The sequence below is a fragment of the Medicago sativa genome, chromosome 7 (genome assembly GCF_051527215.1).
Source record: "Medicago sativa cultivar Bolivia chromosome 7, Bolivia_mono, whole genome shotgun sequence".
In the NCBI taxonomy this organism is placed as follows: Eukaryota; Viridiplantae; Streptophyta; class Magnoliopsida; order Fabales; family Fabaceae; genus Medicago; species Medicago sativa.
Genome location: NC_140755.1, coordinates 71,743,156 through 71,858,206, shown reverse-complemented (window position 1 = coordinate 71,858,206; position 115,051 = coordinate 71,743,156). Strand labels below are relative to the sequence as shown.

Genomic DNA, 115,051 nt, shown 5'->3' with positions numbered 1-115,051 from the left:
TATTGATAGGATTACCGAATTTTCTTTTATAATATTTTCAGATTTCATACATTTGTCAAAAATCTAGCCTTTTTTTTTGTTGAAGAAAATATTTTCTACACTTATCCTTATTTATTAATTTTGTTACGTCTGCAGCAATTTAACCTAATTTTTCCCGCTCATTTGCTTTATTAGGTTTGCAATTATATAACCTAACAAATTCCATCTAAAAAAATGCATCGCACCAATTTCTTTCCTATATCCTCTTGCCTTTTTTTTTTGAAGAAAATATTTTCTACACTTATTTGATGCTGCACGTTTGTTCTAGAAACTATGAGCATATCAATGATCACGTTTGATGCTTTCTATTTTATACTTTTTTTTCGGCTACCATAATTTCCATGTAAACTTGGTTATATATACCTGAATTATTGATAGGATTACCGAATTTTCTTTTATAATATTTTCAGATTTCATACATTTTATGAAGTGTTTTATTTTGTCTACTATGGATTATCACGTGTTATTTTTTCACCGTTACTTATTATATATTGCATTTTATTATTCGTATGTCAATCCCTTTACAATAAACCCGAGCGGAGCACGGGTCAAAAATCTAGCCATTTTTTTTTGTTGAAAAAAATATTTTCTACACTTATCCTTATTTATTAATTTTGTTACGTCTCCCTATTTATTAATTTTGTTATGTCTGCAGCAATTTAACCTAATTTTTTCCCGCTCATTTGCTTTATTAGGTTTGCAATTATTTAACCTAACAAATTCCATCTAAAAAAATGCATCGCTCCAATTTCTTTCCTATATCCTCTTGCCTTTTTTTTTTGAAGAAAATATTTTCTACACTTATTTGATGCTGCACGTTTGTTCTAGAAACTATGAGCATATCAATGATCATGTTTGATGCTTTCTATTTTATACTTTTTTTTCGGCTACCATAATTTCCATGTAAACTTGGTTATATATACCTGAATTATTGATAGGATTACCGAATTTTCTTTTATAATATTTTCAGATTTCATACATTTGTCAAAAATCTAGCCTTTTTTTTTGTTGAAGAAAATATTTTCTACACTTATCCTTATTTATTAATTTTGTTACGTCTGCAGCAATTTAACCTAATTTTTCCCGCTCATTTGCTTTATTAGGTTTGCAATTATATAACCTAACAAATTCCATCTAAAAAAATGCATCGCACCAATTTCTTTCCTATATCCTCTTGCCTTTTTTTTTTGAAGAAAATATTTTCTACACTTATTTGATGCTGCACGTTTGTTCTAGAAACTATGAGCATATCAATGATCACGTTTGATGCTTTCTATTTTATACTTTTTTTTCGGCTACCATAATTTCCATGTAAACTTGGTTATATATACCTGAATTATTGATAGGATTACCGAATTTTCTTTTATAATATTTTCAGATTTCATACATTTTATGAAGTGTTTTATTTTGTCTACTATGGATTATCACGTGTTATTTTTTCACCGTTACTTATTATATATTGCATTTTATTATTCGTATGTCAATCCCTTTACAATAAACCCGAGCGGAGCACGGGTCAAAAATCTAGCCATTTTTTTTTGTTGAAAAAAATATTTTCTACACTTATCCTTATTTATTAATTTTGTTACGTCTCCCTATTTATTAATTTTGTTATGTCTGCAGCAATTTAACCTAATTTTTTCCCGCTCATTTGCTTTATTAGGTTTGCAATTATTTAACCTAACAAATTCCATCTAAAAAAATGCATCGCTCCAATTTCTTTCCTATATCCTCTTGCCTTTTTTTTTTGAAGAAAATATTTTCTACACTTATTTGATGCTGCACGTTTGTTCTAGAAACTATGAGCATATCAATGATCATGTTTGATGCTTTCTATTTTATACTTTTTTTTCGGCTACCATAATTTCCATGTAAACTTGGTTATATATACCTGAATTATTGATAGGATTACCGAATTTTCTTTTATAATATTTTCAGATTTCATACATTTGTCAAAAATCTAGCCTTTTTTTTTGTTGAAGAAAATATTTTCTACACTTATCCTTATTTATTAATTTTGTTACGTCTGCAGCAATTTAACCTAATTTTTCCCGCTCATTTGCTTTATTAGGTTTGCAATTATATAACCTAACAAATTCCATCTAAAAAAATGCATCGCACCAATTTCTTTCCTATATCCTCTTGCCTTTTTTTTTTGAAGAAAATATTTTCTACACTTATTTGATGCTGCACGTTTGTTCTAGAAACTATGAGCATATCAATGATCACGTTTGATGCTTTCTATTTTATACTTTTTTTTCGGCTACCATAATTTCCATGTAAACTTGGTTATATATACCTGAATTATTGATAGGATTACCGAATTTTCTTTTATAATATTTTCAGATTTCATACATTTTATGAAGTGTTTTATTTTGTCTACTATGGATTATCACGTGTTATTTTTTCACCGTTACTTATTATATATTGCATTTTATTATTCGTATGTCAATCCCTTTACAATAAACCCGAGCGGAGCACGGGTCAAAAATCTAGCCATTTTTTTTTGTTGAAAAAAATATTTTCTACACTTATCCTTATTTATTAATTTTGTTACGTCTCCCTATTTATTAATTTTGTTATGTCTGCAGCAATTTAACCTAATTTTTTCCCGCTCATTTGCTTTATTAGGTTTGCAATTATTTAACCTAACAAATTCCATCTAAAAAAATGCATCGCACCAATTTCATTCCTATCATCTTGCCTTTTTTTTTTTTGAAGAAAATATTTTCTACACTTATTTGATCCTGCACGTTTGTTCTAGAAACTATGAGCATATCAATGATCACGTTTGATGCCTTCTATTTTATACTTTTTTTCGGCTACCCTAATTTCCATGTAAACTTGGTTATATATACCTGAATTATTGATAGGATTACCGAATTTTCTTTTATAATATTTTCAGATTTCATACATTATATGAAGTGTTTTATTTTGTCTACTATGGATTATCACGTGTTATTTTTTCACCGTTACTTATTATATATTGCATTTTATTATTCGTATGTCAATCCCTTTACAATAAACCCGAGCGGAGCACGGGTCAAAAATCTAGCCATTTTTTTTTGTTGAAAAAAATAATTTCTACACTTATCCTTATTTATTAATTTTGTTACGTCTCCTTATTTATTAATTTTGTTATGTCTGCAGCAATTTAACCTAATTTTTTCCCGCTCATTTGCTTTATTAGGTTTGCAATTATTTAACCTAACAAATTCCATCTAAAAAAATGCATCGCACCAATTTCATTCCTATCATCTTGCCTTTTTTTTTTTGAAGAAAATATTTTCTACACTTATTTGATCCTGCACGTTTGTTCTAGAAACTATGAGCATATCAATGATCACGTTTGATGCCTTCTATTTTATACTTTTTTTCGGCTACCCTAATTTCCATGTAAACTTGGTTATATATACCTGAATTATTGATAGGATTACAGAATTTTATTTTATAATATTTTCAGATTTCATACATTTTATGAAGTGTTTTATTTTGTCTACTATGGATTATCACGTGTTATTTTTTCACCGTTACCTATTACATATTGCATTTTATTATTCGAATGTCAATCCCTTTACAATAAACCCGAGCGGAGCACGGGTCAAAAATCTAGTCTTACTTTATATATGTACTATTGATTGATTGATTGATGTGTAGTTTGTTGAGATATTTCTGCTACATAAAATATTAGAAATTCAATAAAAATTTAAAGAAAATCTTGAGTGCATATGATCAAAAGTTTGTGAGATATTTATGTTAAATAAAATATTGGTTTTTAAAAATAGAAAAAATAATAAAAATATTGAGAATGAATGTGGAAGTGACACGTGGCATAAAAAGCCTTACTTTATATATATACTATTGATACTATTGATTGATTGATGTGTACTTTGTTGAGATATTTCTGCTACATAAAATATTAGAAATTCAATAAAAATAAAAAAAAAAAAATACTGAGTGCATAAGATCAAAATTTTGTTGAGATATATATATGTTAAATAAAATATTGGTATAGAAAAAATAATAAAAATATTGTGAATGAATGTGGAAGTGACACGTGGCATAAAAACCTTAATTTATATATATATATATATATATATATACACACACACACACACACACACTAAACATACGAAAGATGGGTATAAATACCTTCATCTGGGATTAATTCAAGTAGCTGTTAAACCTCTGCATAAGTTAGGATTAAATACGCCTTTACTCTTAGTATTACATGATACTAGAATTAAAGATTTTCAAGAATCTACCATAGCTACTTTAGAATCAAATTTAAATAGTGGACCTGCATACTTTAATTGTCATCCAAATTTTAGTATGAGTTTAACCAATCCCTTTACTCCGAATTCATTAGCTATTTGTGTGGTAACTCAAGGAGATACTTTTATCCCAGGAGTTGCTAATTTAGATGTAATAAGTCGTATTACTTATAAAGTGTCTAAAGTGAATTATGATTTTAAATCACTAAAGGCAACGCCTAAAAATGAAACATGTATTATAGAAGCTAATCTTAATAAGTCTATGATCATGACTCCTAAAATATTAACTGCTTCTGAAATAATTGATAAATTACCCAAAGAATGGGTTTTAACTAATGTAATTAAAAATGAAAACCCAGAATCGAGATCTATTAGCCATACCATCCAAGATAAAGATGGATCTGTTATAATTAGAATGAACAGAAGCCAGTCACATAGATACTATGGGTCTAGCAGTATTAGTTCATCTTCTAGCATGCAACCATCGGCGTCTAGGCGATCAATAGATTCGACTATAAGGGTAAATCTGTCTGGGTTAACTTTGAACCAGCAGTCCCAGTTCCTTTATACCAACCTCAAAGATCTAGATCACCCTCTAGATCTCCTTCACACACATATATATATAGGATTTGCTAGAACACACCCACTAGTTTTTATGTGGGAGTGTTTTAGCAAGTTACACCTTAAGGTGTATTTAACTACTTTTTAGTTATAACTTGCTAAAACACACCTTCTAAAAAATAAGTGGGTGTATCCTAGCAAATGCCTATAGGAGTTGCTAACATACACCCACTAGTTTTTATGTGGGAGTGTTTTAGCAAGTTACACCTTAAGGTGTATTTAACAACTTTTTAGTTATATCTTTGCTAAAACACACCTTAATAAAAACTAGTGGGTGTATCCTAGCAAACCCCTATATATATATATATATATACACACTATTAATTAATTAGGACATATGAAGAGCAAGTTTGGCATATAGGCTAAGAATGTTTTCCTAAACGCTTTCCTAAACGCCCAGTGCACAAGTTCACTGCTGGAAAAAAAAAGGTTAATACCAATTTTGGTCCCTGTAATATTAGGGAATTCCAGTTTTTGTCCTTGTAAAAAAAAAGTTTAGATTCTGTCCCTGTCATTTTAGATTCTTCCACTTTTAGTCCCTTAATTTGAGCAAATAGTCACTTTAATCCCTGAATCTGCACCTCGCTGTCACATAGGTCCCTGACTCAGGATTAAATACAAACAAGTCCCTGACTCTACACTTCCGTTATCACTTTAGTCCATGCCGTTAAAAAAATCTGTTAAGTGATGATGTGGCACGCTGACAAGGAGTATGACGTGTCACGGGGACTAAAGTGAAAGTAAAAAATGGTCACTTTGGTCCCTGAATCGAAAATCAATATCCTCAATTTACAGTTAGATCCCTGACTGTGTATACTTACTGTCAGTTAGGTCCCTGAATCGAAAATCAATATCCTTAAGTTACTGTTAGGTCCCTAACTGTGTATACTTACTGTCAGTTAGGTCCCTGATAGTAAACACGAAATTTCACTAAGATCCTTGGCAAGTTGTTAGTTTAACATGAGATATGATTCATGATCATGAGATTGCTGAGATATGAGATATGATTAATGAAATATGAGATATTTCTTTTAAAAATATATGTCCATAATTTCATGTGTTATTCTGTTATGGATTTAGTACAGGGCTAGGTTACTGGTATGAGTTTGTGTGCAGGTTTATTAATAAAAGAGTTAAGAGTAGAAATATAAAGTAGAGAAACACATATTTAGTGTCTCAAATATGATTAGTTCTATTGGAGGAAATTTGTGAAGAGCTTTATTGCTGAGGCAAAGACTTGAATCAGAAATAGTTTTTCAATATGATTTGTGAAGAGGACCTAACAACTTGCCAAGGATCTTAGTGAAATTTCGTGTTTACTGTCAGGGACCTAACTGACAGTAAGTATACACAATCAGGGACCTAACTGTAAGTTGAGCATATTGATTTTCGATTCAGGGACGTAGCTGACAGTAAGTATGAAGGTTAGAAAAACACAAGAAGGGGGGGTTGAATTGTGTTTTGAAAAATTCTTCAATTCTCCTAAAAACTGAATACACTGATCAGAAGCTAAGTGAGACAGCTTCTGAAGTGATGATCAGAATCTAAATGCAGCGGAATAAAACAGAGAGAGAGAAGAAGAACGACACAAAGCAATTATACTGGTTCCTTCCACAATCCGGAAGTAGTCCAGTCCCCCTTGCACTTCCAAGGAGATTTCACTAAGAGTAATATCTGATTACAATTGCTCAAGCACACAAGCAAGAGACTTCCTTTGCTCAAGCACACAAGCTAGAGACTTCCTTTGCTCAAGAACACAATCAAGAGACTTCCTGCTCAAGCACAACTGCAAGAGACTTCCTAACTAAACAAAATTACACAGAAAATTGTTTAAGGTTGAACACTTGATATACAATCAGAGGTGCTCACAATATAAATCAGATACAGACTCAATGGACTTAAGAATTTCTAAGATATGACTTTGAGACACAGAAATTCTAAGTGAATGCAGAACAATTTCAGCAGAGGTTTGGCACTTGTAAAAATGTTGTGAGTCTTTCGTTCAGCGTTCTTGCATTACCAAAACTCTAAGTCTTCACTCCTTTATATAGAGGTGTGAAAGAGACGTTGTGAAATTGCCAGCACACCAAAGAGTCGTTGTTGAAGCTTGATCTTTCACCAATGATATTTTGCCTGATTTGGTTGTTGTCCTATGAAGAACAAATTTGAAATCCATTCCTTATCCAAAGGAACATCTATGCAGGCGAAGCCGTATTCTGAAGCTGTTTTCTTGTCTTGTAGCGTGGACACAAAACAAAGTAGTGGAGAAGGTGGTTGTACAGTTCGTACAATAGTACAATGTCAACGCTTTCGTCCAAATTGCAAGCACATGCCTTCAAACACCTTTGAAATGACCGTTGCAAAGTTCCACTAATTTTCTGCTGTGTTTTCGAATCCAATAGACAGCTTTTGCAATGCAGATTCTTCAATCTTTGAATCTTTTGCAAATCCAGTTGATCTTCAGCTTCTGGTGAAATGACTTCTGATGAGGCAGCTTCTGATGATGCAGCTTCTGATGATGCAGCTTCTTCAGCTTCTGATAATGTGGCTTCTGGACCTCTAGTCTTCAGGAGCGTATTGTTCAGGAGCACTATTTCTTCAGGAGCAGCTTGACTTCAGGAGCGCTTTTACTTTCAGGAGCGTATTGCCTTCAGAATCATCTAAGCTTCATTTTCTTTTGCTCTTTATTTGCTCATTCAGAACCAATTAATGAAGTAACTTTTTAACTGTGGTCCTGTACACTTGAACAAATATTAACTAGTCCAATTTACAATTTTTAATACCTTGTTATCATCAAAACTCTTTGAGGTTCATTGTTAAACACATTTTGTTCCAACAAAGTATACACAGTCAGAGATCTAACAGTAAATTGAGGATATTAATTTTCGCTTCAGGGACCAAAGTGGCCACTTTTTACTTTCACTTTAGTCCCTGTGACACGTCATACTCCTTGTCAGCGTGCCACATCATCACTTAACATATTTTTTTAACGGCAAGGACTAAAGTGATAACGGAAGTGTAGAGTCAGGGACTTGTTTGTATTTAATCCTGAGTCAGGGACCTATGTGACAGCGAGGTGCAGATTCAGGGATTAAAGTGACTATTTGCTCCTTAATTAAACACATAATCTGCTGACATGTCATGATGACTGTGTAATTCTTTTATTTTTTTATTAAATTTATTTTCATGTGGCTTTTCTGTGATTTATAATTATTTCATTTTTGAGGGATATGATATGATTTATACTTATTAAAAAAAACTTTAAAACATTATTTAAGTAGAAAAATAAAAAAATTTGAAACAAAATAACAGACCCTCTTCATCTTCTTTTTTTCGTTCCAAACCATCTTCATCTTCAACAAAAAAAAAAACTAACCCTCTTCATCTCAATCTTCATCTATTTCTTTGTTTCACATTTTCTTGTTTCAACCCATCCCATTTCAAACACCCTCTTTCTTATTCTTCTTCAATGCAAAACCCTAAATCAAATTGAAACTCCCAAATCAATTAACACCACATATCAAATGAAACCCCAACTTAAATTTTAGTTTTTCAGATCTGAAGCTTTGAGAAACAAATTGACAAATGCATCTGAATTAATTTTATAAACGAATCTGATGCAAACTTATAAGGTTAAGGGTTTTCAAATCAAAACACCATCAAATCTGATCTGAATTTAAAAGGTTATATTCTGAATTTTGGAGGGGAAGAAAATTAGGGTTTAGAATTAAAGTGAGATGGTTGTGGGTGTGGTGGCAACGAGGATGGTGGTGGTGACTGAGGAGGAAGGGTGTGATGATGATTGATTGATGAGGGAGAGATGACGATGCAGGGGAGAGATGGGGAAGAGGAACAAAGAGATGACAGTGGAGGGTGTAGAAGGAGAGTAAGAACGAAGGTGGTGGATGGTGGTGCGCTGCAATGATGTGATGGACGGCGGCCGAGATGGTGGTCGGAGGTGAAGAAAGAGGGAGGGAGGGAGAAGATAGATCGCAGAGAGAGCAGGGAATGAAAATGTTTGTGTTTTTTAATTTATGTTTTAGAATTTTAAATAATAAAAATAATTATAAATATCAGGTGGATTAAAAAAATATAAAAATTACACAGTCATCAATGACACATCAGCAGATTCTGCTGATGTGTTTAATTGAGGGAGTAAAAGTGAAAGAATCTAAAATTACAGAGACATAATCTAAACTTTTTTTTTTACAAGACTAAAACTGAAATTCGCTAATATTACAAGGACCAACAGAGGTTAACCCCAAAAAAAAAAAAAAATCAAGAGAAATGCAAAAAAGCTTATGGAGGGAATCGAACCATTGAGAACCATTGACAATGATGAAAATAATAGTTGCTAGTACTTACCACTAAGACATGTTCATTAAACCACTAAGACATGTTCATTAACTTTGCACAATTTAATATTTATCATATATCTTAAACTATAATAGGTGTATATATCTATTAAAAAATGGATAATAATCTGGTGTGGCACATGCCACACCATGCCTTATGGTGGATCTGCCACCTGTGACTGACCCACTTTACCAAATTGAGAAATGAGTTTGTATTACAAGAATTGAGTTTGTATCCAAATTGATACAAAATTTTAGCTTAGGATCTAACTAATAGAGAGGATATTACGATTCAAACATATATGAATTCAAGCAAGTAAAATATAATAATACTATGGAGGAGTTCAATAAACACAAACACAAACACACATCACAATTACAAGTTTAAAACAAAAGCTCAATAAAAGACACAAACAAAGCATAAGATATAAACAATTCCAACACACTACTCTTCCTCCGACTCTGATTCACACTCTGAAGCCACTCGAAGAAGGGTTTAACATTCTTCCAAATCTGAGAGTTCATGGTGACTCCTTTCAGCACTTCTTAACACCATTGTAATACGCGCTCTTCCTCCAATACATCAACATTGTAGAGTGCCTTCAGAAACAAGGCAACTTCCTTGAGACCTCGTGTGCATTGGTAATTCCTCAATTGCACGTAGCAACAACAAAGGCACAACCTCTTCCACAGCAAATGCAGCAGCAAGGTTGCTCTTCCTCTTAATTGATATCTCCTTCTCTTGTTTAGGTTCATTTGTCGAGACCATGACCATATCAGCTGTCACAGTACTTAACCATTCTTGGATTCTTTGTCGAGCAGCCTCCAGTGACGTGTCTGTTTGCCATTGTACATCATCTTCAGCCTCATCCGTCTCATCAACTGGACTTCAAGTAGATGTATGATCTTCATCTGAGCTGTTTCGATTTTGAAGAGCTTGATTTTGTGGTGCTTTCCTTAGTTCCTTCAATTTTTTCAGCTCTTCGTCAGCTGCTTCACCTTCCTTCAGTCTCTCCTTCTCAACTATTGTTAAGAGGCAATCTCAATCTCCATGAAAGCAAGAAAATAAGCTTGCAATGTGCAAAGCTATGAAGAAGAAAAGAAAATGAGAAAAGGAAAATTTATTATTGGAAAGTGTAACTGATACAATGGATTACTATAGCTATATATAGAGTGTAGAATCACAACTCTAACTCAACTATAGTTACTTAACTAACTATAACTAACTGACATCAATAACCAACTCAGTTACAATTGTTAAGCTAGATCAATTACACATAGTTACTTTCTATACAAGTAACAGAGTTACTTGCTATACAAGTAACATATACATCTTAATCTGTTTGTCCTTTAACAGCTATCCTCATGGCCTTCTTGTAGATTCCAATAAGGTACAACGATCTTTTAGAAGTTGAATTTCCAATTCTGCCGTTATCTGAACGGAAAAGAAACAAGCCATTAATGATATCGGAAATGGTGTTATCACATATGATATGAAAAAAAATACAAAACAAGTACAGTTAAAGACACAAAATGCACTTCAAAAGATGATTCTGACTTTACTTTCACTAATATAATTATCATTTTAATTAAATAATCTCCATCCGGCAATTGATCAAAGTCATTTAAACTTTTTAGGCCTACTAATTGAAATCATCAAATAACCAACACAAACTTCTTATCCATTATCAATGTACTTCAATTCTTTCATAATTTCTGGGATAAATTTATACAATTCAATGCACGCACGCCATTAATATACAAAAAATGATTGACAAATATGATAAATTCTAGATATTACCAGCTTCTGCTCCAGGTAGTTATTCCTTTCAGCTTGAGTTTTCTTGAAAATTGTTAGCTCTTGCACCAACTATAGAATATAGATACATTTCAAGTTAGTTGTTTGTAAAAAAGTTAATATATCACATATAAAGACAGTTGTCGATCATTTTCAACCACCTGAGCAATGTTGTATTTATGTTCTAATGGCGAACTGGTATTCTCGTCTCTTTCAAATGAAGAATTGGTATTCTCCTCCTTGAATGGAGAACTCGGATTCTCCTCTTCCTCTGAATGCTTTCCTTCGGACCAATTCTCATTTGCATAAGAAGTATCGCAAACATTGTTTTCCCAAGATGGATCCAATGGTTGAGAGCACTCACCTAACAAATCACTCTTGTTGGAACCTGATTTCATACTTGATTGGGTAGAATGATACTCCTCTTCGGAACCTGATTTCATACTTGATCGAGTAGAATGATACTCCTCTAACTCTGATTCAGGCATTTGAAATATTTCCACTTTCCATGTAGGACAGTGTTGTGGAAGAGGTCGGGATGCAGTTACCCGATTAGTATTCTGTGGGACAGAATTAGCAGGGGTAATTTCCAAGCGTTTTAGCAAAGCAGTCAATTGGCTTGTTTGTCCAAGGTCAAGCTCAAACCAGAAATGGTTATGATGGTAGTAGTTATCAGCAATTATATGTTTAAATTTATCTTCGGACAGTGGCTGACAATGTGATTGAACTCGGATTTGCACCTTCAACATTAAAAACAGAAGCATATAAACATATTTTTATGAATACATAATAACCCATAGTTGTCTTGAATAACAATATATCAATTATACTATGCAAGAAAAAAAAAAGATTTACCTGGGCCGGAAACCGTGTCACTTCTGAACTGTCAGCACTCCACCCGTACCGATCTATGAACATTCTTCCGGGACCAGCCGCCTCAAAAATTCCATGAAGCGTTCTATCAGTATAGTTAAACAAAAATAGAGGCAGCCCAGGACGGATATTCTTCACATAAGCAAAATGTTGAGCAGGCAAGCCTGTCGTTGAAACAAATAAAAATTCCATGAGTTAGATTTCACAACACTCGTTAAAATGCCTAAAAAGCGAAAACTTAATTACTAATACCGAAAATCCTGAGCCATCAAAAACAAAATGCAAGCATAAGTAATCATGTTCAAGTAAAGACCACACATGCTGTAAATTAAAAGTAAAACAAACACACATTATGGTTCAATTCTTTCAATTATGGTTCAATTCTTTCAATTATGGTTCAAATAAAAAACATAAAACATCTTATCCAATTTTGAAATTTATGAACATTATTGATTCCTCTTGAACCAAATCAGACTAGTGCACCAATTATTTTGTATTTTTAAACTACACAGAAAAATAGATTGTATCTTTTTCAAATTGAGTTGATTTTTCGGTCAACCTTTACATTTTCTTTGTGTGCCAAATTTTACTAAAATTAGTTAAGATGTTTTATGTTTTTTTAAAAGGAAAAAAGTTAGTGTTTCACCTGGATTTGGTGTTTTCCCAATACTGATCAAGTGAAAAAAACAGGTTGGGCTCATATCACACATTATGAATGTCTGAAATTTTTTATAGATGGGTAATGTGATTTGCATAGTTCCACAAAAAGGTAGTGTATCATTGTATTCATATGCTGAAAAATAATACGTGTACAAATACATGTAATGTTTATGATTTATAAGTTAGAATGAACTTGGTTTACTATTACAACAAATTATTTTGGTTATACACATGTATAAGTAATTTTATTTGAAGCTTTTTATATTAATACTTGAAGCAGGTAATTTTATGTTTTACGTATTTACACCAATATAAGTAATTTTATGTTTGACGTATTTTTTCCTTCAAAAGAAACTGTTTGACCTATTTTTCTAATTTTTTAATTTAATTGAATTTTTTTTATTGTAAATAAAATAAAATAAAATAAATTTAATTGACAAATTTTTAATACAAAGATATTTTAATTAATTTTGTTTAAATATACATGCATTAAGCGCGTGTTTCGTAACATTGGAAAACTGTCCACACACGTCTCACCATTTCAATTGCGTGTTACTTTAACCTATTTTGTAACATTGAAAAAAGCGTCACTTGTGTCTCACCATTCCAATCGCGTGTTACTTTATCTTATTTGCTCGCGTGTTACTTTAACATATTTCGTATTCGTAACATTGAAAAAAGTGTTCACTTGCACCTCACAATTCCAATTGCGTATTACTTTAGCATATTTGCTCGCGTGTTATTTTAACCTATTTAATGTCAGTTCACATCTCGATCAAAGGCATGTCCTCACTACTGAAATTGACTATCACATAAAATATTTTTGCAAGCGTTTTAATTTTGGTGAAATCGACTCTCCCAACCTCAAACATACGCCATCAGATTGCCAACTGTTTTGCCCTTCATAATCGATTTGCAAAGGTTATTGATTGCTTTCCATGTTCCTTCACTCATATTAGCTAAGTTTTACTCACTCCATTGCTTTCCCTTTGATTAGGTCTTCCTCGCTAACTCGGTTTTTGACTATTTTGGTGCAGAGTAACAAAGTCACGGGGTTACTACTCTCAATCGTTTGAATCGTCCGATCTCAAATCAAACGTCGTAATTAATTACAACATCAAACTACATGGATTTCTACAAGATGAGATCCAAATCCCGAAAGTAAGTCATTGTTGTTGTTTTATTTTCTTTTTGATGAAATCAGTATTAATCTTGTTATTGACTTAACTTTTTCACATCAATTTTATCAAGCATCATGATCATTGTCGTTATCGTAAATACACAATGTAGTACAACTGTAAAAAGTTGTAAGAAGTTTTACACGCAATCAACTTTAATGATTCTCGCAAAAGCTCACGGTTTTTGTGAAACTTGATTCCCTATAGTCACTAATGCATCGAAAATACCAATGACCATCGATCAAAATGGAACGGTAAAAAATCACATTAATTTTATCAAGCATCATCGTCATTGTCGTTATCGTAAATACACAATGTAGTACAACCGTAAAAAGTTGTAAGAAGTTCAACACGCAATCAACTTTAATGATTCTCACAAAAGCTCACGGTTTCCGCGAAACTCGATTCCCTATAATCACGCATCGGAAATATCAATGACCATCGATCAAAATGAAACGGTAAAAAGACAAATTATATATTTTTTACATTATAATTCAAAATATCAAACTTAAATATGAACCGTACGATCTCGATCAAACGTTCAATGTTAATATAATATTTATAAAATAATAAGTAAAACTGCTCCCTCCCTTTCTTTGTACTGCATATATTCTGTTGCTTCGTCTTCAGTGTTGTGCTGGCGACCCTCTCTCTCATTTTCTGCTCCACCATCTCTCTCTCTCTCTCTCTCTCTCTCACACACACACACACACACTCACTCACACAGTTTTCTCTCTCTAGAAACTTCCTCTCTTCATCACTCGCTTTTCACATTCTCTAAGGTACGAACCCAAAAAACTTTCATGATCATAACAAAAAATTTCAACTTTTTTCGTCAAGTTTCAAAATTTGCATGTTCTTCCACAGGTTTTTGTACTATTAATCAAAACCCATTTCACCATTTTTGAAAATTTCATGTATTTTTTTTTTCATCTTCACGTTTCATCTTGTTACTGAACCATGAGTTCTCGAAAGTTATGATCTTTTGTTACTTTTTCAAGTTTCTATAATCTTTAAAGGCTTAAACTTTGTTACAGCGTTCCTTTTTTCTTGGTTTTTGAAATGTGGTCCTTGATCATTTTTTTTCTGTTTTAGGAAAATCATTCCTTGTAGGCTTTTTTAGTAGCATTGCCATTTTTGGCTAAAAGTTTTGTTTTTTATTTATTAACTTTGTGATATTATGGTCTAAACGCGGTTTGAATAAGTGCTTAAGTAGAGAAAGTTTGTATTTTTCACAAACACATTTGTGTGAAAGAAGAAAGAGAAATCATAATCTGTTTTTTCAAACCTAGATTTTTCTATGTTTTTAGCTTTTGATTAAGATGAAGCATAATAGGAACCTTGATAAGTTAGGTTTGTTTGTGGTTTCAGTATTATGTATAGATTATGAATGAAATACTAAGTTTCTTTTTCTTGTTATGTTAGGATGGGGAAATGGAAGAAGACAAGTTTTGGTTCTTCAAGTGGGAATCAATATTACTCTCCAAATCCATCATTTGGCAGAAATTTGACTCAGGATCAACTAGGAGGTGTTGTATTTGGGACCAAGAATTGTACTATTAAAGAGTGTTTATCCAAACAACTCTTTGGTAAGTCATTTTCAGTAGCATTGTTAGTATGAATCGAAGAACACTAACGTTACAAAGCATTATAAAGTTAGATATTTACTTTAACATGATTACATGATGCTTGGACTTTGTTTTTTATGACACAAAATTATCGGTGTTGGTACGAAGTTTTTATTTTTTAGTGATTTTGCTGAGGGTTTTGAAATTTAACTCATGGAATTTGTATCTGTTTCAACAACAGGCCTGCCTTCCGTCCACTTCTCTTATGTTAAGAATATTCGACCTGGGTTGCCTCTTTTTCTGTTTAACTACAGTGATAGGACGCTTCATGGAATTTTTGAGGCGGCTGGTCCGGGAAGAATGTCAATAGACCGTTATGCATGGACTGATGATGGTGCGCAAATGACACCGTTTCCGGCCCAGGTAAAACTTTCTTGTTCTTGCTTTGTATAATTGATAGTTTTTTTTTTTTTTTGGTCAAGTAGCCTAGTGGCTAGAACTCACACATTTTAAATGTGGAGAAGTGGGGTGTCGGGGGTTCGAACCCCTGCCCCTGCATATATTATGCAATGTCCCTACCAACTGAGCTAAGCTCACAGGGACGTATAATTGATAGTGTTATTCAAGAGAATTGTGGATTATTCATGAAAAGGAACTTGTGTTTATATGTTTCTGTTTTTAATGTTCAAGGTGCAAATCCTAGTTCGAGTGCATTGCCGGCCTTTGACAGAAGATAGATTCAAACCTGCCATTGCTGGCAACTATTTTGTTCATAACCATTTTTGGTTTGAGCTCGATCATGCACAAACAAACCGATTGATTGCCTTAATGACACCCTTGGAAATTCCCCGTGCTGTTTCTATACCACAAAATACAACAATTGCTCCTGCTTATTCTGTCCCACAGAATACTAATCAGGCAGCTGCCTCCCGATCTCTTCCATGGCATGATCCTTCTTGGAAAGATAAAACATTCAAGAGGCCTGAATCAGAGTCACAAGAGCATCGTTCTACGCACTCAAGTATGAAATCATTTTCCAATGAGAGTGATTTGTTAGATGAATGCTTTCAGCCATTGGATATTCATTCAATTGATAGGGAGGAAGCTCCACGGGATGAGAAGGACGGATGGATGAAACTAAAGGAATTGGTTGTTGCTCATGAAAATGAAAATTTTTCTTGGGAAAACCATGTAAGCGGTACTTATACAACTGAGAATTGGCCCGACGGAAGAAATGAGAATTGGTCCGAAGAAAGGAATGAGAATTGGACCGAAGGAAGGAACGAGAATTGGCCGCCCTTAGGAAAGAATTCAGAGGAGAAGGAGGAGAATCCTAGTCCTCCATTAGAGGAGGAGAATCCTATCTCTCCATCCCTGAAGGAGGAGAATTCTAGCTCTCCGTTGGAGGAGAATCCTAGTTCTTCATCTGAGAAGGAGGAGAATACCTGTTCTCCACTAGAGCATCAACACGACATAGCTCAGGTGATTGGGAATGTTTGCTAACTGTTGTTATATATGTAATATATTAACATTTTTACAAATAACTAACTTGTAATGTATAGTTGGTGCGAGAGATCAAAGAACTGATGGATTTCAAAAAAACTCACACTGAAAGGAGTATCTACCTGGAGCAGAAACTGGTAATCTAGAATTTATAATTTTTTTTAGGGGTGGTAATCTAGAATTTATCATATTTGTCAATCATTTTTTTTTTGACCATATCATATTTTGTATATTACTGGCATGTGTGCATTAAATTGTATAAGTTCATCCCAGAAATTGTCAAAGATATGAAACTTCTCCATCTAACCATATTTTTAGATTTATCTAAGTAATTATTCATGTACTAGTTTCAAACTTCTGCTTATGTTTGAAGTGCGCAAAGATTCAGATCACTTTTGCATATACTTGTTACCAGTGTGCGTGCTTTAAATTGTACAAGCTCAACACAGAAATTGTCAAAGGATATGAAACTTCTCTAGCTAGCCATATTTTTTTATTTGTGTTGAGTAATTATATCTGTACTAGTTTCCAATTTCTGCTTATGTTTGAAATTTGCAAAGATTCAGATCACTTGCAAGTAGGCTTGTTACTCATTTCACCCTGTTTCCGGATTCACAAGGTTTTGGTTCCACTGCAGTGTCTGCACTGCACTCTGCAGTGTGAAATAAATAAAACAAGATCCAAATCCTAGAGTTCCTTACTCTTAATTTTGATGATGCGCAGTTCAAAGTAACCTTTTAATATAACAAAGGTCTTTAGTAGTAGTACATGGCTTCATAAGTTAATAAAAACTAAGAGTACAATGAATAATGGATAAGAAGCTTGTGTTGGTTATTTGATGAGTTCAATTCGTAAGTCCAAGAAGTGTAAATGACTTTGATTAATTGCAGGTTGGAGATATTTTAAAATGATAATTATCTTAGTGAAAGTGCACTTTGTATCTTTAATTGTACTTGTTTTGTATTTTTCATATCATACGTGATAACGCCTTTTCCCATATTACTAATAGCTTGTTTTTTTCCCGTTCAGAGAGAGGCAGAATTAGAGATCCAGCTTCTAAAAGATCGCTGTACCCTGTTGGAATCTCCACATAATACTCCTTTGACACATGTTGAGGAGACAATAATAAGCCCATCTGCTGAGGAGACAATAATAAGTCCATCTGCTGAGCTTCTTTTAGATGCCAAAGATTCATTGTATTTAATAGGCGGCTGTGATGGAGAAGCACCATTAGCTGCGATGGACATTTATTGTCCTTCTCTAAATGCTATCAAATGTTTGAAGCCTATGAACCATAGTCGTTCGTATGCTTCAGTTGTGGAGTTCAATGGTGAGATTTATGTTTTTGGTGGTGGACAAGCTGGACATGATCCTGTTTGGTATGACACAGGTATGAGATCTTACTGTGGTTTTCAAATTATTAATTTTTTCACAATGAGATGAAATTTCCGTCAACCATTTTTGTCTCATGTCTGTGCAGTTGAATCGTACAATCCAATTCTTGACAGCTGGACCTTGCGTCCCTCTCTGAACCAGAAGAAAGGAAGCTTATCTGGCGCTGCCTTGGACGGCAAAATATTTGTTGTCGGTGGTGGCAACGGAGTCGATTGCTTCTCAGATGTGGAGATGTTTGATTCAGACATTGGGCGGTGGATCCCCACACGTTCAATGCTAAAGAAGGTAAAGTAGGTCTTTCAAATGGTAAATATTTATGTTCCTGATTGAGATTTGAGAGGTATTATTATCAATAACTGGTTACAACAGGAGAGTTCATGTGATTTTTTAGGCTTATGCTGCTTATGATGCCAACTGGATTAATTGTATAACATGCTGTTTCTTCCATTTTCATTTTTTTTCCTTTTCAAGAAATGACATGTAGGTAGTTCTATGATGTTATGGGGAATTTTGTATATGCTTGGAGTCAAGCTTAGTACTTTTAATACTTTCATGTGCGAGTCATTTCTAGGGTGTGAACTCATAGCTCTACCTAACTGAGAAGTCTCTTCTTCTTACATTATGGAATAAATAAATTAATCATTTAGATCATTTCTTTGAAAAGTATACAAAATTGTTGAAGTTATTGCTTGATTGCTCTTCACATTTGCAGAGATTTGCCCTTGCTGCCGTGGAACTCAACGGTGCAATTTATGCTACTGGTGGATTTGATGGGAAGAACTATCTAAAGTAAGATTTATGACTTGATTTCCGTTCAACTGTTTCATATCTACAGTTAAAAAAATTGTCATGTAAACACGGTTAATCTAGAAATTGTTAGGAAATAGAATACTAGATATTAGAGTAATTAAAGTAGTTACAAGTTGTTAGAGAAGTTAGTTTGTTATTTGGATTAGTTAGAGAATATATCTATAAATAGGAGAACACCAAGGTTAGAGAGTATCATTGAATATTGAATACTGTAAACAATTGTGAATAGAGTAGCAACTTTATTGTGAAGGGGAAACCCTTGGGAGGAAAGATTTCTCTCCTATTCCTTTCTATTTTCTTAATCAAAGTGTTTTTTCTCAGGAATCCATTTCTTGGAAATGATTTTATTTTTTACTTTTATATAATAGATATATTTTATTTACATCTGTACTTGTGCTAATATGACTGACTGTTCCAACATAATTGCAGTTCTGCCGAAAGATTTGATCCAAGGGAACATTCTTGGTTTAGAATAGCAAACATGAATACCAGACGGGGCTGTCACTCAATGGCCGCTCTAAATGAAAAATTGTGAGTTCAAGATCTTTGCTTCTTCTTGATTGCCTTTAATTGTCATTTCATTGATGTAGTAGCATTAGCAATGAGGAATTGCACAAGTGTCCTTGGACTGTTTTGTAATGTGCAGTACTTAACTCTACGCATATCTTTTATTATTAGTATGAAATGTAAGTATTAAAATCTATATATGTGGTTGGGTTAAGTTTTAAAAAAAAGTCTAAAATCTGATCCTAGAGGTTTTCACTAAAGGTCCATCTAATAAAATTTGGTTTTGTGCGGTTGGATTGGGTTGTGGTTTTTATTTGAATCAATTTGGATTTGAACACCCCTAACTCTAGCTGTTGTCACACGACGCTTTTAATTTTTTTCTATATTCATTTGGTAATTCTTAGAATTTGAGTTGAGTTAACTCAACTCGATAAAACTGACTTGTAAGGTGACATATATCTCTCACTTTTTAACACGTTTTCAAGCCATATCTTATCCAATATGAGACTCAACATTGGATAAGATAGAGGGTCTCTCATCGGATCTTAGATGCATTATGATACCATCTAAAATTTGGGTTGGGCTTAACTGAACCTCATAAAACCGGCTTTTAAGGTGAGAGATGCCTCCCATTTGTTAACACCGGGCTCTGTTGCACAAACACTTCTGATTGAAGGCGTGTCCCGGTGTCCGACACGTATTGTGTCCGACACCAACACTTGTGATTACATTGAATTATGTCATTTTCTCAAAATTTTATCTGTGTCAGTGTCGTGTCCTGTAACACCCATGTTTGAAAATATCTAGAATATTCAAAAGAGTGCTAATATTGATACTGGATACATTAATTATACAATAATAACACAACATCAAGTCTTGAGTCTACATACATCGATGAACCAAAGTTCTCATGTTACATTATTACACCATAGTTTTATCATAACATAGTACAATCACAACATATATATAACCACATGACTCATAATGTAACATATGCATCCTTAATCCACACCATGAAAGCTCCAAGATAACACAATCACTCCATGACCTTTTCTTTACCTTTACCTCGGGATACCTGTGAACCTGAACAAATAAGGAGTTGGATGAGACATAATGCCTCAGTGAGTTCTTCCTAGCCCTAGGCTAGTGATAACCTTGGGGGAAAAACCTACGGTTATCGCGTGTCTAAAATACAACCTGCCGGTTGATTATACGTGTGTGTGGTCATTTATGTCTAGACGGATGTGCACACTATAAACCGTCTTAGAACCTTCATAACATGTTATAGGCTTTCACTATATCATACGTGTCATGGCGGTAAAGAGATCCTAATACCGCTTGCTAAGGTACGTTGAACGCACCGAAGTCTAAACTAATTCATGACACAACCTATACCGGACGAATAGGGAAACCTAAGTTCGTCTTCGGTAAATCATTCATTTCATAATCTAACATATCATAACATGCATAATCATATTTGTTCAGTCATTATGTTAGCGTGAATCAAACAATATTATCTTGGTTCGTTTTACGGAGAGCCCCGGGTGGAGTAACCCCGAGAACTATCCCATACATGACCGATGTACGTACATCGGACTCCCTCGGTGTCGTGCGGGTCCCTTACGGCTTGAATCGTTCCCCTTAGGTCGAGAACCCCTTGTATCCCCCTAGCGTGGATATCAAGGGACACGAACACCTACATCTTGTCTTATCATGTTCATATGCATACATATTCATACTTGTACATAATCATAGAAACATTCTTAGCATTTTAACTTATAAAACTTAGAAGATAATGTGACATTCTATTCTTGACAATCATGTCGATTCGCTAAGTTCAAACCCTTCCTTAGAATATCTCTACCCATCAAGCTTAACACCCTTAAGTCATCTTTGTAACCCATGTTAAATTGCCATGATTATTGATTCAAGTTCAATGGTTGATTGGTGCATTTTCCTATTAGTTTCCGAGGATTGAAAATGTCATAAACCCAAGTTTTATACCATTTAGAAATTCTAAGTTTTGTCCATATCAATTTTGTTCCAGTTGAAAAACAAGTAAAAACAGTAAAAATATACTCCGAAACGATCGCATCGGACCCCCACAGGACTGGCACCAAGCACCCGAGCACAAAACAACATGAAAGTTGCCCTGTCAGGGGCGCCTGGCGCCAGAGGGTGGGCGCCTAGCGCTAGCTCTCTGACTTTGGGCGCCTAGCGCCCTTGGTCAGGCGCAGCGCTGCGAACCTGCGTGTTTCGGCCGCGGGTTCGTGGCATTTTCGACCCAAAACTCCCATTTTTGATCCCCTAAATGCACCAACTCATTCCAAACATTGATAACAAGTTTAGGTACTCAAAATAGCTTAACAAAACATATTCAAAATCATATCTCATGGCAATTTATCATATGATCACAAGGCATGGCTTTAGGTTCAATAAAATGTCAAAGAAGCTAAACTAGCACAAAACATGAATATCCAACCCCAAAGGTGGGTTATTCTACCTATTGAACTCACCTTGAGCAAGATTAATGTTGGTTCAAGTTATCTAACCACAAACCCTAGAATCACTACTCTTGATTGAGGAAGGAAACTAGTTGAGAAGCTTGTTCCAAAACACCCAAAGTTCACATGATCACTAGCTCATGAAATCTTGAACAAATCTTGAGCAAGGATTGAAGGATGGGAATCGATTTCTAGAGAGGGAAGAGAGGAAGAGAAAAGTTTGTAACCTAGAGTGAGAAAATGGAATGAAAATGAAGATTTTTGGACCCAATTGCCTTAAATAGTCCTTAAACTCAAATGACTATTATGCCCTTCTGCTTAAACGTGTGTATTTGTATCGCTCTCAGATATTACGTTAATTCTTAATACGCGGGATATTACATTCTACCCCCCCTTAAAAAAATTTCGTCCTCGAAATTTAGAGAATACCTGGAAACAAATACGGATACTGATTCAACATCTCTGACTCAAGTTCCCAAGTAGCTTCCCCGTCTGGTGACCCCTTCCAAACCACTTTCACTATAGGAATCTCTTTGTTCCTGAGAGACTTGACATCGCGGTCAACTATACTTTCTGGTTCCGGCTGGAACGTCAAATCTGATCTTAACTCAATAGAGTCTAATTCAATTGGTTGAAAAGGATCCGGAATAAACTTCTTCAATTGAGATACATGGAATACATCATGTAAACCCGACATAGCTGGGGGTAAAGCTAACTGGTAAGCTACTGGCCCGATACGTTTGAGTATCAAAAACGGTCCTATGTACCTAGGACACAACTTCTTGGTCCTAAAGACTCCTCTCAAACCTAGTTTAGGCGTAACTTTCAGGAACACATGATCACCTTCTTCAAACTCCAAAGGTCTCCGCCTCTCATTCGCATAACTTTTCTGACGACTCTGAGCTATTTTCATCTTCTCTTGTATTGACTTAATTTTCAAAGTCGTTTCTTGAATGATGTCGGGTCCAATGATACCCTTATCTCCAACCTCGGCCCAACACAAAGGGGTTCTACATTTCCTACCATACAACGCTTCATATGGTGCCATCCCAATACTCGAGTGGTAGCTATTGTTGTATGAAAATTCTATCAAAGGTAAGTGGTGGTTCCAACTTCCTCCATCTTCCAAAACACAAGCACGTAACATGTCTTCTAGAGTTTGGATAGTCCTCTCCGACTGTCCATCTGTCTGCGGGTGATGCGACGTGCTTAGCTTCAATTTAGTTCCCATAGCTCTCTGAAAAGCTCTCCAAAAGTGTGAAGTAAAGATTGGATCCCTATCTGACACGATACTCACTGGAACTCCGTGTAGCTTGACAATCTCGGAAATGAACAAATCCGCATATTGTGATGTTTTGTAGGTAGACTTTACCGGTAAGAAATGAGCTGATTTGGTTAGCCTATCCACAATCACCCAAATTGAATCATGACCTCTTTGAGTACGGGGTAAACCTCCCACAAAATCCATGGTGATGTGCTCCCATTTCCACTGAGGGATCTCCAATGGTTGTAACATACCAGCTGGTCTCTGATGTTCTATCTTGACTTGTTGACATACAATACACCGTGCTACAAATTCAGCAATATCCGTTTTCATGCCAGGCCACCAGTACTCTTTCCTTAAATCTTGATACATTTTGGTAGCACCAGGGTGAATTGAAAAACTACTCTTGTGTGCTTCCTCCAAAATTAATCTTTTAAGCTCTTGATCATTTGGAACACACAACCTTCCTTCAAACATCATTGCTCCGTCTGAGGCCATAAAGAATTCTGGGTGACCACTCCTTTTCTGCAATTCTGAATCCATAATCTGGGCCTGAATAATTCTTGACCGCAAATCACATGAAACTTCCAATCTATGCAACCAGATACCATTATCATCTTCTGTGACTCCAAGATTAAGGTCTCGAACTTTCTCATACATGTTGCAAGTGTGCATCAACACTTCAGCTTGAGCTATGGCTTTACGACTCAAAGCGTCCGCTACAACATTGGCCTTTCCCGGATGATATTTCAAATCAAAATCGAAGTCTTTCAGATATTCCATCCAACGTCGTTGCCTCATGTTCAAATCTCTTTGATCAAACAAGTACTTTAGACTTTTGTGATCACTAAACAACTCAAAATGTGCTCCATACAAATGATGCCTCCATATCTTCAAAACAAAAATTATGGCTGCCAACTCCAAGTCATGAGTAGGATAATTTTCTTCATGCGTCTTAAGTTGCCGAGATGCATAAGCTATCACATTATTTTCTTGCATAAGCACGCCACCAAGTCCCTTAGACGATGCATCACAGAACACCACATATGTCTTTTCCGGGTCGGGTATGGCTAAGACTGGAGCTTGAGTTAACTTCTTCTTCAGAGTTCTAAAACTCTTCTCACATTCTTCATCCCACACGAATGGAACCTCTTTCCTCATGAGCCGAGTTAAGGGTAAGGCAATCTGAGAAAACTTCATGATAAACCGTCGGTAATATCCGGCTAATCCCAAAAAGCTTAGAACTTCCGAAACATTCTTCGGTCTTGTCCAATTTTGAACAGCTTCGACTTTAGATTGATCAACGGCCACACCACCTTGAGAGATTACATGACCAAGGAACTTGACCTCTGACAACCAAAACTCACACTTGCTAAACTTTGCATATAATTGTTTTTCCCGAAGAATATCCAACACTATCCTCAAATGTTGCGCATGCTCTTGCGGATTCTTAGAATAAATCAATATGTCATCAATGAAAATAATGACAAATTGATCTAAATAAGGCTGAAAAATCCGATTCATGTAATCCATAAAAACTGCTGGAGCATTGGATACACCAAAAGGCATCACCAAAAATTCATAGTGTCCGTAACGCGTTCTGAAAGCCGTCTTGGACACATCTGAGGATTTAATACGAATCTGATGGTACCCTGACCTGAGATCAATTTTAGAGAACACAGATGCCCCCTTAAGTTGATCAAGTAAATCATCAATCCTTGGCAAAGGATACTTATTCTTGATAGTCACCTTGTTCAGCTGACGATAATCAATACACAGCCGCATGCTGCCATCTTTCTTCTTGACCAACAAAACTGGTGCACCCCATGGAGACACACTAGGCCTGATGAAATGCTTCTGAATAAGCTCCTCTAACTGAGTCTTCAATTCTTTGAGTTCTAGGGGAGACATTCTGTAAGGTGCTACTGACACTGGTTCGGCTCCCGGAATCAAATCGATCGAAAACTCAATCTCTCTTTCCGGTGGCAAGTTAGTGATGTCAGCTGGGAAAACATCCAAGTACTCACTTACAATAGGAATATCACTTGGACTTAAGTCTGACTCTGGAGTCACGGTGAGCATAACATAAAATCCCCTATCCTGAGCACAAATAAACTGAGCCATCTGGTACGTGTGCTTAATCAATTCTGACAAGGCTACTCCTTCCACCGCATCACTAGTTGGCATGTAAATGCTCTTTTCAGCACATCCTATATATACATGATTGGCTGACAACCAGTCCATACCCAGAATAACATCAAGTTGCTTCATCGGAAGACATACTAAATCTATATAGTACGTCTTGCTAGAGACGGTGATAGGACAATTTTCACAAACATAATTCGCTACAATACTCCCGTCAGTGGCCGTGGTTACTTTCATAGGGGGATTTAATAATGAAACAGACAACTGATGAGCCTCAACACATTGAAATGAAATGAAGGAACATGATGCACCACAATCAAATAAAACATTAACAGGATTCTGGCCAAGAAAACACGTACCACCAATCAAGTCTTCATTTGCCTGCGCTTTCTTACCATCAAGAGAATACACTCTACCTCTACTCATTGTAGTGCTTACACCCTTGCCCTTATTTCCTCTGTTTGGGCAATCCGCCACATAGTGCCCTGACTGACCACATGCAAAACAATTGCCAGACTCTCTCCTGCATTCTCCTTGATGAGCCTTGCCACACTTCCTGCAAATTGGATAAGTTCTAGGTGGACCTGTGTACTTTCCTCTAGTTGGAGAACCCTTGGGTTTCAGCTTCTCATGATACTTGTCAACAAAATTACCCTTATTCCTCCCACTTGCCCCATAATTTTCTCTAGCTGCCTTATCAAAACCTCTTTCGGCCTCCAAGCTATTATGCACCATCTCATCATAATCTGTTACCCTTTGTTGACTTACTACAGCATAAAGTTCTCCCCTCAAAGCATTCTTATATTGATTAACTTTCCACATCTCATTACTCGCATACTCATTGTGAGTAGAGTAATAAGATAACTCCTCAAACTTCTTCGTGAAATCCGTCACCGACATATGACCTTGCCTCAAGTGGAGAAATTCCTGCTCCTTCCTGACCTTGTATGACAAAGGAAGATACTTCTCTTTCATCACTTGTTTGAAATTCTCCCAGTTCAAGGCTAACCCATTAGTCTCCATCCTACGCCGAGCAGTTTCCCACCAATCAAGCGCTGCACCTCGGAATTGGTTCGTTGCAAAGACCACCTTATCTTCCTCGGTACAGTTAACCATCAGAAAAATCTTTTCCATCTGCTTGATCCACCTCTTAGCTTCAGGTGGCTCACCACTACCATCAAACTCCGGGGGATGGTTCCGGTTGAATTCTCGAAAAATTGGATTCCCCACGATGGGAGGTGGAGGAGGCGGCTGATTATAAGCACCGGGACCTTGCTGCATAGCTGCAGCCCATTGCTGCTGAGCCTGAGCATTCTGCTGCATTTGCTGCTGCATCTGCTGCTGCATCATATTCATCATCTGTTGGTTTTGTTGCATCAACTGTGCCCACATCTGAGCATCAGGATTAACATTATCCTCCTCATTCCGATTACCTCTTGGCCGGCCTCTTGCCCTTCGCGCTCCAGACATTATCGCTCTAACTGTCATATTTACGTCAAAGTGATCAGTTTCAACCAAATATAACAATGAGGACCAATATCCTAAGCTCAAAAAGAACAACTACTTGTATTGTATCATTAATGACCCAAGGCACGATCTGAATCGACCTGCTCTGATACCAATTGTAACACCCATGTTTGAAAATATCTAGAATATTCAAAAGAGTGCTAATATTGATACTGGATACATTAATTATACAATAATAACACAACATCAAGTCTTGAGTCTACATACATCGATGAACCAAAGTTCTCATGTTACATTATTACACCATAGTTTTATCATAACATAGTACAATCACAACATATATATAACCACATGACTCATAATGTAACATATGCATCCTTAATCCACACCATGAAAGCTCCAAGATAACACAATCACTCCATGACCTTTTCTTTACCTTTACCTCGGGATACCTGTGAACCTGAACAAATAAGGAGTTGGATGAGACATAATGCCTCAGTGAGTTCTTCCTAGCCCTAGGCTAGTGATAACCTTGGGGGAAAAACCTACGGTTATCGCGTGTCTAAAATACAACCTGCCGGTTGATTATACGTGTGTGTGGTCATTTATGTCTAGACGGATGTGCACACTATAAACCGTCTTAGAACCTTCATAACATGTTATAGGCTTTCACTATATCATACGTGTCATGGCGGTAAAGAGATCCTAATACCGCTTGCTAAGGTACGTTGAACGCACCGAAGTCTAAACTAATTCATGACACAACCTATACCGGACGAATAGGGAAACCTAAGTTCGTCTTCGGTAAATCATTCATTTCATAATCTAACATATCATAACATGCATAATCATATTTGTTCAGTCATTATGTTAGCGTGAATCAAACAATATTATCTTGGTTCGTTTTACGGAGAGCCCCGGGTGGAGTAACCCCGAGAACTATCCCATACATGACCGATGTACGTACATCGGACTCCCTCGGTGTCGTGCGGGTCCCTTACGGCTTGAATCGTTCCCCTTAGGTCGAGAACCCCTTGTATCCCCCTAGCGTGGATATCAAGGGACACGAACACCTACATCTTGTCTTATCATGTTCATATGCATACATATTCATACTTGTACATAATCATAGAAACATTCTTAGCATTTTAACTTATAAAACTTAGAAGATAATGTGACATTCTATTCTTGACAATCATGTCGATTCGCTAAGTTCAAACCCTTCCTTAGAATATCTCTACCCATCAAGCTTAACACCCTTAAGTCATCTTTGTAACCCATGTTAAATTGCCATGATTATTGATTCAAGTTCAATGGTTGATTGGTGCATTTTCCTATTAGTTTCCGAGGATTGAAAATGTCATAAACCCAAGTTTTATACCATTTAGAAATTCTAAGTTTTGTCCATATCAATTTTGTTCCAGTTGAAAAACAAGTAAAAACAGTAAAAATATACTCCGAAACGATCGCATCGGACCCCCACAGGACTGGCACCAAGCACCCGAGCACAAAACAACATGAAAGTTGCCCTGTCAGGGGCGCCTGGCGCCAGAGGGTGGGCGCCTAGCGCTAGCTCTCTGACTTTGGGCGCCTAGCGCCCTTGGTCAGGCGCAGCGCTGCGAACCTGCGTGTTTCGGCCGCGGGTTCGTGGCATTTTCGACCCAAAACTCCCATTTTTGATCCCCTAAATGCACCAACTCATTCCAAACATTGATAACAAGTTTAGGTACTCAAAATAGCTTAACAAAACATATTCAAAATCATATCTCATGGCAATTTATCATATGATCACAAGGCATGGCTTTAGGTTCAATAAAATGTCAAAGAAGCTAAACTAGCACAAAACATGAATATCCAACCCCAAAGGTGGGTTATTCTACCTATTGAACTCACCTTGAGCAAGATTAATGTTGGTTCAAGTTATCTAACCACAAACCCTAGAATCACTACTCTTGATTGAGGAAGGAAACTAGTTGAGAAGCTTGTTCCAAAACACCCAAAGTTCACATGATCACTAGCTCATGAAATCTTGAACAAATCTTGAGCAAGGATTGAAGGATGGGAATCGATTTCTAGAGAGGGAAGAGAGGAAGAGAAAAGTTTGTAACCTAGAGTGAGAAAATGGAATGAAAATGAAGATTTTTGGACCCAATTGCCTTAAATAGTCCTTAAACTCAAATGACTATTATGCCCTTCTGCTTAAACGTGTGTATTTGTATCGCTCTCAGATATTACGTTAATTCTTAATACGCGGGATATTACATGTCCGGTGTCTGCGTCTGTGTCCGTGCTTCATAGACACCGGGTCATATCCAATGTTAGACTCTTGACAATATGCATCAACAAGGTAAACTTTTTAACCTATTTGGGTTGGCCTAGTGGTATTGGCTTGGGACCTTGGATTGTGCTCCTCTTAAGGTCTCAGGTTTGATTCCCCCTAGTGTCAATGTTCGTGGGTTAAATCCATACAGAGGAGCTATGCTCTGGCTTTAAATGGGACCCCCCGCAAGTGGACGGTGAGAGCAGCCCTCTTGGATTAGTCTGTCCTTCGGCTAGATACTGAGTTTTAGAAAAAATAACAAGGTAAATTTTTCTAAAAAAAATCGGGGAAGGGGACAATTTTTATTAATTCAAGTGGCACTAATTGTCATTTTAGAACTATCTCCGAGGGGATTTGAACTTTGTACCTTGAGGTTACAATACTAAGCTCAATCTCTTATGTTGAGCTATCACCTCAAGCGTAACTAACATGGCAAACTTGTCTATAGATAAAATTATTATTTCTAGCCAGGGACTTAACTTTCCGCACCTGTAATGGTTTGTTTCTGGTCGAAACATGCTTCACTAAACTTCTTCATTCACCGCATAGGTATGCATTAGGTGGCTTTGATGGAGTCACAATGGTTCCAAGTGTTGAAATATTTGATCCTCGTCTTGGAAAATGGACGGTGGAGGAAACAACAATGAATCATCCTAGGGGGTATTTTGCTGCTGCAGTCGTCAAAGATTCTATCTATGTGATTGGTGGTGTTAATGGTGGTGAAATTATTGTAGATACTGTAAGTAAATCTATCGACATTAGTCTTTTGCCTTTGGTTATACACTTGGTATTAATATCACATTCATATTTTATACTTGCATATATGCACACAGGTCGAGAGTTACAAGGAAGGTCAAGTATGGAAGGAAATTTACACATCAGAAAATGTCAAAAGGTGTTTCATATCAGCCATTGCCTGCAGTAATGAGTGATGCAAAGTTGTTCCGTGGTCGCGGAAGTGCTTCACCATGTTATTGCTTTTGTAAAGTCATAGGATCAAGATGCTTTTGCATGAATCTGAATGCGTCTTAACATTGCACTGATTTTGGGTTTACAGCGCCATTGCAGTTGGTTTCGTAGAGCAACTGCTACTTTTTGTTAAGGCGTTTGTGTGTTTGATATGAAGTTGTGCATATTATTGCTGAATGTAGGGTGGCCCTGATGGTGTGTGCCTGCACAAGGTCCCATTTATTCGGAGGCCGCAGATATAATTAACAGACTCGGTCAAATTCTATATATATAAAACAAAATCAGACTCGTTCAAATGTGCCGATTCACTTCTTGTCTCACTCAAATTTGATAATGATAAAAATATTTCATAGGCTCGTGTCCTGAGAATATCATTATATATATATATATATATATATATATATATATATATATATATATATATATATATATATATATATATTGAGGGGGAGAATATCATTATAATTGTTTACTCAAAATATATAAATTATTTTTGCATGACATTTGAAACTAAAGGTTCATTCATTTGAGTTGAGTAACTCTTATTTTTTTAATAATTCCTATATATATATATATATATATATATATATATATATATATATATATATATATATATATATATATATATATATATTGAACTTTCAAAGTTTCTTTTCGTTAAAATATTCTTTGTTTGAGATATTGTCATACTTATACCGTTAAACTTGCACACATCTTTCACTTGTTCACTCAAGATTGTTTTAAAATAATTAATGATCATTTTTTTATACATCTTTTATGCTGAAAGCTATGATATATATGTGTGTGTGTGTGTGTGAACTCGGGATTTGGTACATTGGAACTTTAAGGTTTAAGTGTCTTGTGTTTATTTTTTTGAAAAGTGGATTTTACATAAAATAATTGAGATAGTTTTTTAAGAGATTTTTATATGAAGCAAACGCTTATATGCTTTTTTTCACCATTAATGAATTTTGTTTAATCGTCTTTTTCATCTGTCCCATTCATTAAACAACGGATTGAATTAGGGGAAATAAGTGGATTACTTTACAATTTGATAGTAAAAGAAGACCACATCATTAACAAACTTTAATGAAAAAACAGGCTAAACATAGATATCAATCAAAGAAAATGTGATACATCATATAAAGAATGAAAAGTCTAGCTATCATAGGATAAGAAACATATAAAGAATGAAAGGCTAGCTACCACTTTCTTCATCAAAATTTCTTGATTAGTCTATGTAATTATAATTTGTATTATTTTCTCTTGTAATTTTCATTAATTAGTTACACTGTATATCCTTTTTCTTTGATTGTATTGTTCTTTCTAAGTTAGATATAGTTAGAGATTTGTTTACGATAGCAGTTAGAATTTAGCACCACATCATCTTTTTCTCAATTTATTTCTTAGAGATCAATGATGTTTCTCAACACGTGTATCACACATCCTTTGAAAACACAGGTTAATTACTCTATCGTATATAATTCTATTTTTTTTACGGGTTATGTTAACTAGTGCCTCCGGGGCACTTAACGGGGACACTAGTTAAGAAAGTAAAAAATAGAAATTTTAACTTGAAAACAATTACTCTTCAATCGATTTAAATTTAATTTTTCAATAACCTTTTAATTTTTATGAAACAAATTTCTATAAGAGATAATTAGAAATATACAATTACTTTTCTTTTTACTTTTAGAGTATTAAATGAGTCTAACTACTTTTTTTTTACAAAGAGTCTAACTACTTTTCTTAATACGTACGAACATAATTATTTTTTCATACATATGAAACCGGAGCAAGTAGTTTGATTTCCTTATTTCTATGCAGTAACAAAAAACTTAACATTTCATCAAGAAAATATAAACATGAATTATTTCAACATGATGCATAATTTACAATGTATAGGTATTGAAAGAGCAAAGTTTTACTTGCAAGGCTATAAAATTAATCTTTAGACATTGAAAAGATAAACTTGTTTTTCTTCACAAAGAGGTACTGGTTCATATTTTGGTCCTCAATTTTTCTGCCTTTCATTGTTTGATTGTACCATGAAACATAAACTTCTTCAGGAAGAAGAGCTTGAGACATCTATCAAACTGAAGAGCTTTCTCAGTTTGAATTCCAATTCTCCCATTCCATGAGAACGCGAATCATTTGTTTCTAATAAGTGCTCCCACACTTCTGCGAGTAGTTTAATTATCCGGAGATATAGTGATACTCCAAAGAGTCAAATTTCAGAGTTGCTAATTCCTCCTTCAAACACCCGCATCATTAAGACCATCACGGGAAAAGGAAAGATTATTAGAACAGATGAGACACGATATTAGAAGCATACATGTTAAAATAAAATGACGAAACAACCAGTTTATAAGCTTGCAGGACATCTTAAATTTCAAGCTCTCAAACCAAATATAGACACCAAATAACTAGAATCCCTGTATCGTATATGCAATGTTAGCTTAGCACACAAAAATACATCTATAATACCGAAATTTTGTTGCTGTAAAAGCATATATTCGTGGGAACTTTTGTGTTAAAAATACATCTATACATTTCAGGGAACTTTGCGAGGATGTAGTTTGTAACTTCATAATCCTTTGTTTCGTTCCATCGTGATTTAGGATCCAAATGTTGGAATCAATCTCCTCATCGATATCAAAATTTGGAGTATCTCCTTGAACTAAAGGCAATTGTTAACATTTGAGGCAGAGTCACTTGTAGACCTGCTTTTCTCACACAGGTATACCAAAAGAGCATCCCTATCCATGACATCTCTAAAAGAATAATTCGATAGCGGAGCAAATATAAAAATGATTATAAGTGAGAAATAACAGTTAGGAACTGCTAAAAAAAGATTGCATTTAGTATAATGACTCTGTAAGACTAAGAAGCATACAATTGATAAACCAAAAACATTATGTCCAACGAAATGAGGAACAAAGGGATATGACCAATAATTTCCATACCGCCTATGGTTTGTAAAAGCTAACAATCTCTTTAATTTTGATGCCGGATCATTCCCTCTTTAACTTTATTTTTTTTCTTTCAATAGTTATACTAACAAAATGAAAATGACCAGATTCTTTTCATAGTAATGTAACAGACGAAAATTCAGAAGGAAAAAAACATAAAAACAGAATGATAAACAAACTGCTTCTGCATCAAGGGTATTAGTTTACCTACCACATTGTATTATTAGTCTATTTTGTTGTGTGTGTGCGCGCGCGCGCTAACATTGGGTACAATTTCCCAAATTTCCCTCGAAACTTATGTGATAGAGCAATGGAATGAAGATTAACAATGTCTGGTGTTCTGTGAATGGTTCTATTACAGAAGTATGTTTATTAATAAGCTTAGAAACTGGAAACTAAAATAAACTGTTTCAATTATAAGTTTTCCTTCTTCGTTTTAAGCATATATGTGCAAGAGGGATGCTTATATTGTTCTCTGACGGAATTTTCTGCTCTATTATCTGTGAAATTTGTCTTACTTTATTTACTAAGAAACAACGATTCTAACTGCAGCAGCAGGTATCATTGCATCAGAATTGCCCAATTTCTGGGAACAGTAAGCTTTAAATTAAACAGAAGAAGAATGGCATGCACAAGGATTGGCCAATGTATATGTTCCTTCCCTCGATCTCTAAATATATTCACATCCAAAACAGCAGTTAACATTAAGAAAAAAAAAAACGTTGACTTCATTTCGCCTGTATTATCTGCCTATAATTTTACAGCATGTTTGGATATTGAAACAAAACATAAGAAAACTACAATATCCTTTAGCCAGTAAATCAAGAGAAAATAACTGATACAAAAACCCTAAAGAAATTCAACGTCTTCTACTAGGGAATTTATTTTGCAACTCTAGCAATTGTTCGAGAGTTTCTAAAGACCATGTTTCTGCATTTTGGGCATAGACCTTTTGATTTAGAGAGTCGATTATTATGCTGACATTGCCAAACGCATATATTTCATGACCGTTGTGCATTCTACCAGATTTAGGTTTGAACAGTAAACCATGATCCTGAGCATAGGCTTCAATAAGTTCTTTCACGCTGATTTTATTCACACCATATGAATTGACAGCACCGCCCATGCCTGCAGAAGCATGTTGTTGAGCAGAGGCTGCTGCTTTCTGCAGAGTCTCAAATTTCCTCTGCTCACTTACCCTAATATAGCTAATATTCTCATTCAAACAAGGTTGCACCACCTCCATACCTTCAACAGCCTGATTCATCATACAAAGACCGCAATGGAGCTTGTATCGAATACTTTCATTTGCCAAAAGTTCTTTTGGAATAAGTTCTTTCCAGTCTAAATACCATTTTCTAACTTCACCGTAGTTAGGATTTGAGCACAACCAATGATACAAAACCGTAAGCCACTTGGTAAAGAAGATCTGCATTATATCAACCATCAGATGAATTGGAATAGCCGAAGCCCAGTTCATCACCCAATAAAATTGATCAAGATTCTGACTTCTCGGGTTCACTTGGAAGTCATCTCGCAAGACAACCTTCAGCTTTGGTACAATATATCGGTGCATAAGTTGTCGCCAACTATCAGAATCAAATAAAGCCTTCCAAGGGGACAATATAGCATATGCAGAACCATCACTTGGATGCCATGCGCCAAGAACATTACTCAATTTGTAACGAACCCTCTGGTAGATACCCTCCCTCTCCATCTTGTGCCCTAGCAGAGGTAGCCATGGATGCACCCATGTGTGGATAGGAATTGTCTCGCGATGTGGTTCCCAAGTATCTACAGCACTTAATAGTTTTGGCATGACTATGGTGTCTAATATAGTAGCAAGAACTGAAGAAGGAAGCAATTTTTCCCATGAATCCAAAAACCGTAGCATCGGCTCAGGATCCCGTGCATGCCAGGTATTGACACCAGATACTCTAACAGCTGGCAATACAACCTCTGAAACCAAGTGAACATACGGTGATGATATGTCCTGTATATCAAAACAATCATCTCCTAGAAGCAATGTCTTCCACTCTGATACCAACTCCAAACCATGAGATGGATTTCGAAGAGGATCCCACCCTTGGAACACTCTGTTAAAAAAAGGCAGAGCGTACGAGCAAGCAACGGATGCCAAGTTACACGACTTATAGTACTCAACATATCTTTTGTGCATGTGCCTAAAGTATTGAGCAAGGGAATCCAATGCTAATGCATTTTCTTCTCTGACTCGATCCAGCATACTCATTATATTCTCATAATTATCCAGCTGCTTATTCTGAAAAGCTGCCTCAGCTTCCAACTTCTCCTTTTCTCTTTTCAAGCTAAGTGTTACATCCCTCTCTTTCCGCAAATCTCTATCAATCACTCGGATGTCAGCCTCCGTCATCTGAACTACTAGTGCTACGTTATGCTGAAGTTCTGGCATCGGAACATCTTTTTCCTTCGCTTTCTCCTCAGCATTCAAATCAGACAAATTCGTATACACTCGTGTCTGCGGTCCCCTCATATCATAAATCTTCTGAACAACCTCGGCAGTTTCATCCACTTCCCGTTCTTTCTGCTTCTTCAACCGCTTTAACAATGCTTGTCTTTTCTTTCTTCCAACAATCGGCTGCACGCCTTCTCCCGGTTCACTCTTCTCCTCCGTCTCCAAATCAGGCAACGGAGTTATAGTCTCCTTCGAATTGTTAAATCCAAGACCAGAAAATCTATCCCTCAGTTTCGCCTCGATAGGATTCAAAATACCCTGCTCATTCTTCCCTAGACCACCTCCTTTATAACCCATTTTCTCCATCAGCTTCATTCCCATTCCGTTATAATGGTCGAATTTCCCAACATTCATTGATTCCTCCTGAGCTAGACCCTGCTCCTGCTTACTGTCATCAAATTTATCCTCATTAGGCATAAAAGTTCCGGTAGAAACGAAATTAACCGGTTTAGTGAGGTCTTGTATCTTCGAGGAATCGCAGTGTTTTCTCCGCTTTCTACAAGACGAATCGTTAAAGACCCCATAGAGAGCATCGTCTTTGGTGTGATCGTCATTCATCTTCCTAAAGGCTAGAAGAATAAACTGAAAATTCACACACCAGAGTAATGATATAAAAATCGATAATGAATATTGAAAGCGTACGGCGATATGGAAAAGTGAGAAAGGAAACGCACCGTGAAGAGCGACGGTAGTTGAAGCTAAACTAGGGTTGCGTGTGGTTTAATTTTTTGAGGGAGTTGTTAATTTTTTTCTATTATATTTCGTTTTAATTCACTATTAAAGTCTTAATTTTTTTTTAAACAAATTATCTTTTCCAATAATGAGATTCTTTATCTTTCTCTCGCATAACAAACAATTCTTTGTTTTTACTCACACTTTATCTCTTTTATTACAACAAACAATTTTTTTTTCTTAATAATTGTAAATAAAAATGATATTTTTCAACTTTACATTAATAAAAAAATAGGGTTAAATATGTTTTTGGTCCTTATAAATATGTCAACTTTTCGTTTTATTCCCTTGAAAATTTTTCTTCAACTTTTAGTCCCTATAAAATTTTCAATCACTACTTTTGGTCCCTATTTTTAATTTAATTTTTGTATTTTTTTAATGAAATTGTGCAGAAATGTGTAAAATATTCTATAAAAAATTTCCAAAGAAAATTAGAATTTTTTAACAAAACACAAATTAAATATGAATTTTTAATCGTTAAAAATATAAAAATTCATATTAAATTTATGTTTTGTTAAAAAATTCTAAATTTTTTTTGGAGTGATTCTTATAATATTTTGAATTTTTCTGGAAAATTTTATTAAAAAATATGAATTCTACATATGAGTTTACTTTAAAAGAGGGACCAAAAGTGAAGATTGAAAATTTTATAGGGATTAAAAGTTGAAGGAAAATTTTAGAGGGACTAAAACGAAAAGTTGACATATTTATAGGGACTAGAAACATATTTAACCCTAAAAAATATAACTATTTTCTTCAACTTTCCTCAAACATCTTTTATCAAAATTTAAGCTTAAATTATGACTTTAACAATATTAGATTCACATTGTGTGACATAAATTTGAATTAGATATTAATTATTCATTTGTCAGATTTAAATATTGGTATTGGCACATTATTAATAAACCAATAAATATTGGGTCTTGTTAACGAGTGCTTCGAGACACTCTTTAAGGATTCTAAAAAAAGAAATTATTTTATAAAAAAATCAAATATTTTTTATTTTCAATGCATTGATTACACATATTTTCATAAAAATATATCATTTAAAAGTCTTAAAGAATATTCTTTAAAAATTTTGTATTTAGAGAAGTCATGAGAATAACTTAGAGGGGTCATATAAAGAATTTATACTTTTCATGTGTCTATAACAAAATTTTGTTTGAAAAATACAAACTTTGTTAAAAAAAACAAATTTGAATTTTCTAAATACATAGCATTAGCTAGTTTTGTTAAAAAATAGTAAGTATGAGTAATTGAGAATGTGTATATTAACAAATTGTACCTTTAAAAGGTCAAAACAACAGCTAAGTAAAAACAAAAATCAAATATCAAATAACACTTAAAAACAAACGGAAAGAGTAACCGTTAAGTATGGATATCCGAGATGCGGTATGAATAAGTTTTAAGCTAAAAACTCATCTCATCTAGAGATAAAATCATGTCTGGTTTGGTTAAGTTTTGATTGCTAATTTAAAAAGAATAATCTTATAAGAAGAAAAAAAATCATCTTATCTAATTCAGTTTAATGCAATTAAATTTTAATTAGTTTTTATATATCCAAATTAAAAAATTATCATTTTTTAATAATGTTAATTAATATTATAAGAACATAGTAAAATAATAGATTTAACTAAATGACTTGGTCTTTCAAAAAAAAAAAAAAAACTAAATGACTTGGCTCAAGTGGTTAATGAACTCTCACTGGGACAAATTGATCGAAAGAACCCGGATTTGATTCCTTATGGGAACAATTCTTAACCAGACTTTACTTACGTTTTGGTCGAACTCTAGATTATTAGAACTTCTTTCCCCCCAAAGAACTAAGGGGTTAACACACACAGACAAAAAAAAAGTAAATAATAGATTTATCTTGACCAAATAATATATTAAAACTCTTGACCAAATATCAAAAAAGTAACATCTAATATATTAAAACTCTTGACCAAACTTCACTTATGTTCTGACCGAACTCCATATTATTAGAGCCAATTTCCCCCAAAGAACCATAATGGTTAACACAAAAGAAGGTAAAATATTAGATTTATCTAAAATATAACACATAATATATTGAGCAAAATACTTTTTTTTTCTCAATATATTATGTGTGTGACATAAGCAAAATACTCAGGTATTATGAGACGGATGGAGAATAAGAAAACACAACAAATTTGTACTCAATCTAAAATATTGGGAGTTAGTTTTGTTATATCCTACTACTACTTTGTTTCCCTTGTTTCCTTGTAGTAAAAAAATACTCTTAACATTTCATCAAAAATATCTAAACAGGAGTTTTCAATCTAATGCATAATTAACAATGTAGACCAGTACGTGCATAGGCATTTAAAGAGCTAGTTTTCACTAACAAGGCTAATAAATTAATCTTTTTTAACAATAGAAAAATAAACTTGTTTTTCTTTACAAAGAAGAACTAGTTCATATTTTGGTCCTCCATACCTTTGACTGGACAAACATTTTCAAACAAGCATTCTAAGCTAATACAAACCTTCAATGTTGTCCCCTCACATCATAAATCTTTTGAACAACCTCAGACTCTTGTTCTTTCTGGCTAGCCAACAGACCTTCGGCAGTTACAGACTGCTTCTTCAACTGCTTTAACAATGCATGTCTTTTCTTTCTTCCAACAATAGGCTGCACGCCTTCTCCCGGTTCACCCTTCTTCTCCGTCTCCAAAACGGGCAAAGGAGTTATAGTCTCATTCGATTTGTTAAACCCAAGACCAGAATATTTACCCCTCAGTTTCGCCTCGATAGGATTCAAAATACCCTGCTCATTCTTCCCAAGACCACCTCCTTTATAACCCATTTTCTCCATCAGTTTCATTCCCATTCCCTTCGAGTAACTCTCGGATTTCCCAACATCCAATGATCCCTCCTGACCTAGACCCTGCTCCTGCTTATTGTCATCAAATTTATCCTCATTAGGCATGAAAGTTCCGGCAGAAACAAAATTCACCGGTTTAGTAAGGTCTTGTATCTTCAAGGAATCGTCGTGTTTTTTTCCGGTAGAAACAAAATTTACCCGTTTAGTAAGGTCTTGTATCTTCGAGGAATTGTCGTGTTTTTTTCCAGTAGAAACAAAATTTACCCGATTAGTAAGGTCTTGTATCTTCGAGGAATCGTCGTGTTTTTTTCCGGTAGAAACAAAATTTACCCTTTTAGTAAGGTCTTGTATCTTCGAGGAATCGTCGTGTTTTGTTCCGGTAGAGACAGAATTTACCCGTTTAGTAAGGTCTTGTATCTTCGAGGAATTGTCGTGTTTTTTTCCGGTAGAAACAAAATTTACCCGTTTAGTAAGGTCTTGTATCTTCGAGGAATTCTCGTGTTTTTTTCCGTTAGAAACAAAATTTACTCGATTAGTAAGGTCTTGTATTTTCGAGGAATCGTCGTGTTGTTTTCCGGTAGAAACAAAATTTACCCTTTTAGCAAGGTCTTGTATCTTCGAGGAATTGTCGTGTTTTTTTCCGGTAGAAACAAAATTTACCCGTTGTATCTTCGAGGAATCGTCGTGTTTTTTTCCGGTAAAAACAAAATTTACCCGTTCAGTAAGGTCTTGTATCTTTGAGGAATCGTCGTGTTTTCTTCGCTTTCTACAAGACGAATCTGTAAACACTCCATATAGAGCGTTATATATGCTGTGGTCGTCATTCATCTTCTAAAGGCTAAAGAATAAACTGAAAATTCACACACCAGAGTAATGTTAAAAAAAAAAACGATTGTATTGATACAAAAACGTGTTGCACAAGAAAAGGGATCAAAGTGATAAAAATCAATAATATGATAATGAATATTGAAAGTGTACGGCGATATGGAAAAGTGAGAAACGAGACTCACTGTGAAGAGCGACGGTAGCTGAAGCTTAAACTAGGGTTGCGAGATGGTTTAATATTTTGAGGGAGTTATCTATTATATGTCGTTTTAATCCACAATTAGATTCTCTATTTTTTTTTCGTATAACAAACAATATTTGTTTACTTCTCTCAAAAAAAAAAAAAAACAATATTTGTTTACTAAATTGTAAAGAAAAATAATATTTTTCAACTTTACATTAATGAAAATATAACTATATGTTCTTCAACTTTCTTCAAACTCTTTTGATCAAAATTTAAGCTTGAACTATGACTTTAACAATACTAGATTCAGATTGTTTTACATGGATTTGAATATTGATATTATTCATTTGTCGGATTTAAACATTGGTGTTGAAACAACATTAATAGACCAATAAATATTTGATTTAGAGGAGTTAGACGAGGATAACTTATAAAAGAGGTCATATATAGAATTTATACGTTTCATGTGTCCATTATAATAGGTAACAAATATTTGTTTAATAAAAACAAACTTCGTTTAACAAAACAAATTTGAATTTTCAAATACATAGCATTAAATTAAGGGGAAAATTACATCAACCTCCCCTAAAGTTTATGCAAATGTAAGAAACACCCCCTCTATTTTTTCACTATGCACAAACCTCCCTTATTATTTGATAAATCATGTGAGAGACCCCCTTTGCCTAACACCGTTAATTGACTGCCATTATACTTTTTCTCAATGTAAAGAGGTATGATCTTGGCTCCTAAGAACGGTTGTGTTGTTGTTCCTTTTCTGCATTCCTATTTCCGTTGGTTCCTTAGAAAACTAACAAAAGGAAAATTTGAATTGTTATTCGACTTGAATTGAACAGATTGTTGTGTTCTTTCAATTGTTGAGTAATTAATTTGCTTAACAGTGACTGCCCTTAGGTTTAAGATCTTATATAAATCATCTACATATTTCAATGGGTTAATTAAGTTTTTAGTCCCTATAAATATTCAGAATTTTGTTTTTAGTCCCTACAAAATAAAATCGCACTTTTTAGTCCCTATAAAATTTTCCATCAACATTTTTAGTCCCTATAAAATTTTTCCATCAGCATTTTAGTCCCTGTAAAAAAATTCCATAAACATTTTTGGTCCCTAAAATGCTTAAGGAAAATGTCACAGGGACTAAAAAGTGTGATTTTATTTTGTAGGGACTAAAAACAAAACTGTAAATATTTATAGGGACTAAAAACTTAATTAACCCTATTTCAATCAAGTATTATTTGAATATCCTTTTATTCAAATCTACCAATATCAGCTTAACGGGAAATACTTCAGTGACTTAGAAATGGTGCCATTGGTGCCATAGCAGAGATCCTGGCCGTTGATGTGTGTGGGTCCGCGTGGGGATGTGTGTGTGATGTGTGTGTGTGGTGGAGTTGGAATTGGATGGTGCCATTGGTGCCATTAATGGCACCAAAGTGGAACCCCAGCTTAACAGGGTTGCGAATCTTGCAAGAATTACTGGTTTGTCTATTAATTTTTGAGTAAATAGGCAATTTCCCCCCCGAAATTGCAAGGTTTGTCAAATACCCCTCTGTAGTTAACGAAACATCAATTACCCCCCGTGAAATTGCATAACGTTAATCAATTTACCCCCTCCGTCAATTTTTCTGTTAACTGTTTACGGTTATGATCAATTACCCCCCTGAAATTTTACACTTATGTGCAAAATGCACCCTGAACTTGAAAAATTAAAAAAAATCTGGAAAAATATTAAAAAAAGTTAAAAAATTCTGGAAAAATGAAAAATCAATAAAAAAAATTGAAAAAAATATTAAAAAATTCTGGAAAATTGAAAAATTAATAAAAATGAAAAAACGGAAAAAATTAAAAAAAACAGGAAAAATTAATAAAAATAAAAAAATCTGAAAAAATTTAAAAATTCTAGAAAAATTAAAAAAAATCTGAACAAATTAATAAAAATAAAAAATGATTAAAAAAATAAAATAATCTAATAAAATGAAAAATAATGAAAAAATTCTGGAAAATAAAAAATATTCTGATTAGTATATATGTCGAAATTTCGAAATTCTGGAAAAAATGTATTTTTCGAAATTCCAAAATTTTGATTAGTATATATGTCGAGCTTAGGTTTTTTCAGTGTATTTTTTCCCTTATTCTCGGTTTATAAATACACAAAAAGTTTCCGGTTTATAAATACACAAAAATTCCCGGAAAAAAAACTAATGAAAATTTCGAAAAATACATAAAAAACCTAAGCTCGGTTTATAAATACACATATTTTTTCCCTTATTCTCGGTTTATAAATACACAAAAAATTCCCGGAAAATGTTTGAGAAATACTAATGAAAATTTCAAAAATTTTGAAAAATTTCTTTTTTCTAGAATTTCGTTTTTATTTTCGAAAATTTAAAATTTCATTAAAATTTATTTTCCATAATTTTTATTTTCGAGAATTTCCAGAATTTTTATTTTCCAGAATTTCATTAAAATTTAAAATTTCGAAAATTTCATTTTTCCAGAATTTTAATTTTTTTAGAAATTTTGAAATTTTATTTTTTTCCATAATTTTTTAATTTTTTTTATTTTTTTCATTATTTTTCATTTTATTAGATTATTTTATTTTTATTAATTTTTCTAGATTTTTTAAATTTTTTCAGATTTTTTTTATTTTTATTAATTTTTCCAGATTTTTTTCATTTTTATTAATTTTTCAATTTTCCAGAATTTTTTAATATTTTTTTTCAATTTTTTTTATTGATTTTTCATTTTTCCAGAATTTTTTAATTTTTTTTAATTTTTCAAGTTCAGGGGGCATTTTGCACATAAGTGTAAAATTTCAGGGGGGTAATTGATCATAACCGTAAACAGTTAACAGAAAAATTGACGGAGGGGGTAAATTGATTAACGTTACGCAATTTCAGGGGGGTAATTGATGTTTCGTTAACTACAGGGGGTATTTGATAAACCTTGCAATTTCGGGGGGGGAAATTGCCTATTTACTCATTAATTTTTTGAATTGCAGTGACCTGAGATGTTATGCTCCAACTCAATTTAGCAATTGATGTGAATGGTAGTGTGGATTCGGTTGTTTCAGTTGATTGATTTGAGAGGATTAAAGATTGGTTTTTTGAGAAAAAGGATGAAAGATTGCTTTTGATGACCTGGTTCCATATACTCGAGTGTTTATTGATTCACTTCCTTTGGGTTTTCCATTCGAAGAGTGAGGAATACCATTTCCAGAACAACATGTTTAACCATTTCTCTCTAACGGAAGTTGGATGGTTCTTACAGTAAGGGAGGTGAATGATTTTTCGGAAAATAGAGGGGGTGTTTGTTGTATTTACATTAACCTCAGGGGAGGTCAATATAATTATCCCTTAAATTAGTTTTAAACACAATGCATAATACATATCAATTAGTTTTATTGAGATTTGAGAGAAAACTTAATAAAACTTTCTCTCAATAAAACTAATTAATGCTATGTATTTGATTATTTTAAAAAATTAATAAAAAAATTAATTTTATTATTTTAGTCTACAAGTCAACAAATTATTTTGATTATTTTAATAAAAAACAAAAAGCATCAATCAAAAGCACAATTCAAAGTCAAGAATCGAATTATTCCACTCAAGAATCGAACTCATTCTCCCGAATAGTTCATCCTAATTTTAAAAAGCTACAATTCATCTGAATATTTGAGCATATTTTAAAGATGAAAGAGTGTACATGATATTTTAAGGGAAAACCTGCTTATATTTTTGTTAAAAAAAATATACATCAAGAAAACTACAGAAAATGTAACAAATTTGTATTGAATGTAAAATTTCGGGAGTTAGTTTTGTTATATCTTACTACTTTGTTTTCCTTGTTTCCATGTAGTAACAAAATAATCTAACATTTCATCAAAAATATTTGAACAGGAGTTTTTTCAATCTAATGCATAATTAACAATGTAGACCACTGTGTGCAAGAGCTAGTTTTCACTAGCCAAGCTAAAAAATTAATCTTTATTAACAATAGAAAAATAAACTTGTTTTTCTTTACAAAGAGGTACTAGTTCATATTTTGGTCCTCCAAACCTTTGGACTGGACAATCATTTTCAAACAAACATTCTAAGCTAATACAAACCTTCAGTGTAAAAGAATTAGCGTTTGGTGTTCTGTAAAATGGGGCAACAAAAACAAAATTTCTTACATCTCCAGAGCCTACTAAATTGTTCAAATCAAGAAAGACATGTTGTACTAAACCATCATCCAAACTCATCCTCAACCACAACTTACACTTGCTTATAATATTATGGAGTGTGATTTCACATGGTATACTAACTGGTAGTCCTGAAACAAAGGGAAAAGGATGTAGAGAGTCATTATTGGAAATGCTTAGTTCTGCCTTTAATTGTCTGATTGTTCCATGAAACACAAATTTCTTCAGGGAGAAGAGCTTGAGACATCGACCAAACTGAAGTGGATTGCAGGAAGCTCCATTGATGGAGGTGGTTTGACATTCATGTAATAACTTACCAAGTTCAACCACAAAATTGGTTGGTGAATCTGACCTTTCTTTAAGGATAGATTCAACGCATGAATATATAGAAGTCAGCTTCTTGAATGCAAGATTGGCACAAATGGTTTCAACTCTACATAGTCTGAGGGCATAAGTCACTAATATAAGCTCGAAGATATTCAATTCTTCTTCTGCAGAAAAACCTACAAACTTACTCATCAATTCTTTAACCCTCCTATCAAGCTTCCGTAGTTTGAATTCCAATTCTCCCATTCCATGAGAATACGAACCTTTTGCTGGTGACAAGTGCTCCCACCCTTCTACAAGTAATTTTATTATCCGGAGATACAGTAATGTAAATGCCAAAGCATCGTCAGAACTCAAAGAGTCAAATTTCAGGGTTGCTAATTCATCCTTCAAACACCTGCAACATTAATGATTGGAAAAGAAGACAGCCAATATTAGATGGATATATGCTAATTAAACAACCAATGGACCAGTTTATAAGCTTTCAGAATATTTTAAATTTCAAGTCCTCAAACCAAGCATAGACACTAAATAACAAGAATCTCCGCATCATATATGCAATGTATACTCAGTACACAAATATAATCTCTATAATGCCAAGATTGTGTACTGTAAGCAAATTCCAGACATCAGATATAACTGGTATGCAGCATATACAAAAATAACAAATATTGGATGAAGCAAATGTCAAGGCACAAACGTTACTGAAGCAATACTATAATTTATTACCTTAAAGACCTTAACACTTCATTTGTAAGACCTGTCTCTATCATTTGCCACATATCAGGGAACTTTGCAAGGATGTAGTTTACAAATGCTGTAACTTCACTATCCTCTGATTGATGTTGTTCTACATGATAGTTGGCTACCTCTTTTTCTTCCTTCATGATTTCTGATCCATTTGTAGAATCAATCGCCCCATTGCTAGCACAATTTGGAGTATCGCCTACAATTAAAGGCAATTGTTGATCCCCTTCCCCGTGGTTAATATTTGGGGTAGAATAACTTGGAGGTCTGCTTTTCTCACATAGGTATGCCAAAAGCGCATCCCTATCCATGAGATCACTAAAAGCGCAATAAATTCTACCCAGCAATGTAACTGCATAAGAAAACATTACTGGTGGTACACTGCCTACATCTTCATTAAATAGAGGAGCAGATATAGAAATGATTAAGAGTGCAGCTATCCTTGCACTCTTAAATTCAACATTTCCATCAAAAGCTGCTTCTACCTGTAAGAGTAATATAAAAAATTAATCAGTGCAACTCTTTCTAAAGACTAGCTATATTTGTTTCATTGGAATGTGAAATATTCAAATATCATCTGTGGTTATATCATACTCTAAACAAGCGCACCTCTTCGATAGTTTCCTTGACGATTGAGCCTACGAATTTCTTGTGATTTCGACCAAGATGAGAGCAAACAGAAAATACATCAGCTTCATCCTGGAAGTGTAGGTGTAGGATTAGACAGGTGAGACATAACAGTTGCAAATCACAAAAAAAAGTGGTTGTATTTAGTATCAAGGCTCAATTATTTCAAAAGACAGTAAAATTAAGAAGCACATAATTGACAAAACAAAAACAATATGTTGTATGAAACAAGGACTTATTGGGGACTTATTGATATTGATTCTATGATCCCTATAGGGCATGGCCAGCGAGAATTAATTATTGGGGACAGACAAACAGGTAAAACAGCAGTAGCAACAGATATGACCGATAATTTCCCAATGACTTCTGTTTCGTAAAAGCAAAAAATCTTTTCACTGATTCTGCTACGGGACCATTCCCTCTTTCACTTTATTTTTTCTCTTTCAATAGTTAAACCAACAAAATGATAATGACCAAACAAAAAATTGTTATTTTCACCATAACAGTTTTATCTAGTAAGGTTCACATTCATTTTGTAGGTTAAATCCCACTTGTATCTTGAAATTTTAAAATTTAACATGAGATTTCACATTGTCTTTTGAAGAAATAAAAGACAATTGGAAAATACTACAAAGCAATACCTGCACACAGTTTTATCTAGTAAGGTTCACATTCATTTTGTAGGTTAAATCCCACTTGTATCTTGAAATTTTAAAATTTAACATGAGATTTCACATTGTCTTTTGAAGAAATAAAAGACAATTGGAAAATACTACAAAGCAATACCTGCACATAACAGTCTAAATTTTCAAGAAGTCTGTCAATAGCTAATTTAAACATTGCCAGATTATTTAGCTTCACTATTCGAAGTATTTTCCTTTCAGCACATCTTACTTCCCTACCGTTGTCCAGTAGAGCACCAAGAAACTGCAAAATGAATGAAACATTAGCACAATATCGGTAACAAATTGCCACTTAGATAAAGAAGACAAAGTCATTATTACGGGAATCAGCAGAAAAATTTCCATCTGTTTGGCAAAATAAATACATACTGCAATTTAATAGATTAAGAATTCCACTTTGAAAAGCCCACTCAATGCTTATAAACAGTCTCAATAATATCCAAACAACCCTTTCATGCTGTTGTGTTCACTAAGTTCTATTTATGAAAAAAGTTTTTATATTAATTTTAGGGTCATCCAAGACATTTTTTAGTCGAAGAATAAAGTCTACAACTAAGTCAAATTCATTGTTTTTGGAAAAGACACAACAATCCCTGGTATTACATTTGATTACCAGTGACGACATCTTTTTTTCTTGCGTGTCTAATTCAAACATCTCTCAGATTATCAAAACATGTTTCTTTTTGTTTATCATTCGTTCAATTTTCAATTAATCTCACAAATCATATTTTTTGGCTTCCATCAAGAACAATTTTCCCATGCATTCCACTAGTAACTCTTTACTTTCCAAAAGCAAGTGTTTCAACCCCAGTGATCTAGCATTCTATACAAATCTAGTAAGAAAACTTATTCATCATATTGAAACCCAAACAACTGTAAATAATCTAATCATCTTCCAGGAAAACAATAACACCACTAGCATAACTCATTAACCACAAAACCTAGAAAGACATGCCAGCAAAAAAATATCGTCCCCCCACCACCCAAAAAAATTGTCCCACCACAGGAAACAAGATAAATCTTCTAAATAAGAAAGCAAAAAGAAACATAAGATGAGTGTAATCATTAAATCGCCATACTTAGACGGGAATGATAACTTAATTTTAACCAGAATCAATTAGGTGGATCTTGCAGTTCAAACGGACGAAACATTATTGATAGACATCGATTAATGAAGGATCAGAAAGATACCATGTGCAAGTGCTTTTCCTGAAGCTTTAGACAGCTATTAATTGCCATATGATGCATGGTTTCCAAAGTTTGTAATCGAACCACCACCGAATCATCATTCAACATATCCATTAACAAGTCTAAGGTTTCACGAGCAAATTCAACAGAGAGGATTGTCAGTCTGTGTAAGGACAGGCATGCAGACTTCCGCACCTACAGGTAAAGCAGAACACTGTAATTTTCATATAATCACACAATGAATTAGTCTTGAAATTAAGGCAGATAGTTACAGTTCAAATTATAGATGAACCTTTGTAAACAAAGAGCAATATATTGCTATGATATATTCAAAAAATTACCTCAAAAAACTCGTCCTCGAGTCCATGAACTAGAGCACCGGCAACACTAGATGCCAACGTCGCAAATTGTTCAGAAGTGCTCTGATCCATAGTTTCCTTTTTCTTTCCATTTCCTAAAACTTTCTTTGATAAGCTTTGCAAAAGAAAATCCTTGGAAACTATGTCCATCTTCGCAAGGCCATTAAAGGCTTCAACTCTAACCTTCATGCTCATATCTCTTGCCATAGAACAAAGCTACATGCACATGAAGTGAATGTGTTATCATGCCATATTTGATATTAAGGGTATATCAGTCAACAACTGTTATAAATGCCTACAAACTCAAACAGATACTCAACATCAAAAGGTATTGACATGGATTCTATGAAACCATGTGCAGCTCACAAAATAAAGAATATACCTTAGCAAATACATCATTGCCCCAATATGCCTTCATGTCTGCATTAGAAGCTGATAACATCAGACCCCATGAAGTTACCTGAAATACAACAATTCACATCATTCAAACAACTACTCTACCACCAACTCTTCAAATACTGTTATGCTTACACAAGCAGCTTAGAATCAGAATATTAATCATTTAGCGTTGACTTAAGTCAACAAGGATACAACTTCTAATGAAAATAACACCAACATATGTAATTTCTCATTCTAAACATGACATAAAGACATTATAATATCACTTGTTAAGCAAGGTTTTAAATTTTGATATCTTATATTGTGAAAAATTACAAATAACTACATTCGATGAGACTTTCTAAACCTTGATCGCGGTTTAGAATCACAGTTTAATACCTTGATGCTAAGTATATTTTCTAAGACCAAAATTAAGATTTAGTATAAAAAGAAAAAACATATTTTCAATGAAACCCACCAAGGAGAAAAAATCATCTGTTTCCTAAAAACTATAACTCTTCTCATTTAATGTTCATAAACCTCGAACCTATTGTTAGAATTAAATAGAGCTATACTATGCCTATTATCACCGGTTCAACAGAAGAAGAAAAAAAGATATACCTATTCAATAGTCATTAAGAAACATAATACATACACAATTTTAAATTGACTTCTTTGAAGGAAATACTCCACTTTCAAAAAGAAATTACATTTTAATCATTTGGTAAATATTCTGTACACACCTTGGAGTCTAAAATGGTATAAACTATTCGGATAAACAACCTAATTAAGCAATTATGTATAAGCTATTTCTATAACAAAAGATAAAAAAAAAGGTCCAACTGCTTCCATAAGCTATTAAGCTGAAAACGGCTTATGAGCATATCATAAGTTGTTTCCATGAGGTGTGTCAAAGAGTTTACAGGCAATAGATAAGTATTATCAAATAAGTCAATTCAAATAGATCTTTAATAAGCACTTATCCATAAACTATTATGAATACCAAGTGTGTGTTTGGTTTCATTTTTTGAAAGCGCTAAAATTGATTCTAGAGACGTGAAATTGTTTTTGACATTTACATTTGGTTGCTCTCGAGTAGAATTAATTCTAACCTAAAGCTAAAAATTATCACTTTTGATTCTAGAATTGATTTTTACACTCTAATCTATCATTCAACTCACTTTCAAATGAATGTATTATCATTACGTATCCAAATATAAGTCACTTAACCTAACCTACAACTCACTTTTAGTCAAAATCATTTTGTCACCGCAAAATCAAACACAAACTTAAATATGCGAATAAATACGCGAAAATTCTCTGCACCTACACAAAATACATGAAAAAGTTAAAAATTGAATCCAGAAAAGTGATCTTACAACACGAACTGCGGCAAGTCTAACGTCATCTTCCATATCATCAAGAAGCTGAACAGCACGTTGATAACAACCATTAACCATAGCAACATCATTGAACTCACCACGTTCACTCAAACGAACAAGTCCTTCCAATGAAGCAGCTCTAACATAAGGATAAGGATCATTGGTAAACCCTAACAACACGGTAAACAACAACGCAGGCCGAACATTGAAACCTAAACCCGCATTCCGTAACATCCATACCCGACCCGAAATTGAGGGTCCGAAACAAAGAGAAACGAAGCGCTCGTCATCGAGTTCCGTGAAATGAGGTTGAGAAATGGTGGCGAGGGAATCGACGGTGGAGGAGGTGGTGGTGGTGGTGGTTTGGAGATGGGAGAGGGAAGGGTGGGAGAGGAGAGTGAGAGTGTGGTGAGAGGGGTTTTGGGAATGGGTTAGGGTTTTGAGAATTTGGGAGAGGGTGGTGTTAGGGGTTGATGGATTTATGAGAAGGGAGCGAATGGAAGATAGTTTATGGAGAGTGAGAGATTCCGAATGATTCTGTTGAGTTCCCGGTGAGGATTCGGGTTCGGGAGTGTCGTTGGCCATTGCCGCCGGGAACAGAATGAAAATATTTATTGATTATGAAAATATTTATATAAATCAAGCAAAATCTCACATGTAAATATTTGTATTTATACATAAATTAAAAAATATGGTGAAAGTAAGTTATATAAATAATGCAACTTGTCTATCAAAGAAATAATGCAACTTGTAAAAATGTGACAAGTATTTACGAACAAAGTGAGTAGTATTCGGTCCATTTAAAAATGAGTGTTGACTTTAACAGAAAAAAAGTTTGTAAAATTAGTGTAACTTACACTTTTCAATGTATGTTTAATAAGTTTAATTATCTTTTCTCAATCTTACTCTCTATTAAATATTAAAGGGTGTAGTTGTTTTAAATTACGGGAGGAAGTATATACTTCCTCGTAGTGGTGGCCTTTAGTACGGTTGGAATGGCCTAGAGCCAGATATATATAGGGCACCAATTGGTTTTGGTAATATATATATATATATATATATATATATATATATATATATATATATATATATATATATATATATATATATATATATATATATAACACACACACGCACCAATTGGTTTTGGTAATACACACACATCATAATAGTATATGTTTACAACTAGATGTGTTCTAATTTTTATAATTTTGCGCTCATAAAATGTCTTTTATTTACGCATTGTGCTAAAAGAAGAAAGAATGAAAAGAAAATAGAAAAGAATAGATGAACACAAATGAGAGAACAACTAAATAATTAATGATTTTGATGTTTCTCATCTAATTTCAAAGTGGTAGATAATGTAATCTATCCCCTCAATGATAATAATAATAATGTAATTTATAATTTGTACTTAAAATAATATATTTTACAAAATTGTATGCATTATTTATAAAAAAAATAGCTATTTGATAAATAATGGATACATAATACATAAATATAAGAGAAGTTAAAATTTACAACCACTTTTTATTTTTAACATATATAACATTTATTCTCGCATGAAATGCATGATTCAAAGAGTCATATTTAATACATGAAGAATGAGTGAGATATGCATTATTTGAAAGATATATTGGTGGTTTGTGCATGTGTTGGCCGTGGTGTTTGTGTTTGAAATTGATGAATGTAGGAGTCATGTTTAATACATGAAGAACGAGAGAGACATCTGTACTTTTCAAGATTTATTGGTGATTCATGCATATATGGTTTTGTTGATTATGATTGAAATGTACACATCCAAGAGTTGTTTATTTCATGAGAATTGAAGAAAATGAGTTGTATGGGATTTATATAATATTCATAATCGATTTTTTTAATTTAAAATTAATGATATATTAATTTTATTTTAAACTTTTCTTTAATTAATAAAATATACAGTCACCAATGTATGATAGGTTTCTAAAATGTTTCCCTTTGTTAATTGATTTAAGCAGACTGTGAATCAATTCATAACAACGTTAAATGTTGTAATGACTAATTTTTTAGTAGGATTTAAGTTGTTTATTTTTTAATTTATTTCAGATCAACAAACAGAATAAATTTAGTTGTTTATTGAGATTTAGGCCTGGTCAATTTTGGGAAGAATAGTTGGTAGTGTTGTTTGTTATGATGTTTGTTATGTCATGAGGTGTCTTTCTTTATTACATGTAGTCACATTAATGTTATTATACAGTAATGATTTTGTTTTTATTTTTTGTTGTAAATTTTCAACATAACTTTTTTGAACATCCTTTGGTACCTTAAGCTTGTTGTTCAAAAAAGGTACCAAAGGAACACATAATGGTAGTTCTTTTTTTGGTTACAAAAGCTAAGCAGAAACCGAAACAAACAACAGAAAAAAGAAAAGACATAAAGAAAGAAGCTAGGGCCTCAAGAACAAGGTGCCCGACGCGTCGTTCCGAAGCAGAGGGAGCAAGTCAATTGGAGGCGAAGGATGCATGATGAAAACATCTTCAGAGGAGGCTCCCTTCTTAGCTAAATAGTCAGCACACTGGTTTCCCTCTCTTAAAGTATGATGGAGGGTGAAATTGCGGTTACCAAGCATGTCCTTAGCATCCCGAAGGAGAACAACATAGATGTGATACCTCAGAGTGTCAACTGTGATGAGGTTGATGGAAAGAAGGGAATCCGAGTAGCAAACCAAGTCATCAATACCCATGTCAATAGCCAGACGCAGGCCATGGTGAATTGCGGTGAGCTCAGCTAAGAGTATATCATTAGAGTTAGGGATGTAACAAGAAAAATCAGATAGGTAGAAACCATGACTGTTGCGGATGACACCACCAAAGCCAGCACGAATTGGAGTTCCTAAGCAGCTGCCATCAACGTTAAGGATGGAACCCATGTGGTTGTTGCAGTTCCATTTAATAAAACGCTCTGGATTAGCGGTACTGCCATGTCTCTGAAAGCTCGCTGTGATTGCTTCTGATGAGTTGTGAATGTTGTTGGTAATGCGGAACAGGGACCAAGATTCATTATTGAGACACATCAAATTACGGTTTCTCCAAACCCACAAAGACCTGCAAGAAAAATAGAACCGCGAGGGCCCGTCGCTCCAATATTGACCCAATCGTGAGCATTATGAGCAGAGAAAAAATTGTTATCAGCGAAACCAATTTTGTGCCAAATGTTCTTAGAAAAACGGCAGTCCTGAATGCAATGAATGAGGGTTTTTTCATCTTCACCACAGCAAGAAAAATTGTTATCAGCACGAATTCAGACACATAATGGTAGTTTAGTTAAACAGAATATTTTTTCTTTCATTGATAATATATTTGTTTGTCAAAAAAAATACAAAGGTTTTAAATGCGGGTCTGTTACCGCGAAAACGGTCGCGACAAAATGGTATAGATAGCTATCGGTACCGTTTTTACCTGTTTTTAGGGTGAGATGAAAAATCACACCGAAACGACCGTTACAACCATGACAAAAAGCCGATACAATCTTAAAACTCTGTTACGAATGTTTCACACCATTACGGAAGCTAAAAACACAACGCCGTTCATAAGGAAAAATAGATAATTGAGGATTGTGATGAGCCAATAGTATCTCATATTCCTTTCATCGTCTATTTTCGTGTTGTATAGTGTTGTAATGTTGTAATTATTATATTTATTTTAACCATCTTATAATATATAAAATAATAGTTCAATTTAAGTTATTATACACTATATGATAGAATAATGATTGTGGATTGTTGTGAATAATTCACACTGCGATGACCGCAATCTATAATGTAACATCCGTAACGGCCATAATCGCGACAACCTTAACGCGACCGCGACCGAAACCTCGACCGTTATTTAAAAGTTTGTTAGACCATTCACTCTGTGCTGTGCTGAAGAAGTAGTTTGTGTTCTTTCTTTTTTGACGGACCATACTTTGGTGATATTAATGTCACCGTGACATTAAATCTGGACCACACAACACACATTGTCATTGTATCTGGGCCACACAATACATCTATCTTGGCCTTTGTATGGCTCAGATTTAATGTCACCAAAGTGCTACTCTTTTTTGACAAACGGGTTGTAGTTTGTGTTGTAATCATGAATTAGAGATAATATTTCTTAATCTTAAACTGTTATTTTATTCTCATAATTAATTCAAATCGAGTAAGAAGAAAAAACGTTTTATATAAGACCCACAAAAGAGGTGCTATTGTTCATTCATATTGGAATTCTAACATCCACCATCACATGCTTACAGCAAGAGGATTTGGCAAACCACCACTCTCAATCCCACTTGCCATTATATTGCCATTACTTGATTTTATTAATCTTATAGTACATATATAATTAGTATATCATATGATATGATGATGATATAAACCCAAAAATGATACTTTCAAACTTGAATGACCTACCAAGAGTTCATACTCAAGCCTCCATTCTTATGGTTTGGAGTTAATTACAAAGCAACCATAATATGGTATAATTAAATAATTCTTATAGTACTATTATTTCATATTTTCAAGGGTTAATTAAGTTTTTAGTCCCTATAAATATCCACAGTTTTGTTTTTAGTCCCTACAAAATAAAATCACACTTTTTAGTCCCTGTGACATTTTCCTTAAGCATTTTAGGGACTAAAAATGCTGATGGAAACTAAAATGGTGATGGAAAATTTTTATAGGGACTAAAAATGCTGATGGAAAATTTTATAAGGACTAAAAAGTGTAAATTTATTTTGTAGGGATTAAAAACAAAACTGTGAATATTTATAGGGACTAAAATCTTAATTAACCCTATTTTCAATATTATATTATTGCACCTGAAACTTTCAAAGAGATGGCCCCAATTATATTGAGAATTGAGAATTGAGATTGTCTATTTGGGAAATAACAGGGCCGAAGAAGAAGAAAAAATAAACAACAATCACCGCACAAGAATATAACGTAGAAAACCCTCTAATACCGAGGGAAAAACCACGGGACAAACTCCGAAAAATATTCCACTATATTAAAGAATATTACAATATTCTCTCTACTCTCTTACACACCCAAGAGATACAATATAGTGTTTCCTGTGACACCCACTCCTATTCTAATGCTATTATTTTATAGCACCTAGGAGTTATAGAGATGATACCCACCCGGTGTATTTTTCCCACACTCTCTGGATTTACTCAACACCAGGGCCGGCCTTGAGGGGGTGCAAACAGCTCAACCGAGCTGGGCCTCCCCCAAGGATGGGCCTCAAAAAAAAAAATTATACCCAGTAGTATACTATCCAGTAGTATACTATCCTGCAATAAAGGGGGTGCAAACAGCGCATGACTTTTGATTGTTTTGTGCAGGTTTAATTTTCCTCTTGCTTTTGGTGTTAGGTGGAGATTCCTCATGTATACGGTAATTATTTTCACCTATGGGTGTACCGCATATATACGGCACGTTGTATTTATCTATTAAAAATATAAATAGAGCATTGCTCTTTTAAAAAAAATACGTTTTGATTTTATCACTGGCCTCTTTTCATTCCCAGAGCCGAGCCTCCGAATTCTCAGGGACGGCCCTGCTCAACACTCAACACTCTATTTTTCCTCTCACATACTTCTACACACAACACACAGCAGAAGCTTTTATTTTTCCTTTAGCTTCCTCTTCCGTTCTGTGTTGTTCCATATTGCTTCCAGTACCGCTATTTATAGAAAATAATGAGGCACTGTTTGTTCACAAATTTCTCAACTGTGCATTCACGTAAGCTAGACATGCTATAGCAGGAGAAAAGAAAAGTTGTTTCTTCCTTCTTCACGTGAAGTTGGCTTCTTTGGCTGGACACTATTCCACCAACCATGGTGGGTCCAACATTTTTTTCTTGATCGACAACTTTCTTTTATATGATCAAATGCATTTTGATCATTTATTTTGTCTCGTGTATAACTTTGATCCCTCTCTATTTCTACCTTTCCCCCCCCCATTAATTTTTGAGTGAAATATATTAACTTCACGAAAAGTTCTCTCAAACACAAGTGTAAAGGAAGAACTCAGAAAACCAAATGTTAATTACAAAAGAACATCAAACGACGAAAATAACAAAAAATGAAACTCAGATAGGGGGCTAAACCTAAATACAACATAGGATTAACTCACCAATGATTAAGATAAAAAATTAAACTATGACTTTTTGCTTTTAACCATAAAATAAGTTAGTATAATTTAGTAAATTATACTTTGAGGTTAGTATAAATAGTTAATAAATTTGCAATTATCTTGCTAACTTGCACTAGGGGTGAAAAAATGGGCAAGATACTTTTGCTGAGTTGACATCAATCAAAATCATTTCTTCGTCTTTTATTATTTATGTTATTTGACAATTCATTTTTTAGGTTCATTGGATCATTGGATAAAGACTCAAGTGAGTACCAAATTTATAAGATTTTCTATATTAGGATAGGATATCTTGAATGTGAGATTGGGTTGGAGTTGATAATGGTTTACAAGAATTTTTTGAACAGAAGTTACCAGTTTTATTCCCAGTGGTAATGAGTGTGATTTAAATGATATACTAGTTCTGTATTTTCAACCATATTAAAGTCTTACATGTGTTAAGGATTATTAAGGTACGGGTACATTGATTTGGTGTGCCCCTGGTAACAATGTGTCGTGTCCCCTCTAGAGTTTGGTGAAGCTGAATGAGGATAGTGTTGTGATTAACGTTTTTTTTTTTTTTAGGGAATGTTGTGATTAACGTTGGGTCTCTGACCAGAATCTGTCGTAAGATTTTTGGTGTACGGAGTGAATCAATAAAGTGGTGTCGTTTTGATTATTTGAATGTCTTTTTTTTATAATTTTTGTTGTAAAAGATTTATTCATCATCAAGGTTCTCAAAAAATATATTTTCAAAAGAATTAATCAAAACAAGTCAAAAAGAAATATAATTCATCATCAAAGTTCTCAATAAATATATTTTCAAAAGAATTAATCAAAACAAGTCAAAAAGAAATATATTTATATAGTATCACTGCTAAGTAAAAATAATAATTTTTATGCCCCTACAGAGGTGGTGCTCTGGACCCCTCTGACCCTCAGGGCCACCCCTTTCTACAACTGACATGTGGAGGTCTGACTGGTCGTGACCATCATGGAAATTTCTTGGTTTGGTTTGCTTACTCGTTATGGCTACTAAGTTATGGTTTATGGTTAATGCTTTGAAACTAGCTTTTAGAAAGGTTTCAAATATTGCTCAAAAAAAAAAAAAAGAAAGGTTTCAAATATATTGACATTTAATTTGACTTAACTATAGTTGTGGGTCTGATCGTGGATGGTTGTAATGTTTAATATCTTTGCTAATCAGATTTTTGGTATCTTCCATCAATTGGATCACTACTCCTTATCTCATGATTTTCAGTTACTTTTGCAGGTTCAATTATTTAATGTAATTCTCTATTTTGTCTCATTTGCCTCTTTGATTGATAGAAGGTTGTTGTCTTTCCTAAAAAATTTGTTTTTTCCTTGATGTGTTTTTGAGGCATAGCCATTTCCATCTATAAAAAAGACCAAAACATTTATAATTAAATTATTAACTATCTATAAAAAAGACCAAAACATCTATAATTCAATTATTAACAGATTTTTCAAAAAATTAATGGAGAGGACTAATTTGATTGACGGAAGTAAAGATAAGGGACCAAATTGAGACATTTTATAATTAGGGGACCAAAATAAAATTCAAAAATAAGTTAAGGGACCAAAGCATGTATTAAACCTTATTTAATAATTAAGGGTAACATTTACAAAAAGTATCAAACATAATATTGATACTATAAAATGACAAATAATTGAAGACATAGGAATATTTTAATTTCAATAAGACATAATATATGAGAAGATGTAGTAATATATAGTATATAAGCACATTCAAGGAGTAGGAGGAAGATGCAAAAAAAAAGTTGAACCAACCAAGTCAACTTGGGTTCCAAATCTTGGAATATATATAGATCCATCCACATACCTTAAAAAGAGGATCAAGAAGAAGAAGAAGATGCCTTGCATTTACATCTCCACTAATCTTAACTTAGATGGAGTTGACACTGATCCCATCTTTTCTGAAGTCACCACTGCTATCTCCACAATCATTGGAAAACCAGAAAAGGTATTCATATATCTCTCACTCTTTCTCTTTCTTTTTCATGCAAAGTTTATGATTATGAGTTTTTGCTTTGTTTCTGCCTAAATCCTTCTTTGACTTGACACTAATTATGGTGTTTAATTTTTTTTTTTCTTATTCATAATTTATATTTTCTGGTTGGTTGATTTTAATTGAATGATTCATGTTCTTTGTTTTTTTTAAGGATCATGTTCTTTGTTCATTGTCTAGTGTTTTGGTTAGTTTAATTTGATCCAAGTCATTTAATTTGAGTAAATATAGTTTGGTTTGCAGCTCTTAATCAAACAGTTCCAACCAACCTGATTTTTTTTATTCACTAAACAGTCTGAATTAATACAAGTATATAGTATATTTAGTGGAATAATTAAGTGTGTTTTTCTTTTATAAAATAACATACTATAATAGTATATAATCAAATTAAAAAATGATTTTAATTTGGGCTATGAATTTATGATGTATTGAGATTTCGAAATCATAGAGTAATTTTCTCTAGCTTCACTTCTATATAGGTTAGCAAATTGATGATCTTTGTCTTACATTGGTGTGATTTAGATTATGGTACCCAAGAAAAACAAACAAGTTTGGTTTCATATTGATTTCGTTAATCGTTCCCATGCAACTTGGTTGAAACCACAAACCAGGCATGGTTGCTTTGGTTTGGGGGAAGTGAAGTACTTTCAGTGTTTTTTATGATTGTTGACTTTGAAATCATATCTTAATAATAAAGTAATGTGACAATTACGAAATAGAAAGGGTTAACTAGTATACTATGAGGATTTTGATTAATTAAGAGTATAAAACATCTTTATATTGATAGGTATATATGAATTATTATTATTATTTTGGATATGTTGACAATTGTTTTAAGAGCATATGATAAAATTTCAAATATTTAAGGAAAATTAATTTTTAAAATTATTGTCTATTAAATAATATAGTTTTTAATAGATATTTTTGTTTCTTCTTCAAAAAAAAAATAGATATTTTTGTTTTTGTATTAAATTTAAGAAGCGATTTTTTTTTTTTACAAGTTGAAGTATAGCATACATAGCCTTAATTAGGAAAAATTAAAATCTTCAATAAAAAAGGACAATTAAATCATGAAATTTTGAATGATTTTGAAGTAATGATTTTAATGTGAATGGACAAGTGGGAGGACAGGAAAAAGTCATATTTCTACATTTGCATTTCTGGATATTTTCATGCCACTCATCTTTATCTTGAATGGGAATGGACAATCTACCTTTGTGTGGGACCTTAGTACCAACACCACTAATACTATGTATTTATTTGTTGTATTTTTTTTTTATCTTCATATTCATTTGTTGTATTGTAGTACATAGAATCAGCACCAATCTCTTAAATTTTTTAACACAATAAAAATGAATTTTTAAATTAACATTAGCTTAGTTATATAAAATATAAAAGGAAAAACATTGTTATATTTTTTTTACTATTCAATATTTAAAATTAAAGACTTATGACGGTGTTTGATCCACGTAGTTGATGTCACTTATTATGGTACAATATATTTGCCGTTGCTATTAATAAAATTATGAAAATTTGACTTTGGGCATCAATCACCTTAGTTAAATCTTAACAAAACAAAAAAATAATGATATTTTCTTATTTTATAATTTTAAAATGAAGTGAAAATAATATAACTTTGTAATTAAAATAACAAAGTATAAATTTTTAGTTTGGAAAATAACAAGTGATGAAGGGACCACTGGTCCTAGAGTATCCATGGTCCCCATTATTTTGAACACTTTTTACATATACTCAGAAAAAAGTCACTACATCCATGCATCTATGTTTGGCCCTTAATTTCTTTTGTCCTGAATCCTAGAGATGGTATACTAAAGTAGAAAAATATCATGCTTCAAAAATAACCAATCTTAAATATTGTGTGGTCTTTATTGTGATTTTTTTGTTTTATTAATTTGTTGTATTGTTGTGAATATGACATGACAACAATGATTGTGCAGTTTGTGATGGTACTATTGAAATCATCTGTGCCAATATCATTTGAAGGTAACAAAGAACCAGCTGCTTATGCTGAGATTATATCAATGGGTGGTATAAACAAAGAAGTTAAGAGGAATCTTATTGCTACTATTGGTACCATATTGCAGTCCAAGCTTTCTATCCCAAGAACACGTTTTTTCCTCAAAGTTTTTGATACCACTGCATTTCCTACTAGATCCAAACTTTAATGCTTTAATTTCATATTTGTTTAATAGCACCAAGATTGTGCTCTAATCATCACACAATTTGTTAATGAATTGTGTAATGTAATAAATTATTCAGAATTAATATTATGATATGTTCTTCTACTTTATTTCTACCAGGAAAAAATAAATTATCAATTTTTCCTATGCCATGTTAGGTTTGACAAATGACAAGTCTGAAACAAGATCTTTTGAGAAATGTCAATTTCTTAAATTATTGAGGGACCAAAGTCTCAAATCACACAAACATTGCGTTTACTTCATTCAAAATAAACTCATGTTATGTCAATGTCAGAAATTTTTTAGGCAAAATAAACTCAAAGCAATTCATTCAAAACAATAGTGTCAATACAACAAGGAGCCGAGAAGAAAATAATAGGGCTAGATTGTGAGCGGCTCTATTTTCGTAGATACAACCATTGAGCACAACATGAACTGCAGATTGATTATCGCTCTCATAAGCAACACACGTTCAAAACCTCTATCAGCAGCTATCTTCGTAGCAATAAGGAGAGCTGTAGCCTCCCATGGTAACCAGGATAATAGAAGAGAAACACTCCGTATGAAAAATTAAATTCATATTTTTGACACTTATTTATATAGAGAAAATGAGGTGTTGCGCAATTAATTTTGCAACACAAAACCTACTATATTAAGGAAAAAATTAACAAAATAGAAGAAAATACAACACCCAACTCACAAAAGGACAGCCTCATTCTTTTTGGGTGTTATCTGTCAAAAATTATACAAAAATTGTGTATCCATTGTTTTCCTGCACTAAAATGATGGCAAACATGACTGGTTGAGATTTATCTCCACTGGAAATGGAACTGATACAATAAATACTGGAAATATAGATAAGCAATGATTAGAACAAATAATGACAATTCTTAGCAATTATAAGCCTACATCACCAAACAATGGTCGATCATTTACTTGGTTTTGATCGTTTCTTCTTTTGATTCTTGTATTGTTCATACAGCTGGAGTGATTTTGCGGTCTTATCCAACTTACTTCTCAAACTTTCGTTCTTCTTGATATCATGAAGAATCATAAAATGAGAGCTAAATTTCTTTCGCAAATCATCCTCGTTGAATGAACTCGTTACTATAGTGGAACCAATGGAATCTGATGTAGCATTGACATGTGATCGTTTCCTCTTGTTGTTTAATTTGATACTGCCACTTTGTTCAAAACTTAGTTCCTGGTCAATAGACATGTCCTTGAAAGCTAGTAAAGGAGAGGATTTGGAGAGGAAGACTTGGTTTTGTTCAGTGCTCATGCTTGAAAGGCCTGTCGCCATCGTTGATATAGCTGGATGATAGTGTTTGGACAAAAGACTGAGTTCCCAAAGTACTGAAGCAAGGGCACCGCTTAAATTAGGATCAGTTGAATATGGAAGATATTTCTGCATATTTCAAAGGTAAGACAGAAAGAGATGGTTATACTCCATAAAAGCTGACAGAAAAGAATGGTGCCCACTAAAAATCATATAATCAAATTCAACCCTGCCTAAAATTTCTGTTCACCGAGTTTTTCTTTCAAGAATAAGATTTCTACATCACAAAATATTATATACATAATAAAATAATAACTTCAGGCTGATGCAGAAAACTTTGAAAGCATTGCTCTCCCTTTTCCACTCCCCTTAAGTTCTTCCTTGTCATAATTAACTTATCTCTAAACAAAGATGTTTCATGCTCGGTATATCAGGTTTTTGAATTATGCATAACTGTTTTACATTTAACCTTTACTACTATACAACCTAGAAAAACAATAAAAGCATGATTCGAGGACACACCAGAACATAAATATTAATAATCTAATTCTATATTAAAAAGAGACAAGATACAATACAACAAATGGACATCAGAAATGTATTTAACGTCTTCACATCTTCTGTTATTGATTGGTTTATAAACATCATTACAAATATATAAATAAAGTAAAAGTTTAGCCAATACACTGGTATAACAACAATCAAATGGCACATATCACCCTTGTTTTAACTTCATGTAGATGCAACTTCAAGAGAAATAAACATCATCTTAAGCTTTTCCTTTTCGCATGGAAAGAGTTACAGCAATGGAGTTCTCAAAGTGATTTTTACTTATGGACATTTACAAGCAACAAGGAATGCTAGCTACATGTTTTGGCATACCCCATTCATTTCCTTATTTCTTTTATTATGACTCCTATTTTTAGTAGGATACCTAAACATCTGCACTCTTGTTGTACACCTATTTTTCAATATCTACTTAAATTTCAAGCATAAATTAAATAGGGAGAAAAAATGAAAAAAAAAAAATCCGAGTGGAAATGAATGTGCCTTTTAATGTAAACAAAAAAAGAAAAAATCATGGAAAAATAAATGTTACCGGAATTGTGCCAGAAACAGAGCCCCCTCCAGTGTCATTTTCCAATAGATTTCTGCACTTGACATTCTTGAGAAGGAGATGCTTTACTGTGACCAAGGCTGAAACAGGTACAAAGGAAAACTACATATTAAGTCTGCTTCTCTTTTCTTTTTATTTTCTTCTACACCTAATTTCCAAATGTCACATACAGAGATAAAGGTTGATATAAGAATATTAAAACATACCAGCCATGGAATCTGCAGATCCAACAGACAGTGACAATGTAGCCAAACGTTTTATAAATGCAGCGGCCTTTTGCATGTCATGCTGCCTATCGTCACACAACATTATCTTCAAAGCTTCTGCCAGCACCTCTCCTTGATCTCTGTTCCATAAAAATGATACATAAATTAATAAGTTATGCATTCAAGCTAAGAAATAAAAGACAAGAAACGGCGGCACTTTATTATAGACGTGTACAGTTTTACTGTAATACAATTAATCAGATAACTCAAACATTCAGAATCAAGTGAACTCATGTTTAATTCTTTCATATTTTAACTTTCTAACAAGTGCTACTTTAGAGCTAAAACATAATTTAATTAGCAAAATAGGGTAAGAAAAGACAGGACTCGTAATTAAAAACCATACGATATTGACAATTTTGATATCTACTTATTCTAAAATCTTGAGATGTTAGATAAAGACCCAAGAATGTATTGCATTTGCATCTATTATCATTATCAATACTAAACTATATATGAATACTTGTGTAAGCAAACTAACATGCAAGACCACACCGAACAACTATATTGACAACATATTGGTCAGTTGGGAAAAGCAAGGACTTTAGGATATTGTATTTTAATGCACAAACCTCCCAGGCCTGTATTCAAGTACGAGATTGTAAAGATGGACAGTGAAGTCCTGTAGATCAACATTCAAGGCATCAAGATTGGTTCTCATCACTTTAAAAGCAACGATGCAACATTGGAGGCGTTCAGATACAGTCAGACATTTAGGAAACTTCTCCGATGTGTTGCTACCTCCAGCAGCAAGTATTTTCAAATGGTTCATTAGATCACCCAGGAAATCAAGGTCAATCAGGTGCGAGAACTTTGCCAGTCCCTTCAGACATGGATCAAGCAATGGGTGGGGTTCCATTCCAACTGCAGCAGAAAGTGCCCCAGGGTTTGCTTCAGGCCTGACCAAGAAAGAAACCATGATAATAGAATTGATTAATTCTCATCCAAAACTTATTAAAAGTTGAACACAAACAGAAAGTGCATGTGAGAAAGATGAAAGCAAGGGAAGATACATAAGAATATGAAATCAACAAAGATATCCAAAGCATCATCATTAAACTGAAAAATTTCTCATTAATCTTCATTTCCTTTCAGTTACATATTCAAGTAGCCCGGAACAATAACTAAAATTTCCACATGCACATGTGCTCACAGCGGCAGCCACGCACAAACTTCAGAATGAAGTTCACTTCGTAGAAGAAAAAAAAAGATAGGTAGAGCTCAAAAATAACTATTTGAAAGTTCCAACAGTGCAAAAAAAAAAAAAAAATTGGAGATGGAAATAATTCCAACATAAGGATCCATAAGCAAATATAAAATGACTGGATCTGAGTTTAAGTGGGTGCAATGAATTTTTCCAGAGGAAAAAAAAAATAAGGGGGGTTGCAGAAAGGAAAAGGTTTGGAAGTGGAAACGGTTGTAATAATAATTCCAACCGTTGATTTTCTCACTTTACATTTACTCACTTTAGAGGATCCAAATCCAAAAAACGAAGTGGGATCAAATTATACAGACAGACTCTTGATGAAGTTTTTGTCAGATGATTGTACTGGAGTAAACAATCTATAGGCATGTATGAATAATTGGTTACGCGGGTAAAATTATGAGTATTGTTCACAAGTGGTCATAAAGAACAAACCAAGAACTGTGAAAGCTACTGGTCAAAATGGTAAAAATACATGCTATCAAGTCAATGCAATGTCGGCATATTGATTGTAATTGGAATTTTGAATCAAGATTCAAGAACATGATAGGGGATCACGCATCCATATTCTTCAAGCATGTATTTACATGAATGCCATTTTTTTATTTATTTAATTATTACAGCAGTTTCATTTTAATTTAAGCCAGCCGTCCATATATCAAAGCATCAATTATCTTATTATATGGGCAACGGGATTTACAAACCCATTAACATCCATGTTTCATAGTAATATAGTAATACGCATGAGATAGATTAAAACACACCTGACAACTATGGACTGCATCGTATGCTTCAAAATGCGAAAGTATATCTCAAACATAGCAGAGAGTGTTTTTGTTTGCATCTGTCTCTTCTCCATAACATCCAGGCTAAAGGAAGCAGCCTTGTAATCAGCTTCAACCTACAACAAGCATCGGTAGAATCTCATTTCTGCTATCAACCAAAAATCCAGAACAGAGTGATTCTTATTGGAAAAATAATCACCTCCTCTCTTGTCTTCGAAATCGACTCTTGCCTGCTTTTCTTTCTGTCATTTTCAGGCAACTGATTTGATGCCTCCGTATTTTTTCTTTTCTTACCAAATTTCTTGTCTTTAAATTTTTTATCCTTTTCCATCTGTTCAGACCTCGCAAGATCCTCATCAAATGAAAGAGACAAGAAAACCTGAATATAAGCATTGAAAAGAACAAACATCACTTAACAGCTTTATGCTCAGTGAAATATTCCACATCAAATAAAATGAGTTCAACTCAAATAGCTATCATGATTTCATCACACTCAAATCAAATCAAATAAAATGAGTTAAACTCAAATAGCTATCATGATTTCATCACACTCAAAAATGTGCAATAGCAACCTGAATCGAAAAACAAAAGATTGAGAAGTATAGGACTTCTGGTAAAACATTGAAAGAAAAAAAAAGGGATGGTAGCATAGGACTTGTATCATACCTCAATGGAATCAGGGTGCAACTGGCAATTATGATCTTTAACTTGATAAGAAATCAGCCGCACAGCCTCCACAGTAGCTTCGCCACCATGTTTACCCTCATTTGTAAAGAGTGACTTAATTGTGGAACAGCAAAATTTCCTGCTTAACAAAAACAAGAATATTTTAGCAAGTATAAATGCATACAAATATAGAAACAAAAAATAGAATATTACTAATATTCATTATATGAGCAAACAAAAACTGGAAAACCATGAGAATTTTTTTGGTCTTGGACCCTCAACATATAGAAGCCATACTGGCTACTGACCGACCAGAGCTGAGCCAACGAAATAAGATATGACTTGCAATTATTGAATGAAAAAAATACTTAAGTTACACACTAGTAAAGCCTGTCACATTTGTAACGGGGAAACAATGATAGTTTTCGATTGACACAGACATGGAGTTGTAAAATTCTACACCTAGTGCAATGTCAACAATAATATTCACATCCTTTGAGATCGGCGACTTTTTTATAATGTATGCTCTTCAAACTTGGAAACATTTTTCATATACTCACCAACACCATTTCAACTGCATGGAGATAATGTGTAGATAATACATGTTATTACCTCCATCAATGGCATAAATGTAGTTCCATTTAGAAAGAATGCAAACGTTTTTTCTATGCATTTAAAAAATCAAATGAAGACAAATGTGATTGTGGCACTATTCCACGGTATTGACAACCTAGATGGAAGGTATAAACAACTTTTATCTACACTTGAACTACACAAGGTAGTTTAGCATTTTAAATTTTAATCCACCAAAAAGTCAATTACCCAAGACATTTCCCTTATGCCCCAAATTGAAGGTAGTTTCCTTTTCCAATGATGGATTCTTCAGCCTAAAATTTGAGTTTATGAAACTAATATCCATGCTCTTCAATAGGAAATTACATAAATACTTGAGAAACATTAGTATACTAATGGCCAATAGTAAAGATATTACATCACCTTATGGCCTCATTACTGGAGCTTATGTTCCTGACAGTCGCGTCCAACAAGGTTTCACGAAAGTTGAAATGGGGATTTTTATCAAGCAAAGAACAAATACATTGAACTGCAACAAGCTGAAATGAAGGCAGCTTTTCTAAGGCTATCAGCCTTTGCAAGTAAGCCTGATGACGTGCATAAATAGAAGCAAAGGAAAAAAAAAAAAAAGTTAGTGACACAAATATCTAATAAAATTTATACTCTAAACAATTTCAAACAAGCTATTGTAATTTTTTTCACCAATTCGGATGTAGGTTAAAGACAAGACAACGAGCCACAGTGCAAGCACTGGGACAGGAAGTCATATCTAACAGGTAACAGCACAAATTTATTCAGCTAAATCAAGTAATAAAATGAATTTACATAGAAGTCAAGCATGAATATGAACCTTGTATGCAGAGAGGAGAGTTGATTCATAAAAACGCATCTTTCTAACAGTCTTTGAAACCTTCATTTCTTGTTCCTTTTCAGTAGGAAGCCTGATCCGATAGCTGGACATTGCATGCATTGATGTCAGAGATGAAGGATTAAAAATATTAGTTAGAAAGAAAACCAAATGCAGACTATAATATAATTTCATTTAGAATAAGCAATATAATTATAATATATGACAGTTAATCATACCCAGGTATAATATCTCTGAAAACAGCCAAGAGGGATAGAAGTCCAAGTTTAACAATGGTGAGATCCTTATCTTTAGATAGCTGTACCAAATCCTTCAGAAATTTAATATTGGACTCTGGGTCTGTTAGCAAGGCATTTCCCAACTCTGCAAGTTTACACTTCTTACTTTCAAAATTCTCTTCAGCTTTAAGATCTTCTTTAACCTCATCCTAAACAATGAAATGATGACAAATTATATAAATTATTGAGCTCAATGACTCAAGAGTCCTCTCAAAAGGTAGCAGTTCAAGAGAAATATTAGAATTTGTAATGTCAAAAAATAAGAGAAGAAAGAAAAAATGAGTCTCTAAGAGACTTCATATTACATGAGAGGTACAAAGAGTCAACATTTATAGAGTAATATACCAAAACTGTAGACTGTGGTGCTTCTTCCACTTCTTCTTTAGCCACCTCTTTCCCTTGTTTCTTCCCCTCTTTTCTAATTTTCTTAAGTTTGGCTCTTTTTTCAGCCTTAGTTAGCTTCACAAAACCTTTGTCTTCATTGTCATCCTCTCCAGTTTCCTCTTTGCTTGGACCATTTACTGGTGCCGTCCGCGTGGCTGCAGAATGTGAGAACAACATACATTAACAAATCAATAAGTAAAAGAAAGAAAAGAATGGCAAACGAAGATAATGTAAAAATTCTATATAAGAGAACACTAGATACCTGTCCGATAATAGACTTCTCCATCTAAGGACTTGACAGGAAGAGCATCTACTCGATCAACCTGCAAACCTGTTTCTTCTGTTTCTTTCTTAGCATCTTTTTTCATGCGTCGTTGCTCATATAGTTTCTCCAAAGCATCGTCTTTAGCATCAGCAACCCGTGTAACATGCCTTAGGATACCCACAAAAATTATATCCAATGTCAGTTAAATTCATAACTATAATGCGTAAAATGTATTGAGATGAGCTAAACTGTTACAATTTGGAAGTGATTTCCACACTGTACAAGTGACGAGAAGGACAACATCGGTAAAATTTCAATAGTTCTCAAAATGTTTCAAGGTCTCCAACATTCAAATGCCAGCTCAGAGGCCCAGTTTGGATAAATAGTTAATAGCATAAGCACTTATCATATTCTTATAAGTGGTTCTATATAAGCTATTTATCTAACAAGAGATATAATAAAACCTAACCATTTACATATATGCTACAAATTGCTTTCATAAGTTATCTACGAAACCAACTTAATACCTTCACAAGCTCAGTCAAACAGTCTCACAAGTGCTTATGTCACTAGATTAGCTCAAATAAGTTCTTATATTCATACAAGCTATAAGTTGTTTTCATAACTTATGTAAGAGAGCTTAATGAAATAAGCTGAAAACAACTTCAGACATTCATAAGCTGTTTGTAAAAGCTCTCCAAATCAGTCTCAGAAGTGCTTACTTATGTCAGTAAATTAACTCAATTAAGCCAATCCACACAGACCCATAAATCATAATCAATAAAAAAACACGTTTTCCCCTATTTTCGGAAACAAAGGGTACCCAGAAACCAATTATTTACACAAAAAAGAAGAAAAATGTAGCATTGAAACGAGAATAGAAAAAGGGATTAATTTCTCACTTGGTGATTGATTTAGTGTCCAAGGAAGAAATCAAGGAAGCAAATTCACGATTTTCGTTGACGAATTTGACATCGTCGTCGGAATATTCGACTTCATCGTCGGGAATCTCCGGTGGGAGGTCCGGCGGAAGAACGATTTTCGGCTGCTGCTTCTGCTTCTTGCCCATGGTTGCGAGTTTCGTTGAAAGAGAGAAAGGGTTTTGTGAATTAGGGTTTATGACATGAGAGATGCACGGGTACCTGCCACGTCATCTTATGTTATTCGCTGCTTTCGTTGATTTTACTTTTGTTATTACATAACATAATTTCATCATAGTTTTTTTTTTTTTGTTTTGTTTCTGGTTTTACTTTTCGGTTTGAAGCTATATCTTTTGTTAATGTGCATGTTAAAAAAATATTTTTTGAAAATAAAAAATTTAGATAATATTTTTCCAGATTTGAAAATTCTGAAAAATGGAAAATGTTTTTCCTGTATTTTTTTAAAATAAAAAATTGAAAATATTTTTCCAGAATTTAGATAATATTTTTTGATAACTTAAAAACAAAATAGATAATTTTTTATTCCAAAATTTTAATAGAAAAAATTCAGATTTTTTTTCGAATTTTTTTCCAGAATTTTTATAAAATCTTTTTTGAAATTAAAAAATTAGAAAAAAAGCATTAAAAGTCATCAGATTGATCTAATTTCTTGTATCATACCGTACACCGTATACACTATATCACACTTTTTTTTTTCTCTTCTCATTCTCTATATAGCCTCTTCCGCCCCTTTCTATTTCTCTGTTCTCAGAGCCATCATAACATTCCGTTAATGGTGGTTTCGATCATTTATAAACGGCTCCAAAAATAACCTTTTTAGAAAAAATTCTCATTCAAGTTTGCTGTTTTGAAATGAATAAAAATTAATAGACTAAAATATGAATCCTTGGTGTGAAGTGATGTGAAAATTCAATGGGTTGTTTTTTCAAATAACAATCTGAAACCAAATTGATATCGAACTTAAGTACACATAGATCCCTGTTGTTAATCCTGCACAAAAATGAGTACAAATAAAATAACATTTCCCAAATCCAATTTATAATTTTGAATAAAAAATTGTCCATACGAATATCAAACTAAGGTTATCTGGAGTGGAGATGCAATTGAAGTAGAAATTGAGTAAACCAAACCATAAATATTTTAGACAAGAGTGTGAGGATGGAGACAATTTTCTTTGCGTAAATGCAGAAGTTTAGAGGAGAGATAGAAAGAAAGGAATGCAAAGAGATGAGATTAGATCCTCTGCAGTAGTAACTAATGGGTGTATTTAATATTATGGTTAAAATTAGTAGTACACCGGTGAGGGACTTAATTGATCCCTCACCTTAGAATCCACCAAAAAATAATATTTTTTTACGAAATTATGAAGATTTTTTTAAATAAAATAAAATAAAATTTTAGAAATTAATTTTCAAAATAACAAAAATTAGATAATTTTATATTTTCGATTTTTTTATAATTTTAATTTAATTCAAATTTTTTTTATAATTTTTTGAAAATTTCGAAATATATAAAGGTCGAGAATTTTTTTTAAAAAAAATCTTCTTTATTTTAAAAAAAATGAATGTATTTTTTCAATTTTTCCAGAATTTTTTTCATTTTTTTTAAAAATAGTCACAAATGCCACTTGTACCCATAAAAAAATGAAAAACAATTAGTTATATAGCCAGTGCGTCACGTCATCAGAAAAATGTAACTCAGCGTGACACATCAGCGAATATGCACAGTCAGATGGCCTAGGGGGTATTTTGAAACAAATTTTTTTACAAGGACCAAATAAAAAAAAATTACATGGGGCAAACCCGAAAATGACTTATATTACAGTCGGTAAAACACTATTAATTAACCTATCATTTTTCAAACATGATTTCAAATGGATTCTAATTTAGGATTTATCTTTGAAACATTTCTAAAAGAAACATAATGCATAATTAAGTTTCAGTATGATATGTATTACTTTGTTGTAAACTTTAAAACTGGTCTAAGAATAAAGTGTTTTATTTTATTCTTAAACTCATACTAGACAGTAGACGTGTTCTTAACATGAAAATTTTGATTAGTATTGTCAAATGTCTATCTTGATGCACTTGCAAAAATTGGAGACAGAAATAGAGATGTAACATCATTGACATCAATATATATGTGCATAAATATTTCTCTACAAACTTATCTTATATGTTTATAATCCCTTTTAAGCATAATAATTTAAAAGATAAGCGCATAAGAGAACTCACACATACACATACAATAAAGTTTAATCTTATACTTGATTGTGAACATGCGTGTCTTCTAAATTCTTGAGAAATACATGTAATTGATTTCTATCAAATTGAGAAAATCATATTGTTTAAAACTATCCTTTTACAAACTTAATCATTTGAAATATTTATAAATATCCTCAACATGAGAATATTCTGAAGAGAGAAATATTTTTGATATTGTGACAAATGACTCTGATTTCATCGCTTCCACTAATAAATCATTTTTTTCTATTCCAAAAATTGTTGCACTAGATCAAATGATTATGATTGTCATTATTCGAGTATTATTAAATGAATATTAATCATGATACATGAAACGTATGTTAAAAGCAAGCGATTAAGTTTGATATGACAATATGACTCCTCAAATACATGATCTTTATGTACAATATATTTGTGTTCTTGCTTCCCACATTTATAATTCTTTTCTTTCATATCATCCCAATACTTTTTTATAGATACCAAAAAGGGAAAAAAAATATGAGATGGGATAGAAACCTATGACGTATGGAGAATAGATGAAGAATTTTAAGAATTAACCTATTGCATATGTTTAGGGAAAGTTTAATTAGAATGATAGGAATTAAACTTTTGCACGTGTTTAGGGAGAGCTTAATTGCATACATAAGAACATTTTTACATTTCTTACTATATTCATCCATAAATCTTAAGATTTGTCTTTTCACAGAAGTAGAGAAGAAAAAACCTCTTACATGTGCAAGTATATATTCAATGGGAGAATTATAATAGCATGAGAATACTACAACAACAACATCACAAGATCACAGAAGATACCAAATGACTATTGATGAAATCACAAGATTGTTGATTGAATATTTAACAAAAATATGAGATTCATTGGTTCAACCTTGTTACCACAAGTTCTCAACAAGAGTTAAAGATAAAGGAAGAAGAGGTTTATAGTTGAATAATCATGGCCGAACAACTTGAAAGCCGCACAAGATTATAATTAATGTTATGTGACAAAACACACATTGAGTTGTGTTACATATCTTAATGATTTATTTCAACAATACATGTCAAAGCTTTTTAAGACATGAAAGTTCAATAGTTATATTCAAATAGTTTATAAAATAGTTTAAGGAAAATACATAAAGTTTCATTCAAGCAAATAAGTGTTGTACCGTCAAGAGTACAAGAAAAAGTGTGTGCAATCACAAAGAGGTATTATGAGAAGTATTGCATCATCAGTAAAATAATTCAAAGATAATTGCCCAAGAATATATTATCATCTCATACAGAAGAAACCATTATAAACTATGTAACTTAGCATGATATTATAACATATACATTATTATACAACTATGTGTTGTTTCACATGTAAATAGTCTAACTACAATGTACATTGAACAACGACAACATTTATAAACTACACTAGTTATATATAATGCATAAATTACCTTCAAGTTGATTTGAATAGACTAAAATAGATGTAATATGAAGCAGATTGAATTTATAAAGTTTGTATATTTATAGAGAACAAAAACATAGTTGCGTATGTTTTTATTTTGAACTATCGATGTTGCAATTCAACCAAACAAAAAAAAAGAGAATCTTTCTTTCCCTTAATTTTCTCTCCCTCTCACAATCTTTCCTTAGAATCTTTCCTTAGAAACAAACATAGTGTAAATGTTATTGACATGAGTTTATTTTCATTAGTTTTGATTGATTTGTAGAAATTTCTATGATATTTCACATGAAGAATGGTTTTTTAGATCTACATAAACGACATAAGAAAAGAAAAAAAAAGGCAAATTATTTTTACAAAAGAAGCAATCTTGAAAATGTGTAATTTTATAAAAAGTAGTTGTATGTCTTTTAATGAATATTAATCTCTTTTGTAATTTATAGATGAGAAATAAGTATTTTTATAACTTTTTGAAAGTTATGTTATTTGTGATTTATCAATTATATATATATATATATATATATATATATATATATATATATATATATATATATTTAAATACAAAAATATGTATCACCGTAACAATCCTGTGTTTTTTTCTTTTTTCAGTGAAAATAATGTTCCCATGTTTTGTTAACTATCAACAATAAATGTTTTTTCCATTGTTTTTTTTAGATTTTTTCTATGGTCACAACATCAACGTTTTTTTTTTATTCCCCGAACAAATGTTGGGCATCTACTAGTAGTTGCATATTCAAATTAATATATCATATTAAAAACTCCAAAATACTAAATTGTCATTGCAGACAGAAATGTAACATGATTGCAAAGAGCTTCTGATCAGTGAAATTTTTTTTCATCCTCTTGAAGAAGCCAATTAACGGTCTGTTCTGCTGCCGTGATAGCTCCACCATTACTTTGCACATTAATACGCGCATAACCTTTCTCCAGTACTTTTTCCAATCCTAGGATTAATCCTCCATAATGAGCTCCTTCAACTTTTCGATTGTCCTCAGATTTGCAAAATTGGTAAAACTCGTTGCCGTCATCAGCAAACAAAAGAGTTGCTGCCCAAAATGGTCCTTTGGTATTTCTAGGAGCAACATTATAACTGGCATAAAAGATGGTACATGATAACACTTCTTTTAAGCCATAACAGAAGACTCTTGAACCTTCTGTCCAGCAGCAAATGACTCATGAAGTTTAGTTATGTTATTCATCATTTCAGCAAGTTGTTTTGTCACATCCAATTTAAAGGATTCTACCTTCATCTCAAGTGACTTCAATTGGATTTCAAGATCTGTGACTTTAGTGTTCAAGTCATCTCGCATGGTGATGTCTGACACGATGATTAGTTGAAAGAGCCAAACTTATTCAGACTATAAACAGAGAGCTGAATAATAGGTAAGAAAATGGATCTCTCCTTTTTTATTTTATTTAGATTATTGATAAGTGAAACATATTACTTATAGCTACCCCATTAATAATATTACGTAGCTACTCCAAACAATTTTGTTGGTTCAACGAGGGATGTTGTTAATAAGATATTGATAATTTATTTAGTTTAGTGTCAATGATAGATAAATTTGACTTTTTAATACTTCAAAGAGTTCAACTTTTATAGATAAATATTGTTATATTTTAGTTTATTTGTTGTCGTTTCATTAAATATAGGTAAAAATTATTGTAAATTTATTTTACTTATTGATAAAGTTTAATATATTAGTTTTTAAAATATATTTCATTTCTTCTTTATATTTGACCCCCTCGTAAAAATTGTGCTAGCTTCGCCGCTGTGCACATGAGCCATGGTAGCAAAACAACAAAAATTTCAACATAATGACCTAAAAAGAGTTTAGCCCTTAAAAGAGTTTCAACTTATCATATGTTTTATGACTAATTTAATTACCAACTGATAATGCATAATGTATTAACAAAAAACTAGTCAATTTATACAAATGTTATAAACTACATAACTTAACATGATATTATAAAATATACATTATTATACAACTATGTGTTGTTTCACATGTAAATAGTCTAACTACAATGTGTCCTTGTGATTTTAGCTCAGTTGGTATGGACAATGCATAATATATGCAAGGTCCGGGGTTCAAACCCCCGCCACCACAAAAAAAGTCTAACTACAATGTATAATAAACAACAACGACATTAATAAATTACACTAGTTATATATAATTCATAAGTTACCTTCAAGTTGATTTGAATAAACTAAAATAAATGTAATATGAAACGTTACCTTCAAGTTGATTTGAATAGACTAAAATAAATGTAATATGAAACACATGAATTTATAAAGTTTGAATATTCAGAGAGAACAAAAACATAGTTGCACCATAGTTGCACATGTTTTTATTTTCAACTATTGATGTTGCACTTCAACCAAATAAAAAAAAGAAGGATTTTAAATTGACTTGCAAGATAGACTACTACAATTTTGACATATAATAACGCCAATTTAATAGCACTTTTACAAAAACACTGTTAAAAATACCACACACCTATTATAACACTTTTTCCAAAACAATAGTAGAGACTAGATAGTGTATTCTAATTTTGTGTGTGATACAATTGAATGGTTCTCAAAGATTTATTCTACTACATTTTGAAACAAATTATGACATGAATATGATTTCTATTATGATTTAAAATGCATCGTATTATGACATGAAAGATTCTTTCTTTCGCTCAACTTTCTCTCCCTCACATAATCTTTCTTTAGAAACAAACATAATATAAAGATTATTGACATAAGTTTATTTTCATTAGTCTTTATTGATTTGTAGCAATTTCTAAGACATCTCACACGAAGAATGGTTTTTTAGTTCTCCATATATGATATAAAAATCATTAAGCAAAAGAAACTGTATTTTAATTAACTGCTAAATATATATTTTTTTTTGAAGAAATTAAAATGAGATATATTAACAACGGCGATGTAATACTCCTTAGTACAAGGTGTACCAAAGGAGCCACCTCGGAATCAAACAATCATACAAAGAATTTACAAGAATGGAAGTCAGTCGATACCTAAACAAAATAAGGGATCCGACCACTACCTTTGAGAACCATATACAAAAACAATGTTATGAGCTTTTAACCACCATAAGGAGTGAAATTTTGCCTTTTCTAAAAGCTGATCAACAGGTGTTTCAATGTTATTAAATAACCTGTTATTACGTTCATGCCACACGAGCCACACACAAAGCAGCCAAATCAATTGAAGAAACGACCGTCGTGCCTTTGAGTAACCTGAATAATGATTGTAAAAATATTGAAAAAGTTACTTTAATTAATGATTGTATTGGTTTTGATGTTTTTTGGTTTTCTATTTACAATAAATTAATTAAAATCACATTACAAATTTTACGAGTAAATTTTTTAGGGTTAATATATGTTTATCTCCCTATAATATTAACGGTTTTTGGTTTACTTGTAAATTTTTTTGTTTAGATTTTAACCTTGTATTTTTCAGATTCTTCAATTTTAAACTCATATGACATCAAATTTCAAACTTTAAGATACTTTTGTCTCTTGTAATTTAAGCAAATTTTGATTTACCCTCTGTAATATCATCGATTTTGTACAATCAAAATTCATTAAGGTCTAAAACTAAAGAATCATCCGATTAATATTACTAACAAAAAAATATACCACAAATAGAAATTCATTTCAATACCTATCAATACATCACTCGACATATATCATCATCTATCCTATAACAAAAAATCATCATTTAACAATAATAGTGTGATGAAAGCAAATCAGAAAAAAAAAATCATAAAAACAAAGACAAATGAATCTAGATATGCATTGGAACAATGACTCAGTTTAGGGTGGGAGACCTTGATAGGTCTCCTACCGTGGGTGAGTGAATGAAACAAATTTTTTTTTTTGGTACAAAGAATGAAACAAATTTTAACCATTAGATTGTGATGTTATATGATTCTTAGTATGTACTAACAACACCCAATACTTTTTATTTTACTGTCACTTTTCATATTCTCTTTCCTCTTCATCCCATTCATCTTTCTTTATTACAGATCTCAGCCATCTTCTTGCCATTGCAATCATTTACATGTTTTTTCCTCTATGTTTCCTTACTATTCCTTTTAATCATTGAATTTAAATTTATGATTACAAAAAATCCAGAGTATGCTATCTTCAATTTCAATTTACAGTAAAAAACTTCAATTTCAATTTTCGAGTTGTGCAACAAGAACTGTTATAGTCAAGCCACATGTCCAACAAGAACTGTTATAGCCTTATGCTATCTTCAATTTCAATTTTCATATGGGTTGTACCGTCGACCCATTGCGTCGAATCTTCGCATACTTGTTGATTTCAAACACTACAATGGGTATATATATTTTATAGTCCATTTTTGTATTCCTTTTGGTTCAAGATTCGATGGAGAAAATCTGCCAAGATAAATAAGTGGGTTAGTTGCTTGTTTTATAGCATAAGGCTTGGTTTTGGGGTCTTGTTGAATCTTTCATGGGGTTGTGAACTATGCGTTTCTGAGTTTCTTTTTGTTTTACTGTCTGCATTTGGGTTTTAAAACCAGATTGAAAACAAAGAACACAGACATGTTAAATTATTCTGATTGAAAATTAAATTCGAAAAATAATGATACTAACAACAATAATAAATTGATAAAACTGAGTAAAACACATGTAGGAAGATGGATCTGGGTCTGAATTAAAGATCAGATGGAAGGGATCTGAATTCCTATGAGGTGAGAGAGGAAAGAGAAGAATGATATAGAATAAAAGAAAGTAATTGAATGTTGAAGGTGTATAGTAAACATTTTGATCTAAAGATTAGTTAACATTTATCCAATGGTTCATATTCATTTTGTAAAAAAAAAAGAAAAACATCATGTCTCCTATGGTAGGTGACCTATTTAGGTCTCCTACCGGAGACAGAGCCTGGAACAATACAAGAATCAACCAGAAACAAAACTGTTCAAAAAAAGCAAGCTGCAAACAAAACCACCAAATAAAAAGGAAGCCCTTCACAGTGAAGAAAGCTCTTGACAGCCTGCCACCAATGAAACAACAACTGCCACGTGTCACAACCCCAGAAGCCCACAGCCATTGCATTAGATTCTCATAATTAGCCACGTCATCAAGCCTATCCAAAATATATAATTTTTTTTTTATGGTGACAAAAAATCTACCTTTCCCTTTGTAGAAAGGTTTGATGACATAAATACTAAATTGATCACTTCAACATTTTTTCTTAGTTTCCAAGTCAAGAGTGACGTTTGTGATGACGTTTACATGTCCCAATTGTTCAATATAGTACAAATTTCAAAACCTCTCTTAAACCTCAAAATAACACATACTTCAAAGCTATACACAAAAAACATAAGAAGGAGCCAATTTTTTCAGTGCTAGAAAGCGTATGAAGATTGATACTGTTTCTGGGTCAGTTTTTTTTTTCTTTTTTTGTTCTAAATTCATTTCAAGCTACCTTAATGTTAAACATAGATTTTATGCAATCTCATGGTTGAATGATTCATGAATCTAATTATCATCATTAAATGAAAATGAGATAATTCATATTTCAAATTTAGTTTCTGAAAGTAGAGTATGATTGTTCAAAATCTTTTTGAGATTTTTTAATCCCTTGAAGTAAGGGAATTATGATTGAGGATTATTAGTCGATACCTCGGATAAATCTTTAGTTCGACAATACTTTGAAAATGGAATCTTTGATGTATGTGTTCCAACAATCAAGATCTGCTAATTGCGAATTCAGTTCACCTATGGTTCCATGTCGTTGTCCCTGTTATTTTTTTCATTTGATCCAAGTTCTATTTGGTGTTTATATATTTATTTTCATTTCATTTATTTTGTTTTTGATGCATACGCTAATATCTTGATTCATATTATGTTTCTAAACTGTATAATTTATACTTCACCTAGCAAATTTGCTTAAGTTTTTGAATGAACTAATAGAAAGCTAACAAAAATTTGTTGTTTGTTTGCTTGTTGGGATGATTGCAGACAAAGGAAATCACGCAAGAGACGCAGTGGTGGAAGAACTGATTCAGTGGAAGACACTCTTGAGAAGTGGAAGAACTACAACAGACAGCAACAACAGAAACTTAGTTGTGGTGATAATGGAGCTGAAAAGATTCACAAAGTTCCTGCAAAAGGTTCAAGAAAAGGGTGCATGAGAGGTAAAGGTGGTCCTCAAAATTCAGATTGCAATTTCAGAGGAGTTAGACAGAGGATTTGGGGTAAATGGGTCGCTGAGATTCGTGAACCAATCAATGGTAAACATGTTGGTGAGAAAGCAAATAGGCTTTGGCTTGGTACTTTCACTACAGCACATGATGCTGCTCTTGCTTATGATAAAGCAGCTAAGGCTATGTATGGACCTAGTGCTCGTTTGAACTTCCCTGATGGATCACCATCATCACCATCATCATCAAGTGGTGGTTCTGCAGATTCTTTGAATGGCGAGGAGGATCTTGGAAAATCTGAAGAGTTTCATCGGTTTGATGAAGAGAATAAGATTCTTTCTAAAGATTTTGTTGCTGATGATGACTCGGTAGAGGAATCGAAGGAAGTGATGATAGCCGGCACTGTCCAATGTCCAACAAATAAGAAGTGTAAGAAAATGGTTCATCAAAGGTCTTACAAGAATGTCAAATCTGAAACAAATGGAGAAAATAAACGACTAGAGAGTGAATTAGAGAATTCTAGCATGGGTGGAGAGTTAAATCATGTGCAGAAGGAGCCTATGGATACAGGCATGAACTCAGGAGCTGATCGTGGATCTCCTGATATAGCAGATCTGGTGCAGAGCGAAGAAACAGCAAGAGGATCGGTGGAGGATTTGAAATCCTTTGAGTTGAGCTGCAGCAATCATTTCTTTGGAAACCTGCACAATATGCTTCCAGATAGCAATCCAAAATCAAGTTCTGAGCATCGTAACATCAAAACCGAGGCTTCTCTTGCAAAGAAACATAAGAAGGAAGAAAATGGACATTTCTTAAGCCATATTCGGTCACAAAGTGAGCAAAATAAAAATGGATATTTTGATGAAATGAAAAGTGAGCTTAAGGGATTGGAATACAAGCTGGGAGGCCAATCTATTGATTGCAAGAATGATGAGGCACAAATAATACCTTACATGCAGGGAATTCATCTGTTTGGTGGTGACAGTGTTGGACCAATAGAAAGAATGTCCCAAGTTGAGGCTTTGAACAACAACACTAATAAAAACACTAAATTGAAAGAGAAAGGAAATAATGGAAGTGCATTTCATGGACTCAGTTCAGGGCAAAGTAGGAAGCTGAGTGATCTTTCTCAACAGTTGCAGAAATTGGGTGGTTACTTGCCTGAAAATTGGAATAATATGCAGTTTGCAGATCTTGAAGTTGGTTATGATTATAGTTTCTTAAAACCTGATTATGATTTTGGCTTATTAGAAGAGAAGAAGTTATTAGATATATGTTTTTCACATATAGGATCTTGAAGTTCATATGTGCTTACAACGGTTTTTGTTTTTCACTTTGGTGGGGTTATTTATAGGTCTTTTTTCCCTACCTTAGTGATTCAAATGATGCCATGTATCTGCTTTCTATTCAGCATCTCAGTCACTGTAAAGATGCTCTGTACTATGAATTTTCCATTGAGTTATATATAATTTATAATTTATGAACGTCCAAGTCTAACTATGATGCCTTTTTGTACTTTTTGGAAGATACTTTTTGTACATCATACTCTGCCTATCCATAAAAGTTAATGTTCATGTACCATTTGGTCTCTACAAAATAACAACTCTTGTTACTTTGGTTGTTGAATCTTGAAAAATGTGAGTATACAAGTTTCCTAATTTGTGAACTCCCTTACAAATTAATCTTTCAGTCTCATAAGTTAATCTTTTAGTCTATTCTATTAAGTTACATATCACATGACATTTTATAGGGATTCATGCAAGTAATTTATGCAGCACATGTCCTTATACATGTCACAGTAGTTATTCCGTTACACACTATTAATGACAGTTGATAGAAGAATCAAATTATAAAGACAAAAGGATGATTTGTGAAGAAATTAACATATTTAGATATTCATTTACAGTCACTTTCAGTTTCTGAAGCAACGCATTTATATTTACTGTACCAAAAAAGAAGAAACTAAGGCCTTTAACCAATTGGTTAGTGAAGATTACACCAACAATAATGACTTTTTTCCTAGAAAGAGACTTTTATGTATAAACTATACCAGTACAAGATAGCAACTCTAAGATGCAGCTTCCTTTAGCAATGAAAATATGCAAATGAACTGATAATCTCCTAATAAACAAATTTCCCAACAATGGCAGAAAGTTAACAGACTTGACTTCCATGCTACAGGTCTGACATTCAACAATTTTCTCCATCCCTGTGCTCATTTAGCCTCTCAAACTCTCTACTTAGAGAAAGATTTTAGCATTTGGTTTGCAGCAATTTGTGCAACATTTTAATAATTTTATTATAGTCCTGTATTGCTACTGGATTCTCTGTAAGAGCATGGGGATTTGGTATGTAGGAAAGAGTGCAGAGCTTATCAGTATCCTCACATTGGAGAAGCTCTTGAGAATCAGTCTTCTGCTCTATTTTCATACCAGATCATATCCCATGGACCACTTTTGCTGCTCAACCTGAAAAAATGGAAAATATAAATATTAATCAAAATCTGCTCAGTAGGACAGATAAAAAGAGAATAAAAAACTAATGATCCCAACGTCATGTCAAATTCCATTTAAACAAATGTGTCTGGTATCATTCTTCTGTTGTTCTTTGTGCTAGGATCCAAATATGAAAAATACAATGCATTATCCATCAAAATAAATCATACACTTTACCTCCAAACTCCAGCTAGAACACGCAACGCCATGAAGAGAAACAATCCTGTCCAGACTCCAGGAAGTCCAACTACTGGAGCAGCCACCAGCATGAAAACTGAAGAAATTAGTCCAACTAGCACCTATCCTTGACAAAAGGCAAACACAAGAGGTAAGAAAGAAGGGGGGAAGAAGAGGGAGGACAAAAGGAAATCAGTTAAACAGCTATTAACCATTGAAGTGGGTAATTACCATCGAGTAAGCAGCGTACTCAAAGTCCGACACCCCATAATAAAGCCCATCAATAACAAACGCCAAAGCATTCACTGGCTGAGATCCAGCAACAAACTGCACATGTGAGAAAGTTTCAGATATTTCAAACAACATTACTGTGTATACACCAAACATTTCTATGTATACATACATGCATCCAAAGACAAAATGGAGAATCAAATTACACATAACAAACATTAGGTATAACCCCTAAAAAGTTGGCATGGCCAAAATAGCCTTCAAGCACTTGTATATTTTTTATACTGCCTGAAAAACATTCGCAGACAAGTGTATGATTCATCCAGATAAAAGGAATACCAATCTGAATCTAAAAATAATCTGAATACAAAATAGAAAAAATTTCAATATAAAAAGACATCCAAATTAAGTTCACTTGAACTCGTAGCCTACACGAATCAAGCAATTGTAAAAGTGATTCTCAGCAAACAATTGTGATTTCTTACCAATATACCTGACTGAGCAACATCCAAAACTTCCGAGTCTGTGCTAAATAAACTAGAAAATGGTCCAAACCCAAAAAATAAGATCATCGACAAAGTGACTCCAACTCCTAAACCAATCTGTTAGAAATGTAGAGGAGAGTAGGAGAAGAAAAGAGTTATGGATCAGTTTATGTCCTAATCTGATAAAAAAGGGAAGCAGATTATGGGGATAGCAACCAGTAACCTGTATCACTCTATATATAATGAGGCGTGCGTGCTCATAATTTCCCAGTGAGTAACTACTGGCAAGAAGAGACTGTAAAATAAATGCATAAGATAACTCAGTAAGTTTCAGTATAATGAATTGCACTCACTAATAATTTTCAAACACCTTGTTTGTGTTAGATGTCCAAATAATAGGAATTCCACTAGTGGTAGACTATGTAGCATCACTATCAGTTGAAAAAGTATGATCCACAACCAATTGTTTCAAAATTTGCCATTTGCGAACAGTTTTTTCGTTCATAGTCATGTTGGCGAGTATGGTACGATATTGGAATTGTTTACTGATGGGACAGTATTTTCAGCCATGTTAAGAAATTTGGATTTTTCCTCTTATCAGCAAACATTTCAAACTCGATGATACCCAATTTGCTTGATTTCAAGGTCAGGGAAATCCCTTTAATATTCAACATACTGCACTTCATAATTATGAACTTTTATTCGTCTGGATTCATGTGATATGGAACTAGCCGCTAAACTGCCTATGATATATGTTTCGATAATTCAATCATGTGTAACATTGGTATATATCTGAAATGAATTAATTAAATGGCACTTTATAAGACAATGCAATAGTATGATCCAACCTGACCAGCCAGTGCTAGAGCATCGGTAAGCAAAGATATAGACAACCAAACTTCCATGCAAATTTGATGGCCTGCCATAGGTATAGGGCCCTGGTTAGCTGCCAAAGATGTTGTCAGTGTCATAGTTATAAACACAGCCAAAGTCCTGGCAATTAGCAGACCACCTACACAATGCAATAATAAAAAGTAAAAATTAATCCGTATTACTCTTTAATCACACGATCTCTTCTGTCAAGAAATAGTTGTTAACCAAACAAAACATTTTCAAGCCAATGAAAATCATATTTTGTTACAAATGCAAAAGTATACACTATCGTGATTCATACAAGAATAATCAGCAGTTTTGAGAGAGAAAAAAAAAGTTACAATCACATACTCGTATTTAGTTGATTCATTCAAAAGATAAGACAGTGAGTTGAATCTAAAATCTACTATCAAGCTTAGTTGAAGCATGGCTAGGAAAATTTCAATTATATAATGCTAAAACTATTAAATAACTTTCCAACAAACTCTGATAATTTCACTATCATTCTTAATTCCATTGAAGGACAAGGACAACCAAAGAAACAACATCAACAACAACAACCAAGCCTTATCATGCTAAGTGGGGTCGGCTACATGGATCAAATTACGCCATAATGTTCTATTATAAACCATATTACACTAGCTAGCTGAAAAATTAAACAATATTACAGCCAAATAAACAATTCAACTAAATTGAAAAGCAGGTACCAGATTTCAGATAGCTGAAAAACTTTGGCCCATCAAAGTCAAAAGGGGTTAGCAGAACTTTGCCACTCAAATTCCATAGAAGAATGAAAGCTATTAAATATCTGGTGAACAAAAAGACAAGTTCTGTTAAAAGCAGAAGATCACATGAATTAAAGGACATGTGCAAAATGCACATATAGTACTAAATTTACCGCATTCCTGACATACTCAGAGATCACTGTAGCAATTGCAGCACCACTAATGCCAAGACCACAAAGAAATATCAATATTGGATCCAATATCACAACAAGAAAGTTCCCAGCACCTGACATTTAATGAGAAGCCTTTGTTATTTATACATCCACGTCAGCACTGGCAGGGCTGCATGGGCATTTTGCAGAGTATAACCATGTAAAAACAAGAAATTGACAGCTCATAGAACACAGTAGTAGTGAGAATTCAATTTATAGAAAACCATCAGGGAAATCACAGTTATAACTAAGAAAACAGTCACAGAATCATGTTGAGCCTGCATTTAACATAGTAGACTAAAAGGGTCTGTACCATGAATTGAGATTGTTCAAATGATGCAATTGTCGACAAAGTTAAAATTTTCTCTGTTAAAAAAAATATAAACAACAGATATTATGGTTTCAGCAATTAAGTCAACTACACAATATTCATTACATATTTACCATGGATGTCTGCCAAGGATACTTGTTTAATATTCAAATTTACCAAATCTGTAAAATTTTGTCTCTTTTATTTATTTATATATTTGAGAGCCATGTTTAAGCGCTCATTCTTGGATAAATAGAACTCGTTAAAGGCTATAAGCAATTGTAACCGGAATCAACTGTATGCAAGTTATGAGTAAGTAAATGAAGAGAGAGAGCTGCAGAATACTTGCCAACAGCATATAGAGGCGTCTTTGTATCCTTAAACCCACGAAAAGTGCCTTGTGCAGCTAATGCAATCACAATTGGTAGAGCACCAAAGGCCCTCAATGTAAGAAAGTTTTCGGCAGGTTCACGTATCGGAGAGTCCTGTACAGCATACAAGATCTATATTCAGTCTAAGAACGTGAAAACAAAATCCAATTATATACAATCATATGCCCATGAAGAGCAATAAAAACCTTTTCTTTTCCTTTTATAACCTCAAACCAACAAAATACAAGGATATATTTCTTGCTATGCATAGCATAGAACTGGTAACTAATGAACGTAATGCAAAACAATACATTTATAATGATTGTTAACATTTTTCAATTGATTCCAATATGAATATTTAACTTTCAGACTACAACTACATAATGCATTTAGACTTCAAAACTTTCCAAAATTGTTACAAAACTTAAAGTTAGGCATGGAAATCATTCTCAACACATTTCATACACCAATTAAAAGCTATGGTTAAAATAAACACAATTTTGCACCTAAATTTATTTTTTCATCTCCTTATTTTCATGCTTCATGAAAACAGTTATGCATGACTATGGAATATGGATTATCAAATGATAGAGAGAAAAAGTCATTTTGCAATTATACAGATAAAACAAGTTTCTTAGCAATTAGTTGCACATTTATGAGAAAAATAAAATCAAATTTGATTAAAAATATTAGTAGAAACATTACTTTCAATTAAGATGGATTTTTGTTGTAGCTCTACCTCTACCTCTGTGGTCTCCACACGAGTTGTACATACACAGTTAGAACTAAATTGTTTAAATTGTGCTTCTAGTGTTTTGAGTGGTAAATTGAAGACTTGGAAGAAATTAGAAAATGAAGAAACAAAATAAAAATACTAGGCGATATTGGATTAACAATCAGCATTGACATACAGCAGCTATACCCAGGATAGTCATAAGAGGGCCAGAGCCAAGTGAAAGTGCGACAGTTTCAGCAATTCCAAGAGCTGCAGCAAGTGCTAAAGAAGTTGATACTGAGGAAAGAAGCTTCTTGCGTTGGGCCTTTCCTGAAAAATTTACGATAACTACATGAGATCAAAACTATCAGTAAATACATCTGATCAAGAAAATCTACGACCAATTCCAGGGAAAGTTGACATCGAAACAGTGAAACCGTTCTTGAAAAATCATACCATTTTCCTCAATTTGACCGGAATCTTCCTCCTTTCCAATCAGCGCTTGTTCCTCGGCAACAAAGGATGTAGTAATATTAAGTAAAGGAACATTGAATACTTTCGACACGAGGTTAAACACAGAAGCTGAAACCCCAACTGCAGCTAATTCAACCGCCCCTGTTTAGAGAAAACTAATTAACGAATAATTATTTTCGCATCAACAATCATCAATTGATATAAGTGAAACAAACAAACAAACAATCCTAGAGAAAAGTCAATCCGTGCTAACCATCATCATCATCATCATCAACAATAAACAAATAACATAAGAAATTAGAATAAGTTTTAAATATGATTTTAGTCCTGCCATAATGGGAATTTTTGGTTTTAGTTCCTGTAAGTTTTTTTGTTTAGATTCAGTCCCTCCATGTTAAACAATTGTTGCTTTTAGTCCCTGACATCGTGCGTGATCCAATAAACTCACGCCACGTAGCCTGTTAAGTTGACATCAAAGACTAAAACTAAAAAACACTATAATCGCAGCGATTAAAATCATATTTAAACCTTAGAATAATTAGTTTTCAACTAGATTAAGAAGGATAAGCTGCACCCAACTAACTAACTAACTAACTTTTCTTTTGAGAACTAACTAACAATTCCTTTTTATTATCTCTTTCTCGTAATACGTGTGAAATGTACAAAACGTCATATAATTTGGGGGACGGAGGGAGTAAACTAACCAACCAACTAACAAACTTTTTTTTATGAACTAACTAACAAACTAACAATTCAATTTTATTTTTCTTCATAAAATATATAAAAACTCAAATCATAAAATGAATTTCGACAAATGTACCTATGTGGCCGACGAACGCTGTGTCGATCAATGAGGCAATTGGATCAGCTGCCAAGGCAACAGCAGCAGGCAAGGCAATAGACAGCATATCCATTCCAAGTTCATCAAATTTAAACCAACCATTTCTGAAATTTGGAAGAAGAGAAGAGGGTTTAGGGGGTGGAGTTTGATCAAGAGAATTGTCATCATCAGTGGTGGTGGTGGTGGGATTTTTGTTGGGAGGAGAAGCTCGAAGTCGAAGAGGAGCAGAGCAATGAGGAAAAAAGTTTGTGGTTAGTGTAGATGGAGATTTCAATGTTGGGGATTTTAAAGAGGGAATGTAATGGAAATTGCAAAGAAAACATGTAGAAGAAGACGCCATTCTCAATGTAGGAGGGAGCATAATATCTAAGTTTTGCTTGTAAAGCAAAGCCAAACAAACCATATCTTCATTTTTGTTTTATTTTAACTTTTTTCAATTGAACTGACATGTGTATTTCTTTGGCTCACAGATAAATAATAAATTTTGTTTCCTTGAGTTTATAGAGAAATTGCATAATATATACAGGGATCAGGGTTCGACCCTCGAAACTCAAGCGATTAGACTACTTGACCAAATAAAAAAAATCAAATTTTAGATACTTTGTATTTAGTTGCTGAGACTAAAACATTTATTGTAGTACTTATTCTTAGAGATTTAATTAAATACGACTCCAGTAGATACTAAATGTGTGTTATTTGATGTGTAATAACTAATAGGACAACCATGGATTTAGAAAGAAAAAATAGATATTGACATTTTTTTTTAGGGAAAAAATAGATATTGACATGGAAACCAAAACAATAGAGAGAGAAAATAAAAACATTATGTAAGTGCGAGAGAGAAAGTTGTCACAAGATGGTTGTACAGACATGGTTTCTCTAAATATTATGACATATATAAATACAATGATATGAATATAAAAGTTCCAATCTAATTATCTTATGGATTGTTCAACAAGGAAGTCCACTTTAAAAGCATTAGACGCCACAACAATGAGATCCAACATTAATTCTACATGAGGTGTCCGCCTCAACATAACAGATGATGCAACATAGAAATCCACCCCGACGTCATCCTAGAAAACTAGGACCTCCGTCCCTAAATATAGAACCCCTTTATCAAAATCACGGAATTAAGAAAGTTGGTATTAGTATTAAATTTGTATATAATTACTATTGTTATTATAATTTTATCCTTATGAGAGAGTTAGTTTATGTTTTCAACATAATATTTATTTTTGATTGAAGAAAAAGATGCAAAATAATTTTTTCTTCTTTCCAAAAGAATCTTATAATTAGGAACGGAAGTAGTAACTCGCTTCCACGTCATGAATCTAGAAGCATTGATGTGCTTCGTCCTAACCTTATGTAACACATTCAAATATGATAAAACATCACTACTTATCTCGGATTCAATTTTCCACAACAAACTGAATTTATCCGGCATGTAGATAGGAGAGTATCACTTTGGTGTTACATTATAAATAAGGAGGTTGTCCCACATGTACGATCATTAAACTTACTCACTTGTTATCTGCTAGTACACTACATAACTTTGACATCACAGTACCTTTTGTAGGTATCCCTGGTGTGAAGAATGAGCGTACCACCAGAGCCAAGGAACATCACATCACCTTCTCAGGTGATCTAAATTGTAAGTTCACATAACAACAATAACTAACGATCTCAGCATAAGGTTTTTAGGATATGAAGTCAATTATTTTTTTGTTAATTGGCAACTAAATTTGTTAGTTTTTTCTATCTTTCTTTGGATAGACACATTAGTTTTGGATATTGAATTTTCAAATATAATATTAAGAAATTGAGAATTTAGATGTGAAAATATATTCAACATTTAAATGCACATATTGTTGTACGGTAGTTTTTATTAAACGTCAAACAAATATGGTTGTCCATTTTCTTGCAAATTGCTGCCGTATCTATCTATGTCTTGTTGCTATATTCATGATTTTATTCTATTATTTCAATTATGAGGTTGCTTCTGTAAAAAAAGAAAAACAATTAAAAATTTTGTCAAAAAATTAGAATAACTGTTAAAACACTATCCCATTAAATACAGAAGAAGAATATGCAAAACCTAGTTATCATTGATAATGGAGACAATGAATAGAAATTTCTTATACACCATATTAAATATGAATTTTCCAATTAAGTAACAATAACAGTAGTTAATGTGAAATCCTAGTGATCAGATTCTGGAGTGAATGAGACTACAACAAAATTTAAACATAATTTATTAAATTTCTTGGTCATTGGAAGATAAGGTGATACTTGTGATGATGATGACCTCTGTCAAAAAATTGCTGACTTCAAAACAGAAGCTAAAGGGACAAATCCCAGATAGGAAAGAAAGCACTATTTGCAAATTGAAACCCCATCTTGATGCCCCCATAAGAAAATCTTCTGAATGTCATCACAAAAATGCATCATGGAACTGAAATGCATGTTCCTTTCAAGTCTCATGTTCACTACTTTCAGCTGGTAAACATCAGAATATTATGTTCAAATTCTTTCAAGATTGTCAGACACGGTTTTCATTCTAGGCCTGACCTCAGGGTCTCCCTCAGTGCATGACAGCGCTACATGAAACACAGCTAGTACTTCTTTCTTGGCATGAATTTCTTGAAGTAGTGATGGATCAACCATTTCAGATAAAGGGCTTTCTTGTTCAAACCCTTTCTTTACCCACCTTACCAAGTCAGGTACTTCGACAGAAGTCGATGCTCCTGGGGAAGAATCTGGGGACTTACCGGTGAGCAATTCAAGTAATACAACACCAAATGAATACACATCCCATTTTTGGGTGGGTCTGCAGCCTGGTACTTTGGCTTCAGGAGCTTTATAGTTGTTGGTTCGTTCTGTTTGTGACGACTTCATGTAAGGAAGAGCTCCACCCATAAAACCGCCGGTCGAAGGATTGTTGCCGGTGATGCTTATTAGCCGGTTAAGACCAAAATCAGAAATGAGGGGTTGGAAGTCTGTGTCGAGGAGGATATTGGAGGGTTTGAGGTCGCCGTGAACAAATTTTCTTGGACTGCATTCATGGAGATATGCTAAACCTCTGGCTGTTCCTTTGGCTATTCTCAGCCTGATTGACCATGAAAGATTTGGAGATGGTTGGCCATTTCTTCCTGCATAAATACTTCGGAATTAAATGTGAACTATTTGTGGCAAAACAAATTATTGGGACGATTACAAATCTATTACCAAATGCAAATGCTGATTATGAGTTATTTTTTTGTTGCAATTACATATTTATGCTATTCATACATATAGATTATACAGAGCTCACAACCTACTTGAGCTAGCTATTTGTAAATTTTTATTTTTTTTTATAAATGGTTTCAAATATAATAATCATGAATAAATTAGTTGGTATATCTTACATCCTACATAACATATTACACTATTGACTATTCTAAAAATCAAAATGAAGTCTTTATGTTTAGCATTTTCCATATAATAGCCAAACATAAGTGTAGTAGAAGCAAAGGAGTGGGAAACATAGTTCTAGTAGGGCCCAATTGAATCAAGTGATCGTGAAGCTGGTAGAGACCTCTTTGAAAGCAAAAAAGGTTTAGCCAAAAGGATTAATAATGTAACAAAGAAAAGCAAAGTTTTTCACCAAGAGTCCAACACTAGAAAGCTCGACTGAAAAAAAAAAAAGCAAAAGCTAAGAAGCTAAACTTTAGCTGAATGAAATAAAGGCACAAAAGCGGCACAAACTTGCAACTTCATTTTCAGACTAAAAATAAATGACACTTTACACAAAACTACTTTAAAAGATTCTATGAAGGATGTGTGAAACTGAAACTTATGTATAAAAAGATATCCAAACAACTAAAAAGAAAATTTTAGTCAAAAGACACCGCCCTTTGAATCCTCTCGAGTCAAATCTCAATCGTTAAATTAATTCTACGACTGAGATTTGACTCGAAAGCAAGAGGGCTGCAGAGCATCCAGCCAGCTAAGTGCAGGAACATGACTTACTAAGGTGTTTAATTGCAACTTTTCCGCCTAATTTTTGGTTAGTTTAGTGGCCCCATGTGGTGAGAATGAGATAAAGATCTAGAATCTAGATAGAAGTTAATGGTCCCAGACATGAATACCACTGCCATATCATTTCCCTAACACATGGCGAATGTCCTCCTTTCTTTTGGGTATCCCCAAAGGGCATCTCATTGACATTTACCAAACAATTTCTCGATCCAATGCCCTTACCAATAATAAATAAGGTATTCAACCAGCTACACCCACATTCTCACCTCAAATCAAAATAACAATATAAAGTATCATTTTTTTCATTTCTACCAAGACAAAGTGGAAATTTAATATTCAGCATTTGCACCAGCTAACTAACCATCTTATTCTTGGTCCCATTGTATCACAAAACAATAAAGAAAACGACAATTATAGAAAGAAAGAGACAATGGAAAAAGACAGAACTCCATATTTGATTTCTTTTGTTATTTTCCTGAAAGCAAATCTAGCATATTATAGGACCATTTTCTATAAAAATAATAATAATATAGAATTCATTACTATTTGCCTTGATACCAATTCTTTCTACAAACCAGAAAAGACAATTGTCCAAGTGATCATCAAACCTATATTACATCAATTGACCAAGAAATTTATTTTAGTTTTGGCTGAAATTAAAGGACCACAATTGACCAAATGATCATCAAACCTGTATTACATAAAATTGAAGTCCGCATTCATCTAAATTAAATGTTCTACAACCACTTCATCTACCTAAAATGATGATAGAGTTTAATTGATATCCACTTTTTTCATATAGTAGATAGTTGTAAAATCACTTCAGAAATAATATACTAACTTCATATAGTAGATAGTTGTAAAATCACTTTAGAAATAATATGCTAACAAATTGGTCTAATGGTAACATATGATTGAATGCATAGCTTAGAAATAAATTTACGTTGTTCGTTAGTGTATAACCTATACCAATTAAATTGATGTAAGTAGTACTACATTATCTAAGATTCCAATTTCACATGTTATCATTAACTATTATTCATTATTTTACTACCAGTAGTCCAGTGCTATCATTGAACTCTCATTATGAAAGAAATAGTACTCTCTCTTCTCACAAACCTGCTACTCTGATATGAAGGTGAGTGTAAAAATGGAGTTTAAGCCTCTTCATGAACAAATGCAACAAATGAAATCAATGATCCAAGAGCAAAAACAGAAAGACATACATATAGACAAACATACATAAACAAAATGTAAAGGAATTGAACTAATTACCTCTAAGAGCATTAGCCAAATTGCCATTAGAAACAAAATCACTAATCAAAAGCTTTTCATCATGAGCCCAATAATAAGCTCTTAACTTAACAATATTAGGATGTTTCACTTTCCCAATTGCTTGAACTTCAGTAGCAAACTCCTTATACCTTTGTTCACCACCTTCCCCTAATCTCCTAACAGCCACAGGCACACCATTCCCAAGCACTACCTTATACACAATCCCTAACCCACTTTTCCCTAACACATATGCAGAAGCTCTTAACAATTCATCAAGTTCAAAGCTAAAACCTTTATCAATTGCCACCAATTCACCTTCTCCTTCACCCTCCCCTCTCCCATTACCCTCTCTCACTCCTTTCTCACTCTCTTCCATCTCAGAATCATCACTCTTAAACCCTTTTACACAACCTAAAGTCCAACACAAACAACACGAATTCGATCTTTCATTGTTACTACCATTACCACCAAATTTTCTCTTCAAAGTACAACTACAACCATTATTCTTATCTTTTTTCTTCCAATACACATACACCACTACAAGACCAATCAATGCCACTGCAGCAGCATCAGCTACTGTTATAATAATAATCAAACCAGGACTCAAACCTTTCTTAGACCGGTTCACGCGTTGTCGAGTAGAACCAGGACTAGCTCCTGGTTCACTCGACGCTGAACCGGTACAATCTTTCTGCAGAGGAAACCCACATAGTTTTGGATTGTTCAGAAACGCCGTCGGTCCTTGATTCGAAAATGACCCGGTTTGAGGAATTTCACCGCTCAGATCATTACTCCGAAGATCAAAACTAACCGTCACCGGCAATTTTCCTAGAGATTTCGGAACATTACCGGTTAAATGATTAAACGAAAGGTTTAGCGTTCCGGTGAGTGAGTTTAACTCACCGATTTGTTCCGGAATTGAACCTTCTAGAACATTTGCTGATAAGTCTAACTGAACGAGATTCTTCAGCTTCTTCCATGGTGTCACCGGAATGTCACCGGAGAAATTATTCCTCGCGAGAATCAGTCTCTGGAGCTGCGAACAGTTTCCGATAGACTCAGGAATATCTCCGGCGAGTGAATTATCAGAGAGGTCAAGGTTTTGAAGACGAGGAAGGTTACACACCGACGGGGAGAGACTACCGGAGAGATTGTTTCCATGGAGGAAGATGCTGTGAAGGGAAGTAGCATTGAAGAGCTGAACAGGAATGGAGCCATGGAAGAGGTTTGTATGGAGGCTAAGACGACGGAGGTAGATGAGGTTTCCGAGCTCCGACGGGAGATAACCACGGAGACCTTTTCCGGCGAGACCGATACCGACGACACGGGAGTCAGGCTCCCCGGAGATGTTGGAGCAGCTAATGCCGGACCAGTGACAGGGTGTGAGATCGTTTTCGTTCCAGTCGGAGAATGTGGTTGCGGTGTCGCTGCCGTCGACGGCGGATTTGAGTGTTAGAAGGGCGAGGCCGTCGGAGGAGAGAGAAACGACGGGATGAAAAAAGAAAAAGAAAAAGAAAAGGATTCTGCTTAGCATTTAGAATTTACAGTACGACACCGTTTTGAAGTTGTGTAAGTTACGGTAAGTACGGTACGGTGCGTTTTAGAGAGAAAAAAAAAATGGAAGTGTTTGTGAATGGATGAAGAGTTGAAAGATGAGGTTGAGAAAGAAGAGAAGTACTTCGTATTTATGAAGAGAGGAAAAAAAGACAAGAAAATATCTTTGAGGAAGATGAAATTTTAATTTGGTGGGGTCCATTTGGCGCCAAAAAGATGATTGATTTTTTTTTTTTTGGGTACAAAGATGATTGATTTTGTTAATGAAAAGAGTGGAGTGAAAGAGAAGTAACATGATATTGTAAATTTGTAATGTCTGTATTTGGATACAACTTGAATTGGATCAATGGATTTGGAATTTCTGTTGAGTTTCTAATGTGGAAATGAGTATTGATGATTGTGTTGAACTGGAGTAGTTTGCTTTAATGCTGTCTGTTGGTTTCTACTATTTTGATTATTTGTGGACTTGTGAATAATGAAGCTAGGTTTATGATAATCCACGTGGAAATTAATATGATAAGTTTTGAAGTCAAGAGCGGATTTTTTTTGTCAATAAACACTTTTTTGTTTATGTTTGAGTTGAGTATGATACTTGAGTGATGCATGTGAAAAATCATTTGCTTTGATTTTTTATTTGTTTCTATTATGTTCCTTTGTCTTCCTAGTAATTTATTAATTGAATAAAATAAGCAATATATGTTTGCTCAAAAAATAAATAAATAAGCAATATATGAAATATTCCAAAATTTATTTATTTTTGGTCAAATAATTTAGTGGGTAGAAATTCACATCTTTAAGATGAATGAGTGGGGAGTCAAAAGTTCGAACCCTAACCTTGACATATATAATGAATGCAATGTCCATACTAACTGAAAAATACTCCACAATTCATGTTTATGTTTTATAGAGAAAAATGAAATATGTGTATAATCATACTCATAAATATAAAGTTAGTTTGCTGACTTAAATAAAAGTTAGAGAAACGCTAACAAACACTTTAAAGACATTTGTTAAGAAGATTAATGAGAAAACTTTATTTTAAGAAGAGTAAATTACACTCCGCTCCCTTCAAAGATGCTTGAATTACACTCCCCCTCCACTCTTATGTTAAAATATACACTCCCCTCCCTTGAAAAATAAAAGTTATACTCCCCTCCCATATAAGATGCTTGAATTACAACCTCCTCCATTAATAATTAAATATGCACTACACTTTAATCTATTTTAACATAAATATTTTTTTTATGATATATACTAATTTTGAACCACCATTTTAGAAAAATAAATTCATTTCTTTATAGTTTAAATGTCAATGATAATTAAATTTAAATATTTTTCTATTAGTTTTACAATTTAGAGTATAAAATTAACTTTTAAATAACCATATTTTATTGTCTTTACTAATTTTTCACATATTAAAATTTTATTTTGAGTTGTTTCATAATTTATAATAGAGTTTAAAACTGTATGTTAATGAAATTGTGAATAAAATAGCGAAAAAAATATGTATTCAAATTTTGGTTATATTAAAATAGACCCGCAATACTATTTGTTTTCGAAGTGTGTTAGATTATTTTTTTTTTTGCTAGAAATAAAAAAAATTATTGAGGAAGTAAAGTGTAAATTTTAACATAAGAGGGGAGGATAGTGTAATTCATGTTTCTCTTAAGGGAGGGGATTGAAATGTTTTCTAATATATTTTCAATAAGAGGGGAGGGGAGTGTATATTCTAACATAAGAGGGGAGGAGAGTGTAATTCAAGCATCTTTGAGGAAACGGGAGTGTAATTTACTCTTTTAAGAATTGTGCATTCATTTCATTGAAACTTTAAAAATTGACTTTTGTTTCATCAAATTCATCAATTATTTCTTTTTTGTCTTCTCAACAAATGTCCCTAGAACACTTTTTAACATGACATAAAAAATTATAGAGTGAAGTGAAAAGAGTTGGATGTCCTACACTCTCCATATTAAAAGTAATTATTGATTTTTTTCTTTAATTAGAAAATCTTATAGAGGAATCAAACTTGATTATTTCACATGATTAATTACAGCAACCTATCTTTGTCACACAAAAATTAAAACAATTAATTAATCAATTTTTTTCTTCTTTATGAAATCAAATGTTCTTTAATCCCCACTATGTTCAAAGTGAGCAGTTAGTAAAGTTTTATTTGAATCAAGTATTTAAACAAAACAGAAAATGTTAATTAGGATTCTAAGGCATTAGTTAAGGAGACTAACGTAGTAAAAAATTCTTTGAAACTTGTGTAGTCAAACTCTTAAAAATGCAAATAATACTCTTTTTGATGTAAAATTTTATATTTTTGTTTTTCTTAATTAATGTCACAAGGGCATTAGTTAGCATGATCCTTTAACATGTTCTTTAGAGAATTGCTCTTCTCCCTTTTGTTTTTACTTATTCCCGTACTACGTGAGTTAACTCGCGCTAAAAAATGCACCTACGTGAGTTAACTTACGTTTAGCTTTTTTAGGGGAATGAACAATTCTAAATGGAAGAAGAACAACTCTCTATCCTTTATTCATGAAGTGCCTAAGGTTTTTTTGGTGGCGGCCGGGGTTCGAACTCGGACCTTGCATATATTATGTACTGTCTCTGCCAACTAAGTTAAACTCACGAGGACGAAGCGCCTAAGGTTTGCTACAACAAATGATGGTTTTCGCGATATTCTTCCTTTTGGGCAGTTGGCTACGTTATGTTTGGGGCCTTGAGTGATCTAGACTGGGATAGTTTTGATAAAATTATCTAGGTGATTAATGTACCGTAAACAATGATTTGGAACATCAATTAATTAATTAGAGTTTACATCTAGTATGTGTTAATGTGTCCATGACATTATTATGCAAAATTTAGGACTTAGTGCTTCAATCCCTTTCTTCAACCAAACACCACTCTATCACATTCACAACCATAATGGCATGTCCACACCTTAATTAAACACTTGTTTGTACCTCACATTCCACTCAAATTACACTTCACCGTTCCCTAATTAAATTGGACACTGAAGATAAACCTAACTATTGCTCTAATTATTTATTCATTGAACAAATTTTCTTAATCATGCAAATCAAACTTAGAAGCTAACAAAGCCACACGAACTATATTATGATGAAACTTGTGTTGAGTATTTTTTGTGCGTATAATCTCAGTAATGATTCAAATCAGCAAAAGATCAAAGCACTTTCTGCATGCACAATGATATCTTCCCTTTTTTCATAAGAATACAGCTTATATTCACTCCTAAAGAATAATTAGACGGTACAATTTGAGAGAAAGTAGATTAATAAAACACTTTGCTTAGCATTTAAGGGATATAGTTGGTACAAATGAATTCCTTCCAACTACACAAAACCAGCTAAAAAAACAAATATTACCTCAACTGTTAGATCATTAATATAGGTCCCACTGCTTGTTCTATGTGATAAATATTACTCCCTCCGATCACATTTATAAACAACTTTTGCTTTGTCAGATTCATTAAATAAGTGATGTATCTGGATTCTGGACTGTATTATATTCCAGATACACCCGTTATTTAATGAATATGAAAAAGTAAAAGTTGCTTACAAATATGACCATAGCGAGTATCGGTTTACAAAATTTCGTTAAAACAAAATAGATATGAAATATAAGATCCATTTATGCAAGGGTTTCACATTTTGATGTTATTGTCAACAACTACAAATTTTTGAAAATGAATTATTATACAATAAAGTTCAACAAAATCCTTTATTCAGATTAGGCGCTTTAGAATGGACATAATCCATCTTTTAAAGGGAAGATTCCTTAATTTTTTTTTTAAAGAAGATTCCTTAAAATTTGACAAGTTCTCTATATCTAAGCTTGCATTTTACTTCAGTTTTCCCTTTTGGGGTGCATGCATTTTTTTATCACACCTTTTCAAGCTTAAAATGTTACACATGCGGGTTGGATAACTTATTTAGCTTGAGCTAAGATATAAAAGAGTTGGAAGAGTGTTAAAGAGTCTCATATAAAATATGACATGAACAAATGTTTATATAAGTGGGGGCAAATGTAACTGACCCCGATTTTGTAGGGTTGTGTTATGTTCAACCACATTTTCAAAGACGGAGTTCAAACTCTAATGAAAAAAAATAAATATATGTTACACTCGTGTACGTGAAAATAAATCCTTCGACGGGTAGGGAGATGGTAATATTTTTTCTACATATTAACTTCTCTCTCCCTTATTTGATTGAACATTGCAGATCCGAAGACATGAACATTCTCAAGACTTGAATATAATCATATCTGTAGGCATATGTACTTTGCCGTTTTATGCTACTAACATGGATATTGTGAGTTTGTTTGCAAATTCATCCTTTTTGCTTTTAGCGACTTTGAATTTGTATTGTATGAATATACTCTATCAATTTGAATGAATGAATATATTTTATTTTTATTAAAAAAAAAACTTTCTTCCTCTTATATCAAATGCTATTCTTAGTTAATTCCAAAAAAAAGGTTCAATGCATCACTAGCTGCGCCTGCGTATAGGAGATCAATTAACACACACCATGTGCATCTACCACTGGTATTTCTTTAAGGTCAGGATGACTACTCACACCTCAATAACCTACCACAGTATGCATTTTTCAATTCCCTTCCCCCATTTAAAATTTTATTGGCCTACGTTCCTACCTCAAAATAGCTTGGGATATTTTTATTTTCAATCCTTCGTGAACCAGAATTCATCAGTCCTTGGTGATATGCAAACGGAACAATGATTGGCATTATTAAACGTTTGATATATGTTACATCAGGCCCGTTTATGAGATTTTAGCTGCTTAGAGGATGAACCTATTATTTAAAATTGACCCTAAAATGGGACCCCAAAATGAGGTGGGGAACAAAATTCGAAATAAAAAAAAAATGAGGGACCAAAAAATCAAATTTTAAAATAGGATGATTAATTTTTTTTTTTTAAACACGGAACGAAAAGTACATCAATCCTTGTTTTTTTAGGGTAGATATCTTTTTTTTTTTTTTAATTTTTTATTTTAGGGTAGATATCCTTTAAATCCTTATTTTAACTTTTTTTTCTTTCATTAACTCACATTTTTTTGAATAATCAAATAAAATTTGACACCTCAAATTATTTTTATTGAGGATTGTTAGTTATACTCACTCCATCTTAAAATGAGTGATTTTGATTGCTTCACATATACTACCATACATTTTTTTTATTTGCAAGAGATAGTTAAGTCAACAAATCCCTCCCTCAAAAAAAGAAGGGGAATTAGTCACTTTAATCCCTGAATGGGAAATGACTAGTCAGTTTAGTCCCTGAATGCAGAGAAATTGCAAAACAGTCTCTGAATGTAGACTGTGTTGGTCAATTTCAAGGACTAAAGTGACTAACAGAGTATACATTCAGGGACTAAATTGACTAACGAAGTCTGCATTCAGACCAAATTGACTAACAGAGTCTACTTCAGGGACTATTTTGCAATTTATCTGCATTCAGGGACTAAAGTGACGACTCCTTTCCTATTCAGGGACTAAAGGAACTAATCTCCCAAAAAAGAAGTTAAGTCAACAAATATTGATATATTTAATTTAAATTTTGAATCAGATAAATCACTTTTTGTTGTTTCATTTTATTTTTATATATAGAAGACTCTAGGGAGTATCAATCAATTAGGATAAATTATAAAAATTTAGATACCTTGAAATGAGCTCAATGATAATAACGAGGGAAAGAAAGTAAAGCTAAAAACCACCAGATAGTAAGAACATGTTCCACATTTTACAGAAGGGAACACTAACATCATAAATCGATCTTTCATTGTGTTTTTGTCTCCACCATCATGCCTTAAAATTCTACTTGTTCTCGATTCAACTCAAAGATGGGATTTTCCTTCTCCTTACACAAATCTAAGCTCTATATGGACCAGACCCAACACGTGGATCACACTTCTAGGTCTCAAGTCTTCACCACTAGAGAAATTTATCACGAAAATTGCTTTTTTGACATAGAATACTTCCAATTGACATATGAAAATGACCAAAATACCCCAGCGGTAGTTAACTACCGTTGGTTAAAGTGCTGGTAGTTAACTGCCGCTGGACTCAGCGGTAGTTAACTACTGCTCAAAATTGCTTTTGTGCAGATTCCCACTTGTTCTGCCACCCACTTCCATTTTTTAATTTTTTAATTGCTTTTTGCCACAATAATCTTCTTTTCATTATCTACTTCAAAAAAAAAAAAAACACCATCTTTTCATTCTCTTTCTCTCTCCTCCTCTTCGTCTCTTTCCTTCATCACCATCACTTTCTTGCTCTCCAACACCTTCCATGATCAACAAAACAAATAAAAATCAACACTTTGAACAACCCTTTAAGCAAAAACAAAGAACCAAATACTAAAGTCACAATTTTTCAATCAAAAAACTAATTTTTGAATCATGAACAATTACATGGTTAACATCTCTGATATGAGTGGTCACAAAGCCACATCTACAGCAGTATATTCCAATTTCTTCATCCAATGTATTATCATGTTCACAAACTTCTTCTAAGTTTTCCTTAGGCTCGACCAAAACAATTGCATTTGAAACCTGATTAAATAATGGAACTGATTAGCCTTAGAGAAAACAGAGCAAAAAACATAAGGAACTAAGGAAAAACAATGGCTAAACGATTACACCTCTGAGTCATCAAAATAACTCGACGCCAGTGACACTTCAAGTTCTTTCCACAACATATCCATTTCAGTCTTTATAATTGATTCATCGTTTCCAATTGATTCAACCCTTCTTTAAAAAAAAACTCCATCTAATTGATCATGGAAGGTGTTGGAGAGCAAGAAAGTGATGGTGATGAAGGAAAGAGACGAAGAGGAGGAGAGAGAAAGAGAATGAAAAGATGGTGTTTTTTTTTTTTTGAAGTAGATAATGAAAAGAAGATTATTGTGGCAAAAAGCAATTAAAAAATGGAAGTGGGTGGCCGAACAAGTGGGAATCTGCACAAAAGCAATTTTGAGCGGTAGTTAACTACCGCTGAGTCTAGCGGCAGTTAACTATCGACGCTTTAACCAATGATAGTTAACTATCGCTGGGGGTATTTTGATCATTTCCATGTGTCAATTGGAAGTATTTTATGTCAAAAAAGCAATTGTGATTTATCACTCAGCAACAAAAAAGAGGCCAAAGATGTCCATACCACCCAATTCTAATTAGACCAAAAAACTGCACACGAAGAAAAAATTGTCCAAAAATCACAAATGCTCTAAGAAACCTGCAAAATAAAATATTTCCAATGGTGATTTTGAGCACAAAAATGGAATCAGGAAGACCAAACGTTGAAACTATAAAAATTGGATGAACAACACTACCTAGAAGGTTGCGCGTGTTGCAGACACGCAGGTTGCAGGCGTGGATTGACGCCGACTGTGTCCCTCACACAACTTGATAGTAGCGACGCATGTGGGCACCTGGGTTCAGTGGATGACAGAGAAAATTTTGATTTTGGCCGGTATAAAGGAGACGATTACAATGGTTGGATGGTGTTTTGGTCTGATCAACAAAAGTATGCGAATTGGTATGTACGCAATCGATGTTAAACAAAAGCAACAAGAAAAAACACCCGGGAAGCTTTTGCGATCAAAAACAACAAGGTTGCAATGAAAATAAGCTAGAGTTTATGTGGAAGCGAGACCCCAAAAATCGGGAGCTCGTGATACCATGTAGAATTGTGAAATAATTTTTTGAATATTATATCAGGGTTGTAATTACAAATAATGAAATCTAAATTGCTTAAATAGAGATTAATCTAAAACCTAATGAGCTTTTTTGAAGGATTCAGTAGTTTAGGTTATTTTGTATATTTTTGAGTTTATGTTAATGCCGTCGCTAATTGCCTAACTGCAATTAAATTGAGTTGTCGATCTATTACTTTTAGGAAAATGTTAACTAAGTGCTTTAAGGCCAGTTGTTAAGAAAACCAAAGAAGAAATTTTGACTTGAAAATAATGCATTCAATACATTGAAACTTTAAAATGTAACATTTTCTACTTAAAATTTATCAATTATTTTTTTTGTTTGAAAAAACCAAAATAATATATAAAAATAACACAACTAGACTCTTTAGCATAAGGCGTGCCAAAAAGCCTAGACAAAATCAGAGTTCAAAACACAATGTACAAAGCCACAATGGTAGAGAAAAAAGAAACAAGCTAAAAAACAGTAATTAAGCAATGTAAAGGACTCCGCCGCCACAATTGGTAGTTGTTTTATCTTGGTTTTCGGGTGTCAAACATTGATTACGTTTGAACCTTTTAAACCGGTGATATCTTATTTTTTCTTGGGAAGGGAAAAAAGTAAGCAAAACCCTTGAGAATCGAGGTCCGGGAGTTGTTTTCGCTACGGGAAGGTATTAGGCACCCATAACGACTATAGTAACCTATAGGAACCGTCTTTAATTTCTACGTGCGCGCTTTATTTTTAAATGCTATTTTGAAAGATGATATTAAACCTAAGAATTTTCTAAGTGAAGAATTGGAGGGAGAAGAATGTTTTTGGATTTTTATTTTAGTTGAATTGAAGGAATTTTGTTCCTTGCCTACGTACCCGATTAAGGGATCAAATCCACCGTAGTTCTCTCTCAAAAAATGTTTTTTGTTTTTGTTGGTTGATTTTAAGTTTGAAAATGAATTTTGAAGAATAGAAAGAGGCCTCAAGGGCATGAGAATTTAAGAAAAGGTGAGGTTGAATTAGTGAATTGCAAAAACAAGTCAAAGTATGATTAAAATTTGTTGAAATTTGATTAAGAAAATAAAAGGAAAATTCAATGGGGTTTTGACCCCAAGGTTTATTATGAAAAATGTTTGAGTGAAGTTGTTCACATTTGTTTGGAAAATGGGTTTTTTCTAAGTATAAGTCCTAGGCATTCATCTAAACATACAATCCTAAACATACATCTAAACATGCATATTCTAGCTATATTATAGTGATGTGTGTGCATGTGTCGGTGTTTGTGTCGGTGTACATTATTAGAGTCCATTGTCCTTTACATCATACCCTAGATACATTCTATGGCCTCTTTGCCAAGAAAATTAAAAGTGCATAAAGGAAAAATATTACAAAACTCCTAAGTGTTTACATTCTAACTTTGGTACAAATTAAGTTGCAAGAAAGAAATAGAGATGAATATGGGATGAAATGAAGATGCTTATGAAATGATGAAACATGAAATGAAAGGAGTTAGTAGCACATGACAATATCAAAGGAAATGAAGTAAGAGAAATACTAGAATATAAAGGATAGAAAATAAGTGCAAACATGGCTAAAATTTGTTCTTAGAATGCAAGAACCATATGACCTATAATTCTCACATTCCAATACATTTTTTAAAGGTTTAGAATCAAGTCTTGGAATGGGAATTAAGGCAACATGATTTACTTGGCAATTTAAAACAAATTTTAAGCATATTTGCATTATCTAACTACACAATGACTTGTAATCTAAGTAACCTACCAAGATTCACAATTATGCTACAATGTTAAACACAAACAGTAGCTAAGCCCTATGAAATCAAGTGGTATAGGTCACCAACATTCATCAAGCAATTTGGATTAACATCAAGCAAATTTTCATTCATTTTTAGCACAAAAATACCACAAAATAGTAAGAAAATTAGCCACCTTATTTTTTACCAATTTTATTATGTAAAATTAACACTAAAAGGTCCCAATGTCATCAAGAAATACTCATGAATTTGGTTAGGAATTTTTTAAGAATTTTTGATCACAAGAACATGTAAAATTTCACAAGGTTTAACAAAGGTAACAAAAAAAAAATGCTACATATTTTTTATCCAAGTTCAACACATAACAGCATCACAAAAAGGTCAAGAAACTAGTCAAAAACACATGAAAAATTAATTGGAAATTTTAACTAAGTTTTTGAGCATGAAGGTGTGCAAATAGCAAGAAACAGTGACAAAAATAGCAAAAAAACAAGGAAACACGCAGTAAAACTAAGCCCAAACCCAAGCCCAAGGTGGAAATGGATCCTGGATCCTTCAGGAATCACAGAAGGCCGTTGGATTGATCCAACTGGATCAACCCCTAGATCTAACGGCCAGGACGTAAAGCCAGTGGTCCAAGACTGAACCAAACCGGTTCACATCCATATAAAAGCAAGCATAACCGGTTCAATTCATTCCTAAACCCTATCTCTCCTTCTTCCTCTCAGATTCTCTCGTTCTCTCATGGCTCCCTTCATGGTTTCTTCTCACCACACTCATGGATTTAAACCGTAAGTCATGAAATAACCATGAATCAGCGTAGTTTGTACACAAAACGTTTCGATTTCGTTGATTCTTTGTTCAAACCGTTTCGATCTTGATACTTTTTGAAGAAAATTGCTCGAAACGTTTCGATCTGGATGTTTCTTGAAGGAAATTGTTCGAAACATTTCATTCTACACTGATTCGAACAGGTTTGGTTTCGCAACTTTACGATTTTAGGGTTTTCAACTCTTTTCCTAATTTCTTTCGAAACTAAACCCTAAACCGTTCTAATTCCTTCACTGATGATGATTACACACTCTGATTTGGAAAACAAACGGTGAATCTTCATGATTTTTGGAATTAGGGTTTCGACTTGGAATTTTTCAAAAGCTTTTTCAGGATTTTCACTTCAATTCACCGTTCATCTTTGATTTCAAACCTTCGATGATGATTTTGAAACGAACGAGAAGGTTTTCATGTGTTTACCTGGATTTTGTTTGGAGATTCGAACAAAGATCCTTGAATAAGCTTCTGGTTCTTTTGATGAGAACTGGAACCGAAAATAAATCGGTATTTGATCTTCTCCTTCTTCGAACTGGTTTGATCTTGCTTTAACTTCTCTTCTTCTCTCTTCTTCGAACTGTGATCGCTCGAATTCCTTGAATTGGAGCTTGAATTGCAGTGACCGGTTCAATGATGAAGATTACGCAGGTAATCTCTGAGAACTTAACTGAATTCGAACCTTTTTTGCTGAATTGAACGTATTGTTGCTTCTATCTTTGTAACTTTCGTTGAATTTTGAGTGTTTTTGTGATGAATTTGGTGCAATTGTGTGTGTTTTTGGTGAATTGGAAACGGTTACGGTGGTTTTAGTGGTGGAGAGAGTTTGTTAGAACTCTGGTGTGGTGGCGCGTGAAAGAAAGAACGGTGACTGTGTTTTTTGGTGAGTTGGCAATGAATGTGTGGCTCTGTGATGATGATGTGTTGTATTTATAGCTGACATGTGTACCTGTGAGCCAATGGCAAACTGCCACGTGTTTTGGACCTATTTTGGACTGGATTCTGGACTTAGGACTTGAGGGACTAATCTGCAATTAAGAAAACTAAAGGGACAAAACTGAAAAATGGAAAAGAGGACAAACTTAAAAGGAAAATTGAAATAAGAAGGACTATTATGCAAAAAATGCGAAATTAAAGGCCTAAAAGGGAAATTAAAGGGACTTAAATGAAATTTTGGGCATTTTGGACTTAAAGAAAAAAACTAAAAATAAAATTGGGATAAAAGAATGGTAACTTGACTAAACGTAAAGTGAAATGTCTAAAATTTGACAAAACGGACTAAAACGAACCAATGGCCTAAATGAGGTACTTTAAAGTACCTCTCTGCCGAAATTTCGTGTGAAATGACCAAAATGCCCCTGGGGCTAAAAATGACTCAGATGCGAATTTAAAATGGATTTTTTAACAGGAAAATGAAGCAAGAGCCTATACAAACAAAGTTAAAAGACTCAGAGACAATTTTAGAATTAAAACAGTGATTTGACATTTGAAATGACTAAAATGCCCCTGGGGGCAAAACTGACTCAAAATGACTTCAAATGCAAATTTCGAACTGGATTTTGACATAGAATGAAACAAAGACTTACTCAACCTATTTGAAAGGACTCAAACAAAATTTTGAAAGACTGAGAGCAATTTTGACATAGGAAATGACTAAAATGCCCTTCCATGTGAATTCTGCAACTAACATTGAGATAAAATGCAGAGAAAGATGCAATTGATCAGAGACATATCAAATGACTTAAAATGCAAGAAAGGAAAAATTGATTAGTATTTTTAGGTCCAAAATTAGGGTATAACAGCTGCCCCTATTTAAGTTTCTTTGTCCGGAGAGTCAAGAGACGAAGTCTTAGAGTTGACGGGACGAAGATACTTAAATATTAACATTTGCACTGTTTTTGGACATAAAAATACGTTCTTAGATTTTCAAAACATGAATGTCATGCAATACTTTGATTATGAATGCAAGACAAACAAACTGGAGTCTATGGAACCTGTCATGTCACTGGGGATTCAGGTGGACATTGACAGGGTAGACAACCCACGGAGTAGCAAAATAGGGTACAAGTTGTTCTTTGGGTCGAACTAGCCACTTGACCAAGGAATACAAAACAAAAGATAGGTGCAAGCTGTTCTTGGGATTGAACTTGGCACTTGACCGGAAACATAGACATATAGGCAGATACGAGTTGTTCTTTGGATCGAACTTGACACTTGGTTGAAGATACAAACAGATAGGCAGACACAAACTGCTCTTTTGGATTGAACTGGCTGTTTGGCTGGAGACATAGACAAAAGGGTTGATACAAGCTGTTTCTTTGGATCGAACTTGCTTGTTGGATTATCACCACGTCATGTGGGGAGGGTGCAGACTGTTCTCTTAGAACGAACTTGTCGTTTGACCGATAACAAAGCATAAGCTGGGTTCAAACTGTTCTTCACATTGAACTCGCCGTCTGACCGATAACAAAGCATAAGCTAGGTACAAACTGTTCTTTTAGATTGAACCTGTCGTTTGTCCGGAAGCATAGGTATACAAGCAGGTACAAGTGGTTCTTTTTTGGATCGAACCTGGCACTTGACCGGCAACAAGATACAAATTGAAAGTCTGGTTTAACAAGATACCAATTGAGGGTAAATTGTCATTGACTTGATTTGAAAATAGACATGACCATTTTTGTTGGCCCAACAGTACATTGGGAGTGAATTGACATTGATTTGAATTGAAAATTGACATTGACATTGACATTGGCTTGGAAATTGAAATTGACACTGACATTGACGTTGGCATTGACATTGGCTTGGCAATTGAAATTGACATTGACATTGACATTGGCATTGGATATTGACATTGACAATTGAAATTGACATTGACATTGACATTGGCATTGGATATTGACATTGACTTGGAAATTGAAATTGACATTGACATTGGCATTGACATTTGACATTGACATTGGAGATTGTCATTGGAGATTGACATTGAAATTGGAATTGAAATTGGAGATTGGAAATTGCTTCGAATTTGACATTGAATTGAAATTGAGATTGCTTCGAATTTGACATTTGACATGATTTGAAATTGAGATTGGAATTGGGATTGCTTCGAATTTGACAGTTGACATGATTGGATTTGACAGTTGGTATTGAAATTGAAATTGACAATTGGAATTTGAAATTGAAATTGAGTTTGACAGTTGGAATTTGGATTGAATTTGACATTGGAATTGGAATCGTGATTGGTTTGAAATTGGAGATTGAAATTGAATTTGACAGTGGAAATTTGGATATGCAACATGTATGCATGGTATAGCAGGATTGTTGGATGTATGAGCACATAAAATGCATGATTATGCATGTATGAATGCTTGAATATGCATGATTGATTGGCAGTTGGACAGAGAAAGTTTCACAGGGATAGACAAAACATTGGAAGATTGGGCACGTAGTGGCTCGTGCTGCAACATATTCACAGGGGAAAAACCTCTTTGGAGAGACCGTCGTTGAGAGACGTATCGAAACCATGACTGAGGGCGATAAAACTTGTAAAGGAGGGACCCTTGGAAGGTTCTTGGATACAGGTCGCCGTTGCTAGGCGTGTCAGTGCTGGATGAACATTGGATGTTCGCATCTGTGGTCAGTGCTTTTCAATTTTTTTTCCATTTTTCATTTTTCAAACCCCATTTTTGCCTGAACCGCCCTTTCGGGTTTTCGATTCACCGGGGGATAAGATTCTTTTCATTGCCCCATTTTTGCCTGAATTGCCTTCATAGGTTGTCAATCAGCGGCTTGCTCATTTTTTGCCTAAGCCGCCCTTTCGGGTTTTCAACTTAGCGAGCTTTTCATTTTCATTTTTTTTCAATTTTTCATTTTCATTCTGTTTTTTCATTCTTGCCATTGACCACAGATCATCCCGGGGAGTAACCTGCTTGTAACATGTATTGAAATAGACCTTGACATTCATTCATTCATGCATGTTTCATTGAAATGTACCCTATTGCTCAGGTTTGCTTTCAAAAATAGACAGGAAAAGATTTTTCAATTTTCAAAGATGTTTGTTTCAGACATTAGCATTATCAATTGGAAAGGAAATATTTTGTATAAAGCCTTGAAAGTAGAAAGGAAATAGCATTTCAAACAATAGAAAGGCTCAAATTGATGTAGAAGAGTGAGAGTCAGCCAAAGGCATGACTTCACGGATTTACAAAGCTTGGAAAATGGTAATTTTATTGGTTGGTGATACATTGAACACGATGACCGCTACATTTCATAGAAATTTTGAATTCACAAGTACAGAAGCTTCTGATGAAGATGATCATTGACAGTTGCAGATGCCCCAAGGGGTGATGGTGATTTGCCAGATATAGTTACTTGTCTTTTATTGACCTCATTTTTGCATGAACCGCCCTTTCGGGTTTTCGGCTCATCGAGGCGCTCATTCTTGCCTGAGTTGCGTACAATCTCAGCGAGCTCTTTCATATTCATTTTTTTGTCCCTAACTTTTGCCTGGATCGCCCTTTCGGGTTTTCGATCCACCGGGAAGCGCATTTTTGCCTAGGCCGCCCTTTCGGGTTTTCGACCTACCACGCTGTTCTTTTCTTTCTAGACAAAGTATTTCTTGACTATATCGGCATTAACAGGATTTGGTAGTTCAACACCATCCATGTGTGTAAGAATCAAAGCACCACCAGAGAAAGCCTTCTTGACAACATAAGGACCTTCATAGTTAGGTGTCCACTTGCCCCTTGGGTCGGGTTGTTGACTTATCCTTCTTTTCAATACAAGTTCGCCTTCCTTGAATTCTCGAGGTCGGACTTTCTTGTCAAAAGCGTTCTTCATCCGCACTTGATACAACTGTCCATGAGCCATAGCATCCATTCGTTTCTCTTCAATCAGATTCAATTGATCATACCGACTTTGACACCATTCAGCCTCAGTTAATTTTGCCTCCATGATTACTCGAAGAGATGGAATCTCTACTTCCAGGGGAGAACTGCTTCCATACCATACACAAGAGAGAAAGGAGTTGCCCCGGTTGAACTGCGCACTGTAGTACGGTAACCATGCAAGGCAAAAGGTAGCATTTCATGCCAGTCTTTGTAAGTAGTGACCATCTTCTGAACAATCTTCTTGATGTTCTTGTTAGCGGCCTCGACTGCACCATTCATCTGAGGTCTATAAGGAGAAGAGTTGTGATGTTCAATCTTGAATTCTTCACATAAAGCTTGCATCATGCTATTGTTCAGATTGGAACCATTGTCAGTGATGATCTTGTTGGGAACACCATATCGACAGATGATGTTATTCTTGATAAACTTTACTACCACTTGCTTGGTCACGTTTGCATAGGAAGCAGCTTCAACCCACTTGGTGAAGTAGTCAATTGCCACTAAAATGAAACGATGTCCATTGGAAGCTTTTGGTTCAATTCTTCCGATCATGTCAATGCCCCACATAGAGAAAGGCCATGGGGAAGATATAACATTGAGAGCATGTGGAGGCACATGAATCTTGTCAGCATAAATTTGACACTTGTGGCATCTCTTAGCATGTTTGTGGCAGTCACGTTCCATGGTTATCCAGTAATAGCCGGCTCTTAACAGTTTCCTTGACATAGTGTGACCCGAAGCATGGGTCCCAAAGGTACCGTCATGTACATCATGCATCAATTTCTCAGCTTCTTGTTTGTCAACACATCTCAACAAGACCATGTCATAGTTCCTCTTGTGTAGGATTTCTCCGTCCAGAAGGAATTTACTAGCCCATCTTCTCAAGGTCTTTTTATCCCTGTTGGAAGCACCAGGTGGATATTCACGATTCTGCAAGAATTGTTTGATGTTGTAATACCAAGGCTTTTTATCATTCACATCTCTATCAGCTTGATCTGGCATATTTTCAATAGTAAACACATGAGCGGGTCTATCAAGACGCTGCACTTTGATTACAGGCACATCATTCCAGTGATTGACACGAAACATAGAAGACAAAGTAGCGAGAGCATCAGCCATCTGGTTTTCGTCCCGATTGATGTGGTGCAGTTCAACCTTTGTAAAGTATGTCAACAGACGTCTTGCATAGTCACGGTATGGGATCAACTTCTCATGATGAGTTTCCCATTCACCCTTTATCTGATTGATAACAAGTGCAGAATCTCCATAGATGTCAAGGTGTTTGATCCTCAGGTCAAGGGCTTCTTCAATGCCCAAGATGCATGCTTCATATTCAGCTATGTTGTTTGTGCATTCAAAAGTTATTCGAGCGGTGAAAGGAATGTGGTGCCCCTGCGGGGTTACAATGATGGCTCCAATTCCTTTACCATAAGCATTAACAGCACCATCAAACACCAGTCCCCATTTGCTATTGGGATCCGGCCCTTCATTGATCAGTGGCTCTTCACAGTCTTTTGCTTTCAAATACATGATCTCTTCATCAGGGAAATCAAACTTAATCGGTTGGTAATCATCAAGAGGTTGACAAGCAAGATGCTCAGCAAGGACACTTCCTTTGATTGCTTTCTGAGCTTTGTACACAATATCATATTCAGACAACAACATTTGCCAATTTCCAGTAACAGCAGGCTTTTCAAAGATGTACTTGATTGGATCCATTCGGGAGATCAACCAAGTTGTATGATTCACCATATAATGACGCAGGCGTTTGGCAGCCCAAGCTAAGGCACAACAAGTCTTTTCAAGCATTGTATACCGAGTCTCACAGTCGGTGAACTTCTTGCTCAGATAGTAGATGGCATGCTCTTTCTTACCAGTCTCATCTTGTTGACCGAGAACACAACCCACTGAATCATCTAACACTGACAGATACATAATCAAAGGCCTTCCTTCCACTGGTGGGACAAGGATATGTGGCTCTAACAGGTATTCTTTAATGCTATCAAAAGCTTCCTGACATTCATCATTCCATACAACAGGCTGATTCTTTCTGAGCAATTTGAAAATTGGTCCACAAGTAGTGGTCATGTGAGATATGAATCTTGAAATGTAGTTTAGACGTCCGAGGAAACCTCTGACTTGCTTTTCAGTTTGAGGGGCCGGCATCTCTCTGATGGCTCGGACTTTGTCAGGGTCAACTTCAATGCCTCTTTGACTGACAATGAAGCCAAGCAACTTTCCAGATCGTACACCGAATGTGCACTTGTTAGGATTCAACCGCAGCTTGTACTTTCTTAATCTTTCAAACATCTTTTTTAAATACACAACATGCTGCTCTTCATCACTTGACTTCACAATCATATCATCAACATATACTTCAATCTCTTTGTGAATCATATCATGAAACAGAGTTGTCATACCTCTTTGATAGGTAGCACCAGCATTTATCAAGCCAAACGGCATCACTTTATAACAGAATGTTCCCCACGGAGTGATGAAGGACGTCTTTTCTCTATCTTCAGGAGACATTCGTATCTGATTATAACCAGAGAAACCATCCATGAAGGAGAACACCTTGGATTGAGCAGTACTGTCAACAAGCATATCAATATGAGGCAATGGGAAGTTATCCTTTGGACTGGCTTTATTCAGATCTCTGTAATCAACACACATTCGAACTTTCCCATCTTTCTTTGGTACTGGTACGATGTTGGCAATCCATTCAGGGTATTCAGCTGTCATAAGGAAACCCGCATCAATTTGCTTTTGCACCTCAGCCTTGATCTTAAGAGCCATGTCTGGACAAGACCTTCTCAATTTCTGTTTGACAGGAGGACATTCAGGTCTTGTCGGTATCCGATGTTCCACAATCTTGGGATCTAGTCCCGGCATATCTTCATAGGACCATGCAAAGACATCTGGATAATCACGTAGAAGCTGAATGATCTTCTTTTTCACCTCTGGCTCAAGTGCTGCACCAATCTTGATCTCTCGCTTATTCTCTTCAGTACCCAGGTTGATAAGCTCAATTTCTTCCTGGTGAGGCTGAATGGCTCTTCTTTCTTGCTCGAGCAGTCGAGTGATCTCATACGGTATCTCTTCATCATCATCATCCTCATCTTCAGCTTCATATACAGAGAATTCAAAATTTGGAGGAACCATAGGGTCACTGTGCTCAACGGGTTTATTATGGTTCAATCTGCATAATATGATTGGGATGATTTTAGAAAAAGTTTTTCATGCAGATTTTTGAAATTAATAAGAAAAATACAGATGTTTTAGTTTTTTCTGGCATTACCATTATTTCCAAGAAAAAAGGCACTAAAAAGTAAAAAACAAAGAGTCGTGAGAAAAACGACAACTTTTATTGATAACGGCAATGCCGAAACAAAGATGCCCTTACAATGATATCACTTTCGCCTTGGGCAGAGCGAAAGGATTGTTATTTTGAAAACAAAAAACATGAGCAAAAAAACACATTACATGGAAGCATGCATGACTAAAGGGACATCAATGGCTTCCCAATTTCTCACAGTGCCTCCTGGTATAACAAATGCAGGCACGTGACCACCTTCAGTAGCATCTTCAGTAATAGCATTGATGAACCCAGCACTGTAGAAGGTTCCTTTTGAAACAGCAGATGTCGGGGAGAATCCAAGGCCCTCTTTACGCTTGTTTTCCAAGATCTGAATCACCTTGCCCCAGCCAGCAGCTTGCCCTGCTTGGACAGCCCCCTGGGCATCTTTCAGTGAGGCCATGCTAGCACCAGCCCTTCGGGGTTCTGCACCCTCGACAGTCAAGCCTTGAAACGACGTTCCTTCTGCGGACCCTGCTTCAACACAAGAGAACGATGATACCTGGCTAACTGGATATGCTTCCTCACCATGCACAGTGACAATCTTACCATTCCTCATGAACTTGAGCTTCTGATGCAAAGTGGAAGTCACCGCTCCAGCGTCATGGATCCATGGTCTTCCAAGGAGACAGCTGTAAGAGGCATTGATATCCATGACTTGGAAAGTTATTTGAAATGTCTCGGGACCAATGGTGATTGGCAAGTCCACTTCCCCGAGAACATCCTTGCGGGATCCATCAAAAGCTTTAACCAGATAGCTGCTACCCCTCAGAGAAATTCCATGATGGCTCAATTGCCTTAGTGTGGATTCAGGCATTACATTCAGAGACGATCCAGTGTCCACCAATACGTTGGATATCATATCAGACCCACAGTGCACCGAGATATGTAGAGCCAAGTTGTGGCGTTTCCCTGCTTCGGGGAGCTCATCGTCACCGAACCCCAAGTTGTTGCAGGCAGTAATATTACTCACTATCCCATCAAATTGATCCACAGAGACTTCGTGGTCAACATAAGCTTGCTCCAGTATCTTCATTAACACCTTCCTGTGAGCTTCTGAGCTCATAAGTAGAGACAAGATGGATATCTTTGATGGGGTTTGTAGCAGCTGGTCAACAATCTTATAGTCACTTTTCTTGATAAGCCTCAGGATTTCGTCCAGATTGGACTCTTCAATAGATTGGCCTGCTGGGCCGGGATTCTTGTCAACAGGAGGAGCAATTGGTGGAGTTATTGTGGCAATAGGTGTCACCACCTTCTTTTGAAACAAGGGTGGACGAACTTTTCCACTTCTCAGAGTTGTAATTTCACCGGCAACATTGTCAACTGTAGCTGGGGATACCAGAGGCACCTCCACCCCGTTTTCAATCATGGTTGCATTGTATTTGTAGGGAATTGCTTTGGTAGAGGTATAAGATACCGGACCAGGTAGCCTGATCACCAAAGGCTCAACATTCTTTGCCTGAGATACACTTTCAACAGGAGAGTCATGGAACACTGGCACAATCACACATACATCACTGGCAATCAAGTACTTGTCATCCATCAGGCTCTGGATATCATTTTGCACCACACAACAGCCCATAGGATTCTGCAGGCATTCTGAACAAGAATCATGATCATGTTTGAACAGAGAAGCCTGGCAAAGTTTGACATGTAATGGCACCAAAGGAGTAACGACATTGCGGACATCCAACATGGGATCCTCTTGAGGAACGGGAACCCCTTCAAAGGCCTCAATCATGTTAACAGCAGCATGGTTTGGAAGCGGATTGTCAAGGACATGAGGAACACTGTTCTCAAAAGTCAAACGTCCTTTTTCTATCAGATCTTTCACAATATATTTCAGAGCAAAGCAACCTTCGACATCATGGCCTTGAGCACCCTGGTGGAATTCACATGTTAGGTCCTGACGGAACCTGGGAGGTAATGGATTAGGCGGAGGCTTGCCTGGTCTGGTGACGCAGTGTCCCTTAGCTAGTAGAGTTGGGAGCAGCTCACCATACCGCATTGGTATTGTCGGAAAAGAAGGTTTGGGTCGGGGACCCTGTTGTTGCTGCCGTTGCTGTTGAGCAGGAGGTTGTTGTTGTACTTGCTGAGGAATGGCATTGACGGGCATTGGTGGTTGACCCGGTGGTAGAGGATATTGCTGATAAAATGGTGGGAAGAAAGGGTGTTGAGAGTATTGCATGTAGTGATAAGGCAGAGGTAATTGTGTAGTAGCTGCAGATGGGTTACCAGACACCATTCCTACGTCAGATTCTTTCCTCTTGTGATGACCGTTACCGTACTTCTTTGGTGCACTGTTTGAAGATTCACCCTTTTCAAGGACAATAATCCCATCTCGGACAGCCTCTTCTAGGCGAGTTCCCATTGTAACCATATCAGAGAAGTTGTTCGGAGCAGAGACTATCATTCTCTCTTTATATTCCTTCTTCAGAGTCTTCAGGAATGTCTGCGTTAATTCTTCCTCATCAAGTCGAGGAGAAACACGGGCAGCTGCCCCTCTCCACCTCTGAGCGTATTCACGGAAGGTCTCATCTGATTTCTGAGATAGGGCTTTGAGAGAGTCCCTGTTTGGCCTCA

The 115,051-nt window shown here is 34.1% G+C and overlaps 10 protein-coding genes, 1 long non-coding RNA gene and 1 pseudogene across 17 annotated transcripts; 3 read left to right on the top strand and 9 right to left on the bottom strand.

Moving 5' to 3' along the window:
- Positions 1 to 10,395: 10,395 nt before the first annotated feature.
- On the bottom strand, positions 10,396 to 14,091 carry LOC146908179 (uncharacterized). The gene is made up of 6 exons (XM_085729238.1): positions 14,027 to 14,091; positions 12,213 to 12,220; positions 11,943 to 12,124; positions 11,249 to 11,827; positions 11,091 to 11,159; positions 10,396 to 10,724 (listed from the first exon to the last, which is right to left on the bottom strand). Exons 1-6 carry the CDS (start codon positions 14,089 to 14,091, stop codon positions 10,653 to 10,655), a joined length of 975 nt encoding a protein of 324 aa, XP_085585364.1. The 3' UTR covers positions 10,396 to 10,652.
- A 305-nt stretch (positions 14,092 to 14,396) lies between these two features.
- On the top strand, positions 14,397 to 30,602 carry LOC146908178 (uncharacterized). 2 transcript variants are annotated; one of them, XM_085727178.1, is made up of 11 exons: positions 14,397 to 14,580; positions 15,224 to 15,387; positions 15,608 to 15,789; positions 16,057 to 16,848; positions 16,929 to 17,006; positions 17,899 to 18,259; positions 18,350 to 18,549; positions 18,977 to 19,053; positions 19,504 to 19,605; positions 29,831 to 30,020; positions 30,115 to 30,602. In XM_085727178.1, exons 2-11 carry the CDS (start codon positions 15,225 to 15,227, stop codon positions 30,211 to 30,213), a joined length of 2,244 nt encoding a protein of 747 aa, XP_085583304.1. In that variant the 5' UTR covers positions 14,397 to 14,580; position 15,224; the 3' UTR covers positions 30,214 to 30,602. The 2 variants fall into 2 exon arrangements, with proteins under 2 accessions (XP_085583304.1, XP_085583303.1); XM_085727177.1 differs by lacking the exon at positions 14,397 to 14,580 and adding an exon at positions 14,997 to 15,146.
- Positions 30,603 to 33,901: 3,299 nt separating this feature from the next.
- Positions 33,902 to 36,447, bottom strand: LOC146908177 (septin and tuftelin-interacting protein 1 homolog 1 pseudogene; annotated as a pseudogene). Its single transcript, XR_015018993.1, has 2 exons — positions 36,391 to 36,447; positions 33,902 to 36,298 (listed from the first exon to the last, which is right to left on the bottom strand). The product of XR_015018993.1 is annotated as a septin and tuftelin-interacting protein 1 homolog 1 pseudogene (transcript).
- A 2,509-nt stretch (positions 36,448 to 38,956) lies between these two features.
- Positions 38,957 to 40,120, bottom strand: LOC146908176 (uncharacterized). The gene has a single exon (XM_085729237.1). It carries the CDS (start codon positions 40,118 to 40,120, stop codon positions 38,957 to 38,959), a length of 1,164 nt encoding a protein of 387 aa, XP_085585363.1.
- A 4,143-nt stretch (positions 40,121 to 44,263) lies between these two features.
- On the bottom strand, positions 44,264 to 50,796 carry SIEL (ARM repeat superfamily protein). Its single transcript, XM_085724286.1, has 8 exons — positions 50,191 to 50,796; positions 48,816 to 48,893; positions 48,416 to 48,649; positions 48,078 to 48,269; positions 46,990 to 47,130; positions 46,186 to 46,275; positions 45,559 to 46,061; positions 44,264 to 45,226 (listed from the first exon to the last, which is right to left on the bottom strand). Exons 1-8 carry the CDS (start codon positions 50,776 to 50,778, stop codon positions 44,299 to 44,301), a joined length of 2,754 nt encoding a protein of 917 aa, XP_085580412.1. The 5' UTR covers positions 50,779 to 50,796; the 3' UTR covers positions 44,264 to 44,298.
- Positions 50,797 to 52,437: 1,641 nt separating this feature from the next.
- LOC146908174 (uncharacterized) lies at positions 52,438 to 53,844 on the bottom strand. The gene has a single exon (XM_085726694.1). It carries the CDS (start codon positions 53,243 to 53,245, stop codon positions 52,619 to 52,621), a length of 627 nt encoding a protein of 208 aa, XP_085582820.1. The 5' UTR covers positions 53,246 to 53,844; the 3' UTR covers positions 52,438 to 52,618.
- A 4,270-nt stretch (positions 53,845 to 58,114) lies between these two features.
- On the top strand, positions 58,115 to 60,700 carry LOC146908173 (Tautomerase/MIF superfamily protein). Its single transcript, XM_085727174.1, has 2 exons — positions 58,115 to 58,349; positions 60,353 to 60,700. The coding sequence occupies exons 1-2, from the start codon at positions 58,239 to 58,241 to the stop codon at positions 60,578 to 60,580; spliced, it is 339 nt and encodes a 112-aa protein (XP_085583300.1). The 5' UTR covers positions 58,115 to 58,238; the 3' UTR covers positions 60,581 to 60,700.
- A 591-nt stretch (positions 60,701 to 61,291) lies between these two features.
- LOC146908172 (binding protein) lies at positions 61,292 to 69,391 on the bottom strand. Of its 2 annotated transcripts, none has more exons than XM_085727173.1 (13): positions 69,183 to 69,391; positions 68,278 to 68,447; positions 67,977 to 68,170; positions 67,572 to 67,780; positions 67,336 to 67,438; positions 66,909 to 67,072; positions 65,913 to 66,051; positions 65,446 to 65,625; positions 65,226 to 65,362; positions 63,830 to 64,156; positions 63,198 to 63,337; positions 62,974 to 63,071; positions 61,292 to 62,003 (listed from the first exon to the last, which is right to left on the bottom strand). In XM_085727173.1, the coding sequence occupies exons 1-13, from the start codon at positions 69,347 to 69,349 to the stop codon at positions 61,524 to 61,526; spliced, it is 2,508 nt and encodes an 835-aa protein (XP_085583299.1). In that variant the 5' UTR covers positions 69,350 to 69,391; the 3' UTR covers positions 61,292 to 61,523. The 2 variants fall into 2 exon arrangements, with proteins under 2 accessions (XP_085583299.1, XP_085583298.1); XM_085727172.1 differs by having other exon boundaries at positions 67,977 to 68,174; positions 68,279 to 68,447.
- Positions 69,392 to 78,133: 8,742 nt separating this feature from the next.
- Positions 78,134 to 80,612, top strand: LOC146908171 (uncharacterized). The gene is made up of 2 exons (XM_085722336.1): positions 78,134 to 78,364; positions 78,947 to 80,612. Exons 1-2 carry the CDS (start codon positions 78,342 to 78,344, stop codon positions 80,424 to 80,426), a joined length of 1,503 nt encoding a protein of 500 aa, XP_085578462.1. The 5' UTR covers positions 78,134 to 78,341; the 3' UTR covers positions 80,427 to 80,612.
- A 383-nt stretch (positions 80,613 to 80,995) lies between these two features.
- LOC146908170 (MATE efflux family protein) lies at positions 80,996 to 87,527 on the bottom strand. 4 transcript variants are annotated; one of them, XR_015017437.1, is made up of 12 exons: positions 87,017 to 87,527; positions 86,179 to 86,337; positions 85,919 to 86,052; positions 84,986 to 85,121; positions 84,304 to 84,400; positions 84,097 to 84,197; positions 83,365 to 83,528; positions 82,740 to 82,811; positions 82,517 to 82,633; positions 82,032 to 82,127; positions 81,801 to 81,927; positions 80,996 to 81,596 (listed from the first exon to the last, which is right to left on the bottom strand). XR_015017437.1 is itself a non-coding variant. In XM_085722334.1 (12 exons), the coding sequence occupies exons 1-12, from the start codon at positions 87,396 to 87,398 to the stop codon at positions 81,536 to 81,538; spliced, it is 1,641 nt and encodes a 546-aa protein (XP_085578460.1). In that variant the 5' UTR covers positions 87,399 to 87,433; the 3' UTR covers positions 80,996 to 81,535. The 4 variants fall into 4 exon arrangements, 1 of the variants encoding a protein (XP_085578460.1); XR_015017439.1 differs by having other exon boundaries at positions 82,525 to 82,633; XR_015017438.1 differs by having other exon boundaries at positions 81,801 to 81,922; positions 82,525 to 82,633.
- Positions 87,528 to 89,130: 1,603 nt separating this feature from the next.
- LOC146908169 (receptor protein kinase-like protein ZAR1) lies at positions 89,131 to 93,986 on the bottom strand. The gene is made up of 2 exons (XM_085724066.1): positions 92,333 to 93,986; positions 89,131 to 90,189 (listed from the first exon to the last, which is right to left on the bottom strand). The coding sequence occupies exons 1-2, from the start codon at positions 93,864 to 93,866 to the stop codon at positions 89,561 to 89,563; spliced, it is 2,163 nt and encodes a 720-aa protein (XP_085580192.1). The 5' UTR covers positions 93,867 to 93,986; the 3' UTR covers positions 89,131 to 89,560.
- A 5,649-nt stretch (positions 93,987 to 99,635) lies between these two features.
- On the bottom strand, positions 99,636 to 100,833 carry LOC146908168 (uncharacterized). The gene is made up of 3 exons (XR_015018815.1): positions 100,578 to 100,833; positions 100,348 to 100,488; positions 99,636 to 100,220 (listed from the first exon to the last, which is right to left on the bottom strand). It is a non-coding gene; the product is annotated as an uncharacterized LOC146908168 (long non-coding RNA).
- Positions 100,834 to 115,051: the final 14,218 nt, after the last annotated feature.

What these genes read in the sequence shown, in the direction of transcription:
- LOC146908179 (XM_085729238.1), bottom strand. Translation starts at nt 14,091, where the DNA reads ATGACGATGATGCTTGATAAAATTAATGTGATTTTTTACCGTTCCATT. An exon ending in TGACACGGTTTCCGGCCCAG is followed by an intron (nt 11,828 to 11,942) that starts GTAAATCTTTTT and finishes TTAATGTTGAAG; the next exon opens with GTGCAAATCCGAGTTCAATC. An exon ending in ACTACCTGGAGCAGAAGCTG is followed by an intron (nt 10,725 to 11,090) that starts GTAATATCTAGA and finishes TTTTCCGTTCAG; the next exon opens with ATAACGGCAGAATTGGAAAT.
- LOC146908178 (XM_085727177.1), top strand. Translation starts at nt 15,121, where the DNA reads ATGAAGCATAATAGGAACCTTGATAA. An exon ending in ATCAACACGACATAGCTCAG is followed by an intron (nt 16,849 to 16,928) that starts GTGATTGGGAAT and finishes TGTAATGTATAG; the next exon opens with TTGGTGCGAGAGATCAAAGA. An exon ending in GCCGCTCTAAATGAAAAATT is followed by an intron (nt 19,606 to 29,830) that starts GTGAGTTCAAGA and finishes TTCACCGCATAG; the next exon opens with GTATGCATTAGGTGGCTTTG.
- LOC146908176 (XM_085729237.1), bottom strand. Translation starts at nt 40,120, where the DNA reads ATGAATGACGACCACAGCATATATAACGCTCTATATGGAGTGTTTACA.
- SIEL (XM_085724286.1), bottom strand. Translation starts at nt 50,778, where the DNA reads ATGGCCAACGACACTCCCGAACCCGAATCCTCACCGGGAACTCAACAG. An exon ending in GACTTGCCGCAGTTCGTGTT is followed by an intron (nt 48,894 to 50,190) that starts GTAAGATCACTT and finishes GTTGTATTTCAG; the next exon opens with GTAACTTCATGGGGTCTGAT. An exon ending in GAAGTGTTAAGGTCTTTAAG is followed by an intron (nt 45,227 to 45,558) that starts GTAATAAATTAT and finishes TTAATGTTGCAG; the next exon opens with GTGTTTGAAGGATGAATTAG.
- LOC146908174 (XM_085726694.1), bottom strand. Translation starts at nt 53,245, where the DNA reads ATGTGTCTCAATAATGAATCTTGGTCCCTGTTCCGCATTACCAACAAC.
- LOC146908173 (XM_085727174.1), top strand. Translation starts at nt 58,239, where the DNA reads ATGCCTTGCATTTACATCTCCACTAATCTTAACTTAGATGGAGTTGAC. An exon ending in TCATTGGAAAACCAGAAAAG is followed by an intron (nt 58,350 to 60,352) that starts GTATTCATATAT and finishes ATGATTGTGCAG; the next exon opens with TTTGTGATGGTACTATTGAA.
- LOC146908172 (XM_085727172.1), bottom strand. Translation starts at nt 69,349, where the DNA reads ATGGGCAAGAAGCAGAAGCAGCAGCCGAAAATCGTTCTTCCGCCGGAC. An exon ending in ATGCAGTCCATAGTTGTCAG is followed by an intron (nt 64,157 to 65,225) that starts GTGTGTTTTAAT and finishes TTTCTTGGTCAG; the next exon opens with GCCTGAAGCAAACCCTGGGG. An exon ending in ATCTGCAGATTCCATGGCTG is followed by an intron (nt 63,072 to 63,197) that starts GTATGTTTTAAT and finishes TACCTGTTTCAG; the next exon opens with CCTTGGTCACAGTAAAGCAT.
- LOC146908171 (XM_085722336.1), top strand. Translation starts at nt 78,342, where the DNA reads ATGAAGATTGATACTGTTTCTGG. An exon ending in AAGATTGATACTGTTTCTGG is followed by an intron (nt 78,365 to 78,946) that starts GTCAGTTTTTTT and finishes GGATGATTGCAG; the next exon opens with ACAAAGGAAATCACGCAAGA.
- LOC146908170 (XM_085722334.1), bottom strand. Translation starts at nt 87,398, where the DNA reads ATGCTCCCTCCTACATTGAGAATGGCGTCTTCTTCTACATGTTTTCTT. An exon ending in AGCGTTCGTCGGCCACATAG is followed by an intron (nt 86,338 to 87,016) that starts GTACATTTGTCG and finishes TTCTCTAAACAG; the next exon opens with GGGCGGTTGAATTAGCTGCA. An exon ending in ATTGCTACAGTGATCTCTGA is followed by an intron (nt 84,198 to 84,303) that starts GTATGTCAGGAA and finishes TTTGTTCACCAG; the next exon opens with ATATTTAATAGCTTTCATTC.
- LOC146908169 (XM_085724066.1), bottom strand. Translation starts at nt 93,866, where the DNA reads ATGCTAAGCAGAATCCTTTTCTTTTTCTTTTTCTTTTTTCATCCCGTC. An exon ending in TTTGGCTAATGCTCTTAGAG is followed by an intron (nt 90,190 to 92,332) that starts GTAATTAGTTCA and finishes GTATTTATGCAG; the next exon opens with GAAGAAATGGCCAACCATCT.